Source organism: Anomaloglossus baeobatrachus, chromosome 12 (assembly GCF_048569485.1).
Source record: "Anomaloglossus baeobatrachus isolate aAnoBae1 chromosome 12, aAnoBae1.hap1, whole genome shotgun sequence".
NCBI lineage: Eukaryota > Metazoa > Chordata > Amphibia > Anura > Aromobatidae > Anomaloglossus > Anomaloglossus baeobatrachus.
In genome coordinates, this window is record NC_134364.1 from 146,082,018 (window position 1) to 146,226,196 (window position 144,179).

The following is a 144,179-nucleotide window of genomic DNA, read 5'->3' on the forward strand; positions in this document are numbered from 1 at the left end:
GAGTGAGACTCTGTTGCCTGTTACATTTGTGTGTTTTGCTGCTTATGTGCTATGTGCCGTTAATTGTTTGGGGATCCAATAAAGTCTTAATATTGTGATTCCCTCATCCTGTGTTGTCTGAGTAGTGTTCGGCCCACGGTTAAGGAGGTCGACGTTCAGTTGGAATGAGCCTGGGCCATGCTGTCTTTCTAAAAGTGGTCAGGCCAGTGGACGAGAGCACCCACTGACCTCGTGTCTCCACAACGGGTCCTGTCAATTTGGTGTTGCTCCAACAGGTAAACAAAAATGCTGAGGAACACTCTGCACCACACCCACCAGCCACCCATTGGTCAGCCTGAGGGGAATAGGGCCACCCAGATGGAGGGATGGAAGAGGGAGGGCAGAGATGTTCAGTGAGTGAGTAGTGAGTTGAGTAGTGGAAGTGGAGGAGGATGCAGCGGTGACAGGACAGGTCACACTGTGGAGCTGGGCTCCTGTACCTGTCCCAGGTGCCAAACATTGGCCTGGCCAGATAGAGCTGGAACCCCGGTCGCAGGGGGTAGTGGCAGGGAGCACGGTGCTGCTACAGAGAGCAGGCCAGCTGCCTTGTGCTACAACCGGGCAGGGGCCAGGGCACGACAGGGTACGCAGACCCTAGGCTGGGAAGAAGCTTCACGCAGCCCAGTAATTCACCCGAAGGGAACGGAGTCTTCAGGAACCGTTTCCCACGCGCTCCAGAATTGGGGTACTAGTGCAACCATCCCCCTGCCCACGGAGGGGTTAACAACTCGAGCACCCTTGTACAACCAATCCGATAAGATTGACACCATCGTCACCGGGCTCTCCAAATGGCAGCGGTGGTCCCTCACGTTACCACACACCGTGGGTGGCGTCACGAACATTATCCCATTCACTATCCCCAAACAATCCCCCTTTTATTCCCGGGTAACCGCGCGACCCCGCCTCGGATCCGGAGACCCCTCCAGCTACTGTGGATCCGGGTCCGAGCAGCCCGCCGGCTGTCGCGGGGGCGGCACATTACTTCAGAGGTGCCAGTGTCGGTGGTGAGCTCTCCAGGTAATATTACCTTAGAGGTGCCAGTGTCGTTGGTGAGCACCCCAGGTAAGATTACCTCAGAGGCAGGAGCGTACATAGAAATCATGGGGCCCTATAGCAAAAGTCTGAATGGGCCCCCTCCCCCCTCGAATAAAAAAAAAAAATACAATAAAATATTAATATAATAAACAGCATATATGTTACTAGGGGCCATACAAGTTACTGGGAAGCCAGTGGGGGACATAAAAGTGATCGGGGACGCATATACACATTATGAATTAATCTTTATCCTAGCCAGGCTCTACATCTACCAGTCCAGTAAGTAGACTATTGCTGGGCATGGTTCCGTCTGCAGAGCACCAGTCTAGGCAGTGCTGCGCGCCTGTGCTGCTGTCTTGTGACTGTGTGTGATGCACTGAGCAGCACAGGGCCTGACGCTCACTGGGCAGCGCAGGGCCTGACGCTCGCTGGGCAGCGCAGAGCCTGACGCTTGCTGGGCAGCACAGGGCCTGACGCTCGCTGAGCACCGCAGGGCCTGACGCTCGCTGAGTAATGCCGGGTCCTTCTCACCTCACCTGCCACCTGATGCCACCAATAAGAAAAGGTGGCACCCCTTGCCCAAGTCCATGACAGGTCTGGGTGTTGCCCAAACGGACCGGGTAATAAGTTCCTTACCCAGCAGTTTTTTTTAAGGGCCCCACGTCTAGGGGACCCCTGACCCCTGGTGGTCACCGATCCCAATGGCTTCGGCCTACTCCACCGCAAGCCCTTCCTCCAATCAGCCTCTCCGGAGACTGCTGAGGGGTGAGAAGGTTGGTCAGGGACTTTTTACAACGGATAAACACCGCTTCCAGTACAGCCTCCTCCTGCCTCTTCGCCCGGGCCGCTATTTCTTTGCTCAGCTGGCGCCGCTGCCGCTCCCAATATGGAGCACTTGCTTCATGCTCGGCTTCCACCTGCGCGGGGGCTGGGCCCAGCCGGACTCCCTCCGTGTCGGCTACAACCGGCATCACTGGCAATGGAGGGCTCCGCTGTGTCATGGCCCGCTCTGCTGCCCCGCAGGTGCATCCCCGCTGTGCCTCTGCCACGGCCGGGAGCTTGGGAGCTGTCAGCGTCTCTGGCGGTGCTGACTTCCGATCGGGGACTGACTCCGCTGCGGCCGGGCGGATTGCCGGGGCTGTCGTCATTGCGAGGGCTGTCTTCTCCGGGACCGGGGGCGATGTCATCAAAGTTGCGGCGTGGCTCGAGACCGGACGGAACATCTGCCGGGACGCGGTCTGGCTTGGAGCTGGTGCAGGCGCGGGATCAGTGGAGTGCTCGTGGCCTGGGGACTCCGCTGGCGGGTCTTCATAGGCGGATGGGACGGGTACCGCTGCCATTGCGTGTGGCAGCGGACCGAGCGAGGTGTCAGGTGCGGGCGGCAAGGGAGGCAGCATGGCGGACTGAGCTCCTCAGCCTTGTGGGCCGGTCCCGGTGGGACGTAGGGGCGTGGGTCGCTTACCCGCTCCTCCGATGCTGCCTCCACTTCACGGGCCCGAACGGCTGCAGCCAGCTCCGCCATCTCGGCCATCCATCGCCTTAGCAGCACATCGGCCTGAGCCCGTATTCTAAGGCACATCCGCGTTGTCTGGGTTTCCACCCAGTCGGCTGTTCCGGGCGCAAATTGCTCCATGATAGGCTTGCCAGACTGTTCGGCCATCTTCCTCTGTCGGGATCCAGGAACAAAAGAGTTGCAGAGTCCTTGCGTCCCTGCCCTTTATCTGTTCGGGTCACATGCTGCAGATCTTCACCCGCCCCCCCCTTGATCTTTTGCCAGCACTTCCTTATGCAGCAGGTTTGTTTCACCTTCGGCCTCAGGGTGTTGTTTCCTTCCGGCCTCGTTCCCAGGGGGCGGGGCTTCGTCTTTGCGAACTTTCTTGGGGAAGAAGACGCTGGGCGGCAGTTTTTCGCGCCTAAAAATGGCGGCAAAAATGGCGACTTCTGAAAAATTTTCAACGGATCACCGCTGACTGTCCAATTTAAGGCGCACTTCCACCAGGTAGGTGGATGGGTTACAATGCTGTTCATGACGCCAAGTTTCGGGGTGTGCCGCCCCCATGCCAGCAGCTACCGCTGCTCAGAACCGGATCTTCGGTACGGCTCGAGGGGTTCTCCGGACCCGATGGTTGCGTGGTCCCTCCGAATAAAATGGGGACGTTTTTGTAAGGGGTTGGTTATAGGTTGTCTGTTACGCCACCCACGGTGTGTGGTGAAGTATGGCACCACCGCTGCGGTTATGGGAGACCCGGGGAGATGTGATGGCAGCTGGATGTTAACCGCTCCGTGGGTAGGGATGGATGCCCCAGGGGCCAGTGTCTTTATGCTGAGGATTGGGAATGCAGGGGCCGGCGCACCCGGCCAGGCCGGGGATGATACTCACGGTGGAAGAAAGCACACAAGTCCTGTGGTAAACCAAGGTGATGGTGGCCGGCTGCCAAAGATGGGTGTATCTAATCCCACACCCGGTTATGGTAGTCAAAGTCTCTCTCCTCTGCACTGTTTTGTAGATGGGACTGCCTGGTGTAAAACACAGGAGTCCGCTCCCGGTCCTTTGGTTGGGAGCCGTGCCCATCTGACGCTGACTCCTGGGATCTATGGGCTCTGGAGGTTGCCCTATCCCTCTCTGTGGATGGTTGTCTACTTTTCGGGACTTAGGTTGGGACAGGACCTATAATCCTGCCCTCAATTGGTTAATTAGCTAGGCCATAGGTGTCGGTCCTGGCTTCAGGGTGCAAGTACCCCCTCTGTGCGTACAGTTTCCTGTCGGTTCTCCGGTGGCTGTGCCAGCGGGCTACAACCCTGTCCCGCTCCACTCTGGGTACCGAAGCAGTCTTCCCGTCTGCTGCAGACTCTGGCTACCGTCTGCCACCTAGCCAAGGTGTCACGGCTCCGACCCTGGCGCCTGTCAGTTTTGAGCTTCAGACCCCGACGCAGGTCTGAGCTCCACACTTGAACTCCAACTTCACTACTCTCCAACTTAATCTGACTGTTTTCCCGCCGCGGGCTGACTAGACCCCTAGGTGGGCATTTCCTAACCGCCTGTTCCCGCCCACTGGTGTGTCTGTCTTGCCCTGGGGGAGGTGACTAGGGTTTCGGGTTGGTTGCTGTAACCCTTTGGGGACTGGTGTTATGTGGGGGCTTAAATGTGCCTGTACCTGGTTCTCCAGGGAACTACAACTGCACACCTCTTCTAGGTGCAGGATTCCCTCCTTCTTGAACCACCATCACAATCCCCATCTAGGTACATAAAACCAGCCAGCAAACCCTAGTGTGAAACCCCCCACGTCAGTAGCATCCGGGCTGCTCAGATCCGGACCCACAGTGTGGCTCGAGGGATTCTCCGGACCCGGGGGTCACGCGGACACTCCGAATGAAAGGGCACGTATTTGTATGGAATTTGCCATAGTCAGTCTGCGACGCCAGCCACGGTGTGTGGTGAAGTGTAGCACCACCGCTGCTGTTGTGGGGCACCCAGGGGCGATGGAATGGCAGCTGGTTGTTAACCTCTCCGTGGGTAGGGATGGTTGCCCCGGGACCCGGCGACGCGGTGCAGGGGACGGTGATGGCAGGGGCCGGCGCGCCTGGTCAGACCAGGGAGTCTCAGTTTACTCACAATTAAATAAATCAGACAAGTCCAGTAGTTAACCAAGGTGCTGGTGGCTGGTGCTCCACTCCCCGGCAGGTACACTCCGGCTGCTCCACAGCCGGAACTGGATACGGGTTGATGCTAAGAATCATGCCCAGGGCTGACTTCCGGGTTGACTCTGCCTCCGATGCGGCCGGGCGGACTGCCGGGGCCGGTGGTCTCGTCATACGCGCGGCCATCTTCGTGGCTGGGAGTGACGTCATCTTTGGCATGGCTGGGCTTGGGGCCAGAGGAGATGTCTTCCGGGCTTCGGACTTGCTCGTGGCTGGTGCGGGTGCCGGAGCGGTGGTATGCTCTTGGCCCGAGGACCCCTTTGCCGGGTCCTCGCGGGCAGATGCAACGGGCTCCGTTGCCGTGACTTGGGGCAGCGGACCGATTGGGTCACTAACTGCAGGTGCGGGCAGCGAGGGAGGCGATGTGGCGGATGGGGGCAGACCGAGCTCCTCAGCCAGTTGGGCCGGTTCCGGTGGAACATAGGGGCGTGGGTCGCTTACCCGCTCCTCCGAGGCCATCTTCTCTTCACGCGCCCGAACGGCTGCAGCCAGATCCCTCATCTCGGCCATCCATCTCACCAGCAGGTAATTAGCCTGGGCTTGGATCTTGCGGCACATCCTCGCAGTCTGGGCTTCCACCCAGTCAGCCGTCCCGGGAGCAGGTTCCTTCGTAATCGGGTTGCCGGACCGGTCAAACATCCTTCCACAATGGTGTCCAGGAGCAAAAGATGGCAGAGTCCTGGTGTTCCTGCCTCTTATGTCTTCGGGTCACATGCCGCAGCTTCTCCGCCCGCCCCCCTTGGTCTTTTGCGAGCAGTCTCCTCGCGCGGCTCTCTAGTATCGTTTTCGGCCTCAGGGTGTTACTTCTTTCCGGCTCTGTTCCCGGGGGGCAGGGACTCAGCTGAAGAAGTCACTAAGTTGTCGTTTTTCGCGCCTAAAAATGGCGGCAAAATGGCGGCTTTTCAGGATTTTTGCAGTGGAGCACCGCTGACAGTCCAGAACATGGCGCACTTCCACCAGGTAGGTGAATGGGTTTGAATCCCGTTCGTGACGCCAAGTTTCTGGGTGTGCCGCCCCCCACCTCAGTAGCAGCCGGGCTGCTTGGATCCAGACCCGAAGTGTGGCTCGAGGGATTCTCCGGACCCGGGGGTCACGCGGACACTCCAAATGAAAGGGGACATATTTGTACGGAATTTGACGTAGACAGTCTGTGACGCCACCCACGGTGTATGGTGATGTGTAGCACCACCGCTGCTGCTGTAGGGCACCCAGGGGCGATGGAATGGCAGCTGGTTGTTAACCCCTCCGTGGGTAGAGATGGTTGCCCCGGGACCCGGTGACGGGGTTCAGGGGATTGTGATGGCAGGGGCCGGCGCGCCTGGTCAGACCAGGGAGTCACAGTTTACTCACAATTAAATAAACCAGACAAGTCCAGTAGTTAACCAAGGTGCTAGTGGCCGGCCGCCGCGGCCAGGTGTACTCTGGTCCCCCACCCGGGCTGGTGGTCTGTGTCACTTTTCCTCTGCACTGCGCTGTGTTTTGGTGGACTTCCCGGTGTGGAACGTGGGAGTCCACTCCCGGTATTTTGTGTAACTGAGGAGCCGTGCCCGCTGACGCTGACCCTTAGGATCTGTCGGGCCCTGGCGGATGCCCTATCCCTCTCGGTGGGTGGTTGTCTGCTTTTGGGACTTTGGTTGGGACAGAACCTATAATCCTGCCCTCAATTGGTTAATTAGCTAGGCCGTTGGTTCCGGTCCTGGCTTCAGGGTCCAATTACCCCCTCTGTGCACGGTTTCCGGGTCGGTTCTCCGATGTCGGTACCGGCGGGCTACAACCCTGCCCCGGTCCACCTCAGATCTCCGGCTGCCGTCTTCCCGTCTCCTGTCAGACACGGACCACCATCTGCCACCTAGCCAATGCACCAGGGCTCCAACCCTGGCGCCACTGCTCTTTGTACTTCAGCTTCACTTCCTCCTTCACTCCTCTCTGCACTTGAACTAAAGCTTAACTCAACTACCGTGTTTCCCGTCCCGGGTTCTCTAGACCCCTAGGTTGGCGTTCTCCATCCACCTGGTCCCACCCACTGGTGTGCCTGTCCTACCCTGAGGGGGGGTGACTAGGATTTCTGGTCGGCTGTGTGTAACCCTGTGTGGGATGGTATTGTGCGGGGCCTCTACTGTGTGACCCCCTGGCGGTCCCAGGGCGTCACATTCCCCCTTGGTTTTATACAGACCGTGCGCGGGCTGTCCGACCACCAACATTTATTAAACTGCATCTGTCTTGGATGGAAATGGGTGTGTTTTAACAATGAAATATTCAAACATTAAAACACTTCTTCCCTTAACAGGAGGCACATATCTTGAACGCTACGATAATGGACCGGACCACCTTCTTTTTGCCCCCGCCACCCAAACAACCTGTTCCGTTGTGCCACCACTAAAAAACTGATAGGCACCCTTTTGTCCAAGTCCAGGAACGGGTCCAGGTGACGCCCACACAGGCCGGGTAAAAAGTTCCTTATCCGACAGTCCTATATAAATGTATAGATGAGATTAAAAATAACACCGATTTAGTTATTAGACAATGTGATAAAGGAGGGGGAGTGGTATTGTTAAATGCTGGCTTATATAAAATTCTTAATTTTAATGATTTGAATAATCAGGAACAATATACTGAATTGTCTGCAGACCCTACTAAAAATATAAAGTGGATTTGGAAATACTTTTGGAGGAGGGTTTATATAGTGGAGCTATCACAGAAAATATTAAAAAAATATCTGTTGGTAGATTTTTCCACTCTCCCTATATACCACTCCTTACAAAAAATCCACAAGGAAATTTTTCCTCCTCCATTGAGACCTATTGTGGCAGGCATTGGGTCTCTGGGTGAACATTTAAGTGAATGGGTGGATTTCTACCTGCAACCATTAGTAACTAAATTACCAAGTTACCCGAGAGATACAAAAGCTGTGGTGTCAATTTTTGATCAATTTAGATGGAAAGATGATTTTCATTGGTTATCGAGTGACGTGATAAGTCTTTATCCTTCTATTAAATTTTCTACAGCAATTGATTGCCTTGCTCGACATTTATAAAAAAATTTCTTGTTGATGCGGTTAATTACCTTCTAACTCATAATTATTTCTATTTTTGCTCCAAATATTTTCTCCAGTTAAATGGATTTTCAATGGGAGCGAAGTTCTTCCCATCCATGGCAAATATTGTGATGTCTGATTGGGAAGAGTCCCATCTATATAGTGATGACAACCCCTTTAAGAAAAATTTGGCATGGATGGGAAGATTCATAGATGACCTGCTATTTGTATGGCAAGGTTCGTCTTCTGATATTCCAGTATTCATTGACTACATTAACACTAATAATTATAATCTGAAATTCACGTATTACACGAATCCAATGTAAGTCAACTTTTTAGATGTTACACTCAAAGCCAATGGGGATGGCAACAAAATTGACATTATACCATACAGAAAAAAAAACTGCTACTAACAGCATTTTACATGCAAAATCTTATCACCCACCCCATTTAATCAAAAACGTACCGGTAGGTGAACTAATATGTTTACATAGAAACAGTTCTAGACCTAATATTAATTCTGAGGAAGAATCTAAAATCTGCCATAGATTAAAATCACGTAAATATCCTGATTGGAGTCTACATTGTGCATCCTCTATAGTTAATAAAATTCCTAGAGAACAGTTATTGTCAAATAAAAATAAAAAAACAAAAAATTTTCTATCCCAGGGAAATATTGTCTTTTCTACCACTTATAGTCCGCAATATACAGAAGTGGTTAAAATCATTAAAAAATACCTTCCCATTTTAGAACAAGATATTAAACTGAAAGAAATTTAAAAAAAACACCAGATCAGATTTATTGAAAAAAAAGCACCTTCTATTGGTAGTCTATTATCGCCCAGTCTCTTTGAAGAAAAAAGAAAAAATACAACCTGGTTAGAACTGAAAGGTTTTTATAAATGTGGAGCAAAGGTCTGCAAATGCTGCACCTGTGCGATAAATAAAAAAACCACATTCCATTCCATGGTGAATAAAAAAACTTTTACCATCCACAGCTTTATTAATTGCAACTCGGATTATGTTGTCTACTGTATTTATTGTAATATATGTGATCTGCAATATATAGGTTGCACTTCTTGTGCTTTAAAGGTCCATATAAGAAAACATTTATCCGATATTGCAAACATTAATGCCCTGAAAGTTTCTGCCGCATCCAATCATTTTATTCAACAACATAATAGAGACACTGAGGGCTTTACCTTCTATGGCAGGGGTGGGCAATTAATTTTCCCATGGGGCCGCATGAGAAATTGGGATTGGTTTAGAGGGCCAGACTAATATAATTAACTCAGTTCTACCCAATATACTACATTACTACACCCCCTCTATATACTACATATACTACACCTGTAATAAACTACATCACTACACCCCTATATACTACATCTGTAATATACTAAATCACTACACCCCTATATACTACACCTGTATTATACTACACCCCCTCCATATACCTGTAATATACTACACCCCCATATACACCTGTATTATACTACACCCCTATATAATACACCTGCGATATACTACATCACTACACCCCTATATACTACACCTGTAATATACTACATCACTACACCCCTATATACTACACCTGTAATATACTACATCACTACACCCCTATATACTACACCTGTAATATACTAAATCACTACACCCCTATATACTACACCTGTATTATACTACACCCCCTCCATATACCTGTAATATACTACACCCCCATATACACCTGTATTATACTACACCCCTATATAATACACCTGCGATATACTACATCACTACACCCCTATATACTACACCTGTAATATACTACATCACTTCACCCCTATATACTACACCTGTATTATACTACACCCCCTCCATATACCTGTAATATACTACACCCCCATATACACCTGTATTATACTACATCCCTATATAATACACCTGCGATATACTACATCACTACACCCCATATACTACACCTGTAATATAGTACACCCCCATATAGTACACCTGTAATATACTACATCACTACACCCCATATACTACACCTGTAATATACTACACCCCCATATAGTACACCTGTAATATACTACACCTCCATATAGCACACCTGTAATATACTACACCTCCATATAGTACACCTGTAATATACTACATCTCCATATAGCACACCTGTAATATACTACATCACTATACCCCCATATACTACACCACTATATACACCTCCATATAGCACACCTGTAATATACTACACCCCCATATACACCTGTATTATACTACACCCCTATATAATACACCTGCGATATACTACATCACTACACCCCTATATACTACACCTGTAATATACTACATCACTACACCCCTATATACTACACCTGTAATATACTACATCACTACACCCCTATATACTACACCTGTAATATACTAAATCACTACACCCCTATATACTACACCTGTATTATACTACACCCCCTCCATATACCTGTAATATACTACACCCCCATATACACCTGTATTATACTACACCCCTATATAATACACCTGCGATATACTACATCACTACACCCCTATATACTACACCTGTAATATACTACATCACTACACCCCTATATACTACACCTGTATTATACTACACCCCCTCCATATACCTGTAATATACTACACCCCCATATACACCTGTATTATACTACATCCCTATATAATACACCTGCGATATACTACATCACTACACCCCATATACTACACCTGTAATATAGTACACCCCCATATAGTACACCTGTAATATACTACATCACTACACCCCATATACTACACCTGTAATATACTACACCCCCATATAGTACACCTGTAATATACTACACCTCCATATAGCACACCTGTAATATACTACACCTCCATATAGTACACCTGTAATATACTACATCTCCATATAGCACACCTGTAATATACTACATCACTATACCCCCATATACTACACCACTATATACACCTCCATATAGCACACCTGTAATATACTACACCACCATATAGCACACCTGTAATATACTACACCTCCATATAGTACACCTGTAATACACTACATCACTACATCCCTATATACTACACCTGTAATATACTACACCACCATATAGTACACCTGTAATATACTACACCTCCATATAGCACACCTGTAATATACTACGCCTCCATATAGTACACCTGTAATATACTACATCACTATACCCCCATATACTACACCACTATATACTACACCTCCATATAGCACACCTGTAATATACTGCACCTCCATATGTCACACACCCTGCTCCCCATACAGCCTGCACCCCCCAGATCACACACACACTACACCCCCATATGTCACACACCCTGCTCCCCATACAACCTGCAACCCCATATCTCACACACCCTGCTCCCCATACAGCCTGCACCCCGATATGTCACACACCCTGCCCACATATCTCACCCTGCCTGTACCCCAACTTACCCCTCTCAAACACTCTGCACCCCTTCATATCCTTCTGTCAGTCTGCAGCCCTCATATGCCACTCACCCTGCAACTCCATCTTCCCTCATATGCCACTCACCCTGCACCCCCCCCTCATGTCCCCTCTTTTCTTATTAAAAGTCATCATGTGTCCATATCTCCTTCAGGATTCAGTATCTCTTGCTTTCTGCCCGGCATCCGGTGTCTCCTCCCACACAGTCACGTGGGCGTGACATTATCACAGGTCCTGCAGGATGGATTATTCCGTCTGCTGTGCAGGTCAGGAGCACTCCTGCTCTGCTGAAGCTCAGATACGGCTGGTGGGCCTCTCCAGGTCAGGGGCCCCTCTACTGACACTGGGCTCCCCTGACTCACAGGCCGGCCCCCTGACGGTCGCGCAGTCGGCCACTACACAGCGGCACTACACATAGGGGCCCGGCAGTCGGCTCTGCAGAGCGGCTGCAGTGCCCCTATAACCCTGCTGGCTCGGTCGCAGTGGCGACCTCTGCGACCGCGGTCGTTACGCCCCTGACCCCATGTACTACACCACTATATACTACACCACTATATACACAACACCATATACTACACCTGTAAAACTACACCACTACACCCCCAGTATTAGTCACCAGTCCCCCCTCCCCCATTCTCCCCTCCTCAGCTTATTAGTCACTACTTACCTCTCCCTTGTTTTTGTCCCCGTCCTCAGGCACCTCCGTACAAGCCCCCCGCTGAGCTGCTCCTTCTGTTGTACGGACCCACGCTGAGCTGCTCCTTCTGTTGTATGGACCCCCGCTGAGATGCTCCTTCTCTTGTACGGACCCCCGCTGAGCTGCTCCTTTTGTTGTACGGACCCCCGCTGAGCTGCTCCTTCTGTTGTACGGACCCCCGCTGAGCTGCTCCTTCTGTTGTACGGACCCCCGCTGAGCTGCTCCTTCTCTTATACGGGCCCTGGCTGCGCTGATGCTGTTCTGCGAGAGGCCCCCGCCGCTGCTTCTCTCTGTGAAGGCCCCCGCTGTGCTGCTCCTTCTCCTGCCGGGCGGGAACTTTTGAAATAACACACGCAGCGCAGTACTGATAACATCAGAGCGCGCGCGTGTGTCACTGACAAAGTGTTGGCAGGAAACAGAGGAGAGACTCCTGCGTTCCGCTGCCTGCACTTACTGTGCGGACCTGCAGGATCTCTCTCTGCTCGGCACGCTGCAGCCCGGCTCCACTGCACCGGCTGAAGACGGGTGGGCCGGTCACAGAGAGTAGGCGGGCCGGATGTGGCCCGCGGGCCGCCCCTTGCCCAGGTCTGTTCTATGGTATTGAAAAAATCATCACCCCAACTCGTGGTGGTGACATTAAAAGAACCCTATTCAATAAAGAATCCAAGTGGATTTTCTCATTGGAAACATGGTTTCCCACAGGGTTAAATCTTAGATATGACCTTATTTCATGCTATTAAAACAATATTTATTGAAGGTGCTTGCTTTGTGATCACCTTATATAGGCTTATGCAATAGCTTGATACTTTTCTTTTTGATTTTGCTTCCTCTCTTCAAACTTGCATCCTTATATATGTCCTTTATATATTTATAATGACCATCCGGGAGGTAGTGTTTTTATGTGTCTCTCTCTATTATTTGTATGTATATATAAACTTGTTTTTCCTCTTTTTTTTTCTTTACTCCAGCAGACTGGGTGTTTCACACTCCCCATTGATCACCTGTAAAAATTAACTATGCTAATCGCAATGTGGTTCATTAGTATGCTGTGTGAGAGAGCTACTCTACTCAGACAGGAAGAAGGCTTTTGCCGAAACTAGTCTCTGACTAACCTCCCGTGTTGTCAGTTCTATTTTGCTGGACATTATTCTCATTTTCTCTAATAAAAATGGATTTTTTTATACTACCATCTGTTTCTTGATGACTACCGCCGGATCTCTTTCTGTTATATACCTTCTACACCCTGTGGATTGCTTCATCCAGGACTGCGAGCGGGTCCCACCAGTGAACATTAAAATCCAGCTGCTATAAGGGTAAGACAGCTCCTCCATTATACCTTTGTTTTGCCAATAGTTCTTGGGTTGGCCTGCCAGTTCTCGGCCTTGGTCCATTTTTAAAACTGAAGAACTGTGGAACTGTCCCAATGGGGAAACATAACTGGGGTAGCCGGGCTTCTGCTACCTACTCATTCTCTGTTGCTGGAGCTGGTGAAGGGGGGTAGGGACTAGAGTTGAGCGCGGTTCATGGTTCGAGGTTCTCCAGTTCGCGGCTCGAGTGATTTTGGGGGCTGTTCTAGATCGAACTAGAACTCGAGCTTTTTTGCTAAAGCTCGATAGTTCTAGATACGTTCGAGAACGGTTCTAGCAGCAAAAAAAACAGCTAATTCCTAGCTGGCTTTCCCCTGTAATAGTGTAAGTCACTCTGTGACTCACACTATTATGACATTTCAGTGTATAGTGTGCGGGAACAGCGCATTCAGATCACTGCTGTATGTATAATGGTGATCGCCATTTTTTTTTTTTATTTCCTTGTCTTCCCTAAGCGCGCGCGTGTAGTGGGGCGGGCCAGCATGTCAGCCAATCCCAGACACACACACACACAGCTAAGTGGACTTTTAGCCAGAGAAGCAACGGCATGTGTGATAGGATGTCCATGTCACATGTCCCTGCATTATAAAACCGGACATTTTCCTCCAGCACGCCATTATCTGCCTTCTGCGTCCTTGGTGTCAGACATCACTGGCGCGGCTCCTATCGCCGATACTGCTGTATACGCTCCATACACAGCGCTGGACAGCTTAGGGATAGCACTTTCTATCAGTCCTTTTAAGGGCTCATACCGGCAGGGTCAGAGCCATAGGTGACAGGTCCGTGAAAACAGAGTTTAACAGCTACACAAGATGACAGCATCTGTGTAGCTAAGGTCAGGGATTTCCTCGCTGCATTTCCCCATTAGGAGGGATAGAAAGGCAGGCTTCCAATTCCTCTACCCAGAGACCCACAACCCTGCCACTGTACCCTCCTGCCCTTAGCACACTCCAACTCATTGTTACTAAGCCATTATACTAGCATACACTGAGTGAACTTAGTGGCATCCTAAACGTGGCTGTTGGACTTCTGTATCGTCCCACAAGTGCAAAGATATTTGCAGCACGTCTGCCTGCATTGCACACTCCAGCTCATTGTTACTAAGCCATTATACTAGCAAACACTGAGTGTACTTAGTGGCATCCTAAACGTGGCTGTTGGACTTCTGTATCGTCCCACAAGTGCAAAGATATTTGCAGCACCTCTGCCTGCATTGCACACTCAAACTCATTGTTACTAAGCCATTATACTAGCAAACACTGAGTGAACTTAATGGCATCCTAAACGTGGCTATTGGACTTCTGTATCGTCCCACTAGTGCAAAGATATTTGCAGCACCTCTGCCTGCATTGCATACTCAAACTCATTGTTACTAAGCCATTATACTAGCAAACACTGAGTGAACTTAGTGGCATCCTAAACGTGGCTGTTGGACTGCTGTATTGCCCCAGTAGTGCAAAGATATTTGCAGCACGTCTGCCTGCATTGCACACTCAAACTCATTGTTACTAAGCCATTATACTAGCAAACACTGAGTGAACTTAGTGGCATCCTAAACGTGACTATTGGACTTCTGTATCGTCCCACTAGTGCAAAGATATTTGCAGCAAGTCTGCCTGCATTGCACACTCAAACTCATTGTTACTAAGCCATTATACTAGCAAACACTGAGTGAACTTAGTGGCATCCTAAACGTGGCTGTTGGACTGCTGTATTGCCCCAGTAGTGCAAAGATATTTGCAGCACGTCTGCCTGCATTGCACACTCAAACTCATTGTTACTAAGCCATTATACTAGCAAACACTGAGTGAACTTAATGGCATCCTAAACGTGGCTGTTGGACTGCTGTATTGTCCCACTAGTGCAAAGATATTTGCAGCACCTCTGCCTGCATTGCACACTCAAACTCATTGTTACTAAGCCATTATACTAGCAAACACTGAGTGTACTTAGTGGCATCCTAAACGTGGCTGCTGGACTTCTGTATCGTCCCACAAGTGCAAAGATATTTGCAGCACGTCTGCCTGAATTGCACACTCAAACTCATTGTTACCAAGCCATTATACTAGCAAACACTGAGTGTACTTAGTGGCATCCTAAAAGTGGCTGTTGGACTTCTGTATCGTCCCACAAGTGCAAAGATATTTGCAGCACGTCTGCCTGAATTGCACACTCAAACTCATTGTTACTAAGCCATTATACTAGCAAACACTGAGTGAACTTAGTGGCATCCTAAACGTGGCTGTTGGACTGCTGTATTGCCCCAGTAGTGCAAAGATATTTGCAGCACGTCTGCCTGCATTGCACACTCAAACTCATTGTTACTAAGCCATTATACTAGCAAACACTGAGTGAACTTATTGGCATCCTAAACGTGGCTGTTGGACTGCTGTATTGCCCCAGTAGTGCAAAGATATTTGCAGCACCTCTGCCTGCATTGCACACTCCAACTCATTGTTTCTAAGCCATTATACTAGCAAACACTGAGTGTACCTAGTGGCATCCTAAACGTGGCTGTTGGACTTCTGTATCGTCACACAAGTGCAAAGATATTTGCAGCACGTCTGCCTGCATTGCACACTCAAACTCATTGTTACTAAGCCATTATACTAGCAAACACTGAGTGAACTTAGTGGCATCCTAAACGTGGCTGTTGGACTGCTGTATTGCCCCAGTAGTGCAAAGATATTTGCAGTACCTCTGCCTGCATTGCACACTCAAACTCATTGTTACTAAGCCATTATACTAGCAATTTATGCTGCCAGTTTAAGGTCCGTAGTTGCATTGTCAGGGATAATTATTCTTTATTATTCTGCTGTTAATAAAGCTAGACCACCGCTGCAATCTACACCACCTCTCAATTTTTACTACCACATTTTCAGTGCACAATCTTGTCGCAATCAACATGAGTGGCAAAATGACAGATGCTGGTGGAAAGGGGAAGAGGTGTGTTGGAAAAGGAAAAAAAGGGTTTGTCCGTGGGGAAGGTGGCAAAGCTCCATTAACATCTGCTGAAGATAGACCAACTACCAGCAAAAGTAAGATGTCTACTACTTACCGTGGACAATCCGATGTGCTCCCTTTTTTACGGACACGAACAACAGGAACAAAGCTAGATGATGGCCAAAAAAGCAAAATGCTTGAATGGATCTCAAGTGGTCCAACAAGTGCCCTCTCAGCCACCTCAACTACCGCATCCAAAAAACACCAGTCCTCTGAGTTGTCATCCCAATCAAACTTGCTTTCTCCCAGCTCTGAAGTCTCCATCAGCCCTGCACAGTATGGTGGAAGTGAGATGGCTGAGTCTGCAGAGCTGTTCAGTCACACTATAGCCTGGGAATCAGAGGTCTGCTCCCAAGCTACAGAGAGTACAGACCAGGAAATGGTCTGCAGTGATGCCCAGAACCTTTGTGACTCTGATTCAGGCCGTGAGGACCAAGTTTCTGAGCATAATGTTGACCCTTTGTCACAAACTGTAACACCTGTGGTTATAGACAATGATGAACATACTGATGACGATGAGACGCAGATACCCGATTGGGATGACAACTTAAATATTCGGTCAGGGCAAGAAGAGGCTCGGTCTGAGGGTGAGGGGAGTGCAAACACAACAATTGATGAGGAAGTTCTAGATCCCACCTACTGTCAACCCACAGTCAGGCACTCGAGGAGGTCAGTAGAGGCGGTGGAGGAGGATGCAACTGACGACGAAGTTACCTTGCGCCTTCCTGGACAGAGTCGGAGCACTGGTAGCACGTCTACAACTGCATCATCAGCCACCACTCTGCCTCTGAGCACTAGTCGGGGGGGCTCAGCAGGTCGCATGCCCTCTAAGCCTTGCCTAGCCTGGTCATTTTTTGACATAGAAAAAGATCGCCCAAATTATGTGATGTGTAAAATTTGTCGTGATTCTGTTAGTAGAGGTCAAAACCTCAGCAGTTTGACAACTTCTTCCATGAATCGCCACATGAATAAATATCATAGGTCCCAGTGGGAAGCTCACCGTGCTGCAATGCGGCCTAGCGGAGCGAACCATCCACGGCCTCCCCCTTCCAGTGCATCCGCGCGCTCTTCATCTTCTAGGACTGTGGGGACAGCTGTCACACCTGGTTTTCCACGAACAACTTCCACCACTGTAACCGCAACAGGCAGTTTGCTTGGTAGGTCGTCAGTTGGTTTGGAAGGGGAAACAAGTGCGTGTGTACAGCTCTCTCAGACATCGATAGCACCAACGTTGGATGAAGGCAACATCATGTCTCCGACTGCACTTTCCTCACAAACCTGCATTTTTCCAGGGACACCCTACTTAGCACCGTCTACACACAGCAGCCAAATCTCTGTCCCTCAGATGTGGACAAATAAAAGGCCATTTCCTGCGACCCATGACAAAGCTAAGAGGTTGACTTTATCCCTCTGTAAGCTCTTGGCTACCGAAATGCTGCCTTTCCGCCTGGTGGACACACAGGATTTTAGAGACCTTATGTCTGTCGGTGTGCCCCAGTACCAGATGCCCAGTCGCCACTACTTCTCTAAGAAAGGTGTGCCCGCGCTACACCAGCATGTCGCAAACAACATCACCGCTTCCTTGAGAAACTCTGTGTGTCAACGGGTGCATTTCACCACCGATACTTGGACCAGTAAGCATGGACAGGGACGTTACATGTCGCTGACTGGGCACTGGGTAACTATGGTGATAGATGGTGAAGGGTCTGCTGCACAAGTCTTGCCGTCCCCACGACTTGTGTGTCAATCCTCTGTCTGTCCAAGTTCCGCCACTGCTTCTGCCTCCTCCACCTCATCTGTGTCCTCCACCTCCGCCCCAAGCCTGCCTGGTCAGGCCACCAGCGTTCTCACTGCGCAGAAGGAATCACGCACCCCTCATTACTATGCTGGCAGCAGAGCGCAACGGCATCAGGCGGTCTTTAGCTTGACATGTCTTGGGAATAAGAGTCACACAGCTGAAGAGTTGTGGTCAGCTCTGCGGTCCGAGTTTAATAAATGGTTGTCTCCACTCAACCTGCAGCCTGGTAAGGCCGTGTGCGACAATGCTGCAAACCTGGGTGCAGCCCTTCGCCTGGGCAAGGTGACACACGTACCTTGTATGGCTCCCGTGTTGAACCTTGTTGTCCAGCAATTTTTAACACACTATCCCGGCCTAGATGGCCTTCTGACCAGGGCACGAAAACTGTCTGATCACTTCTGCCATTCAAGCTCCGCAGCTGAGCGACTTGCATCGCTCCAGAAGTCTTTCGGCCTGCCGGTTCATCGCCTGAAATGCGATGTGCCGACACGCTGGAATTCGACTCTCCACATGTTACAGCGACTGTGGCAGCACCGCCGAGCCCTGGTGCAATACGTCATGACGTATAGCCTGGGCCAATGAGATGCAGAGGTGGGTCAGATCACCCTGATGGAGTGGTCTCAGATCAAGGACCTATGCACCCTTCTGCACAGTTTCGACATGGCGACGAATATGTTTAGCGCTGACAGTGCCATTATCAGCATGACAATTCCAGTCATTTACATGCTGGAGCACACGCTAAACACTATTCGGAGTCAGGGGGTGGGACAACAGGAAGGGGAGGAACTACAGGAGGATTCATATGCGCAAGACATAACAACATCTCCAAGGTACAGACGTTCATCATCACCAACTCGGCAGTCATGGGACCATGGGGGACAGGGATCAACAAGGGCGCATGGTAGCAGGCGAAATGTTGAGGAAGGTGCAGGAGAACATGAAGAAATGGAGGACGAACTGTCCATGGACATGGAAGACTCAGCGGATGAGGGAGACCTTGGTCAAATTTCAGTTGAAAGAGGTTGGGGGGAGATGTCAGAGGAGGAAAGAACGGTTAGCACCTCTATGCCACAAACACAGCGTGGACTTGGTCCGCATGGCTGCGCAAGACACATGAGTGCTTTCTTGCTGCACTACCTCCAACATGACCCTCGTATTGTCAAAATTAGAAGTGATGATGACTACTGGCTTGCCACACTATTAAATCCCCGGTACAAGTCCAAATTTTGTGACATAATTCCAGCCATAGAAAGGGACGCACGTATGCAGGAGTATCAGCAGAAGCTGTTACTCGATCTTAGCTCGGCTTTTCCACCAAACAACCGTGCAGGTGCAGGGAGTGAATCTCCCAGTTGTAACTTGACAAACATGGGACGGTCATGTCATCTTCAACAGTCTACCTGTACCAGTAGGACTGTATCTGGTGCTGGTAACAGCAATTTTATGGAATCTTTTCATAATTTTTTTAGACCCTCCTTTGCAAGGCCAACAGAGACAACAAGTCTGACACATAGTCAACGGCTGGAGAGGATGATACAGGAGTATCTCCAAATGAACATCGATGCCATGACTTTGCAAATGGAGCCTTGCTCATTTTGGGCTTCAAATCTTGAAAAATGGCCAGAGCTCTCCACTTACGCCTTGGAGATTTTGTCGTGTCCAGCTGCCAGCGTTGTCTCTGAACGTGTCTTCAGTGCTGCTGGGTGTGTGCTGACAGATAAGCGCACACGTCTGTCCAGTGACAATGTGGACAGACTAACGTTCATCAAAATGAACAAGTCATGGATCCACAAGGAGTTTACTACCCCTGTGTCATCCTGGGGAGAGTAAATGCTTGTGGATTTGGAATGTGCTTGATGCAAATCAAAACATCCTGTTTGCAACTAGGGCACAAGTGCTGCCACTGATGGGGTGTCTGTGTGGCCCAATTTTTTGAAAAAAGGGAGACTCCGCTTGGTGTAACCCTTGCTTGCTGTGTTTTTTAAAAATGATCCAAGATGAACAGAGCTGGGATCAGGAAAGACTTTGCTACCTACCCCGGTGTCATCCTGGGGACGGTTAAGAATGGTGTATTTTTGAATGTGCTTGATGCCAATCTAGCTGTGAAGTGTACAACTAGGGCACAAGTGCTGCCACTGAATGGGTGGGTGTGTGTGGGGCACAATTTTTGGAAAAAAAGGGAGACTCCGCTTGGAGTAACCCTTGCTTGCTGTGTTTTTTAAAAATGATCCAAGATGAACAGAGCTGGGATCAGGAAAGACTTTGCTACCTACCCCGGTGTCATCCTGGGGACAGTTAATTATGGCGTATTTTTGAATGTGCTTGATGCCAATCCAGCTGTGAAGTGTACAACTAGGGCACAAGTGCTGCCACTGAATGGATGGGTGTGTGTGGGGCACAATTTTTGGAAAAAGAGGGAGACTCCGCTTGGAGTAACCCTTGCTTGCTGTGTTTTTTAAAAATGATCCAAGATGAACAGAGCTGGGATCAGGAAAGACTTTGCTACCTACCCCGGTGTCATCCTGGGGACGGTTAATTATGGCGTATTTTTGAATGTGCTTGATGCAAATCAAAACATCCTGTTTGCAACTAGGGCACAAGTGCTGCCACTGATGGGGTGTCTGTGTGGCCCAATTTTTTGAAAAAAGGGAGACTCCGCTTGGAGTAACCCTTGCTTACATTGTTTTTAAAAGGAGCCAAGATGAACAAGTCATGGTTCAGCAAAGACTTTGCTACCTACCCCGGTGTCATCCTGGGGACGGTTAAGAATGGCGTATTTTTGAATGTGCTTGATGCCAATCTAGCTGTGAAGTGTACAACTAGGGCACAAGTGCTGCCACTGAATGGGTGGGTGTGTGTGGGGCACAATTTTTGGAAAAAAGGGAGACTCCGCTTGGAGTAACCCTTGCTTGGTGTGTTTTTTAAAAATGATCCAAGATGAACAGAGCTGGGATCAGGAAAGACTTTGCTACCTACCCCGGAGTCATCCTGGGGACGGTTAAGTATGGCGTATTTTTGAATGTGCTTGATGCAAATCTAGCTGTAAAGTGTACAACTAGGGCACAAGTTCTGCCACTGAATGGGTGGGTGTGTGTGGGGCCCAATTTTTGGAAAAAAGGGAGACTCCGCTTGGAGTCACCTTGCGGTGTTTTACATGATTTTAGAAGGGCGTGCCATGTCTATATCTGTGTCTCGTCCTCTTTTTCCTCGTTATGCTCTTTTTTTTTCGCATGAGAATTTGTTCTTGTCACTTTCCCATGTGTTTGTGTTGTGTTGTGAGTTGTTTGTCACCTTTTGGACACCTTTGAGGGTGTTTTTTAGGTGTTTTTATGTGTTTCTGAATGCCTGCCATTGTTTCCTTTGCGGTTCGAGCTCGGTTCGTCGAACGTTCGACGATCCGAACTCGAACGGGACGTCCGTTCGGCGAACCGACCTCGAGCCGAACCGCGACCGGTTCGCTCATCTCTAGTAGGGACACAGTTTGCCTTCGATGTTCACCCATTTCTTTATGTTTAGGGCGAACCATCCCCTCTCTCCGCTGTGCCGGGTGTAGGAGACCAACTCTCCGGGTTCCAGGTCTCGATCCGAGTGTCCTGTGGGCAGGTGAGGGGCCACATCCCTCTGGGATACACAAATCTCGGCAACCATGCCCGGCTCGTAGATGAACCCCCTCCCTCGCTCGGGGTTAAAATGGCGGCCCTGTCCACGAAAGGTCGGACCCCACAACCGGAAGGTGGATTGCCGGAGGTGATCTTTCTCTAGATATGTCAGGGACAGCACCTCCGCCTTTCTCTTTTCCCGGGCAGCAATCTCCTTTCTGGGTTGTTTCTGCTGCCGCTCCCAGTACCCAGCGGTCTTCAAGCTCCTCCTCCTGCTCGGGAGCTCGGCTCATGCGGATGCTCTCACTGACGGCCACCACCGGCTCCATTCTCGGCCGAGGGCTCCGCTCTATAGCCTGCTCCACAGCCGGAACTGGATACGGGTTGATGCTGGGAATCACGACCGGAACTGACTTCCGGGTTGACTCTGCCTACGATGCGGCCAGGCAGACTGCCGGGGCCGGTCTCTTCATACGTGTGGCCATCTTCGTGGCCGGGCGTGACATCATCTTTGGCGCGGCTGGGCTCGGGGCCGGAGGAGATGTCTTCTGGGCTTCAGACTTGCTCGTGGCCGGTGCGGGTGACGGAGCGGGGGTATGCTCTTGGCCCGAGGACTCCTTTGCCGGGTCCTCGCGGGCAGATGCAACGGGCTCGGCTGCCGTGACTTGGGGCAGCGGACTGATTGCGTCACTAACTGCAGGTGCGGGCAGCAAGGGAGGCGACGTGGTGGACGGGGGCAGACCGAGCTCCTCAGCCAATTGGGCCGGTTCCGGTGGAACATAGGGGCGTGGGTCGCTTACCCGCTCCTCTGAGGCCATCTCCTCTTCGCGTGCCCGAACGGCTGCAGCCAGATCCCTCATCTCGGCCATCCATCTCACCAGCAGGTAATTAGCCTGGGCTTGGATCTTGCGGCACATCCTCGCAGTCTGGGCTTCCACCCAGTCAGCCGTCCCAGGAGCAGGTTCCTTCCGTAATCGGGTTGCCGGACCGGTCAGACATCCTTCCACAATGGTGTCCAGGAGCAAAAGATGGCAGAGTCCTGGCGTCCCTGCCTCTTATCTCTTCGACTCACATGCCGCAGCTTTTCCGCCCGCCCCCCTTGGTCTTTTGCGAGCAGTCTCCTCGCGCAGCTCTCTAGTTTCGTTTTCGGCCTCAGGGTGTTACTTCCTTCCGGCTCTGTTCCCAGGGGGCGGGGACTCAGCTTCGCGCTCTTTCGCGGGGAAGAAGACGCTGGGTTATCGTTTTTCGCGCCTAAAAATGGTGGCAAAATGGCGGCTTTTCAGAATTTTTGCAGCGGAGCACCGGTCACTGTCCAGAACAAGGCGCACTTCCACCAGGTAGGTGAATGGGTTTGAATCCTGTTCATGACGCCAAGTTTCTGGGTGTGCCGCCCCCCACGTCAGTAGCAGCCGGACTGCTCGGATCTGGACCCGCAGTGTGGCTCGAGGGATTCTCCGGACCCGTGGGTTACGTGGACACTCCGAATGAAAGGGGACGTATTTGTACGGGATTTGCCGTAGTCAGTCTGTGACGCCACCCACGGTGTATGGTGAAGTGTAGCACCACCGCTGCTGTTGTGGGACACCCGGGGGTGATGGAATGGCAGCTGGTTGTTAACCCCTCCGTGGGTAGGGATGGTTGCCCCGGGACCCGGTGACGCGGTGCAGGGGACGGTGATGGCAGGGGCCGGCGCACCTGGTCAGACCAGGGAGTCTCAGTTTACTCACGATTAAATAAATCAGACAAGTCCAGTAGTTAACCAAGGTGATGGTGGCCGACCGCCGCGGCCGGGTGTACTCTGGTCCCCCATCCGGGCTGGTGGTCTGTGTCACTTTTCCTCTGCACTGCGCTGTGTTATGGTGGACTTCCCGGTGTTGAACGTGGGAGTCCGCTCCCGGTATTTTGTGTACCTGAGGAGCCGTGCCCGCTGACGCTGACCCTTGGGATTTGTCAAGCCCTGGCGGATGCCCTATCCCTCTCGGTGGGTGGTTGTCTGCTTTTGGAACTTTGGTTGGGACAGGACCTATAATCCTGCCCTCAATTGGCTAATTAGCTAGGTCATTGGTTCTGGTCCTGGCTTCAGGGTCCAAGTACCCCCTCTGTGCACGGTTTCCGGGTCGGTTCTCCGGTGTCGGTACTGGCGGGTTACAACCCTGCCCCTGTCCACCTTGGATCTCCGGCTGCCGTCTTCCCGTCTCCTGTCAGACATGGACCACCATCTGCCACCTAGCAATTGCACCAGGGCTCCAACCATGGCACCACTGCTCTTTGTGCTTGAGCTTCACCTCCTCCTTCACTCCTCTCTGCACTTGAACTAAAGCTTAACTCAACTACCGTGTGTCCTATCCCGGGTTCTCTAGACCTCTAGGTGGACGTTCTCCATCCGCCTGGTCCGCCAACTGGTGTGCCTGTCCTACCCTGAGGTGGGGTGACTAGGATTTCTGGTTGGCTGTGTGTAACCCTGTGTGGGATGCTGTTGTATGGGGCCTCTACTGTGCGACCACCTGGCGGCGCCAGGGCATCACACTAGTCACCCACTATGACAATATGGACACGCCAGTGGGCGGGGCCAAGCAGATGGTGACGCCCACCCAGGGGTTCTGAGGTGTTGTGGGAGGGGCCAGTGACAGACAGACAGTCGGAGGAGTGAGAGGGTGACAGTGGAGAGAGACGGAGAGGAGTGTGAAGTGACAGGGTAGTCAGGGGTTGGAGCTCCTGGACTACCGGACTACTGACTGTGACGCCCTAGCCTATCAGGTCGTCACAAAGGTGCCGTGCAATCTGCCCTTCTGCATGTACCCGTTCCTCCTTGGTTATGGGTCACTGTCACAAATCCTGAGGAACACACTGCACCACTCCCACCAAACACCCATTGGGCAGCCTGAGGGGAATAGGGTCACCCAGATGGAGCGCTAGTAGAAGGAGGGCAGAAGTGTCAGTGCAGTCAGTCTGAGTAGTCGGTAGAGAGTGGAGGAGAGGAGAGAGACAGCGGTGACAGACCAGGTCACGCTGTGGAGCTGGGTTCCTGTACCTGTCCCAGGTGCCAGACATTGGCCTGGCCAGAAGGAGCTGGAACCCCAGTCTCAGGGGGTAGTGGCAGGGAGCACGTTGCTGCTACAGAGAGCAGGCCGGCTTCCTTGTGCTACAATCGGGCAGGGGCCAGGGCACGACAGGGTACGCGGACCCTAGGCTGGGAAGTAGCTTCACGCAGCCCAGTATTTTACCCGACAGGAACGGAATCTTCAGGAACCGTTCCCTACCCGCTCCATAAGTGGGGTACTAGCGCAACGAAGGGGATAGGACTTCCCATAACCGTCCAGAAAATCCCAAGAGTGAACCCTGAGAGCAAGCTCATCCTGCTAGCCACACAGGTGAGCGGGACCTGAAACGCTCCAAGTGTAAGGGATCCACACGTAGGACACACAGTGCCAAGGAACAAGGCTTCAGGTCAACAGGCAACACCAAGAGGTCACGGACCCACCGTGCCCGTCCAAGGAGTGCTCAAGAGTTTGGTTTACCTGGTGTCAGCGTCAGTGACTTTGGACTGTGTGAGTACACGTTAACCCCTTGCATGTGACGGGTTCCCCATTCCATCCATCACCGGACCCCGAGACACCACTCCCCCTGCCCACTGAGTGGTTAACAACTCAAGCTGCCACACACCAGTGTCCCCGGGCTCCCCCCAAACCGGCAGCGGTGGTCCTTCACGTTACCACACACCGTGGGTGGCGTCATGAACATTATCCCTAAAACAACAAACAATATCAACTTTTTATTCCCGGGTAGCCGCGCAATCCTGCCTCAGATCCGGAGACCCCTCGAGCCACTGTGGATCCGGGTCCGAGCAGCCCGTCAGCTGTCGCGGGGGCGGTACATGACAAGTGGCTAGGTGGCAGTTGCAGACAGGGCCACAGGTGACAGGGATCCGGTTGCGGGAGACCTTAAGTGGACCAGGGCAGGGTTGTAGCCCGCCGGTACCGACAGTAGGAATCCGGTCTGGAGCCGTGCACGACAGGTTACCTGGACCTTACAGAAAGGACCGCTTCATCCACCTTACTAATTGACCAGCCGGGCACAAGATTTCAGGTCTTGTCCCACAGGAGGCCCAGATAGAGCGAGACGGAAGCCCAATGAGGGGGATAGGGATCCGCAATTGCCTGCTAAGATCCCACGGGTCAGTTCTCACGGGCCACAGCTCGCAACACACAGTATCACTGGCAGTGGACTTCCCCATTTCATGTGGAGTAGTTAACAAAAAGGACACAAACACTAAGTGCAGGAGGAAGGGACCCCTATCTGCTGTACCAGAAATCGGGATCCGAACACACCCGCCGGAGGTCACCGGTCAGTGGCAATTTGATTTACCATCTGGACTCTGTGAATTTATTCAGGAACTGTGAGTACACCAACACCATCCGGTCCGACCCTGCAAACTGCGCTTCACAGCACCATCCCACCTGTACTGGGGTCCCGGGACAACACCTCCCCTACCCGTGGAGGGGAAAACATCCAGCTGCCCGACTCCATTGGTATAATATATATATATATATATATGAAAGAGGTAAGAGTCCCGGTGCACCACCTACTCCGCGTGTTACTACACGTTCAGCTACTTGAGCCCTGCTGAGCCATGGAGGGGATCATGGTGCAGACTTGCGGTGAAGACCAAGATAAATCCAAAGGAGAAAGAAAGTCGCACTCCAGATGATCACCATATCACTCCGTCTTTATTGCAGGGGAAACATGAGGGTACAAGCGGTGGGGAGGGTGAGACAAACAGGCACTGGACCCGTGGAAGCTAAGTTCTAGCGAAACGGCACGCCGTCGTCTGGCGTTGTATGGCTTGTCTCATCCTCCCCACCGCTTGTACCCTCATGTTTCCCCTGCAATAAAGACGGAGTGATATGGTGATCATCTGGAGTGTGACTTTCTTACTCCTTTGGATATAAATATATATATATATAACCCCTTTTTCACTTGCAGGCGACAGACGGGTGCTCGGGGCGGATCCGGCTTCCCCTCGAGCCACCACAACGAACCAGGATCGGAGAGTCTCGAGCAGCCCTCCCCCCTTGCCATGGTCTGTCCCCCTGTCCGCAACATAAGCACCGTCCTGTTACTGAGCAAAGTCCACTGCATAAATGACTCGCCCACCCCAGGGCTATGGGACACCCGGTGCCGGGCCGAACTAGTCCGGTGGTAGTCAGTGGTGGCTGGGCCCGGCTCCGTGGCCCTGGTGGGTGTCAGTAAAATATGTGGCTTGTTTGTTAATGGTTGTGTTCATGACGCCACCTGTGGTATGCGGCTATTAAGCCGCCGCTGCTGTGTGAGGCCTCCGGGATGATGTTATGGCAGCAATGGTAGTACTGCTCCCCACAGGTGGAGCAATGCCCGGGGCACGGTTGGTGCTTGTGAATGTCTATGCAGCTGTAATAACAGAGACCACTCCAAGGGTGCAGTTCAAGTTCTTTACTCACAGTTCTTGTCAGGGTAGCAGGACCCTCGGACTGCTGGGACCACTGTCAGGGACCTCCGCCTTCTGGGTGATTCAGAGCGTGAAATCCGGTACCCTCCTCTTAGTGTCTCTTTCTCTGCTGTCTTCACTAGCCTTGCCTTAGTTAAGATGGACTTGGCTTGGCCTCCATTACAGCCTCCAGGCTGGGGGGTCACCTGTCGGCTGATTACCCCTTTTCTGAAGGTCTGCTCTGGGTTCTGGCCCTGGGAGCTTACAACGTCCCTGGGCCTTGGTTTTTACTGTTTGGAGATTGTCTTTTCACTCCTCCAGTCTCTAGGGACCGTCCCCTGTCGCAGCTAATCACTCCACCGATGTCACTGTGGACCAGGCCACCGCAGCCTGCAACTACTCGTAGCGCCTCTGGGCCCTCGGCTTCGGTACCCAACAAGGACTGCTCGTGGTACCTACAGGACTACCCGCGGCCCTGCGACCCTTTCTTTCCTTTTCTTCTTTCTCCTCCTTGCCTGCTTCCAGCAGGCCTCCTCCTCCCTCCTTGCTCTCGTTCTCCTCCTCTCACTACATGCTCACTCCTCACTCTCTCACTCCCTGAGCGAACTGACTAAACTTGACCTTCCCTATCTCTGTCTGCTGTCCGTGGCTCCTCCCACCTCCCCAGTTGCTAAGCTGTAACCTATGGGAGCAGGGATGGGTCTTACAGCCCCTCTCAGCATGCAGCATGGGAGGGTTGCCTGCCACTTTCCCTGGTCCTGTGTGTCCCTAGCAATGGGTGTAGTGTGAATTTACCAGGGGACCGGAGTTCACTCTCTTCCTCTCCCAGAATGGGGCATCACACCGCAGATGGGGTGCAATGACCTGTGGCGACGGAAATCCCAGCACGTCCTCGGGCTGAAAAACAACAAAAACATATGGAGAACTGCAAAACATTTTTGGTATGCAAAACATAAAACAATAAAACATTTCTTCCCTTTATGGGAGGCACATATCAGTAAACGTTGCGAACTTCTTATAAAGAAACTATGTGTGCACTTCCAGTCCATTGCACGGTTTGGGCACATCCCCCATAATTCTGGTAGGGGGCACAACGGGTGCAACTATATACATTTTCGGCTACAACAAGTCCAGTAGCCTGGCAGTTCGTTTCCTTTCAGACAACAAAACGACACAATCAACCAGCCATTAAGTCCAATGGCCTGGTTACATAAGACACATACACATTCACCGGGGCCCACATTCCAGTTCAGTGGCCCGGTAACACATAAACATGGGGGGTGACGTCTTCAAAAAGCATGAGGGGCAGTACAGCAGGAAAGGGTGTCATCTTCGAAAAGAATGAGGGGCAGAAACACAAGGGACTATTTACAGTTCAGCATCTCTTCATCTTTACTTGTAGGGATTCTTCTCCGGCTCCCCACCTGGAAGCAGGTAGACAGCGGTCAGCACAATCTGCATCTGCTGGTCTTGGCGGGCCGCGCCTGGCATGGCGGCGGCCTGTATTGGAGTCGCTGCTGTGACCGATTCTTGACGGGCCGCACCTGGCGTGGCTGCGGCCTGGGCTTGGCGGGCCGCATCTGCGGCGGGGATTAACGTCGCCGCTGCGGCGGGATCTTGCTTGACCGAGCGGGGTATCGCTGCTGGGGCCCGAGCTGGACGGGCCGGGCTTGGCGTCGCTGCTGCGGTGTGGATGGGCGTCGCTCCGGCGGTGAGATCTTGGCGGGCCGCACCTGGCGTAGCTGCGGCCCGGATCGGCGTCGCCGTGTCGGGCGTCCCTCCAGGGACCGCGGGCATGGCAGCGGGGGTTGGGGCTCTCGCACCGGCAGGGGCATTAAATGACTCACCCCTCAGTAGCATCTCCGGTGTTCTGGCGGTCGCTGCTCCGCGCGTCGCTTGCCGGATCTGCTGCATCACCTCCGCCTGCAGCCTTTCACACCACTGGTCCATCTCCCAGCCCCACCAGTCAGCGGAGTCTAGCTCTGGATCGCTGCGTGTGGACGCCATTCTCTCTGCGTCTCCTTCTGCACGATCTCCCAGCAGCAGACTTGTCGCTTCTTCTAGTAGCAGACTTTTGATGTTGCTCAGCAGCAGGCTGGTATCTTCCCGCTCCTTCATCCTGTCAGCCATCCTCCCGACCTCAGCCTTCAGCTCAGCGGCGGTCACAGGCCTGATCCAGGTGAGCTCTTCCTGGCCTCCGCTTGCAGGAGCCATTTTCTCTCTCTGCTGGTCTGGCATTTTGACTTGTTCTGCCAGCCGGCCAGCTTTTCTAGGCGCCATTTCTTCTTCCTCCGCCTTCCATGGCGGGCACCGCTTTGCGCGCTTTTCTTGGACAAGGGGGCGGGGCTTCTCTTCGCGCCCTTTCTTCTAACACGCCCCCCTTCTTCCCGCTCTCAGCAGCGCTAATGGCGGCGGTTTCTTAGTAAAGTACACAGTCTGTCACACGGTTCTTCAGGCGCACAGTACCCGGTTAGACCTGGCACGAAATCCTGTTCGTGACGCCAAAGTTGACTCGCCCACCCCAGGGCTATGGGACACCCGGTACCGGGCCGGACTAGTCCGGTGGTAGTCAGTGGTGGCTGGGCCCGGCTCCGTGGCCCTGGTGGGTGTCAGTAAAATATGTGGCTTGTTTGTTAATGGTTGTGTTCGTGACGCCACCTGTGGTATGCGGCTATTAAGCCGCCGCTGCTGTGTGAGGCCTCCGGGATGATGTTATGGCAGCAATGGTAGTACTGCTCCCCACAGGTGGAGCAATGCCCGGGGCACGGTTGGTGCTTGTGAATGTCTATGCAGCTGTAATAACAGAGACCACTCCAAGGGTGCAGTTCAAGTTCTTTACTCACAGTTCTTGTCAGGGTAGCAGGACCCTCGGACTGCTGGGACCACTGTCAGGGACCTCCGCCTTCTGGGTGATTCAGAGCGTGAAATTCGGTACCCTCCTCTTAGTGTCTCTTTCTCTGCTGTCTTCACTAGCCTTGCCTTAGTTAAGATGGACTTGGCTTGGCCTCCATTACAGCCTCCAGGCTGGGGGGTCACCTGTCGGCTGATTACCCCTTTTCTGAAGGTCTGCTCTGGGTTCTGGCCCTGGGAGCTTACAACATCCCTGGGCCTCGGTTTTTACTGTTTGGAGATTGTCTTTTCACTCCTCCAGTCTCTAGGGACCGTCCCCTGTCGCAGCTAATCACTCCACCGATGTCACTGTGGACCAGGCCACCGCAGCCTGCAACTACTCGTAGCGCCTCTGGGCCCTCGGCTTCGGTACCCAACAAGGACTGCTCGTGGTACCTACAGGACTACCCGCGGCCCTGCGACCCTTTCTTTCCTTTTCTTCTTTCTCCTCCTTGCCTGCTTCCAGCAGGCCTCCTCCTCCCTCCTTGCTCTCGTTCTCCTCCTCTCACTACATGCTCACTCCTCACTCTCTCACTCCCTGAGCGAACTGACTAAACTTGACCTTCCCTATCTCTGTCTGCTGTCCGTGGCTCCTCCCACCTCCCCAGTTGCTAAGCTGTAACCTATGGGAGCAGGGATGGGTCTTACAGCCCCTCTCAGCATGCAGCATGGGAGGGTTGCCTGCCACTTTCCCTGGTCCTGTGTGTCCCTAGCAATGGGTGTAGTGTGAATTTACCAGGGGACCGGAGTTCACTCTCTTCCTCTCCCAGAATGGGGCATCACACCGCAGATGGGGTGCAATGACCTGTGGCGACGGAAGCCTCAGGGGCGCCACATAAAGACCAGTGGGTTCACACCGCAAATCCCAAAAAAATCTGCAGTATTTGAACTTGGCCTAAAGTAGCGATGTCCTCTTTCGTGCCCCTCACCACACACACATACACAATATAAAATTTCAATGTCTCTCCCATATAATAGTAACGATTATGACCTTCTTTATAGTCTTAGGTACCATAATAAATCACTGCACAGCACAGGGATAATACACAGCCATATCACAGTACAGAGATAATACATACAGTGATGTTACAGTACAGGGATAATACACACAGCCATGTCACAGTACAGGATTAACACACACACACACACACACACACACACACACACACACACAGTTATGTCACAGTACAGGGTTAACACACAGTGATGTCACAGTACAGGGTTAACACACACAGTGATCTCACAGTACAGAGATAATACACACAGTGATGTCACAGTACAGGGTTAACATACACACAGTGATGTCACAGTACAGGGTTAACACACACACACAGTGATGTCACAGTCCAGGGTTAACATACACATAGTGATGTCACAGTACCACAGTACAGGGTTAACACACACACAGTGATGTCACAGTACAGGGTTAACATACACACAGTGATGTCACAGTACAGGGTTAACACACACACACAGTGATGTCACAGTCCAGGGTTAACATACACATAGTGATGTCACAGTACCACAGTACAGGGTTAACACACACACAGTGATGTCACAGTACAGGGTTAACACACACACAGTGATGTCACAGTACAGGGATAACACACACACAGTGATGTCACAGTACAGGGATAACACACGCACAGTGATGTCACAGTACAGGGTTAACACACACACAGTGATGTCACAGTACAGGGTTAACACACACACAGTGATGTCACAGTACAGGGTTAACACACACACATTGATGTCACAGTACAGGGTTAACACACACACATTGATGTCACAGTACAGGGTTAACATACACACATTGATGTCACAGTACAGGGTTAACACACACACAGTGATGTCACAGTACAGGGTTAACACACACACACACATTGATGTCACAGTACAGGGTTAACAACACACACAGTGATGTCACAGTACAGGGTTAACACACACACACATTGATATCACAGTACAGGGTTAACAACACACACAGTGATGTCACAGTACAGGGTTAACAACACACACAGTGATGTCACAGTACAGGGTTAACACACACACAGCGATGTCACAGTACAGGGTTAACACACACACAGTGATGTCACAGTACAGGGATAATACACACACAGTGATGTCACAGTACAGGGTTAACATACACACAGTGATGTCACAGTACAGGGTTAACACACACAGTGATCTCACAGTACAGAGATAATACACACAGTGATGTCACAGTACAGGGTTAACATACACACAGTGATGTCACAGTACAGGGTTAACACACACACAGTGATGTCACAGTCCAGGGTTAACATACACATAGTGATGTCACAGTACCACAGTACAGGGTTAACACACACAGTGATGTCACAGTACAGGGTTAACACACACACAGTGATGTCACAGTACAGGGTTAACACACACACAGTGATGTCACAGTACAGGGATAACACACACACAGTGATGTCACAGTACAGGGAAAACACACGCACAGTGATGTCACAGTACAGGGTTAACACACACACAGTGATGTCCCAGTACAGGGTTAACACACACACAGTGATGTCACAGTACAGGGTTAACACACACACATTGATGTCACAGTACAGGGTTAACACACACACATTGATGTCACAGTACAGGGTTAACACACACATTGATGTCACAGTACAGGGTTAACACACACACAGTGATGTCACAGTACAGGGTTAACACACACACACACATTGATGTCACAGTACAGGGTTAACACACACACACATTGATGTCACAGTACAGGGTTAACAACACACAGTGATGTCACAGTACAGGGTTAACAACACACACAGTGATGTCACAGTACAGGGTTAACACACACACAGTGATGTCACAGTACAGGGTTAACACACACACAGTGATGTCACAGTACAGGGATAATACACACACAGTGATGTCACAGTACAGGGTTAACATACACACAGTGATGTCACAGTACAGGGTTAACATATGTGCCGCCCCCACGCCAGCAGCCGGTGCTGCTCGGATCCGGATCCACGGTGTGGCTCGACGGATTCTACCGGGGGTCACGCGGACACTTCAAATAAAATGGGGACGTATTTGTTCGGGTGTTGTTGAAAACTGTCTGTGACGCCACCCACGGTGTGTGGTGAGATGTAGCACCACCGCTATGGTTATGGGATACCCGGGGGAGATGTAATGGCAGCTGGATGTTAACTTCTCCGTGGGTAGGGATAGATGCCCTGGAGCCCAGTGTTGTGCAGGGTTGCAGGGATCAGCACACTTAAAGTTCGGTTGACCTGGTAATGGATGAGGTTGCACCGATGTGTGGCGTCACTGGTTGTCGTGGTGCTGGATGAGGTTGCACTGATGTGTGGAGTCAATAAACACAACGTTCTTTTGGTAAACCAAAGTGATGGTGGCCGGCCACCGCGGCCTGGGGTGTATTTCTGGTCTCACACCCGGGCTAGTGATCAATGTCTCTTTTCTCTGCACTTTGTGTTTTCTGTGATGGACTGCCCGGTGTAAAACACGGGAGTCTGCTCCCAGTCCTACGGTTGGGAGCTGTGCCCGTCAGACGCTGACCCGTGGGATCTACCGGGCCCTGGCGGATGCCCTATACCTCTCTGTGGGTGGTTGTCTACTTTTTGGGACTTAGGTTGGGACAGGACCTATAATCTTGCCCTCAATTGGTTAATTAGCTAGGCCGTCGGTGCCGGTCCTGGCTTCAGGGTCCAAGTACCCCCTTTTGTGCACGGTTTCCAGGTCGGTTCTGCGGTGTCGGTACCGGCGGGCTACAACCCTGCCCCCATCCACCTCGGATCTTCGGCAGCCGTCTTCCCATCTCCTCCTGACACTGATCACCGTCTGCCACCTAGCCAGCACGCCGGGGCTCCAACCCCGACGCCTCTCACTTCAGCTTCACTCCATATCACCTCTACCTTCACTGAACTTGAACTACTCTCTCTCTTTTCCCGCCCAGAGTTCTCCAGACCCGTAGGTGGGCGTTCTCCATCCACCTGGTCTCACCCACTAGTGTGCCTGTCCTACCCTAAGGGGGGTGGCTAGGATTTCAGGTCTGCTGCTTTAACCCTGTGTGGGAAGGTGTTGTGCGGGGGCCTAAACTGTGTGACTACCTGGTTTTGCCAGGGTGTCACACATACACACAGTGATGTCACAGTACAAGGTTAACATACACACAGTGATGTCACAGTACAGGGTTAACACACACAATGATATGACAGACAGTACAGGGTTAATACACACAGTGATGTGACAGTACAGGGTTAGCACACAGGGATGTGACAGGGCAGTTTCTTTCTGTAGTGTTACAGGCAGACATTTGTACATTATATGTATTATATGCTCCTGTGCTGTGAGTATAAATCTGAAAGTAAGGAGCGCTTGACTCGCCCATCCCAGGGCTATGGGACACCCGGTGCCGGGCCGGACTAGTCCGGGGGACATCAGTGGTGGCGGGGCCCGACTCCGTGGCCCTGGTGGGTGTCAATTAAATATGGCTGGTGAATAAAATTTATACACATTTATTGGGCATCACTAGATGACCAAATTAGAGGAGTGACGCCATTTTCCAATAAAAACAATCTTTATTTAGACATATATTTTAAAATGTTTTAGCATAAAGGTACCGTATAAAAGAGAGACACAGGCAGGAGAAGTAATTAAATCCCTATAATGGTAACTGGGATATTCACACCCAACCAGGTGAGTATCTGTATTGTTACAGCCAGATATCATATATTAAATGGATCAAATATAGATTTAGTGATCCCAGCTGCATTATTATCAATGATGCAAAAGATTCTTCAATGCAAGGTTCCCCCATACATGATTTTTACAAAAATATCATATATTAAATGGACCAAGTGCAGACTCTGCGGTTCCACCTGCGTTTTTCATCAGTAATGCACAGATTCTTCAATGCAGGGTTCCCCCATAAATAATTTGTACTCATGAGAATAAATAAATAAATGAATAAAAGAGTATACAGGGTCCCCAGAGCAAAGAGATAATTCCAAAAAATGCAGTGTAGATTACCAATGAACACACATAGCAGTATCCACAGAGCCCACATACGTCCATAAACACATGGGATCCATTACAGTTCAAAAATGCAGTATACGTTTACAAATGGACACCCGCAGTAATGACCACAAAGTCCACATAAGTCCGTAATCAAATACAAACTACTATAGATAGGCTAACATCAAGCATATTAGTATCGCAAAATTACATCACCTGGATAGGAGGTATCCTACCGTGACCCTCACACTCCGACACGTGTTTCGCAAATGGCTTTCTCGAGGAAGTAGTTTGTATTTGATTATGGACTTATGTGAACTTTGTGGTCATTACTGCGGGTGTCCATTTGTAAACGTATACTGCATTTTTGAACTGTAATGGATCCCATGTGTTTATGGACGTATGTGGGCTCTGTGGATACTGCTATGTGTGTTCATTGGTAATCTACACTGCATTTTTTGGAATTATCTCTTTGCTCTGGGGACCCTGTATACTCTTTTATTCATTTATTTATTTATTCTCATGAGTACAAATTATTTATGGGGGAACCCTGCATTGAAGAATCTGTACATTACTGATGAAAAACGCAGGTGGAACCGCAGAGTCTGCACTTGGTCCATTTAATATATGATATTTTTGTAAAAATCATGTATGGGGGAACCTTGCATTGAAGAATCTTTTGCATCATTGATAATAATGCAGCTGGGATCACTAAATCTATGTTTGATCCATTTAATATATGATATCTGGCTGTAACAATACAGATACTCACCTGGTTGGGTGTGAATATCCCAGTTACCATTATAGGGATTTAATTACTTCTCCTGCCTGTGTCTCTCTTTTATACGGTACCTTTATGCTAAAACATTTTAAAATATATGTCTAAATAAAGATTGTTTTTATTGGAAAATGGCGTCACTCCTCTAATTTGGTCATCTAGTGATGCCCAATAAATGTTTATAAATTATGTCATTTGGAGTGCCAGTAGTCAACTATTAGGACATGAGGTTGTTAATCTGGTGAATAAAATGTATGGTTGTCGTGACGCCACCTGTGGTATGCGGCTATTAAGCCACCACTGCTGTATGAGGCCTCTGGGGTGATGTAATGGCAGCAATGATGGTTCTGCTCCCCACAGGTGGAGCGGTACCCCGGGGCACAGTTGGTGCTCGTGAGAGTCTATGGTGTGATGGAAGTCTATGCAGGCGACAATAACTGAGACAACACCAGAGGGTGCAATTCCAAGATCTTTACTCACATTTCCTGGGCTGCAGCACACTGGTGCCTTTGGGCGGCTGGAACCCACTGTCAGGGACCTCCGCCGATCCTGGGTAGATCCTGGAATGAAAGCCGGTACCCTTCTCTAAAGTGTCTCTGTCTTCAGCTGTCTCCTTAAGCCTTGCCCTTGTAGGATGAACCTGGCTCGGCCTCCACTACAGCCTCCGGGCTGGGAGCTCGCCTGTCGGTTATTTGCCCCTTTTCTAGAGGTTCTGCTGTGGGCTATGGCCCGGGGAGTTTGCAACTTTCCCTGGGCCTCGGTTTTTACTGTTGGAGATGATTTTTCACTCCTTCGGTTTCTAGGGACCGTCCCCTGTTGCAGCTTGATCCCTCCACCGATGTTCCTGTGGAACAGGCCACCACCTCAAAAGCTCTCTGTGGCCCTGGAATCCTTTCTCTTCCTCTGCTTGGTGTCACCTGGACCCTCTGAGTCCCAGATTCTTCACCAGGAAGCGTCACTTTCTTCTCTTTAGCTCCTGACTGACTAGAGCTTTCTTACTCTCTCTCCTTCTCCTCTGCCTCCCGCAGACCTCCTCCTCCTTCTCCCCTCTCTCTCAGACTGCTCAAACTTGACCTTCCTTTCTCTGTCTGCTCTCTGGTGGCTCCTCCCACCTCCCCAGTTGCTATGATCTACCCTATAGGAGCAGGGATGGGTCTTACGGCCCCTCCCAGCATGCAGCATGGGAGGGTTGCTGCCACTGTCCCTGGTCCCAGTGTGTACCTAACAATGGGTGTAGTGTAGATTTGCCTGGGGACCGGCGTTCACTCCTTTCCTTACCCAGAATGGGACATCACACCGCTAGATGGGGTGCAATGTTCCTGTGGCGACGGAAGCCTCAGGGGCGCCACACTCCCCCACAGCGAATCCCAGCACGTCCTCGGGCTGAAAAACAACAGAAAATTGTGGAAGGAATTGCAAAATTTTTGTTATGCATAACTGTAAAACTTTAAAACTTTTCTTCCCTTTATGGGAGGCACTGATACTTTAACGTTTCAAACATTCTTATAAAGAAAAACTCTAAGTGTGCACTTCCAGTCCATTGCACGGTTTGGCACTTCTACCATAATTCTGGTAGGGGGCACAACAGGTGCAACTAAATACATTATGGCTACAACAAGTCCAGTAGCCTGGTAGTCTGTACAACTTTTAACTAAAAGGGACAATAAACCAGCCACTAAGTCCAGTGGCCTGGTAACACAGGACACATAACACATACACATTCACCGGGGACCACATTCCAGTCCAGTGGCCCGGTAACATATAAACAAAAGGGATGACTTCTTAAAAAAGCACAAGGGGCAGTAAGGCAGGAAAGGGTGTCATCTTCAAAAAGAACATAAGGGCAACACAAAGGGGAAAATCTGCAGAATATGACGAGGGGCAGACAGGGGCTATATACAGTTCAGGTCTTCTTTCTCTTCACTTTTACTTGCGGGGATAGATGCGGGGGTCCCACTCCGGCATTGCCCCAGGCAACAAGTAGGCCGAGGAGATCATAGTCTGAGTTTCCTGGGTGCTGGTGGCCAGCCTGCTGCGGGGCGCTGCAGCCTGTGTTGGAGTGGAGCTGCTCGCTGGAATGGGGCTGCTGGTCTGCCTAGGGTTACTGGCTGGCACGGGGCTGCTGGTCTGCCGAGGGTTACTGGTGGTACGGCGCCACTCCGGCTCCTCTTGGGATGTTTCTTCCCGCACGATATGGGCGCCCAGGGCATACCAGCCACGGCTCCCCATCAGCCTAGTGTACTCTAAGACATCACCCGGCTTCACATCACGCCCTGGGTGACCTTTAGTGAGGTGCTCCTCTATGTCGTGGCGTGCAATAAAGACGTCCTTCCCTAGGCCGGGTTCCCTGATGAACCCCCAGCCTTCCTTCAGTTTGAATTCAAGCACCTGGCCCCTCCGCACTGGGCCCTGGTGTTCCTTGCGGCTCCGCCTGATCCGAGCCTTAGCAGCCAGGTTGGATGCCTCCTCTGCACGGCGTCTCTCCTCCCGGGCTCTCCCGCTCCCGCTGGTATTCCTCCAGCCTCCTCTGGCAGGCCACTCCAGTGGCCATCTTAGTCTCCTTGGGGCGCAGCGGCTGCTGCAGTCTCCCGCTGTCAATGGGTGCAGCATCCCAATTCACCCCCGGTGATTTTGCTCCCAGGAGGTTAACAGGGGGACTTGGAAGGGGGCCCACTAACTGTTCGGGGTCCACCCCACCCCAGGCACCATCTTCGGGGGCCTCCGGCAGGCCTCCCGTGCTCCACAGAGCGTCAGCGGGGCTGGCGGGGGAATTTAGCGGGGCTGTGGAGGGACTGGGCGGTGGCGCTTGGTAGGGCCGTGGGTCCGGACGGGTCAGGGTAGTATATCTCTCACCCGGGCGCTGCTCGGCGGCCTCCATCCAGTGGCCCATGTCCTCAGGCGCCATCCGGTTCTCTCTCCGCCGGTCCACCTCCGTCTGCATGGTGCTCAGCCTCCGGGCCAGGATCTTCATTTCCTCCAGCTCGGGATCCATTTCCCGGGTCCCTGGTGTGCACTTCTGCGGCTCCTCCGCCATGCTGCTGACCTGGGGAACGTTCGCTGCTACACTGCTCGGGTGCTCGACCACGCCACTCGGCTGCACCCTTTCCCCTCTTGGAGGCGGGGCCGGTGGCTGCACCAGCATCTGGCGCCAGACTGGCGCCAAGCCCATCACGGCCGGCATCGCTCCGCTTGCGATCAGGTACATTTTTGCTCTTGTCTGGTCTGGCATTTAGACTCGTTCTGCCAGCCAGCCAGCTTTTCTAGACGCCATGTCTTCTTCTTCCGCTCTCCATAGCGGGCACCGCTTCGCGCTCCTTTCTTAGACAAGGGGGCGGGGCTTCTTTTCGCGCTCTTTCTGCAGGCACGCCCCCTTCTTCCCGCGCTCAGTGGCTTCAATGACGGCAGTTTCTCACAATAACATACACAGTCTTTTCAAAGGCGCACAGTACCCGGTGGGCGCCGGGCACGTTATCCTGTTCGTGACGCCAAAGTTGACTCGCCCACCCCAGGGCTATGGGACACCCAGTGCCGGGCCGGACTAGTCCGGGGGACGTCAGTGGTGGCGGGGCCCGACTCTGTGGCCCTGGTGGGTGTCAATTAAATATGGCTGGTGAATAAAATTTATGGTTGTCGTGACGCCACCTGTGGTATGTTAAGCCGCCGCCGCTATTAGGGCTAAGCCACACGGCGAGAAAAACAGGGCGAGTGGAGTGCGATAAAACATCGCATTCCCCTCGGACCAATTCTAGCCTGTGTGTCAGCACACATGGGCGATTATTTTCTCAGCCCTAATCGGACTGAGAAAACAATCGCAGCATGCTGCGATTGTAAGCTGAGTCTCTTTCTCTCGCACCCATTCAAGTGAATGGGGCGAGAGAAAAATCGCACTGCATTCGCGGTACACCGGTGTACTGCTAGTGCAGTGCGAGAATGGCAATAGCCGGCTACGCAGTAGAGAGGGAGAGAAATCCCTCCCTCCCCTCCTGAGTGCCGGCTCGCCCCCCGCAGCTGAGGTCTGCTCGCACGAACGGACCTCAGTTGCAAGGACACAGGCATGACACTCGGCTCTGCTGTACTGCCAGCACGAGCCGAGTCTCATGCAAGTGGATCGCAGTAGTCCCCGTGTGGCCCCAGCCTTAAGCCGCCGCTGCTGTATGAGGCCTCTGGGGTGATGTAATGGCAGCAATGATGGTTCTGCTCCCCACAGGTGGAGCGGTACCCCGGGGCACAGTTGGTGCTCATGAGAGTCTATGGTGTGATGGAAGTCTATGCAGGCGACAATAACTGAGACAACACCAGAGGGTGTAGTTCCAAGATCTTTACTCACATTTCCTGGGCTGCAGCACACTGGTGCCTTTGGGCGGCTGGAACCCACTGTCAGGGACCTCCGCCGATCCTGGGTAGATCCTGGAATGAAAGCCGGTACCCTTCTCTAGAGTGTCTCTGTCTTCAGCTGTCTCCTTAAGCCTTGTCCTTGTAGGATTAACCTGGCTCGGCCTCCACTACAGCCTCCGGGCTGGGAGCTCGCCTGTCGGTTATTTGCCCCTTTTCTAGAGGTTCTGCTGTGGGCTAGGCCCGGGGAGTTTGCAACATTCCCTGGGCCTCGGTTTTTACTGTTGGAGATGATTTTTCACTCCTTCAGTTTCTAGGGACCGTCCCCTGTTGCAGCTTGATCCCTCCACCGATGTTCCTGTGGAACAGGCCACTAGCTCAAAAGCTCTCTGTGGCCCTGGAATCCCTTCTCTTCCTCTACTTGGTGTCACCTGGACCCTCTGAGTCCCAGGTTCTTCACCAGGAAGCGTCACTTTCTTCTCTTTAGCTCCTGACTGACTAGAGCTTTCTTACTCTCTCTCCTTCACCTCTGCCTCCCGCAGACCTCCTCTTCCTTCTCCCCTCTCTGTCAGACTGCTCAAACTTGACCTTCCTTTCTTTGTCTGCTCTCTGGTGGCTCCTCCCACCTCCCCAGTTGCTATGATCTACCCTATAGGAGCAGGGATGGGTCTTACGGCCCCTCCCAGCGTGCAGCATGGGAGGGTTGCTGCCACTGTCCCTGGTCCCAGTGTATACCTAACAATGGGTGTAGTGTAGATTTGCCTGGGGACCAGCGTTCACTCCTTTCCTTACCCAGAATGGGACATCACACCGCTGGATGGGGTGCAATATTCCTGTGGCGAGCCTGAGCCTCAGGGGCACCACACGCTGATAGTGTAATACCAAACAGATCGGTGAGGTTTAACTGTAAGTGTACACTCACCTGAAAGGGTTGTGACAGTCACAACCACTAGTGTGCATAAGATAATGGCGTGTGCTGCAGCCCCACGTGGATGAGCATACAAAATGGAGTAGAGAAGGGGGTAAAGCCGCGCATCAGCCAAAATGAAGATGTAGAATGTTGATGAAGATAAACTTTCTTTTATTCCATAGGTCTATGCGTTTTGAGGTAAAAACCTCTTCCTCAGGACCAGTACATCAACAAAAAGCATCCTTTGCTTTTTGTTGATGTACTGGTCCTGAGGAAGAGGTTTTTACCTCGAAACGTGTAGACCTATTTAATAAAAGAAACTGTTATCTTCATCAACATTCTACATCTTCATTTTGGCTGATGCGCGGCTTTACCCCCTTCTCTACTCCATTTTGTATGCTCCTGTGCTGTGAGTGGCAGCCTCCGGCCTCATGCTGCACTTCCTGTCAGTTGTCCTGGCTGTGTTCAGATCCTGTCCTTTGCTTTTTCTTTCTATTTCTTCTGTTCTCGCTTCTTGTTTTCTCTGCTCAATCTCCCTCTTTTCTCTGCTTGCAAAACTCAGGTCTCTGCTCCTTAATAGCTCCATGACTCGCCCACCCCAGGGCTATGGGACACCCGGTGCCGGGCCGGACTAGTCCGGTGGTAGTCAGTGGTGGCTGGGCCCGGCTCCGTGGCCCTGGTGGGTGTCAGTTGAATATGTGGCTAAGTTAAAGTTTGTGTTCGTGACGCCACCTGTGGTATGCGGCTAATAAGCCGCCGCTGCTGTGTGAGGCCTCCGGGATGATATTATGGCAGCTATGATGGTACTGCTCCCCACAGGTGGAGCAATGCCCGGGGCACAGTTGGTGCTTGTGAAAGTCTATGGTGCTGTGTGACTAACACGGTGCAGGGCCGACAGGCGAGGAAAGAACCAGGCACAAACAACAGTCTCTTTACCTTTTCCTCTTTTACTCTGGGAACAGTCCAGTCCTGGGAGACCGTTACAGGTGGTGATGGGGATCCGGTCGGCCTGGAAGTACTTGGGGTGATCTTTCTGGCCAGCTGAGTATGAGGATACCGAATTATTGGCCCAATCACAACAATGCTAACTCTAGAGTTGGAAGATACCAATGAAAAAACCAGAGTATATAGCGAAAAATTTTTTAAAAAACAAAATTATTTTATTAGAAGTATTTTTTTAAAAAGACATTTTATAAGAGGAATATAAGAAAAAAGGGGGGATTTTTGCCACAGAACAATCCCTCCAAGAACCACTTGAATTCACATATGTGTATATCTCAGTAAGCCACAAAATATTCTGAGTATGAGGCCTACTCCTGTACCTTTCTTGGTGATGATAGGACCCTGCTTCTCTGAATCCAGCAATGGCCCTCTTCGCTGCTGGGACCAATAGCACGTCCCTTCCCTCTGTAGGTGGCTGCGCAGGCCCACTCCCTGGTGCTTCTCCGCTGGGGTCCACACCGGGCCCTGATGCTGCAGCTGTACCTTGGATGTGTCTGGGCCAGGGGCTTGCAGCTCCCCTGCCCTTCGGATTCGGCTACCAGGGACGGATTTTATACCCTGGCAACCACAGACTCCGATGTCCGAGTCTCTCTGCTGCCTCTCAGCTACTCCTGCTTCTCTGGGCCAAACTGCTCCAGCTCTAGGCCCCAGATTCACAGGACAGCTCACTCTGTGTCTGTTCACTTCTGCTGCTCCCTACAGACTAACTCACTCCTCCCCCAGGTCAGGCTTAAGGAAGCTCCCTGAAACTTCAGGTTCAGAGCTCCCCCTACTGGCCTGAGGGAGAAACTGCGGTGGATGTTAACTTACTGGCCAGTAGATTTCCCCATTACCTCCAGGCTCAGCATTAACCCTCAGGAGGGCAATGCCGTTGTGGCGACCAGGTCCTAGGGCGCCACACTCCCCCTTAGTTAAATTCAGTACTCCCGGACTGTAGAAACAAAACATAACATGTCATACATTTCATCCCAATATGGGAGGCACATTCTCTTTAACGTTACAATCTTAAACATTTCTATAAGAGTCCAGTGTGGCTCCCTGCCGGGTGTCCATTACACTGCTCCATGGGGGACCCGCCGCGATCAAACCCCCAACGTAGGCTCTGGGCGTGCGTCAGAGCATTGATGACCCCACTCTATGCACGCCGGACGGGTTTTTCTTCAGGGGTGTTTGAGCACACTGGTGCTAACTATGAACAATTTAGGTGTTGGCCACCCATAGTCCAGTGGCCCAATTGTCCATTTTCGCAATCAAAGAAAAAGAAAACATTTTGTGCACAACATGACAGACATTTTGCATAACTATTTACACTCTAATAAGTACTCTTTACTTTATACAGTAGACTCCCTATACCTTAGAGGGGGTTGTCCCCGAGTGCTGCGCTGGGACCTACGTAGCTCTGGTGTTTGCCCCTGACTACGTGGTACGTCTTCTATCTCAGCACTACAGGTGGGCCTAACCCCAATAGGTAAGCGTGATGGTTGCCTTTGTGGTCCAGGAGTCGCCAAGGGTATGACAGGTTCACCACTGACAGGGGGTTGATCCTCCTGTTCCACTGCTGGCGTGTCATCTCGTGCTGGAGCGGACGATTCTTTAGGTGGATCCGGAACCTTTTCTGTTTCTGGCTCGACCAACTGCGGAAACGCCAAAACTGGTACCACTATGGCATTGTTGATTCGGGTCCAAGTTTTGGGGAACTTCCCAAGGATGGTTTGAATCATCTCCCCTTCTTTCTCTTGACTTTGGGGACTTCCTTGTACTCCTTCCATTTCTCTTTGGATTCGGCACCGTTCAGGGCACGCTTTCAGGCGGTCTCGGGAAATTGCTTGACAGGTCTTGCCTTCATCTTTGCTTATGAGGCATACCTTACTATTGTCAAAGTTGGAGGGGATAATGGTGTAGGGCTCGTTTTCCCACTGATCATCCAACTTATGCGTCTTCCGCTTCTTCTTGAGGACTTGTTCTCCAGGTGCTAAGGGAGTTGCTGGGGCTGTTTGATTGTAATGCTGTTCTTGTCTCGTTCTTGCTTGAGACAGGCTCCTTTCCACGCACTCCTGGACCTTACGGTACCGCTGCTGCCGTTCTGCATCCCAATCCTCTATTTCTTGAACCGCCTCAGGCGACACAGTCCCCATCTCAAAGTCTACAGGCAACTTGCCTGGTCTGGCTCGCATCAGGTAAGCGGGGCTGCAGTTGGTCGAATTCACTGGGATGTGGTTGTACAAGTCTACCAGATCTGGCAACTTTTCTGGCCATTGGTTCCTCTCTTCCAGCGGTAGGGTCTTCAGCATATCAATAACCACATGGTTCATTTTCTCGCACAGTCCATTGGTCTGGGGGTGGTACGGTGTGGTTCGAATTTTCTTACAACCGTACATGTTACAGAACTCTTGGAACACTTCAGCCTCGAATGCAGGACCCTGATCCGTCAGTACCCTTTCCGGATAGCCGTGCGGTCGACAAAAGGATGCCTGGAACGCTCTAGCTGCCGTCCTGGCTGTCTGGTCCTTCACAGGCACTACTACCAGGAAACGAGAGTAATGGTCCACAATGGTGAGGGCGTACACATAGCCTGACCGGCTTGGTGTTAACTTCACGTGGTCCAGGGCCACCAACTCCAGGGGCTGCTTCGTGACAATTGGCTGTAGGGGAGACCTTTGGCTGGCATCATCCTTCCGCCTCAAGTTACACGGGCCACAGTCTCGGCACCATTTCTCGATCATCTTTCTCATGTGCACCCAGTAGAACCAATCACGAAGTAAGGCCTCCAACTTCTTCCACCCGAAGTGCCCGGCGTTATCATGATACGCTGCTAGGACCATTGGAGCATCCCTCTGCGGAACCACTATCTGCCAGACAAGTTCATTTGTTCGATAGTTGACATATCTCTTGCAGAGCTTGCCCTGGTAGGTGAACAGTCGTCCCCTCTCCTTCCACAGCTGCTGGGCTTCCTCTGGAGCGTCTGGGCCAAGATGGGTCTCAGCTTGCGCTAGCTTCTCTTTGACCAATCGCACGGCCGGGTCACCATTCTGTGTTTCTTCCCAATTATGGTGGAGTAATGGATTGACCGAGACCTCGTGCTGGTTTAAGCGCTTCACTCCCACAGCATGCTCACACTGTGAAACACCCTGGTGATGGAAAGCCGGTAACTCTATCTCTTCGAGTTCATCCAGGTCTTCTCCAGACTCGGGTAAGTGAGGCATTCTGGACAGCGCATCAGCATTGTTATTCTTCTTGCCAGCCCGATACTTGATGGTAAAGTCAAAGTTAGACAGCCAGGCCATCCATCGCTGTTCCATCGCACCTAACTTGGCTGTTGCCAGGTGTGTCAACGGATTGTTGTCCGTGAAGATGGTAAACTTGGCCGATGCCAGATAGTGCTTGAAGCGTTCAGTCACTGCCCACACAATAGCAAGGAACTCCAGCTTGAAGGAACTGTAGTTTTCTGGATTCCTTTCCGTGGGCCGAAGCTTCCCACTGGCGTACGCTATTACCCTCTCTCTGCCTCCCTGTACCTGGGACAGAACTGCTCCCAGTCCCACGTTGCTGGCGTCTGTGTACAGTATAAACGGTTGGCTGTAGTCAGGGTAGGCCAGAATTTCTTCTCCCGTGAGAGCCCCTTTCAGCCGGACAAAGGATGTTTCCAGTTGGCTGCCCCATTCAAATGGAGGGCTCTGCTTCTTAGCCTGCTTCGGCTGGCCCACCAGGAGATCTTGAAGGGGCGCTGCTATCTTGGTGAACCCATCAATGAACCTTCGGTAGTAGCCCACCAGTCCAAGGAACTGCCGCACCTCCTTCACCGTGGTGGGTCTTGGCCAGTCCTTAATTACCGTGACTTTCTCCGGATCAGGTGCCACGCCTTCTGCGCTGACCACATGACCCAGGTACTGTACCTTTGGCTTCAAGAGGTGACATTTGGACGGCTTGATCTTCAGGCCATATTTCGACAAGGACTCAAACACTTCTGCTAAGTGCTTCAGGTGGTCCTCATAAGTCTTGGAGTAGACTATTACGTCATCCAGGTACAGCAGCACGGTTTCGAAGTTGTGGTGGCCCAAGCAGCACTCCATCAACCGTTGGAATGTCCCTGGGGCGTTGCAGAGCCCGAATGGCATACAATTGAACTCACAGAGACCCATTGGTGTCGTGAAGGCAGTCTTCTCCTTGTCCGCCTCTGCCACGGGAACCTGCCAATACCCACTGGTGAGATCCAAGGTGGAGAAATAGTTAGCTGACTTTAAGGCTGTTAGTGACTCCTCTATTCTGGGTAGTGGATAGGCATCTTTATGTGTAATGCGGTTAATTTGCCTGTAATCTACACACATTCTCATTGTACCATCTTTTTTCTTTACGAGCACTAGTGGAGCTGCCCAGGGGCTACAACTATCTCTGATAACCCCAGCCTCCTTCATTTCCCGTAACATTTCCTTGGCACACTGATACTGTGCGGGGGGTACAGGGCGGTATCTTTCTTTAATGGGATGATGATCACCCGTGGGGATTTGATGTTGAACCCCTTTCACCTGCCCAAAATCTAGGGGGTGTTTGCTGAAGACCCGCTCATACTCCTGTACCACCCGGTAAACCCCATGCTTTTGGTGTGAGGGGGTGGAGTCGGTGCCCACATGTAATTTTTGCCACCAGTCTTCCGGCTGCCCCTTGGAGCCATTGTCTTCCGCCTGGTCGGACGGGATCAAGGGTTCCACTGCTTTAATGGTATTGTTGCTGACAGTGTACAATTTTGCCACAGTGGCATACCGGGGCAATTTGGCCTCCTCCTCCCCACAATTCAGGACACGGACGGGCACTCTCCCCTTGCGGACGTCCGCTACCCCTCTGGCTATCAGGACTCCAGGCCTACTGTCTGAATACATTGGTTCTACCAAGGCATGGTAATCCTGACCCTTGAGGCCTATTGCTGCCCGACACCATATCAACATTTCACTTCTTGGGGGTATTACAATGGGGAGGGGGTCACTTACCCTCACACTGCCAATTTCTCCTCCGGCCAGCTCTACCTGCTGCCTCCTCATCAGGGCTCTGATCTCCCTCTGTAGGACACGCTGCTGCCCGGAGCTGGCAGTTTCAGACGCCTGTTGCAACAAAATTATCACTTCGGCAATACAATTTTCTATCACATTTGTACCAAGAGTTAGCAGTGGGTCAGATTCTTTGCGATCAATATCTACAATTATCATCCCCTGACATGGCAATTCCACCCGCCCCACTTTAATGGTTACTTCTTTGTACCCAATCTGAGGTAAGGGCTGACCATTACTGGCCACAATTGTTAAATCATCATCTGGGCCATGGTCAATGTCTGAATCGGCCCAATATCTTTTGTACAGTTTGTGGGGGATGGTTGTTACCTGGGACCCCGTATCCAGGAGGGCATTCAAAGGGATTCCATCCAGCACAATAGGAAGGACCGGTCGTCCTCCCACATACTTGCTGCGGCTGGGGGTTGAGCCGGGCTTCCTTACACCTGGGGGTCGGCTCCTGGCCCCAGGCTCGGCCCATTTAAAGGACAGCGTCGTGCAATGTGGCCCGCCTGGTTGCAGTTGCGGCAGATCGGTTGTCCTGTTGAATCGTACCGGTCTGTGTCTCTGCCTCGGGTCGGCGGAATCCTTCTCTGTCGCATCCATGGGACGTCCTCTGGGCTGGAGGCCAACTCGATTTTCGCAGGCGAGGGGGTCATTTGTAGAGACTGCACGGTCTTGGCAAGGGCAGCCACAGTCTTGGTCAGCTCCTGGACCTGTTGTCTGAGCTCCGCAGTGGGATCCTTATCCAGGGACTGCGCCTCAGCCCCTGCAGTGGCTCGTGTTGCAGGCACCACCCCGGGGTACGTGATAGCAGGAGGCCGGAGGGGTACTGGGTCATTCGGCGTAGATTCTCTCAGTACCCTGATGGCCTGGTCCTTAAACTTTGCAAAGTCCAGAGCAGGGTTCTGCAGGACCAGGATACGCAGCTGGGTCCTGTGGGCATCTGACAGGAGCCCCTCTATGAACTGCTCAGTTAGGAGTTTGTCTTCTTCACGTACACTCTCTGGGTCCACCTGTTTAACTGCTTTCAGGGCCTCTTGCAGGTTTAGGGCATAGTCCCTTATGCTGTCTGTGGCCCGCTGCTTGCACCCAAAGAATCTCATCTTTATCTCTGCTGCGGTGCGAGTGTCAAACGTACTCTTTAGCTTGGCCAGTATCTGGGCTGCTGTCCCTTTATCTGTATCAGGCCATGACTTCGCTTCACGCTGGGCTGCGCCGGCTAGCTGTCCCATTAATATGCCCACCTTCTGGCTCTCAGTCAGCGGATACACCCGGAATAAGCTGTGCAGGCTTTCTCTGAAGTCACTCAAGGTATGGGACTCCCCGGAGTATTGCGGCAGCCATTCTGCTCCCGGTATGTATGGCATGGTGATCGGCATTACCGGCGCTACAGTGGGGGCCGGGGCGACGGCGACTGGGATTGCTTCTGCTGGTGCTGCGGCGTCTCGGGCTATGGCAGCCACCTGCCCTCCCTCTGAGTCGGACATCTTCCTCCCCCTTAGTGAACCTTACCAGGCTCCGTTCACTTTTCAAATTTTCTTCCGGGTCGCGCGGGGTTAACAGCGCTCTGCTCTGATGGCGCGCTCCCTTCGCGCTCTTTGTCAGGCACGCCCCCCTTCTTCCTGCGCTCGGCGAGGCTAATGGCGGCGGTGGTCTGCAGCCAGTACACAATCTTTTAAGCACAATTCCGGCAGGCGCACAGTACCCGGTGGGACCGGGCACGAAATCCTGTTCGTGACGCCAAAAGTTGACTCGCCCACCCCAGGGCTATGGGACACCCGGTGCCGGGCCGGACTAGTCCGGTGGTAGTCAGTGGTGGCTGGGCCCGGCTCCGTGGCCCTGGTGGGTGTCAGTTGAATATGTGGCTAAGTTAAAGTTTGTGTTCGTGACGCCACCTGTGGTATGCGGCTAATAAGCCGCCGCTGCTGTGTGAGGCCTCCGGGATGATATTATGGCAGCTATGATGGTACTGCTCCCCACAGGTGGAGCAATGCCCGGGGCACAGTTGGTGCTTGTGAAAGTCTATGGTGCTGTGTGACTAACACGGTGCAGGGCCGACAGGCGAGGAAAGAACCAGGCACAAACAACAGTCTCTTTACCTTTTCCTCTTTTACTCTGGGAACAGTCCAGTCCTGGGAGACCGTTACAGGTGGTGATGGGGATCCGGTCGGCCTGGAAGTACTTGGGGTGATCTTTCTGGCCAGCTGAGTATGAGGCCTACTCCTGTACCTTTCTTGGTGATGATAGGACCCTGCTTCTCTGAATCCAGCAATGGCCCTCTTCGCTGCTGGGACCAATAGCACGTCCCTTCCCTCTGTAGGTGGCTGCGCAGGCCCACTCCCTGGTGCTTCTCCGCTGGGGTCCACACCGGGCCCTGATGCTGCAGCTGTACCTTGGATGTGTCTGGGCCAGGGGCTTGCAGCTCCCCTGCCCTTCGGATTCGGCTACCAGGGACGGATTTTATACCCTGGCAACCACAGACTCCGATGTCCGAGTCTCTCTGCTGCCTCTCAGCTACTCCTGCTTCTCTGGGCCAAACTGCTCCAGCTCTAGGCCCCAGATTCACAGGACAGCTCACTCTGTGTCTGTTCACTTCTGCTGCTCCCTACAGACTAACTCACTCCTCCCCCAGGTCAGGCTTAAGGAAGCTCCCTGAAACTTCAGGTTCAGAGCTCCCCCTACTGGCCTGAGGGAGAAACTGCGGTGGATGTTAACTTACTGGCCAGTAGATTTCCCCATTACCTCCAGGCTCAGCATTAACCCTCAGGAGGGCAATGCCGTTGTGGCGACCAGGTCCTAGGGCGCCACACTCCATATTTTCAATCTGCTGTGCTGTACTGAACAAGCTCCGCACCCTCTCCTGATTGGCTGTTCTCCTCCTGGTATCTCTTACACCTCTCTGTTTGGAAGAAGATGCTGCCTATCCACTCCCTCCTCTTCAGCAGAGGCCGTGCGGTGTGCAGTGTGGTCGTGTCTGCTCCTCTGTGTTGCGGTGGACTGCAGTTATACAAACAGTGCGGGCCCCCTGCAGCCTTACTCAGCTGCTTGGTGACTGGGCAGCCTGTGCTGCGAATGAGGAAAGTGACATCGCAGACACAGCGGGCAGCCGTCACGGGTTCCCTATCACTTCACGGGCCCCATAGCAGTGGCGTGGCCTGCCTCTATTGACGGTACACCACTGCTCAGAGGTGCAAGTGTCTGTGGTGGGCTCCCCAGATAATATTACCTCAGAGGTGCCAGTGTCGGCGGTGAGCTACCAAGGTAATGTTACCTGAGAGGTGCCAGTGTTTGTGATGAGCTCCTCAGGTGATGTTACCTCAGCGGTGCCAGTGTCGGCGGTGAGCTCCTCAAGTAATTTTACCTCAGAGATGCCATTGTCAGTGCTGAGCTCCCCAGGTAATGTTACATTAGAGATGCCAGTATCAGTGCTGAGCTCCCCAGGTAATGTTACCTCAGAGGTGTGTGCCGCCCCCACGCCTGCAGCCGAGCTGCTTGGATCCGGATCTGCAGTGTGGCTCGAGGAGTCTCCGGACCCGGGGGTCTCGCGGACACTTTGAATGAAAAGGGGACGTTTATGTACGTGGATTTCGTGACGCCACCCACGGTGTGTGGTGAAATGTAGCACCACCGCTGCTGCTGGGTAGCACCCAGGGGCGATGGGCTGGCAGCTGGATGTTAACCCCTCCGTGGGTAGGGATGGATGCCCCGGGGCTCAGTGTCTCTTTGCTGAGGATGGTGGCTGCAGGGGCCGGCGCGCCCGGACGTACTGGGGAATGTCAATGTACTCACCATTGAAATAACGTCATACAAGTCCAATCGGTAAACCAAGGTGTTGGTGGCCGGCTGCCGTGGCCGGGTGTATTCTGGCCCCACACCCGGGCTGGTGGTCTGTCACTTTTCCTCTGCACTGTGTTTTGTAGTGTGTGGACTTCCCGGTGTGGAACACGGGAGTCCGCTCCCGATACTTTTGGTTGGGAGCCGTGCCCGCTGACACTGACCCTTGGGATTTACGGGCCCTGACGGATGCCCTATCCCCCTCGATGTGTGGTTGTCTGCTTTTGGGACTTTTGTTGGGACAGGACCTATAATCCTGCCATCAATTGGTTAATTAGCTAGGCCGTTGGTTCTGGTTCTGGCTTCAGGGTCCAAGTACCCCCTCTGTGCATGGTTTCCGGGTCGGTTCTCCGGTCTCGGTACTGGCGGGCTCCAACCCTGCCCCGGTCCACCTCAGATCTCCCGCAGCCGTCTTCCCGTCTCCTGTCAGACACGGACCACCGTCTGCCACCTAGCCAATATGCCGGGGCTCCGTCCACGGCGCCTTTCTGCTGCTACTTCCACTTGACAGACTGTTACTGTCACAGACTTCACTTCTCTCCTCCTTCAACTCCAACCTCAACTCCAACCTCAACTTCAACTTCAACTGACCACTTTTCCCTCCCCTGGTTCTCTAGACCCCCTAGGTGGGCATTCTCCATCTGCCTGGTCCCGACCACTAGTGCCTGTCCTACCCTGGGGGGGGTGACTAGGATTTGGTTGGCTTTGGTGTAAACCTTTGTGGGAAGGTGTTATGCGGGGGCTTACTCTGTGTGCGACACCTGGCGGTGCCAGGGTGTCACATTTCCCCTTGGTTTAATACAGACCACCAACGTTTATTTTTCCTGGAACTGAAAAATAGAAAAAGGGGATAACAACAGTAATGTCAACAAACAAACTTTTCATCCCTTTATGGGAGGCACAAACTTAAGCGTTGCAGGACGGAATGGAACGGACCACCTTCTCATTGCACCCGCCACCCAAAACAACCTGCCCCCTGGTGCCACTGCTAAGCACTGGTGCGCACCCCTTTTCCCAAGTCCAGGAACGGGTGACGCCCACACGGGCCGGGTAAAAAGTTCCTTACCCGGCAGTCCTTGTCACGGGCCCCAAGTCCGGGGACCTCTGGCCTGGAGGGTAGTCACTGGTCTGGTTAGTGACTGGGCCTCGGCCTACTCCACCGCAGGCCCTTCCTCCAATCAGCCTCTCCAGAGGCCGTGCTGGTGCTGAACAAGAAAGTGGATAGGGAATATTTACAAGGCCCAAAAGTTTCTGGGTTGGCCTGCCAGTTCTCAGCCGTGGTCCATTTTAAACGGTAAAACTTTTTAACGGGAAATGCAAACAACTGAGGTAGCCGGGAGCCACTACCTTTTCTAATCAGTTGGGGTATTCGGTTAATTGGAATTCATCTTCACACACAAGACTATATACACAACAAGCCGGCACCACTCACTAGACTACAGTTTTCCTGTATCTGAGCGGTGGCCGACCCAAGTTAGGGCATGTGGACCTTCTTAACCCTATGCCCTCACCTGAGACTGGCGGGGTAGGTTGACTTACGGGTTCCTCACTCCTAGTGTCAGGTACAGCTGGTGGGGACCGAAGGGGGCGTGGCGCAGGTGTTGGGGTATTGCTGATAGGTCTCTCTGGCTCTGTATCTTCCACGGGTTGTGGGAACATTATAACGGGCACAATCACCGCTCCATTTTGCATGGGCCAGTCAGCTGGAAAGTCACCCATTACAGTGTGGATCACCTCTCTTCTCTTCTCCGCGACCGAAGTGGGAGCTGGAACCTTCTCCACCATCTTCAAGGGCTCTGGACACTTTTTCAGGTGGTCCCTGGAAACAGTGGCCGTAGTTTTCTCCTGGTCACGACTGACAAGGTACATCTTTTGATTCTCCCAATCAGCGGGCTGGATAACATAGTCAGTCATAGTCATAGGGGGTCTTCTCCCACTGGTCATCCAACTTGTTGGTTCAAAGGAGGCAGCTTGGGCTCATTGGTTGAAGCGCTGCTCTTGTCTTTCCCTGCTCTGGCGCAGTTTCTTCTCTACATACTCTTGGATCTGACGATACTGCCTCTGACGCTTGACATCTCAATTTGCAGTTGGCGGGATGGTCTCAGGCACCTCAACATCCAATTTCAGATCCACCGGCAGTCTTCCAGGTCTCACCCTCATCAGGTATGTAGGTGTGCGTTTAGTGGAGCTGCTAGGGATATTGTTGTATATATCCACCAGATCAGGCAATTTTGCGGGCCCCAGGTTCCGCTCTTCGAGGGGCAAGGTCTTAAGGAGGTTGAGGACCAGGTGGTTCATCTTCTCACACATCCCGTTGGTCTGGGCGTGGTAGGGCGTGGTAGGGCGTGGTGCGGATCTTCTTGCACCCATACAAGTGGCAGAACTCCTGAAAGATCTCCGCTTCAAAGGCAGGGCCTTGATCTGTAAGCACCTTCTCCGGGTAGCCATGTGGCCGGCAGAAGTACGCTTGGAAGACCTTTGTTGCTGTGCGAGCCGTTAGATCCTTGACGGGTACCACCACCATGAACCTAGAGTAGTCGTCTACGATGGTGAGGGCATATGTGTACCCGCTACGGCTTGGTGTGAGCTTGACGTGGTCCAGAGCGATGAGTTCTAGCGGCTGGTGGGTGACAATTGGCTGCAACGGGGCCTTCTGGTTGGTCCCACCTTTTCTTCTTAGGCGGGCTTTACACGTTGCGACATCGCTACCGATATATCGTCGGGATCACGTCATTAGTGACGCACATCCGGCGCCGGTAGCGACATCGCAATGTGTAAATCCTAGGTGCGACAATGAATGAGCGCAAAAGCGTAAAAAATCGCTGATCTGTGTCACGTGGTTAATTTCCATAATGTCATTACTGCTGTAGATACGATCTTGTTTGTCGTTCCTGCAGCACCACACATCGCTGTGTGGGAAACCGCAGGAACGACAAACATTTCCTTACGTGCGTCCACCGGCAATGCAGAAGGGAGAAGGTGGGAGGGATGTTATGTCCCGCTCATCTCCGCTTCTATTGGCTGGCCGCTTAGTGACGTCGCGGTGACGCCGAACGCACCTCCCCCTTGAAGGAGGGATTGTTCGGCGGTCACAGCGACGTCGCCGACCAGGTATGTGCGTGTGAAGCTGCTGTAGCGATAATGTTCGCTACGGCAGCAAGCACCAGATATCGCATGTACGACGGGTGCGGGTGCTATCGCGCACGACATCGCTAGAAATTGCTAACGATGTCGCAGCGTGTAAAGCCCGCCTTAGTACACAGGGACCACAATCTCTACACCACGCTTTGATGGACTCTCTCATTCCAACCCAATAGAAACATTCTCTTAGTAGCATCTCTAGCTTCTTCCAGCCGAAGTGTCCAGCTCCATCATGATAAGCCTTCAGAACCACGGGTACATACGCTTGCGGTACTACTATCTGACAGACCTTCTCATGCGTCTTGGGGTTAATTAGCCCCCTGTATAGTTTGCCCTGCTTGAAGTACAAGCGGTCCCTTTCTTTCCAAAGCCACTGTGCTTCTGTCGGGGCAGTGGGCCCCAACCTGGAATAGGCTCGGGAGATCAGCATCTTGATCAGTCGGACTGCAGGCTCCTTATCCTGGGCTTCCTGCCAACCATGGTGGGGTAATGGGTTGAAGGCTGCCTCCTGTTGACCACTGTATGGCCTTTCATCTTTCATGCTGTCAGGTTGATGGAATGCAGGCAGTTCTATCTCTTCCAACTCATCTTCATCCACCCCTCCATCAGGCAGGTGCGGCATCCAGGACAACGCATCGGCGTTGGTGTTTTTATGGCCGGCCCTGTACTTGATGGTAAAGTCGTAATTCGCCAGCCGAGCCACCCAGCGTTGTTCTAGGGCCCCAAGCTTCGCCGTATCCAGGTGGGTCAGAGGGTTATTGTCTGTGTAGGCCGTGAATTTCGCAGAAGCCAGGTAATGCTTGAACCTTTCTGTTATTGCCCAGATGAGTGCCAGGAACTGCAGCTTGAAAGAGCTATAGTTTTCAGGGTTCCTTTCCATCGGCCGGATCTTCCTGCTTGCATAAGCAGTTACCTTCTCCTTGCCATTTTGCACCTGGGACAGGACAGCACCCAAGCCCACATTGCTGGCGTCTGTATACAGAATGAACGGGAGACCATAATCAGGATAGGCTAGGATTTCCTCTCCAGTCAAAGCCGACTTTAGCTGTTGAAAGGATTCGTCCTGCTCTTCACCCCAGGTGAACGGTGGGGCAGGAGTCTTGCCATGCTTGGTTTGTCCCACCAGGAGGTCCTGCATGGAGGCTGCCATTTTGGTGTAGCCCTTGATGAAGCGGCGATAATAGCCCACCAGGCCCAGGAACTGCCTCACCTCTTTGGTTGTAGTAGGTCTTGGCCAGCGCTGGATGGCTGTAATCTTCTCTGGGTCCGGTGCCACACCCTCGGCATTAACCACATGTCCGAGATACTGTACTTTGGGCTTCAGCAAATGGCACTTGGAGGGCTTCAGTTTCATCCTGTGTCTGGAGAGAGCCTCGAACACTTGGGCCAGATGCTCCAAATGTGCCTCGTACGTCTTGGAGTAGACAATGACATCATCCAAGTACAACAGAACCTTCTCGAAATTATGATGTCCCAAACAGCACTCTATCAGCCTCTGAAAGGTTCCTGGTGCGTTACACAATCCAAACGGCATACTGTTGAACTCGCAGAGGCCCATCGGGGTAGCGAAAGCAGTCTTCTCCCGGTCCTCCTCCGCAACGGACATCTGCCAGTAGCCACTAGTAAGGTCAAGAGTAGAGAGGTAATTTGCTATTCTCAGCGCAGCTAACAACTCTTCAATACAGGGGAGAGGATACGCATCCTTGTGAGTCATCTGATTAATCTTCCTGTAATCCACACACATTCTCATAGTGCCGTCCTTCTTCTTTAGCAGGACCAACGGAGCTGCCCAGGGACTACTGTGGAGACACGGGGGTTAGTGGGTGCTCTCATCCGCTGATCTGGCCGCTTTTAGAAAGACAGCATGGCCCAGGGCTCATCCCAACTGAACGCCCGACCTCCTTAACCATGGGCGGAACACTACTCCGACAACACAGGGTGAGGGAATCACAATATTAAGACTTTATTGGATCCCCAAACAATTAATGGCACATAACCAGCAAAACACACAAATGTAACAGGCAACAGAGTCTCACCCTTCTGCTGGCTCACCAGGGATTAGAATGTCTGTGCCTCAGAGCTTCCAAGGCTACTTACTCCAATCCAGCAGCACGCCGCTTTCGGCGGGCACCCACCGAGACTGAAATAACGACAGATTTAGGAAGCTGGGTGAGGTCCGCAAAGTCTGTAGTCCGGTGACTGGATTGTCCTAACCTTGGTTTCTTCCTTAAGTAGTCTCTGGTATCACAGCCGAATCCTTGCATTCGATGCTGAAATCCATTTAGTGTTATAATCAAGGTTCAGCTATGGCTTGCCAATCTGATCCGCAGATCCTAGATTGGTAGCATGTAGCAAGAGTCTCCCTGGGCAAAGGACAGTCCTCCTTCTTATACCCCTGAGCTCTCCATTCAGACCATTGGGGTCTTCACAATTGGTGGATAAGACTGGGCTCTTATTGGCTAGATTTCGAGCCGTATACAGAATATCCCAGTAATAATGGACAATGGCAGAGACGAGGGAGAGACAGCTAAGTTAAATCTTAAATCGCATCAAGCAAACGCATCGTAATACAATAGGTGTCTGGCCTTCAGTGGCCAAAACAATTACATGAGTCAAGAAGAGTCTTGTAAAAACAATGAGGGACTTATCCCCTGTCTATAAACAAACTATCTTCATGTCTGGCTGAATTTTAAGAAATTTTACCCCTGACGGAGACCATGTCGTCACAACTACAACTATCACGGATGACCCCCGCCTTCTTCATGTTCCTCAACATGTCTTTGGCACATAGGTAATGTCCAGGTGGAATCGGCCTATATCTCTCTTTGATGGGGGATGTGTACCTGTGGGGATGTGGTGTTGGACCCCCTTAATCCTCCTGAAATCTAACGGGTGTTTGCTGAATACCTGCTCGTAGTCCTTCACTACCCTGAACACCCCTCCTTTGTGATGGCAGGTGTGGAATCGGTGCCTACGTGTAGTTCCTGACACCACTCCTCTAGCTGTTTTGGTGAACTGTCGCTATCTGGTTGTCCTGCAGTGACGGTGGAAGCTGTCGCCTGGATGGCGTCAGTGTCTACGGTGAATAACTTAGCAATAGTGGCGTAACGGGGCAGCCTAACCTCCTCTCCGCAATTCATCACTCTCACGGGCACTCTCCCCTTCCGGACGTCAATCACCCCTCTGGCTGCCATTATGGAAGGCCAGTTTGCCGGGTAATCCTGTCCACGGGGACCTACTGCTGCCCTACACCAAATCATCATTTCACTCCGCGGAGGCACCACTAGAGGCGCTACATCCATCACCCGCACACTACCAATCTCTCCACCTGACAAGTTCACCTGTTGCCGCTGCAGGAGGGCCCGGATTTCACGTTGCAGAGCCCTCTGCCGGCCCGCTCCTGCCGTGGCAGATAGTTGTTGTGATAAGTGCAGCACTTCTCCCATGCAGTTCTCAATCACATTTGTCGCTAGGACCATTTTCGGGTTACGATCACTAGGGTCATTCTGTACCACAATGAGTCCTTGATGCTTCAGCTCCAGTCGCCCCACCTTTAGAGTCACTTCCTTAAACCCTACCTGGGTCATAGGAAGTCCATTAGCCGCAATGATAGTCAGGCCGGCATCAGGTGGGGTGAGTTCATCATCGGACCAGTAACGTTTGTATAGTAAATAAGGCATTGTCGCTACCTGCGAGCCAGTGTCCAGAAGGGCGAACATTGGGATACCATCCACAGCAAGGGAGATGATGAGGTGACCTCCGACATACCGCTCACACCAATCAGCTGGGCCTTTAGAATCATTTCCTGAGGACTGTCCCTTGGCCTCAGGGGTTGCTCGTTTAAAGGACACCGGCAGGAAATATGACCGGTCTTGTTGCACTTGTAGCAAACAGGCTGTCCATACCGGTTGTTGTTGTTGTTGCTCCTCCTTTCCATCCAGGGGACATCTTCCGGGCTGTCGGCGAGCTAGATCTTTTCTGCTGGCTTGGTCTTTGGTGGCAGCTGTAAGGCTGCGAGGGTCCTGGCGACGACTTTACTCAGGCACTGGACTTGCGATGATAACTCCTCAGGACTCCCGGGCGCTGCTGCGGGTGTCGCCAAGGCTAACAAAGGGGTTTTCGCCGAGACATGAGCAGTATCAGCCGGCCAAGGTGATGGTTCAGGGGCAACAGCTTCGGACGTTTGTAGGGCTCTAATGGCCCGATCCTTTAGGACCGCAAAGTTCAAGTCCGGATGCTCAAGGGCCCACAGACGCAGCTGCTTGCTGTCTTCAACGGACCACAGCCCTTGCAGGAACTACTCTACAAGCATTTTATTACTCTCTGGCTCATTAATGGAGTCTGTCTGCCTCAGTATACGCAAGGCGGTTTGCAGCCTCAAAGCGTAGTCCCGAATGCTGTCGTGAGGACGCTGTCAGCAGTTGTAAAACTGCATCCGCAATTCCACTTCCGTGCGGGTTTCAAAAGCAACTTGCAGCTTGTCAAAGATGGTGGTCACCAAGGCCCGGTCAGCATCGGCCCAGTTCTCTACCTCCTGCTTGGCGGCGCCAGTTAGCTGTCCCAACACTACCGATGCGCGCTGCTTGCCGGTCATGGCGTACGTATCCAGAACGGTACATATCTTTTTCTTGAATATCTGCAGGGCATTGGGTCGTCCATCATACTGAGGCAAGCAGGCCGCACCGGGCACGTAAGGTAGGGTGATTGGCATTACTTGGGTAATCGCCGGGACCGCCGGCTCCACCGCTCCTGCGACTGGAGCGGGGGAGCCGCCACTTCTCTGTCATCCGACACGTTTGCGGGTCTCTCTGGTTTTTCTTCCAGACTCCGGAGCACTCCCTTCCGCCCGCGTTCCCAGGGGGCGGGGCCTCGTTTTCGCGCCCTTTCTTGGGGATGAAGACGCTGGGTTGTCGTTTTTCGCGTCCAAAAATGGCGTCAAGATGGTGGCTTGTCAAAATGGTTGCAGTGGAGCACCGCTGACAGTCCAGAACAAGGCGCACTTCCACCAGGTAGGTGGATGGGTTTGAATCCTGTTCATGACGCCAAGTTTCGAGGTGTGCCACCCCCACGCCACCAGCGAAGCTGCTCGGATCCGGATCTTCAGTGTGGCTCGAGGGGTCTCCGGACCCGGGGGTCTCACGGACACTTCGAATGAAAAGGGGACGCTTATGTACGGGGATTTCGTGACGCCACCCACGGTGTGTGGTGAAATGTAGCACCACCGCTGCTGCTGGGGAGCACCCGGGGGCAATGGGCTGGCAGCTGGATGTTAACCCCTCCGTGGGTAGGGATGGATGCCCCAGTGCTCAGTGTCTCTTTGCTGAGGATGGTGGCTGCAGGGGCCGGCGCGCCCGGACGAACCAGGAAATTTCAATGTACTCACTATTGAAATAACTTCACACAAGTCCAATCGGTAAACAAAGGTGTTGGTGGCCGGCCACCGCGGCCGGGTGTATTCTGGTCCCACACCCAGGCTGGTGGTCTGTCACTTTTCCTCTGCACTGTGTTTTGTAGTGTGTGGACTTCCCATTGTGGAACACGGGAGTCCGCTCCCAATACTTTTGGTTGGGAATCGTGCCTGCTGACGCTGACCCTTGGGATCTATGGGCCCTGGTGGATGCCCTATCCCCCTCGGTGGGTGGTTGTCTGCTTTTCGGATCTCCCGCAGCCGTCTTCCCATCTCCTGTCAGACATGGTCCACTGTCTGCCACCTAGCCAATATGCCGGGGCTTCGTCCCCGGCGCCTTTCTACTGCTACTTCCACTTGACAGACTGTTACTGTCACAGACTTCACTTCTCTCCTCCTTCAACTCCACTCAACTTCAACCTCAACGCCAACCTCAACTTCAACCTCAACTTCAACTGACCACTTTTCCCGCCCCGGGTTCTCTAGATGTGGCTTTGCTACTTGCAGTAACCTCTGCCTCCGGTTTGCTAGGTGAACCTTGTAGTTCTCCACTAGTTGAGGGGCCAGTCCCCTATGCGGCCAAGTCCCTCCACACCGATATACTGGGTGTGGAAAAGAGTCCACTGGTGTATGGCGCACTTCATATGGCCCTAAGACTCCCTCTCTCCTGATCCTGGGACGAGCTCTGCAGCTCCAGACCCCAGGACAGTTCTCCTCCGCATCCAACTCCTGACTAGAGATGAGCGAACCGGTCGTGGTTCGGCTCGAGTTCGGTTCGCCGAACCGAGGTCTGGTTCGCGTTCGGTTTGGCAAACCGGTTTGGCGAACCACTCGAACCCCATAGGAAAAAATGGGAGGCAATCACAAACACATAAAAACACCTAGAAAACACCCTCAAAGGTGTCCAAAAGGTGACAAATAACTCACAACACAACACAAACACATGGGAAAGTGACAAGGACATATACTCATGCGAAAACAAAACAGCTGGACAAGGAAAAAGAGGAGGAGACACAGATGTATGAGTATATGCAAGGGAACATCGATGCCATTACTGTGCAACTTGAGCCCTGCTCATTTTAGGCTTCCAATCTGTATAAATTGCCTGAGCTCACCACGTACGCCTTGGGGATCTTGTCGTGTCCCGCAGCCAGCGTTCTCTCGGAACGTGTCCTCAGTGCTGCTGGGGGTATGCTGACAGATTAGCACACGCATCTGTCCACTGACAATGTGGACATACTAACGATCACCAAGATGAGGAAGTCATGGCTCTCAGAGGACTTTTCTTCCCCTGTGTCATCCAGGGGAGGCGAAAGGCATGTGTATTTTTGAGAGTGCTTAATGCAAAGCATCTTTTTCATTTTGAAAATGGGGGTCAACTGATGCCAGTCAAGTGGGGTGTGTGTGTGTGTGTGTGTCCCAATTAGTGGAAACGAGGGAGACTGTGGTTGGAGTCCCCTCGCTTTTGAAAAAAGAACCAAGATGAACAAGTCATGGCTCTCAGAGGACCTTTCTTCCCCTGGGTCAGCCAGGGGAGGCGAAAGGCACGCGTATTTTAGAGAGTGCTTCCTGCAAAGCATCTTTTTCATTTTGAAAAGGGGGTCAACTGATGCCTGTCAAGTGGGGTGTATGTGGCCCAATTAGTGGAAACGAGGGAGACGGTGGTTGGACTGATGCCTGTCAATTGGGGTGTGTGTGTGTGTGTGTGTGTGTGGCCCAATTAGTGAAAATGAGGGAGACTGTGGTTGGAGTCCCCTCGTTGTGTTTCTAAAAGAACCAAGATGAACAAGTCATGGCTCTCAGAGGAATTTTCTTCCCCTGGGTCAGCCACGGGAGGCGAAAGGCACCCGTATTTTTGAGAGTGCTTCATGCAAAGCTTCTTTTTCATCTTGAAAAGGGGGGTCAACTGATGCCAGTCAAGTGGGGTGTATGTGGCCCAATTAGTGGAAACGAGGGAGACGGTGGTTGGAGTCCCCTCGCTGTGTTTTACATGATTTTCGAAGTGCATGACATGTCTAAGAGGTTTAGTTTCAGCATCTCAAACTTGTTGGCTACAGAAAGACTGCCTTTACACCCTTTTGTCACCGAGGATTTTCGAGACCTTATGCCCATTGCAGTGCCCCAAGAGCCGATGGCCATTCGCCATTCCTTCTCCAAGAAAGAGGTGTCCACGCTACCACAGCAGGTCGCACACAACATCACCGATTCCTTGAGAAACTCTGTGTGTGACAGGGTGCATTTCACCACAGATACTTGGAACAGTAAGCATGGACAGGGGAGTTACATGTTGCTAATTGGGCACTGGGTAACTATGGTGAGAGATGGAGAAGGTTCTGCTGTACAAGTCTTTCCGTCCCCACGAGTTGTGTGTCAATCCTTCCTCTGTATGTACAAGTTCCTCCACTGCTTCTGCTTCATCAACCTCGTGTTGGTCCAGCACCTCAGCCCAAACCCTGTGTGGTCAGGCCACCCTTCCTTGTAACTGCGCCCAAGGATTCCCACACCCCTCCTTACTATGCTGGCAGCAAAGCTCAAGGCCATCAGTCGGTCAAATGTTTGCTTTGAAATGTAGGGGAAATGTGAGACACTGTTGAGGAGTTGTGGACGGTTAGCTCTGTAGAGTGAATGCAAATAAGAAAGCCGCGGAGACACCATCACGTGTTTCTCAACGCTGGCAGGAAACTAGCCAGGTCTTTCACCGGGAAGGAACAACCACGGGAAGGGCAGTCTCCAGTCAAGGAGACCACCTATACCAAACATGGTATCCATCCACAGACAGCCGTTTCGGGGTATTTGCCCCTCATCAGTGTGGAGTAGGAATCTGGCTAGTGGGGGCAATGCCTAGTATAAGACTACTTAAGCAAGCATTGTTGACCTTAGGGAGATCAACATATCCACTGCGGAGACACCATCACGTGTTTCTCAACGCAGTGATTCTAGAGCATTGCCCCCTGGGAAGTATGCAAATAAGAAAGCCGCGGAGACACCATCACGTGTTTCTCAACGCTGGCAGGAAACTAGCCAGGTCTTTCACCGGGAAGGAACAACCACGGGAAGGGCAGTCTCCAGTCAAGGAGACCACCTATACCAAACATGGTATCCATCCACAGACAGCCGTTTCGGGGTATTTGCCCCTCATCAGTGTGGAGTAGGAATCTGGCTAGTGGGGGCAATGCCTAGTATAAGACTACTTAAGCAAGCATTGTTGACCTTAGGGAGATCAACATATCCACTGCGGAGACACCATCACGTGTTTCTCAACGCAGTGATTCTAGAGCATTGCCCCCTGGGAAGTATGCAAATAAGAAAGCCGCGGAGACACCATCACGTGTTTCTCAACGCTGGCAGGAAACTAGCCAGGTCTTTCACCGGGAAGGAACAACCACGGGAAGGGCAGTCTCCAGTCAAGGAGACCACCTATACCAAACATGGTATCCATCCACAGACAGCCGTTTCGGGGTATTTGCCCCTCATCAGTGTGGAGTAGGAATCTGGCTAGTGGGGGCAATGCCTAGTATAAGACTACTTAAGCAAGCATTGTTGACCTTAGGGAGATCAACATATCCACTGCGGAGACACCATCACGTGTTTCTCAACGCAGTGATTCTAGAGCATTGCCCCCTGGGAAGTATGCAAATAAGAAAGCCGCGGAGACACCATCACGTGTTTCTCAACGCTGGCAGGAAACTAGCCAGGTCTTTCACCGGGAAGGAACAACCACGGGAAGGGCAGTCTCCAGTCAAGGAGACCACCTATACCAAACATGGTATCCATCCACAGACAGCCGTTTCGGGGTATTTGCCCCTCATCAGTGTGGAGTAGGAATCTGGCTAGTGGGGGCAATGCCTAGTATAAGACTACTTAAGCAAGCATTGTTGACCTTAGGGAGATCAACATATCCACTGCGGAGACACCATCACGTGTTTCTCAACGCAGTGATTCTAGAGCATTGCCCCCTGGGAAGTATGCAAATAAGAAAGCCGCGGAGACACCATCACATGTTTCTCAACGCTGGCAGGAAACTAGCCAGGTCTTTCACCGGGAAGGAACAACCACGGGAAGGGCAGTCTCCAGTCAAGGAGACCACCTATACCAAACATGGTATCCATCCACAGACAGCCGTTTCGGGGTATTTGCCCCTCATCAGTGTGGAGTAGGAATCTGGCTAGTGGGGGCAATGCCTAGTATAAGACTACTTAAGCAAGCATTGTTGACCTTAGGGAGATCAACATATCCACTGCGGAGACACCATCACGTGTTTCTCAACGCAGTGATTCTAGAGCATTGCCCCCTGGGAAGTATGCAAATAAGAAAGCCGCGGAGACACCATCACGTGTTTCTCAACGCTGGCAGGAAACTAGCCAGGTCTTTCACCGGGAAGGAACAACCACGGGAAGGGCAGTCTCCAGTCAAGGAGACCACCTATACCAAACATGGTATCCATCCACAGACAGCCGTTTCGGGGTATTTGCCCCTCATCAGTGTGGAGTAGGAATCTGGCTAGTGGGGGCAATGCCTAGTATAAGACTACTTAAGCAAGCATTGTTGACCTTAGGGAGATCAACATATCCACTGCGGAGACACCATCACGTGTTTCTCAACGCAGTGATTCTAGAGCATTGCCCCCTGGGAAGTATGCAAATAAGAAAGCTCTGTAGAGTGAGACCGAGTTTCATCAATTGGTTGTCTCTACTCAACCAGCAGCCAGGGAATGCCGGGTGCGACAATGATGCAAAACAGTCTGCGGCCCTTCTTCAGGGCAATGTGACACACGTGCCTTGTATGGCTCACGTGTTGAATCTGAATCTCCAGCAATTTTTAAAACACTATCCCGGCCTACATGTCCTTCTGTCGAGGGCATGGTGTAATGCCTGCCTGGATCGACACACTCAGACGGGCTGTAAAGGATAGGCTAGAGGTAAGCAACTCACCAAGTTGGACCCCCAGAACCCTGAAACACTTTAGCCCTTATACAGTGATTTTGAATGACACAGGGCCCAAGTTGATCAATACCTGTGGAAGGCTGCAGTTCCAGAGAATAGTAGTCATGCAGGGTCAAAACATTAATTGAGGAAGAGGAACAGGATGGGAGGGACAGGACTTAATCAGAAAACAAGCAGAGATGAAATGCGAATCGGCCAACAAGGTACATAAACAGCAAGCAGGAAAAGTAGTCAGGTAACAAGCACACAAAATCATAAAACTGAACTGGGGGTAACAGTAACCAGAGGTTCATAGCTATGTCTGGCAGTGGTCTGCAGACAGGATGGGCCTAAAAAAAGGGTGTGGTGTCTTCCCATTGGTTGTAGCTGAATGATGGTACTTCATCTATGAGATACCCACCACCTGTATTCAGCCAGTATTTCTGCATCTGTCAAGGTAATGCAGCCCAGTGGGTGACCATAACCTGCGTCCACCTGCGCCGCTGGCGTCGACTCCTCTCCCATCATCAGCACTATGCACGAAAGGAACACGTTGTCACCTTGCGACAGGAGTACAAATTGACGTAGCGGACTCCGGTGGTGATTTAACAGCGGAGTGCGGCAATGATGCAGACATGGCTGCGGGCCTTCGTCAGGGCAATGTGACACACGTGACTTGTATGGCTCACGTGTTTAATCTGATTCTCCAGCAATTTTTAAAACAACATCCCGGCCTACATGGCCTTGTACAGCGGGCACGCTCGCTATGTGCTCAATTCCATCGTTCGCACCCAGCAGCTCAACAACTTTCATCGCTCCTGAAGTCTTAAGGTCTGGCGGTTAAACCCCTGAAATGCGATGTTCCGACACGCAGGACTTGGAATCTGCACATGTTGCAGCATCTGTGGCAGCACTGCAGAGCCCTGCTGAAATACGTTATGATGTATATGTGACGCCCTGGGCAAGCCAGGGGTCACAGGTCACAACACCACATGCACCCCACATTCCCTGCAGGAACACCAAGGTCAAAACACAAATCCTTGTTGCCTTCCTCCAGGGGCTGGTGTCCACACCAGGGGGTGGGCCAGGCGGTTGGCTCTGCCCACCGAGGAGTTCACAGCCCTGGAGGCGGGAAAACCAGGCAGTCTAGTTTAGGAGTTTAGCTCAGGCAGAGCTGGAGTGAGGAGTAAACAGTGAAGGAGAAGGAGGAAAGTGAGAGAAGTGAAAAGAGAAAAGTGACAGCAAGAAGCCTGAAGTTGGTCCGGGTGTGTGCCCCGGACTGAGACAGCAAGGTTGGCAGACGGCGGTGACCGTCTGCAGGAGAGATTGCTCGGAGGTTGCCGAAAGGACCGTGGGCGGGTGGTGACCCGGCGGTACCGGAGCGGTATACAAAGAACAGTCTGCACCAGGGCAGGGGCCTTTCGGATCCCGGCAAGGCTAGAAGTCACCATAATTTGCCAAATCCGTCAGTGAAGGGGACCACTGGGTCTCCCAACAACCAAGTCCCGATTGAAGGCAACAGTCCGACCGTTAAGGGGAGACACCGCCACCGCCAAGGCACCAGTTTCCCAGGGCCAGCGCCTGCGGGCAAGAGAGGGGCTCCTCTGGCTCACATCCAGGTCGGGGAGCGGGTTACTGGTGGGAATCCATCGCTACCAACAGACTATACATAGGTGCAGGGAAGAGACCGTCACCGCTAACTGCAGGGAACATCAGCACCGTAGCCGTCCGAGGGACCCGTCCAACCAGCCGTTTGTTTACCGAGAACTTTGTCATCATCTTTTGGCTGAGTGAGTACCTCCGTGCCGTGCGGCACAGCGCTGCCCGGGCGCCCCTGCACCTCCACAGGCCCCATAACACGCCTGTCCACCATCCCAACCCCATCACTGGGCCCCGGGACCACCAAACCCCCTACCCACGGAGGGGCAAATCAACAACTGGCTGCTCCATACCACCACTCCCAGGCTCCCCAGACAGAGCAGCGGTGGTGTCCACACAATCACCACAACCGTGGGTGGCGTCACGGACAATAAACTATCCCAAAAACCAAACCCCTTTCACTCACGGGCGAGGAGCGCCGCTCGAGTCCCCGGGATCCGGCCCATCGCTCGATCCACCGAGCAGCAGCAGGCCGCAGCAGCAGCGGCAGCCGGACCCGAGCAGTGGGAGAGCGCAGCGTCCCCTCCTCCGCCCGCGACAACTTGGCGTCACGAACAGGATCTTACCGCTCTGCCATTGGGTAGAGGTGCGCCTTGTGACCGCCGGAGGTGTCCGGCCGAAAAATTTCAGAAGCCGCCATCTTTGGCGCGAAGAGTTCCCGCTCGAGCGTCTTCTCGAGTAGCAGAGGCGCGAAGGCCAAAACCCCGCCCCGATAGAGGAGGGGCCGGAAAGAAGCTAAGGGGGACGTAAACAAGATGTCTGCGCCCGACGGAGCCGCTGGAGGAGTGGTGGTCGCAGCCGCAGTGGCACCCGTGGATGGGAATGGGCCTGCCCAGGTCCCGGCCGTGCTGGCGGGAGGTGCTATGGCCCCCGCTCTCACTCAGGGGATGCCGTTCTCCTTGCCCTATACGCCCGGAGCTACCTGGCTACCGCTGTATGATGGGAAACCTGACGCTTTACAGGTCTTCCGGAAAAAGCTTAATCCGCTTTTGGAATTGTACCGCCTGACTGATAAGCAACGTGCAGCGGTAGTGCTGGGCCAGCTAACCGGCGCGGCTGAGCAGGAAGCGGAGACCTGGGCCGAGGGGGACCGGCTCTCTCTAGCCACCATATTTGAGAAGCTATAGACTGCCTTTGAGACCCGTACCGAAGCTGAGCTGAGGATAGCATTCGGGACTACGCTTTACGCCTGTAAACCGCTCTTCGCACCCTAAAGCGGGTAGACACTATCAATGAGGCGGACAGCAACAAGATGCTAGTAGAGCAATTTGTGCAGGGGATGAGGTACTCTGAGGATCGCAAACAGCTCCGGCTGTGGGCCCTGGAACACCCTGATGTGGACTTGTGCTGTGTTAAAGGAACGGGCCATTAAAGCACTGCAACCCCCAGCTTCAGAAATCTCGGAGCCAGCCCCGTGGCCCATTGAGACAGCCCCCGTCGTGGTGGCCCCTGCTCCACCAGCCTCTTCAAGGCCTGCAGCTCCCAGCAGCACAATGGAAGAACTGGCAGCCCAGGTCCGCCGCATGGACGGAGACCTCACCACGATTCTCGCTGCACTCCAACCTTTGACCAGATCCCAGCCTCCACCCGGGATACAGCTCGCCGACAGCCCTGAGGATGTTCCCTGGATGCAGCGGAGAGGTGCTAACAACCCACGGAACAGACCTCCAACCTGCTACAAGTGCAACAAGCCTGGCCATTACTTCCGACAGTGCCCGTTAAACGAGCAACCCCTGGGGCCACGGGCCAATCCTCAGGAGTAGAACCCCGTGGCCCCCCAGACTGGCGGGACCGGTATATCGGTGCCCGGCCCATCATCCCCGTGGCTGTGGACGGCATACCGGTGATGGCTCTCTTGGACACTGGATCACAGGTAACCACCATACCATACACACTATACCAGCGGTATTGGGGGACAGACGAGCTGGCACCCCCAGATACTAGTATAACACTGATTGCTGCTGATGGACTCCCCTTGACCCAAGTGGGGTATAAACAAGTGGCTATGACAGTGGGGTGAGCTGAACTTCAACACCAGGGTATGATTGTGATCATGAATGAACCCAGTGACTATAACCCGAAGATAGTGCTAGGAACCAATGTGATGGAGCACTGTATGGGTGACGTGTTGGCCCTACTGCAGCAGCTGGCCGCCACGGCGGCGGGGAGCCGACAGAGAGCTGTGCAGCGTGAGATTCGAGCCTTGATGTACCGCCAGCATGTAAACTCAACAGGAGGAGAGATTGGTGGAGTGAGAGTGATGGATGTTGCTCCGTTGATTGTACCCCCTAGGAGTGAGATGATGATTTGGTGTAGAGCAGCAGTAGGGCCTCAGGGGCGTGACTACCCTGCCATGATAGAGCATGATAGAGCCCATGCCCTCCGAACACTGGCCCACCGTAATGGCCGCCCGAGGGGTGGTAGATGTAAGGAAGGGGAGAGTGCCCGTGAGGGTGCTGAACTGTAGGGAGGAAGAAGTCAGACTTCCCCGGTATGCCACCCTTGCCAAGCTGCTCACCCTAGATCCCCACACGATCCATGAGGCAGCTCCCCCAGTCTCTCCACCTACTACCAGCACTCACCCGCCCCAAGGGGAGTCAAATGAGTGGCACCAACAGCTACACGTGGGCACTGACGATACTCCTACACATCACAAAGAAGGGGTGTACAGGGTGGTGCGGGAGTATGAGCAAGTTTTCAGCAAACATCCATTAGACTTTGGGCAGATTAAAGGGGTCCAACACCACATCCCCACCGGTGAGCACCCCCCTATTAAAGACAGGTACAGGCCTATTCCCCCTGCGCATTACCAATGCGCCAAAGAAATGTTGAGGAACATGAAGGAGGCAGGGGTTATTCGGGACAGCTGTAGTCCCTGGGCCGCCCCGCTGGTGCTGGTCAAGAAAAAGGATGGCACTATGCGGATGTGTGTGGACTACCGGAAGATTAACCAGATAACGCATAAAGATGCTTATCCACTGCCCCGTATCGAAGAGTCTTTGGCCGCACTGAGAACTGCAAATTACTTCTCTACCCTTGACCTCACCAGTGGGTACTGGCAAGTGGCAGTGGCACCGGAGGACCGGGAGAAAACCGCCTTCACCACCCCAATGGGGCTCTGTGAATTCAATAGTATGCTGTTCGGGCTGTGCAACGCCCTTGGAACCTTCCAACGGCTGATGGAGTGCTGTCTGGGACATCTGAACTTCGAGACCGTCCTGTTATACTTGGATGATGTGATTGTGTACTCCCAGACGTATGAAGCCCATCTGGAGCACCTGGCCGAGGTGTTCGCGTCCCTTGCTAAATACGGGATGAAGTTGAAGCCCTCCAAGTGTCACCTGCTGAAACCCAGAGTGCAGTACCTGGGGCATGTAGTGAGTGCAGAAGGTGTCGCCCCCGACCCTGAGAAGATCACTGCCATCCAAGGCTGGCCGAGACCAACCACAGTGAGGGAAGTAAGGCAGTTTCTGGGTCTGGTGGGGTACTACCGGCGCTTTATCAAGGGATACACGAAGATGGCTGCTCCCATGCAAGATCTCCTCATGGGACAGACCAAAGGTGGTAGACTCATCGGAGCCCCACTAGTGTGGGAAGAAAGGCATGAAGAATTCTTCTGCCAGCTGAAAGCGGCCTTAACCGGAGAAGAGGTCCTAGCGTACACTGACTACGGCTGCCCATTCATCCTATACACGGACGCCAGCAATGTGGGATTGGGGGCAGTCCTGTCCCAGGTCCAGGACGGGAAGGAAAAAGTGATTGCTTATGCTAGCCGAAAACTCCGGCCAACCGAAAGGAACCCTGAGAACTACAGCTCCTTCAAACTCGAGCTCCTGGCACTGGTATGGGCCATCACCGAGCAGTTCCGCCACTACTTGGCCGCAGCAAAATTCACCGCTTTCACGGACAACAATCCGTTGACTCACCTGGACACGGCCAAGTTGGGCGCGTTGGAGCAGCGGTGGGTGGCTAGGCTAGCCAACTATGACTTCACAATCAAGTACAGAGCTGGTCGTGTCAACATTAATGCTGATGCACTCTCTCGGATGCCCCATTTGTCAGAAGAAGGGTGCGAGGATGACGACCTCGAAGAGATCGAGTTGCCTGCATTTCACCAGCTACCAACGGAGAAGGTACATGTCCACCAACAACAGGTGAACCTGGATCCACTGCCCAATCAGGAGTGGCAGGAAGCTCAAAACCAGGCGCCGGCTGTCCGCCTCGTCAAGACCCTGGTGGAACAAGGCGGTGTTGGAATGGACCCTGCCGCCCCAGCTGAAGCCCAACGCTTCTGGAAGGAACGGAAATGGCTGTATCTACATCAAGGGAAGCTGTACCGTGAGCTGATCAATCCGAAGACTCATGAGAAAATCTGCCAGTTGGTTATTCCCCAAGCTGATGTGGCCACCGTTTTGCGGGCATACCATGATGGTGCCGGACACTTCGGATGGAAGAAGCTGGAGATGCTGTTGAGAGAGCGGTTCTATTGGAGTGGGATGCGGGAGTCGGTAGAAGCCTGGTGCCGAGTGTGCGGTCCTTGTACGCTGAGGAGGAAGGACGAGGCCAGCCAGAGGGCACCCCTACACCCGATCATCACACATCAGCCGCTGGAGCTGGTCGCCCTGGACCATGTCAAGCTCACCCCCAGCCGAAGTGGGTACGCCTACGCGTTGAACATAGTAGACCACTATTCAAGATTCATGGTGGTTGTCCCAGTCAAGGACCTAACTGGTCGTACTGCCGCTAGAGCGTTCCAGGCTTATTTCTGCCGACCACATGGATATTCAGAAAAGGTGCTTACTGACCAAGGCCCGGCTTTTGAAGCAGAGGTGTTCCATGAGTTCTGCCAGTTGTACGGCTGTAAGAAGATCCGGACCACCCCTTACCATGCCCAGACCAACGGCATGTGTGAGAAAATGAACCACTTGGTCCTGGGACTCCTCAAGACGTTACCGCTGGAAGAGCGGAACCTGTGGCCGGAAAAGCTACCCGACTTGGTCGATATGTACAACAACATCCCGTCCAGCTCAACGAAGTGCACCCCAGCATATCTGATGAGGGCTCGCCCCGGCCGACTGCCGGTGGACCTGGAAATGGGATTGGAGGCCCCAGAAGCACTCCCTTCGACAGCTGAATGGGAAACTCGGCGGAGGGTACAATACCGGCAGATTCAAGAATATGTTGAGAAGAACTTGAGTCGGAGTTGGGAACTGCAGGAGCAGCGCTTCAATCAAAAGGCGTCTGCTGGCCCTTTTCAGCCCGGAGATGTCGTACTGAAGCGGAAGAGGAGAACCCACAAGCTGGATGATCAATGGGAACAAAACCCGTACGTCATACAGCCCACAGGATGGGAAGATGGGAAGGCCTACCAAATCAGTCGTGACCAAGGGGGCACTTTGGCCAAGGTTTCCCGGGACCATCTGAAAAGGTGCCCACCAGCCTTAAGAGCGGCTGCTGAAGTACCGGTTCCGCTACCAGCAGAAAAGGCAAAAGAGGTGATCCACACTGCAATGGGAGACTTCCCAGCGGACTGGCCTACACAGAACGGCGCGGTGATTCTTCCAGTGATACTGTTCCCACAACCCGTGGATGAAGAAGTGATGGAAGCGGTCAACCGTGAGTCAGTGCCAGTGCCCAGGGATGAACCAGTACCCAGCTCCCCTATGTCTCCGCCTGCTCCACACGATAGCAGGGAGGAGGAACTGATTGTTCCCTCTACCCCACTGCCCAGCCCTACTTACACCGGACCCCGGAGGTCCACCCGTCCCAACCTAGGTAGACCCCCACTTAGGTAGAGGGAAACAGTCCTTTAAAAGGGGGGGAGAAAGTCTGTTTGAAAGTTGTTGAAAAGGATGAAAATGATAAGTAAATGGAACCGAACAGTTACCTGATTGTCCTACCGTGATTTGGAAAACCGGCCGTTGCCGGCACCGTTGTCCCCGTGGGGACCGATTGAAATTGTTTGGCATAAGGAACTCCTTATGGACAAGCCCGTGAACTTGCAGGGCAACCACAAACGTTAGTGGTTTGTAAATAAGTTGTGTTACCGTTACCGTTTCCGCAATTGCCACCTCCGGAGAGGCAGATTGGAGGGAGGGCCCGCAGCAGAGCCGGCTGGGGCCCAGCCACCACAGGGACCGGTGGCTACTGTTAGAGCCAGGTGGACGGGCAGACCCAGAAGGTGGATCCACTGGGCTGAACACCTCACCGAAGGCAAGGTGCCCGGTAGCCGGAGCACTACGGGTAGCAGGACAGTCCGTTCAGAGGAGTGGAGTGTAGAAGTCCCTGGGACCACAGAGTCACTGAAGGTAGTCCTGGTGACGGAGCTCAGGTTCGGAGGCCGAGATGACGTCAGGCAGAGTCCAGAACCAACGGAGCGAGAAGACGGGTCACCACAGGGATCGGAGATGGTATGAACTGACGGGATGGCAGACAGTCACCGTTCGGGGTTCGGGTATCGTCAGGACCGGTTGGCGAGGCAGGAGCGGCTCTACGAGATAGAAAGGTAAGTATACCACAAGACACAAGGAGACCTGACTCCTAGCTTAGCAAAACACGAAGAACAGGCCCCGCCCACTTGGAAAAGATCCCCCTATATACCCTGTACCTGATTCTACAATATCCTGTTGGAGGACACTGGCCCTTTAAGAGAGGGTCAATGACCGCGCGCGCGCCCTAATGCGCATGCGCGAGGCCCGGGTGCCAGAAGCCAGAGCAGGGAGCGGTGGACAGGAGGCAGGAGAGCTGCCGACGGGTGCCGGGAGCGGGGACCGGGCCGCCTGGGGACCGCAGGTGATGGGGCATGGAGGCTGTGGAGCGGGGGACGCCTGGCAGAGGAGCCGGGGAGCGAGGCAGGGGAGCCGGGGAGCGTGGCAGGGGAGCCGGAGAGTGTGACAGGGGACCCGGGGAGCGTGACAGTACCCCCTCCCCCACGCCCCCCTCCCCGCAACCGGGACAGGAAGGCACGTATCAGGGGAGTACCCACATTCTCCCGGGGTTCCCAGGACCTATCCTCAGGACCATACCCTGCCCAGTCCACCAGGAAGAACTGTCCCTCACCTCCAATGCAGCACCGTGAGCTACAAGTAAAACTGAAAAACTTATTGTTTAAGCGTACTAAGACGTGGTGGAACAAGGCCTCTTTGGAGCAGTACCTAAGTAGGGACATTGTCCCAAGGGGACTGCGGATTCAGACATTCCCAGCCTTTGTGGTTGAGGATGATGTCTTTAAAAGTAGGTGGGAAGAGGCGTGTAAGCTCTGTTCACGGACAATGTTAGAATTACTTATTGGCATTGATAAAAAAAGACTGACTGAGCTGGAGGTAGAAATTGAGAAGGTCAATATGGAGCTTAAACAAAATATATCTGAAGCTAATCTCGCTGCATTTGACAAAGAGCTTACCAAGGAATTTGAGCAGTGGGAGACCGATATTAAGCAGAAAAAAGCACAGAAGTTTAAACGCGATATTGAGGATTACCAGAATGGGAATGTATTTAAATGGCATCAGCATAAATTTTTCAAGGCAGGATCAATAGGTCATTCCAGATCACAATCGAACACTGATTCCATCTCATCTGGGGAAGGGTCATCACAATTCCGAGGACCCTTTAGAGGCCAGAACTATAACAACTTTTCCGGCAACAGAATGGTGACCAGAAACTATGCAAGGAAGAAACAGCGTCAGGAGGCCAAGAGACCTGCTGATCAGACTGACACATTACAGGTAATAAACCTTACAGATAAAATCTTAACAGAAGACCAACTAGCCGTTTTGAGACTGGGTCTCTCCTTCTCGCCTGTGGCGGACTTTGATGTCTTTACTGCTATTAAAGACTTAAATCTATTCAGTCGGAAATTGATTTTTAAAAAATATTTTTTGAAAAGGGATATGGGATTATACCCAGATTTAGCAGTTGAAGACTTGGAAGCAGTGAGGACATTGGAGTCGCTACTGGCTGAGCAGGAGGATGCTAGTCTATCCACCTTTCCTGCCTTTATCAAAAAGAGATCTACCGTATTCCCCCCTTTGTCGGCCTGTCCGGCAATTGAATTATTCACTAAACTAGTGACGCAAGAGTTTAGGTGCTTGCCACGTAAACGCACCCATGACAATCTGAACTATAGACAACGATTGGCACTCAAAGAGCTTAAGAATATGAAAGATGTGGTAATCAAGCAGGCCGACAAGGGGGGTAATATAGTTCTCTGGTCTAGTGACAAATATGAAGCAGAGGCATTCCGCCAGCTCAATGATACCTCTTGTTATACCAGGTTGCAGTCAAGTCCATTAGTTAAATATAAAAATGAGCTGCATGACTTACTGTTCCTGGCCTTTGAGAGAAACATTATACCCAAGTCTATTTTTGAGGGACTCTTGGTGGAACATCCAGTTATCCCGACCATATATTTCCTGCCTAAGGTGCATAAAAACATTGATTGTCCACCAGGTAGACCAATTGTGTCCGGAAATGGCAGCTTATGTGAGCCTGTTTCCAGGTTTCTAGACTATTATCTGCAACCGTTGGTTACTGCCCTTCCCTCGTACATTCGGGACTCCACGGAGTTTCTGAATCGTCTTGAGGGCATCACTTTTGAGACTAATATCATCATGGTAACAGCTGACGTGGAGTCATTATACACGTCTATAGCCCATGAAGATGGTATTGCTGCCGTTGATTTTTTCTTACGATCTACTGATTTGGATGCCCAGCTGATCGATCTCCTCCTGCTTTTACTCAGATTTGTTTTATTTCATAATTTCTTTCTTTTCAGGGACCGGTTCTATCTCCAGGAGAGGGGAGTTGCGATGGGGGCGTCTTGTGCGCCCTCATACGCAAACCTCTTTCTTGGTTATTGGGAACGGTCCCTGTGCTTTCCAACATCTGGGATGGGCGCAGTCCATATGTGGCTGCGCTTCATCGATGATATCTTTTTGATATGGCAGGGGGACATCGATCAGCTGGATGTATTTATGCAGGGACTCAACGTCAACACAAATAACATTAAACTTACCTATGTTTACAGTGATGCAAAAATTGAATATCTGGACGTACGAGTTTCAAAAGGGACGGATGGAACACTATGCACCGACATTTTTCGCAAAACCACGGCAGTGAATTCACTTCTAAGTGCCAGATCATCACATCCGACTAAGGTGATTAGCTCTATACCAACTGGGCAATTTTTGCGGGCCCGACGGGTTTGCTCTGATGATAAATCCTTTGAACAACAATCTGAAGATCTAAAAAGACGCTTTAGAGTGAGGCATTACAAGGATAAAATCATACATGATGGGTATATCCGAGCAAGGAATACCCCGCGTGATGCCCTACTAAACATCCGCCCAAAAAGAAATGATGATACGGTTCGTTTCATCACGCCCTACCACGCACAGTGGAGGGAGATGTCTGCTATCATTGGGAGATATTGGTCTGTGCTGCTTACTGATAGTGATTTGTCCCATATACTTACCCCCAGACCTGCGGTGACACCGAAGAGGTCCAAGACGTTAAAAGATCAGATTGTCAAAAGTCATTATATCCCGAAAAGCGGAAATGTGTTTGGGATAAGTAGAGGTCCCAGATGGGGCTCACGTTCCTGTGGGGACTGTGGGGCTTGCCCACAAATGGATCGAGCAGAAGAATTTTGGGATTCGTCCCATGTAAATACATATAAGATCTTACATCATATCAATTGCCGCTCCTCTGGCATCATCTACTGGGCAACCTGTCCCTGCGGCCTCATTTATGTGGGCCTGACGACCCGGGAGTTCCGGGTCCGCATCCTGGAGCATATCCGGGATGTGAGAAATGCGGCTAAAATTACAAAACCCGAAGAGATCATGCTATTGAAAAATATCCCTAAACATTTCAAGGAGCAGCATAACTGCAATTGGCGCCTACTCAGATTTAGAGGGATTGACAAAATCTATCTTGGTGCGCGAGGGGGTGATTTGAAAAATGCCATCCATAGGAAGGAAGCTAGATGGATTATAACCCTAGACACAATAAAACCCAAAGGCCTTAATGATATGATCAGCTTTAAACCATTTTTATTGTGATTAAACATCTAGCTCATGGTCTGCATTGGATTTAGTTTTAGGGGGCTTTTCATGACTGTTTACCATGTGTCGTTTTAAGTTTCTTAACATATTCTTTTAATATATTGTTTGTTTCAGTCATGGCTGCTTGTATTTTTCTATGCTGGAAACGTTGGGACAAGAGGAGGTTTATGGACCAATGACTTTAACATCATCTGGATAACAACGGACTGTACAGTGTCTACATATCGGGATCGGCGGCATATAAATAATGTTTACTTATAATTGATACTGTTATCCTGGTTTTGCTATTGCCCTTCTGCTTGCCCCATTTAAATATGGTGGATTTGGCACCATTCTGTGCGCGCATGGAGCTCTGATTGCTCCTCCCCTCTGTGTCCGGTGATCACATGGGTGCGGGGATGCGCGCATGCGCAGGCCCGCTTCCTGAACGCCGGACGCATTGGAGGATGGGAATCGGTTCTTCAGGGCGCGCCGCAATAGGATGGTGAGTAATGCTCCCTACGATATAAGCAGCCTTGATTGTCACTCCTGCACCTCACCGATGAAGCGGGTGGCGAAACGCGTCTGAGGTGCAGGGCGGCATATCAGGCAGGCTGCAACTTTTCTTCCTGGTGGGCTATCATACCTCCCTGGTGTAACCCTTGCACATTATGTATGATCTTGGTGACTATACAAATGAGTGTTCCTGGTGGGCTACCGTACTTTTCACTGTTATGTGTCTTTATCTATTGGTAGCTCCCAGATAAGCATGTCTATTTAGGTCAATTGTGGAGTTTTATTATGATGTATTCGGCTGTTCATTATTGTGCTTATTTTGCACGAACTCGGATTTTATACACTCTTTATATACTCCTGTTCTGTGCCTGGTCCTATGTGACCACCATATGGGTCTATCTAGGCTGCTTTTTGATGTTTTACTGTGATATAATTGGGTGTTCATTTTTATGCTCATATTGTATGAACTCTGACTATATACACTGTTTGTATACTCATACCTTGCAAGGCTTTTTTGATCATTTCAGTCTGTCCTTTTCTGACATGCTGCCCTGACTATCAGCACATGTTTTTATGCACATTGCACTTTGTGTTGCACTTTTTTGTATCCCTTTGAACTATATAAATAAATTTTTCAAAAATAAATACTATCATTGTCTGTTCATAAGTGAGCATAATTATATTATATGGAGGTCAATGTAGGTTTTTTTAGTGTATATTTGGAGACTCTCCATGTCTGTAATGATTAATATGGACTGGAATATTCAGTTTTGTTTTTTTCACCAGGAAGAACTGTCGGCCCCGTACGGTTTTCATGGCCACGATATACCTTACCGCATAGATGTCATCATCAGCAATAGGAGGAGGAGCAGAACTGGCAGCAGCGGAGAAGGGACCAAGGACAACTGGCTTGAGCAGGGAGACGTGGAAGGAGTTGGGTATTCTCATCGTGGCCGGGAGCTGCAGCTTGTAGGAAACCTCATTTATTTTGCTGAGGACTTTAAACGGCCCGATGTAGCGAGGCCCAGCTTGTATGATGGTAGCTTCAATCGGACGTACTTGGAAGCAAGCCAGACCAGATCTCCTGGAGAGAAACACGGAGGATCCAGATGCCTCTTGTCTGCGTGTCTCTTCATCCGCAGGGAAGCACGTGCAAGGGACGTCTTGACAGAGTCCCAAATTGTTGTAAAGTCACGGACTACAGCATCAGCAGCAGGGACATCCGAGGAAGAGGATACAGGTAATGGGACGGAAGGCTGAAGTCTGTAAATGACATGGAAGGGAGAGCTGGAGGAGGACTCACTGACGTGGTGGTTATGGGAGAATTCAGCCCAAGGAAGAAGCGTGGACCAGTCGTCGTGATGGGCGTTAACGTAGTGACGTAAGAAGGAGGTCAAGATCTGATTGACTCGTTCCACTTGGCCATTCGACTGAGGATGGTAGGCTGAAGAAAAGTCCAGAGTCACTCCCAGATGTTTGCAGAGAGCCCTCCAGAAGCGGGAGGTAAACTGAGTTCCTCTGTCGGACACAATGTGTGATGGAAAGCCATGCAAGCGGAAGATGTGCTGTATGTAGGCGTCAGCGAGTTCCTGGGCAGAGGGCAGTCCAGCCATAGGGACGAAATGAGCCATTTTGGAGAACCGATCCACCACGACCCATATGACTGTGTGTCCGGAGGACAGGGGCAAGTCTGTAATAAAGTCCATTGCAATGTGTTGCCACGGAACGGAGGGTATAGGCAGAGGCAGAAGACGACCATATGGCAGGTGTTTGGGCGTCTTGTTCCTGGCACAAGAGGAGCAGGCTGAGACAAAAGAAGCGACGTCCGTGCGAAGGGATGGCCACCAGTAGTGACGTACAATTGTACTCCATGTTTTCTTCTGACCAGCATGGCCGGCTATTTTCGAGGCATGGCCCCAGTGCAACACTTTTTTCCTGTCAGTCTCAGAGACATAGGTCTTCCCGGGCGGTATCTGGGCCAGGGTGACAGGGGCCACCGGAATGATTTTACTTGGGCAGATGATGGGCTGGGATGTCTCCTCCTCCTGTTCCATGGGCATGAATGACCTGGACAAGGCATCTGCTCACACATTCTTGTCCGCGGGTCGAAAATGGAGCTGAAAATCGAACCTGGCAAAGAACAAGGACCACCTGGCTTGCCGTGGGTTCAGTCGCTGAGCGGACCGCAGGTATTCCAGGTTCTTGTGGTCCGTGTAAATGATCACGGGGTACACTGCTCCCTCCAGAAGGTAGCGCCATTCCTCCAGAGCCAGTTTGACTGCTAATAGCTCTCGGTCACCAATGGTGTAGTTGCGTTCAGGCGCTGAGAAGCTCTTGGAGTAGAAACCGCAAGTAACCATCTTCCCGGAGGAGGACTTCTGTATGAGCACTGCTCCGGCTCCCAAGGAGGAGGCATCCACCTCCAAGGTGAACTGTCGGTTTAACTCAGGACGGTGGAGCACAGGGGAGGAAGCAAATGCCTGTTTCAGGGAGCCAAACGCGGCGTCGGCCACAGGTGACCAGTCCTTTGGATTAGCCCCCTTCTTGGTCAAGGCGGAGAGAGGTGCAGTCAGGGCAGAGAAGTGAGGGATAAACTGACGGTAATAGTTTGCAAATCCAAGAAAGCGTTGGATTGCCTTCAGTCCGAAAGGAGGGGGCCAGTTGAGAATGGAAGAGACCTTCTCCGGGTCCATCTCCAGGCCGGTATCGGAGATTACGTAACCCAGGAAGGGAAGAGAAGACTGCTCGAAGACACACTTCTCGTACTTGGCGTACAGCCGATTCTCTCTCAGTCTTTGTAGTACCAGCTGCACGTTCTCTCTGTGGGTCTGGAGGTCCGGAGAGAAGACCAGGATATCATCAAGATATACCACCACACAGACGTAGAGAAGGTCCCGGAACACGTCGTTCACCAATTCCTGAAAGACTGCTGGTGCGTTACACAGACCGAAGGGCATCACACAGTATTCATAGTGCCCATCGCGAGTATTGAATGCGGTCTTCCATTCGTCCCCAGAGCGGATGCGGACCAGGTTGTAGGCACCCCGAAGATCCAACTTGGTAAACACACGAGCTCCTCTAAGCCGATCAAACAATTCAGGGATGAGCTGCAGGGGGTATTTATTTTTCACGGTGATTTGGTTCAATCCCCGGTAGTCAATGCATGGGCGTAGGTCGCCCTCTTTCTTCTTAACGAAGAAGAAGCCTGCTCCAGCAGGAGAGGAGGATCTCCGAATGAATCCCCTTGCCAGGTTCTCCGTGATGTAGGCAGACATGGCCCTTGTTTCAGCAGGGGACAAAGGATATATCCGTCCTCGAGGTGGTGTAGTTCCCGGGAGTAGGTCGATGGCACAGTCATAAGGACGATGTGGCGGCAGTACCTCTGACTCCTTTTTATCAAAGACGTCCGCGAAGGACCAATAGGCCGAGGGCAGTCCCGGTAGGGACTCCGGAACCGGAGGTCGTCGGATGGGCTGTATAGTCTTCAGACAGTTCTCGTGGCAAGAGGAGCCCCATCGGGTGATTTCACCAGTACACCAGCTGACTGACGGTTCGTGTGTCCGTAACCAGGGGAGTCCCAGCAGGATTTGATGAGACATGTGTGGGAGGACGTAGAGAGCGATGTTCTCGGTGTGCAGGGCACCGATACGTAGTTCCACCGGCTTGGTGATCCACGAGATGGTGTCAGAGAGGGGTCTCCCATCTACAGAGGCAATCACGAGGGGTTTGTCGAGTGGAGTAACAGGCACCTGGTACTTGTCCACCGTGGCCTGCTGGATGAAATTGCCTGCTGCCCCGGAATCGAGGTACGCCTCGGCCGTGAACCGCGTCTCTCCCATTGTTACTTGAACAGTCCACGTAACCGGGTCTGAGAGAGTCCCAGCACCTAGGGTGGCCTCTCCTACCAACCCTAGGCTTTGGAGTTTCCCAGCCTCTCTGGACAGGAACGTAGCAGGTGTGTGCCCTCTCCGCAGTAGAAGCAGAGGCCCTTGGCGAGCCGTTCTGCTCGGCGTTGTTCGGACTGCCGCAAACAGTCAATCTGCATGGGCTCGTGGACAGAGACACCAGACGACGCTGACTGAAGTACGGCGGGCTTCTGCGGAGGAGAGGAATGCCGTATCGGACGTCTCTCACGGGACACCTCTTTGGATCGTTCCTGGAATCTGAGGTCCACGCGGGTGGCTAGTGCGATCAGGGCATCCAGGGTGGAAGGAACATCGCGGCCTGCCAGCTCGTCCTTAATATGATTGGAGAGTCCTTCCCAGAAGGCGGCGGTGAGGGCTTCATTGTTCCACCCCAACTCTGAGGCCAAAGTGCGGAAGCGGATGGCATACTGCCCCACCGTCATGGTCCCCTGACGTAGCCTGAGGAGTGATGAGGCGGATGCGGCGGCACGTCCGGGTTCGTCAAAGGTGGTTCTAAACGCCTGCAGGAAGTCCTGGATGTTAGTGGTTACAGGGTCCTCCTTTTCCCACAAGGGGTTCATCCAGGCCAGTGCCTCACCCTCTAGATGGGACATCACAAACGCCACCTTGGCTTGGTCGGAGGCAAACAGGTGCGGAAGCAGCTTGAAATGGAGGGAGCACTGGTTTAAGAATCCTCTGCAGGTCTTGGGATCTCCGGCATATCGGGGTCGAGAGGCCAAGCGGAGTTTAGAAAGCTTCCGAGGTAGCCGCCACGGGAACCGTGGCCATGTACTGTGCAGTAGTAGCCTGAGATGCCAGGGACGTGGCAGTTGCTTGCAGCGTGTTCAGGCGGGTATCCACCGAGGACATGAAGGCCAGCATGCGGGACTGGGTCTCGCGCTGTCGTACGAGTTCCTGCTGCAAGGTGCCCAGCTGGGCCGCTAGTGCTTCGGCGGGATCCATGGCCTGTTCTTACTGTTAGGGCCAGGTGGACGGGCAGACCCAGGAGGTGGATCCACTGGGCTGAACACCTCACCGAAGGCAAGGTGCCCGGTAGCCGGAGCACTACGGGTAGCAGGACAGTCCGTTCAGAGGAGTGGAGTGTAGAAGTCCCTGGGACCACGGAGTCACTGAAGGTAGTCGGGTGACGGAACTCAGGTTCGGAGGCCGAGATGATGTCAGGCAGAGTCCGGAACCGACGGAGCGAGAAGACGGGTCACCACAGGGATCGGAGATGGTATGAACTGACGGGATGGCAGACAGTCACCGTTCGGGGTTCGGGTATCGTCAGGACCGGTTGGTGAGGCAGGAGCGGCTCTACGAGAGAGATAGGTAAGTATACCACAAGACACAAGGAGACCTGACTCCTAGCTTAGCAAAACACGAAGAACAGGCCCCGCCCACTTGGAAAAGATCCCCCTATATACCCTGTACCTGATTCTACAATATCCTGTTGGAGGACACTGGCCCTTTAAGAGAGGGTCAATGACCGCGCGCGCCCTAATGCGCATGCGCGAGGCCCGGGTGCCAGAAGCCAGAGCAGGGAGCGGTGAACAGGAGGCAGGAGAGCCGGGCTGAAGCAGAGCTGCCGACGAGCGCCGGGAGCGTGGACCGGGCCGCCTGGGGACCGCAGGTGATGGGGCATGGAGGCTGTGGAGCGGGGGACGCCTGGCAGAGGAGCCGGGGAGCGAGGCAGGGGAGCCGGGGAGCGTGGCAGGGGAGCCGGAGAGTGTGACAGGGGACCCAGGGAGCGTGACAGCTACCCTCTGGAGGGGAAGGACAGATCCCACTCGGGTGACTTGGTGCAGGACTGGAGTCAAGGGGTGCTGCCTGTTTTCTTAGGGGCAGCATCAGGGCCAGGTTGCTTGGGTGGTAGAGAGCGGAGACTGTAACCACTAACCTTTAAAACCGTAACGTTTAAGAAATGTGCCTCCCGATGTGGGATGATGTTTTTCTACTTGTATATATGTTACCGTTTTTTATCTTTACAGAAAAACAAAAGGAAAATAAAACTGGTGTTGGACGGGCAGCCCGAGGACGGTCTGCGTTTTGCTAAGGGGGAATGTGACGCCCTGGGCAAGCCAGGGGTCACAGGTCACAACACCACATGCACCCCACATTCCCTGCAGGAACACCAAGGTCAAAACACAAATCCTTGTTGCCTTCCTCCAGGCGCTGGTGTCCACACCAGGGGGTGGGCCAGGTGGTTGGCTCCGCCCACCGATGAGTTCACAGACCTGGAGGCGGGAAAACCAGGCAGTCTAGTTTAGGAGTTTAGCTCAGGCAGAGCTGGAGTGAGGAGTAAACAGTGAAGGAGAAGGAGGAAAGTGAGAGAAGTGAAAAGAGAAAAGTGACAGCAAGAAGCCTGAAGTTGGTCCGGGTGTGTGCCCCAGACTGAGACAGCAAGGTTGGCAGACGGCGGTGACCGTCTGCAGGAGAGATTGCTCGGAGGTTGCCGAAAGGACCGTGGGCGGTATACAAAGAACAGTCTGCACCAGGTCAGGGGCCTTTCGGATCCCGGCAAGGCTAGGAGTCGCCATAATTTGCCAAATCCGTCAGTGAAGGGGACTACTGGGTCTCCCAACAACCAAGTCCCGATTGAAGGCAACAGTCCGACCGTTAAGGGGAGACACCGCCACCGCCAAGGCACCAGTTTCCAGGGCCAGCGCCTGCGGGCAAGAGAGGGGCTCCTCCGGCTCACATCCAGGTCGGGGAGCGAGTTACCGGTGGGAATCCATCGCTACCAACAGACTATACATAGGTGCAGGGAAGAGACCGTCACCGCTAACTGCAGGGAACATCAGCACCGTAGCCGTCCGAGGGACCCGTCCAACCAGCCGTTTGTTTACCGAGAACTTTGTCATCATCTTTTGGCTGAGTGAGTACCTCCGTGCCGTGCGGCACAGCGCTGCCCCTGCGCCCCTGCACCTCCACAGGCCCCATAACCCGCCTGTCCACCATCCCAACCCCATCACTGGGCCCCGGGACCACCAAACCCCCTATCCACAGAGGGACAAATCAACAACTGGCTGCTCCATACCACTACTCCCGGGCTCCCAAGACAGAGCAGCGGTGGTGTCCACACAATCACCACAACCGTGGGTGGTGTCACGGACAATAAACTATCCCAAAAACCAAACCTCTTTCACTCACGGGCGAGGAGCGCCGCTCGAGTCCCCGGGATCCGGCCCATCGCTCGATCCACCGAGCAGCAGCAGGCCGCAGCAGCAGCGGCAGCCAGACCCGAGCAGTGGGAGAGCGCAGCGTCCCCTCCTCCGCCCGCGACAACTTGGCGTCACGAACAGGATCTTACCGCTCTGCCGTTGGGTAGAGGTGCGCCTTGTGACCACCGGAGGTGTCCGGCCGGAAAATTTCAGAAGCCGCCATCTTTGGCGCGAAGAGTTCCCGCTCGAGCGTCTTCTCGAGTAGCAGAGGCGACATATACCCTGGGCTAACTTGATCCAGAGGTGGTGCAGATCACACTGCTGGAGTGGTGTCAGATCAAGGACCTATGCACCCTTCTACACAGTTTACAAATGTCGACGAAGATGTTTAACAGTGGCGATGCCATTCCCAGCGTGACAATTTTGGTCATCTACATGATGGAGCACACTGTAAGCATTATTCGGAGTCAGGTGTTGGGACAAGAGGAAGGGGAGCAAGTACTGGAGGAGTCATATGCGGAAGGGATAACAAGATCTACAAGGTCCAGACGGTCAGCGGCACCTTGGCGGCAGTCATGGTACGGTGGGGGAGAGGGATTATCAAGGGCGCATAGTATCAGCAAAACTGTTGAGGAATGTGCAGGAGCCCAGGAAGAAATGGAGGACGAACTGGCGATGGCCATGGAAGACTCAGCAGATGAGTGAGAGCTTGGTCACATTTCGGTTGTGCCAGGTTGGGGGGAGAGGGCAGAGGAAGGAGGCACGATTCTCACCTCTCCGCCACCAACACACCAAGGACTTGGTCCTCCTGGATGCACAAGACACATGAGCGCCTTCTTGCTGCACTACCTACAACATGACCCTCGGATTGTACGAATTCCAAGTAATGCTGACTACTGGGTTGCCACACTGTTAGATCTCCGGTAGAACACAAAATTTTGCAAAATAACTCCGGCCATAGAAAGGGACGCACGTATGCAGGAGTATCAGCAGAAGGTGTTACGCAATCTTAGATCTGCTTTTCCACTAAACACCAGTGGTGCACAGAGTGAATCTCAACGCTTTGTCATGGCTAGGAGGAAATGGTATTTTACTTGTCCACATCTGAGGGACCGAGGGCTGGCTGCTGTGCTGAGACGGCGTTGAGTACGGTGTCCCTGCAGAGTTGCACTTCTGGTCATATACAGACTGAGTTGAAAAAGGACAGATGCTGTTGGAAAGGGTAAAAAAGTTTGTGTCCGCGGGTTTGGTGGTTAAGCAACAGTAACATTTGCTGAAGAAACAACATCTGTTATGGTGGGACTGGCAGATTTGGATAAGGTGGTATATACTATGTTAGGCCTCTTTCACACGTCAGTGATTCTGGTACGTTTGTGCTTTTTTTTAAACGTACTAGAATCACTGACATACGCAGACCCATTATAATGAATGGGTCTGCTCACACGTCAGTGATTTTTCACTGCACGTGTCTCCGTGCGGCGTACCCGCGTGTGCGTGATTGCCGCACGGAGACATGTCCATTTTTTTCTGGCATCACTGATGTCCCACGGACCACGCAGTGGTGTGGTCCGTGAAACACGTGCCAGAAAAAAACGTGCATATAAAATAAAAAAACATTTTAACTCACCCGGCGTCCAGCGATGTCCTCTGCAGCCCGTGCAGCTTGCTGCTTCTGAGCCGGCTCATTATTGTCGCGCATATTTATGATGCGCGACACAGCCGACCCGGAAGCAGCTGCTGCGGGGGTCAGCGCCGGCCGGATGCTGCACCGCAGGAGCGATCAGCACCATGGAGAGCGGGAGCGCGCACAGGTGAGTTAATCTCTAAGTGCAATCACGGGCTACGGAGAACGGAGCCCGGATTGCACTTAGACAACCCACGTGTGCCGTGATTCACGGCACATGCAGGGACATGTGCGTATTTTACACGCCAGTGAAAAACGTCAGTGTTTTTCACTGACGTGTGAAACGGGCCTAACCGCTATATAAAAATTAAGAAGAAAGGAAAGAGAAAGGTATATATCCCAATCGCCATTCAGTGTCCACCGTGCTCCCAGATGGAAAAGGAGAGGTTGGCAACTGGAAGGTTAGGTGGAGTATGCAGAGCAGGTTGACTCTGAAACAAATAGTAGCCTGAGCCGAGTTAGACGCCACTCGGATCTGGAGACTGGGAGCCCTGTTAGCGTCACCACCGAGCCCCGGAAGTCCCTGTTAACAACACAGGGGCCATTGGGTACGCTGTCCGTGTGCATAGGGGACACACCTGTGGACAGCAGGCGCATCAGCAGCAGCAGGCCTGTTTATGCCACTGGGCTGCACTAGCAGGACTGGTAGGACAGGAGCTGTTCTTAAACGTTCTGCGTTACCAACTGTGGTGGCAGCCTGCATCGACTCCCTATCCCTGCCTACCTCTGGCCTAAAGCCGCAATGGGTTCAACACAAGGAGGTGTGCTCTTTCGGAGCATAATAGAAGACCAGGGTGGACCACAATGCACCTCCTGGAGTCAAAAGCAGAGTGACACGTCATGAGTGGCATAACTAGCGTCCTATTTAGAACCGCCACTTGAATGATGACCTCATGGCTGCCACGACCAAAACACCTCAACAGTCATCGTCTGACCAACAACAATGAGGTGACAAGTCATAGGGGCGGGCCTCTGCAAGCCTGTTGGGAGTGGCCTGGCCAAATCATCAGGATACCTGATGCCCTGTGGTCTATATGGGCCCCCCCACATCAGGGGCAGGGCCAAAGAGTTCGTTACCGGACCTAGCCTCTCATGCAGTCAGTGCCTGAGCATGCTCAGCAGTATGAAATACAGTTTCTGAAAAAAAGACTATCCGCTTGTCAGGTTTCCGGGATTTCCAGTTCTCTTTTGAAAGAGCTTGCCCTCGGTTAACATGGAATTTACTGTTCTGTTGCCCTACTTCCTGTCCAGCTGCTTAAAAGGCCGCCTCTAAGCCTAGTCCAGTGCCTGAGTATACTGCTTGCTGTGTGCTCCTGCTTTGCTGCTCCTAATTCCTGATTGCCTTTGGATCCTCTTGAAAGACTACCGACACCGACTCTGGACCGTACCCGGTTTCTTCAAGCTGTGCCCGGACTCCGTCTGCCGTCTTTGGTCAGCACTTCTGCCCGGTTCCTTCCGGTTCGTAACCACTCTGGACTATCATCCCGTACGGACACTTCTGGACTTTACCACTTGCCCCTTGTGTCCCGGCTGCTGCGCATTTAGGCCTTCCGGGGTGATTGCCAGACAGTCCCTGTATAGGGGTTCGCTCTTGGTGGTCTCCCTGGGGGAGTCCGGTGCGTGGCCCCGGGAATTCCCTTCGCTCCGTTTCGGGAAGGTATTTCGTGTGTTATTGTTCTACTGTGTTTGTTCCGTTGTGTACCTATCGTGGTTACATATTATAAACATCTTTGTACCAAGAACTCGTCTCTGGTTGTCATTGCCCTAACACTATCGAAATCCTCAGAACATACAATAGTATTACATTATACTCAGGCCACAAAAGGATTTCGCTGGGGCAATGACTGAGACACGAGTAGATCAGCTCTTTTCCATGATTAACTCCTTGCAGCAGGAGATGGAGGCGGTACAAACTAAACTTAGAGATGTGGAGGCACAGCTGGGCCATGATCACCAGGTACTGGGTCCGGCTATTCAGGATTTGCAAGTCAGAGTGGAGGCTCAGGAAGCCGTCCCCACTACGTCCGTATCAGCTGCCGGTATGCCTAGGTTACCCCCATTCCGTTTCAATGGTGATCGTAGTCAGTTTCGTGGATTTGTTAACCAATGTATATTGTTTTTTGATGTACATGCTGATTATTACCGTTCTGACCGGTCAAAAGTGTTATGTATAATCATGTTATTAACCTCACGAGCACTGGCTTGGGCTAATCCTATGATAGAGAATCGGGATATCCGTTTAAATCACCTGGATGACTTTCTGACCGCAATGGCGCAAATGTTTGATGATCCGAATCGCCGTGCTACCGCTGAATCGGCTCTCCTTTCCTTACGTCAGGGAAAGCGTTCTGTCGTTGAATACGCCACTGAGTTCAAGAGGTTAGTGGTAGACACCGACTGGGGAAACAATGCATTATTGTCTGTTTTCAGAAAAGGTTTGTCCGGTACCATCAAGGACGAGTTAGCTCGTTCCGAATCTCCAGGGGATTTTGAACTGTTTCTCCAGCACTGTGTGCGTATTGATACCCGCTTGACGGAACGTAGACAGGAAAAATGGGCAGCTGTAAACCGGGTAACCAACTTTGCGTTTCCTTCCAGAGAACCCGCTCTCAGGACGCCACGGGAGGCCGAGGACGTTCCTATGCAAGTGGACTCTCTGCAAAAGCGAGAGACCAACGAACGTCGTGAACACCGGCTCCGTGAGCGTTTGTGTTTCTATTGCGGTCAATCGGCCCATTTCTTGATTGACTGCCCGAGACGTCCAAATCGCCCAAATAAGGTATTGGCAGCCATGGCAGAGTGTGACAACACGGACGCAGAGTCCGATATCTCTGAGGCAAGTGGACACCTGGATGCGGTATTTCCCTTGACTGTAATGTCAACATCACCGAAGGACTCAGAAGGGAAATATACCCATTGCTCGCTTCCCATTCAGATCCGGTGGGAGGGACAGCTAATACCTACATCTGCAATGATAGACTCTGGGGCAGGGGGAAATTTCATGGACTCTTCTTTTGCCAGGAAACACGGTATCCGGACTCAGCAAAGATCCTCACCGGTTACCATGGAGACGGTAGACGGATCTCCGTTAGTTTCTGGACCAGTTGATCGGGAAACAGTACCCCTAGAATGCGTGATGAAGCCAGGTCAGCAGGAGACCCTTGTTTTCATGTTGATTTCTTCTCCTCATTTTCCGATTATTTTAGGAATTCCGTGGCTACGGTCTACAAATCCAGTCATCGATTGGGAGACTAAGGAAATATCCTTCCCACCGCAGAGTGGTCCGACCATTAGTCCAACTGTACCGGTTCCAGTAACACCGAATGCGGAGGGCACTGTACAGGTACCTGTTTTACCCCCGGTTTATCATGACTTCGCTGATATATGCGACAAAAGAAAAGCCGATCGGCTTCCCCCGCATAGACCGTATGATTGCCCCATAGACTTACTCCCAGTGGCGGAGATCCCGTTTGGTCATGTCTACCCGTTGGCGGCACCTGAGCTAGAAGCACTAAAAGAGTACATCGATGAAAGTCTAGCCAAGGGATTTATTCGCCCGTCTACCTCACCAGCAGGGGCACCCATCTTTTTCGTGAAAAAGAAAGAGGGGACTCTGAGACCCTGTATTGACTACCGGGAACTGAATAAAATAACCATCCGGAACCGGTATCCGTTACCGTTGATTCCTGAGCTATTGGAGAGAGTCCAACAGGCAAAAATATTCACTAAATTGGATCTCCGTGGGGCATATAATCTACTTCGCATACGTCCCGGAGACGAGTGGAAGACCGCGTTCCGATGTCGGTATGGACATTATGAGTACCTAGTGATGCCTTTTGGACTTTGTAACGCTCCCGCGGCTTTCCAACATCTAGTTAATAATATTTTTAGGGATATAATGGACCAATTCATGGTGATTTATCTGGATGACATCCTGATCTTTTCTGATTCCCTACAGGAACACCAGGAGCATGTCAAGACCGTACTTACCCGTCTGAGGGATAACCACCTATACATTAAACTGGAGAAATGCGAATTCCATTGCTCACAAATACAATTCTTAGGTTATGTCATCTCTCCTCAGGGACTGAACATGGAGTCTGGCAAGATACAAGCAATTCTAGACTGGCCGGAACCGGGAAACATCAAAGAGGTACAACGCTTTGTCGGTTTTGCCAACTTTTACCGACGCTTTATCCGTAACTTTTCAGAGATCGTCCGTCCCATCACTCTGTTAACCAAGAAAGGACAGAAGTTTGTGTGGTCCGCCCAGGCCCAGGAAGCTTTCCATCGTCTCAAGGTTTGTTTTACCTCAGCGCCAATATTAGTACATCCGAATCCCGCACTTCCCTTTATCGTGGAAGTCGACGCTTCCGACTATGCATTAGGGGCAATCCTTTCTCAAAGGACTGGGGACAAGAGTCTCTTGCATCCGTGTGCTTTCTTTTCTCGCCGGTTGTCCCCTGCAGAAAGGAACTATGACATTGCGGACAAGGAATTGTTGGCGATTATTTCAGCTTTTAAGGAATGGAGACACCACTTACAGGGAGCTGCGCAGCAAGTGATAGTACTCACAGATCATCGTAACCTGGAATTTCTTAAGTCTGCCAGGTGCCTGTCTCCACGGCAAGCCCGTTGGAGCCTATTCCTTAACCAGTTCAATTGTATCGTTACATACCGTCCAGGTTCACGTAATGGGAAAGCCGATGCCTTGTCCCGAATCCACGCCGTGGACTCCGTGCCTGGAACCCCGTCTCAGACCGTGTTATCGGATGCCAATTTCGTTGGAGTAATCCAGGACCAGGACTTGTGGAAGGACATCAAGCTGGCCTATGATGGTGACGTATTTCTTGCTGCCCCCCCGAATGATGTAACTCTTGTTCTTCGGAATGGTGTGTGGTTGAGAGAGCGACGCATTTATGTCCCGGAGGCCGTAAGACTTCGGGTTCTCAAGTTGGTCCATGACTCCGTGTTGGTTGGTCATAGGGGGGTACAGAAGACGCAGGAATTTCTGAGCCGTTTTTTCTGGTGGCCTACCTGTTTAAAGGATGTAAAGGACTATGTCCACTCATGTGTGGTTTGTGCCCGGTGCAAGGTCCCTCGTGTGGCTCCTACGGGACTCCTCCAACCGTTACCCGTTCCATCTCGCCCTTGGGGATCTATCTCAATGGATTTTATTGTGGAGTTGCCAGTCTCAGGCGGTCACAATACCATTTTAGTGGTGGTGGATCGGTTGACAAAAGCTGCTCACTTTATTCCGTGTACCGGTCTTCCCTCAGCCGCAGAGACAGTGGATTTGGTTATCCAGAACGTATTCCGATTGCATGGGGTACCAGACGAGATCATCTCTGACCGGGGCGTGCAGTTCACGTCTAGGTTCTGGAAGGGGTTTTGTACGGCACTCCAGATTGATGTCTGTTTGTCTTCTGCATACCATCCTCAGACAAATGGGCAAACTGAACGGACTAATCAAACCCTGGAACAATACCTTCGATGTTATGTCAGCCATCTGCAGGACGATTGGTTGAAGATGCTTCCGTTGGCGGAGTTCTCGTATAACAACACTCAGAGCAGCTCCACTAAGGTAACGCCCTTTTTCGCTAACTTGGGTTACCATCCGAATGTTTTGCCTAGGTCACCGGTTGCGGTTTCGGTGCCAGCGGTGGAGGACAGATTGACAGAGCTACGACAAAATCTGGAGGTTCTAAAGGACACTGTGGCTACGGCTCAGGAGCGTTACAAGAGGTCGGCAGACACTCACCGGAAACCGGCACCCATGTATAAGGTAGGGGACTCTGTATGGTTATCCACCAAAAACCTGAGATTGGGTGTTCCTTCGCAGAAGATGGGACAAAAATTCATCGGTCCGTTTAAGATCACCGGGATCGTGAGCCCTGTGGCCTGTCGGCTGCGGTTACCGCACCATCTAAAGGTACACCCGGTCTTTCATGTTTCTCTCCTCAAACCCGTTTCTCCTAATACGTTTCATGGTCGTGTCGTGCCTCCTCCTCCGCCTGTGATGGTTGACGGCGAGGAGCAGTTCGTGGTTGAGGACATTATTGACTCCCGGCTCCATCGTCGTCGGCTTCAGTATCTGGTACGTTGGCAGGGGTACGCCCCCGAGGACGATTCCTGGGAACCGGTGGGTAACATTCGGGCACCCCGGAAGATTGCTCAGTTTCATCGGCGGTACCCGGACAAGCCAGGCCCTGATCCGTCCTGAGGCCGTTTCTGGGGGGGGGAGTATTGTCAGGTTTCCGGGATTTCCAGTTCTCTTTTGAAAGAGCTTGCCCTCGGTTAACATGGAGTTTACTGTTCTGTTGCCCTACTTCCTGTCCAGCTGCTTAAAAGGCCGCCTCTAAGCCTAGTCCAGTGCCTGAGTATACTGCTTGCTGTGTGCTCCTGCTTTGCTGCTCCTAATTCCTGATTGCCTTTGGATCCTCTTGAAAGACTACCGACACCGACTCTGGACCGTACCCGGTTTCTTCAAGCTGTGCCCGGACTCCGTCTGCCGTCTTTGGTCAGCACTTCTGCCCGGTTCCTTCCGGTTCGTAACCACTCTGGACTATCATCCCGTACGGACACTTCTGGACTTTACCACTTGCCCCTTGTGTCCCGGCTGCTGCGCATTTAGGCCTTCCGGGGTGATTGCCAGACAGTCCCTGTATAGGGGTTCGCTCTTGGTGGTCTCCCTGGGGGAGTCCGGTGCGTGGCCCCGGGAATTCCCTTCGCTCCGTTTCGGGAAGGTATTTCGTGTGTTATTGTTCTACTGTGTTTGTTCCGTTGTGTACCTATCGTGGTTACATATTATAAACATCTTTGTACCAAGAACTCGTCTCTGGTTGTCATTGCCCTAACGCTATCGAAATCCTCAGAACATACAATAGTATTACACCGCTTCAGCATGCTGTCTAGGCACAACACAGGACTTAGACCCGGCACGGAGTGCTAGTACCTGTGCAAAGAGGCTTTTCGCAGTAAGTGTGAAGCCCCACAGGTGTTGTGTCGGTGCATTACCTTCAGGGACTCCACGTGGAGGAAGAGTCTGGTCACACTGCCATCCCCAATTGAAGTCTATCCTTTCCTGTATGTTATTTCTTCTGGTATGTGATACTGCTCCAACCACTGCCATCCCCATCTGAATTTCATATTCTTCTAACTCTTTGTTCTTTGTTCACACCTGCCTATTTCTTCTACATCTTAAGTAGTTTGTTTTCTAGCTGTGAAGTAGTCCAAATGTTTCTCTTAGTTTGTACTTACTAATTCACCCCTGGTGTGTTTCTCAGAGCTCTCTTCCTCTATCCCCCTCCCCTCTGCTCACACCTGTGTCATTTTCTAGGCCTCTAGAGTTGTATAAATTTGTTGGCACAGGTCTGTTATGACCATGGTCTGTGTGATTTCCTAAGTGGGATTTTCTAAGTGGGCAATCAGAAATATTCCAGAAGTGACCAGAAGGTGAACATTACCTCTATAACTGTGTGTCTGTCGCTTGCATTTTTTCCTCTACACTTTTTCATATTCCCATATGTAAACCTTAAACTCACCATGTTCACCTATGCCCTCACAGTCTTTGCTCCACTCCTCCTCACTCTCCTTCGTTATCCCCAAACCCCTGCACTCTCCAAACAAATATTCATCTCCCCTTCCCTTTTACCTCCCCACCTGTCCTCATCTGCTGATCTGCTCCTAAATCTCAGGTCTGTCTTAATAACACGCAGACCATGCCGTGCACTCTCCTTCTCCCACCTGCTCTCCCTTTCTCTACTTCTCCTCACTGCCGGTGACATATCTCCCAATCCTGGACCTCCCCAGATGGGACACTCCTCTCTACCACCCCCCTATCGCTCAACACTTACTAGTAACTACCGCAACCTCTCCAATATAAAACCCATTCCCCTCTCACCCACTCCGCCGCCCACTCTCTCTGGAGCGCTGTGGAATGCCTGTTCAGTCTGTAACAAACTGCACATCATACACGATCTCTTTACCTTTAGCAACCTATCCTTTCTGGGCATCACTGAAACATGGCTGACACCATCCAACACTGCCTCCCCTGCTGCACTATGCTACGGTGGCCTTCACTTCACCCACACTCCTCGCCCTGGCAATAGACAAGGTGGAGGAGTGGGCCTCCTTCTTTCTAACAACTGCAGCTTTAATCCAATCCCACCTCTACCCTCCCTTGTCCTGCCTTCCTTTGAAGTGCACTCTGTCCGCATCTATTCTCCTTCCAACCTCCAAGTGGCCATCATATACAGACCCCCAGGCCCTACCACTTCCTTTATCGACCAGTTCTCTGCATGGCTTCTACACTTTCTCTCTGCTGACATTCCCACTATCATCATGGGTGACTTCAACATCCCCACTGACACCCGCCAGTCAGCAGCCTCCAAACTACTCTCCCTTGCTTCATCTTTTGGTCTATCTCGGTGGTCCACCTCTGCCACCCATAAAGATGGACACACAGTAGCCCTTATCTTCACCCGTCTCTGCTCTCTATCTAACCTCACTACCTCCCCTCTCCCCTTATCTGACCACCATCTATTGACCTTCTCTGCCCTGTCCTCCTCACCTGCGCCCCCTGTCCAGCACGTATCACACCCTCGCAGAAACCTCGCACACGTCAACATACACACCCTTTCTGACTCTATCCTACCACTGTCCTCCATATCTTCAGTCCACGACACGACACTTTCTACAACGCCACTCTCACATCAGCTATTGATTCAGTTGCTCCTCTTGTGCATGGCAGAGTGAGACAAATCTTGTGAAGGAGTCTTGCGAGGATAATTTGCATATTGCCAGTGCCTTCTGGGATAAGTGAAGAGTCACCGCGAGCTCAAGGAGAACCGGGTTTTGGCCGTTACAGCCGGAAGGAAGACTTCTGAAAGCCAGGGAAGGAGTCTTGCGAGGATAATTTGCATATTCCCAGTGCCTTCTGGGCTAAGTGAAGAGTCACCGCGAGCTCAAGGAGAACCGGGTTTTGGCCGTTACAGCCGGAAGGAAGACTTCTGAAAGCCAGGGAAGGAGTCTTGCGAGGATAATTTGCATATTCCCAGTGCCTTCTGGGATAAGTGAAGAGTCACCACGAGCTCAAGGAGAACCGGGTTTTGGCCGTTACAGCCGGAAGGAAGACTTCTGAAAGCCAGGGAAGGAGTCTTGCGAGGATAATTTGCATATTCCCAGTGCCTTCTGGGATAAGTGAAGAGTCACCGCGAGCTCAAGGAGAACCGGGTTTTGGCCGTTACAGCCGGAAGGAAGACTTCTGAAAGCCAGGGAAGGAGTCTTGCGAGGATAATTTGCATATTCCCAGTGCCTTCTGGGATAAGTAAAGAGTCACCGCGAGCTCAAGGAGAACCGGGTTTTGGCCGTTACAGCCGGAAGGAAGACTTCTGAAAGCCAGGGAACGAGTCTTGTGAGGATAATTTGCATATTCCCAGTGCCTTCTAGGATAAGTGAAGAGTCACCGCGAGCTCAAGGAGAACCGGGTTTTGGCCGTTACAGCCGGAAGGAAGACTTCTGAAAGCCAGGGAAGGAGTCTTGCGAGGATAATTTGCATATTCCCAGTGCCTTCTGGGATAAGTGAAGAGTCACCGCGAGCTCAAGGAGAACCGGGTTTTGGCCGTTACAGCCGGAAGGAAGACTTCTGAAAGCCAGGGAAGGAGTCTTGCGAGGATAATTTGCATATTCCCAGTGCCTTCTGGGATAAGTGAAGAGTCACCGCGAGCTCAAGGAGACCCGGGTTTTGGCCGTCACAGCCGGAAGGAAGACTTCTGAAAGCCAGGGAAGGAGTCTTGCGAGGATAATTTGCATAATCCCAGTGCCTTCTGGGATAAGTGAAGAGTCACTGCGAGCTCAAGGAGAACCGGGCTTTGGCCGTTACAGCCGGAAGGAAGACTTCTGAAAACCGCGCGCCGCTAGTCTTCTTCATTGTGAGCGTGAGTGAGCAAAGTGTGAGCAAAAGTAAGTGTGAGTAGAATTGTTTGTATTTAGTTGTTTAATTACTTAACATTTGTTTAGTGCTATCCCCATTAGAAAATGTGCTCCACTATTGCTAATGCGATCCAGTGTACATCTTGTCTCATGTATGCAGTCCTTGAAAAGCCATTCGAGGGTGCATACTGTTGTTCGAGATGTGCGCAAGCAGGACGGTGAGGTAGGTAGCTGGGTGACAGTTAGAAAGGGGGGTAAAGGGAAAAGTGCTAGGAAGGCTAGTCCTGAACTGACACACCCCAATAGGTTTGCAAACTTGGCAGATGAGGGGGATGTCATTACAGGGGTAGCATTGCTGCAGCAAGGCATGACCTCTGAACGCCAGAGGAGTGTCTGCTCCAGTAAGGGGGGGAATAGGAGTGCAGGGCAGGCAAGACAGGTACTGGTAGTGGGGGACTCAATTATTAGGGGGACAGATAGGGCAATCTGTCACAAAGACAGGGATCGCCGAACAGTGTGTTGTCTTCCTGGCGCTCGAGTTCGGCACATCGCTGATCGGGTTGACAGATTACTGGGAGGGGCTGGGGAGGACTCAGCGGTCATTGTACACATTGGCACAAATGACAAAGTTAGAGGTAGGTGGAAGGTCCTTAAAGATGATTTCAGGGAGTTAGGTTGTAAGCTTAAAGCATGGACCTCAAAGGTGGTATTTTTGGAAATACTACCTGTGCCACGAGCCACACCAGAGAGGCAAAGAGAGATCAGGGAGGTTAACAGGTGGCTCAGGAATTGGTGTAGGAAAGAGGGTTTTGGGTTCCTGGAGAATTGGGCCGACTTTTCAGTTGGCTACAGATTCTATGCTAGGGATGGGCTGCATCTTAATGGGGAGGGTGCAGCTCTGCTGGGGCAGAAAATGGCTAGAAGGTTGGAGGAGTGTTTAAACTAGGAATGGGGGGCGAGGGTATTCACTTTATAGAAGGGGAATGTAGTGCAGATAGTGACCAGGGCACAAGTAATGAAATTGGGGGTGGTACGGGGGGAAGGGTTAGGACAGTTAATACAGTAAGCAGGAATACAGGTACAGAGTCATACGTAACGTGCATGTACACTAATGCCCGAAGCCTCACAAATAAGGTGGAGGAATTAGAATTAATATTGTTGGAAGAAAATTATGATATAGTGGGGATATCAGAGACATGGCTGGATGAGAGCTATGACTGGGCTGTTAATTTACAGGGTTATAGCCTATTCAGGAATGACCGTACAAATAAGCGAGGGGGAAGTGTGTGTCTATATGTAAAATCATCCTTAAAACCCATCCTGCGTGACAACATATGTGAGGGTACTGAGCATGTAGAGTCCCTATGGGTGGAGATAAGGGGGGGAGAATGAATAATTATATTGTATAATAATAATAATAATTGTATATGGACTTTTCAAAAGCTTTTGATACGGTGCCACACAAAAGGTTGGTACATAAAATGAGAATAATGGGGATAGGGGAAAATATGTGTAACTGGGTTAAAAACTGGCTCAGTGATAGGAAACAAAGGGTGGTTATTAATGGTACGTACTCGGACTGGGTCTCAGTTCATAGTGGGGTACCACAGGGGTCAGTATTGGGCCCGCTTCTTTTCAACATATTTATAAATGACCTTGTTGGGGGCATGCGGAGTAGAATTTCAATATTTGCAGATGATACTAAACTCTGCAGGGTAATCAATACAGAGGAGGATAATTTTATATTACAGGGAGATTTATGTAAATTGGAGGATTGGGCTGAGAAGTGGCAATTGAAGTTAAATGTAGATAAATGTAAGGTCATCCACTTGGTTAGAGGAAATAACATTTATGATTATGTACTTAATTGTAGAACACTGGGTAAAACAGACATAGAAAAAGACTTGGGTGTATGGGTGGATGGTAAACTTCACTTTAGTGGACAGTGTCAGGCAACTGCTGCCAGGGCTAATAAAATAATGGGATGTATTAAAAGAGGTATAAGTGTTCATGAAAAAAATATAGTTCTACCTCTGTACAAGTCACTAGTGCGACCGCACTTAGAATACTGTGTACAATTCTGGTCACCGATATATAAGAAGGACATAGCTGAACTGGAGAGGGTGCAGAGAAGAGCGACCAAGATTATTAGAGGAATGGGTGGGCTGCAATACCAAGACAGGTTATTAAACTTGGGGTTATTTAGTTTGGAAAAACGAAGGCTATGGGGGGATCTAATCACAATGTATAAATATATGAGGGGACAGTACAGAGACCTTTCCAAAGATCTTTTTACACCTAGGCCTGCGACTGAAACACGGGGGCATCCACTACGTCTTGAGGAAAGAAGGTTTAATCATAATCACAGACGAGGATTCTTTACTGTACGAGCAGTGAGACTATGGAACTCTCTGCCGCATGATGTTGTAATGAGTGATTCACTACTAACATTTAAGCAGAGCCTGGATGCCTTTCTTGAAAAATTTAATATTACCAGTTATGTATATTAGATTTTATGACAGGGTAGTGATCCAGGGAACTAGTCTGATTGCCGGATGTGGAGTCAGGAAGGAAATTTTTTCCCCATTGGAACTTGTTTGCCACATTGGGTTTTTTTTGCCTTCCTCTGGATCAACATGTTAGGCTACGGGTTGAACTAGATGGACTTAGAGTCTCCCTTCAACCTTAAAAACTATGATACTATGATACTATGAATAGACAACCCTGGCACAACAGCCTCACTAAAAAACTGCGGCAAGTGTCTAGGGCTGCAGAGCGGCGCTGGAAGAAAACGCACTCCCAGGAAGACTTTACCACATTCAAAAATGCAATTCACACATTTCGCTTGGTCCTTACCTCGGCTAAACAGGAATACTTCAGAAACCTCATATCCTCTTTAACACACAACCCCAAACAGTTATTCAATACTTTCAACTCCCTCCTTCGCCCACCAGTGCCCCCTCCAACCTCCCTCATTTCCGCAGAAGAATTTGCCACATATTTCAAAGAAAAGATCGACCAAACCAGACAAGTCTTTTCTGCTCAACCATCACAACCCCTTCATATAACAGACCACTGCTCTTCCCCCATAAACTTCCTCTCCACTATCACCGAAGAAGAGCTTGCACATCTTCTCTCAAAAGCGCACCTCACCACCTGCGCACTTGATCCCATCCCAACCCACCTCCTCCCAAACCTCACCACTATCCTAATTCCAGCCTTAACCCATCTCTTCAACCTATCTTTAACCTCTGGTACCTTCCCTTCTGCCTTTAAACATGCAACAGTCACACCCATCCTAAAGAAACCTTCCCTCGACCCAACCTCTGCTGCCAGCTATCGCCCCATATCGCTACTCCCATTCGCCTCAAAACTCCTGGAACAGCACGTCCTTGCTGAAATTTCCTCCCACCTCTCCTCTAACTCTCACTTTGACAACCTACAGTCCGGCTTCCGTCCACATCATTCCACTGAAACTGCCCTGACTAAAATCACAAATGACTTACTTACTGCCAAAGCTAACAACCACTTCTCTATACTCCTACTTCTAGACCTATCCTCAGCCTTTGACACTGTCAACCACTCCCTCCTACTACAGATCCTCTCTTCCCTTGGTGTCAGAGACCTCGCCCTCTCTTGGATCTCTTCATACCTTTCCAACCGCACTTTTAGTGTCTCCCACTCCCACACAACCTCTTCATCCCGTCCTCTTTCTGTTGGTGTCCCTCAAGGCTCTGTCCTAGGACCATTACTTTTTTCTATCTACACATTTGGCCTGGGACAACTGATAAAGTCCCATGGCTTCCAGTACCACCTGTATGCCGATGACACTCAGATCTACCTCTCTGGCCCAGATGTCACATCTCTGCTGTCCAGAATCCCAGAGTGCCTATCTGCTATATCTTCCTTCTTCTCCTCTCGCTTCCTAAAGCTCAATGTGGCCAAAACTGAACTGATCATTTTTCCTCCATCTCACCTACACTCTCTACCTGATCTATCTATAACAATAAATAACATCACACTCTCCCTAGCACCCAAAGTTCGGTGCCTCGGAGTGACCTTTGACTCTGCCTTGTCCTTCATACCACACATTCAATCCCTCACCACCTCCTGTCGTCTTCAACTCAAAAATATTTCCAGAATCCGTCCCTTCCTCAATTCTCAATCTATAAAAATGCTAGTGCATTCTCTCATAATCTCCCGCCTCGACTACTGCAACATCCTCCTTTGTGGTCTCCCTGCTAACACGCTCGCCCCTCTCCAGTCCATCCTTAATTCTGCTGCCCGACTGATCCACGTCTCGCCTCACTACCACCCTGCTTCTCCTCTCTGCATGTCCCTTCACTGGCTCCCAATCTTCCATCGTATCCAATTCAAACTACTAATACTGACTTACAAAGCCATTCACAAATTGTCTCCTCCATATATCTCTGAACTAATCTCTCGCTACACTCCAAAACGTAATCTCCGGTCCTCCCAAGATCTCCTTCTCTCCTCCTCTCTCATTCGCTCCTCATGCAACCGCCTCCAAGACTTCTCCCGAACATCCCCTGTCTTCTGGAACTCGCTGCCTCAACACATCAGATTATCTACTACACTTGCAAACTTCAAACGGGACCTAAAGACTCATCTGATCAGAAATGCCTATAACCTTGAATGACCTCACTGCTTCACCACCGTGCGGCGCTGCCGCCCGACCACCGTGCGGAGCTGCTGCCCGACCACCGTGCGGAGCTGCCGCCCGACCTACACCCCACCTACTGTCTCCTCCCCAAAATCCTTTAGAATGTAAGCCTGCAAGGGCAGGGCCCTCTTCCCTCTGTACTAGTCTGTCTACTGTAACCTGTATATGTGTTCTGTATGTAACCCCCTTCTCATGTACAGCACCATGGAATCAATGGTGCTCTATAAATAAATAATAATAATAACACGTAGGTTGCTTCTTTATATGTATTTTCGTGATGCCACTCTCGGTATTGCGGTCAGTGGGGACCGCCACTGCAGTGTAAGGGGACACCTGGTGCTGATGTTGGGTGCAGTTAGTTTTAGTGGCCTCCCAAGAGTGAGTCAAGCCCCAGGGCCCTGTGTAAGTGTGTTGAGCCGCAGGTCACAGAATGACTCAGGCACAGTCCAAACGAGCATGCGCTGTAGCCCAAAATGAAGACTTTGCCTCAGGAATGGCACAGTCAGGCTGAGCATACTCAGTAGGCGAAACACTGGAGTAAAGCGGGCTTTACACGCTACGACATCGCTAATGCGGAGTCGTTGGGGTCACGGAATTCGTGACGCACATCCGGCCGCATTAGCGATGCCGTTGCGTGTGACACCGATAAGCGATTTTGCATCGTTGCAAAAACGTGCAAAATCGCTAATCGGCGACACGGGGGTCCATTCTCAAATCTCGTTACTGCAGCAGTAACGAGATTGTTCCTCGTTCTTGCGGCAGCACACATCGCTGCGTGTGACGCCGCAGGAACGAGGAAACCCTCCTTACCTGCCTCCCGGCCGCTATGCAGAAGGAAAGAGGTGGGCGGGATGTTACGTCCCGCTCATCTCCGCCCCTCCGCTGCTATTGGGCGGCGGTTCAGTGACGTTTCAGTGATGTCGCTGTGACGCCGCACGGAGTGCCCCCTTAGAAAGGAGGCGGTTCGCCGGTCACAGCGACGTCGCCGGACAGGTATGTATGTGTGACGTCTCTGGGCGATGTGGTGCGGCACGGGCAACGATATGCCCGTGTCGCGCAACAGATGGGGGCGGGTACCCACACTAGCGATATCGGGACCGATATCGCAGTGTGTAAAGTAGCCTTTAGGCTGCGGCTGGGGTAAATTGGCACACGCATGCGCACTGGCCGCCTCTCCACACTTACACGTGGTGGAGAAAGCAGCCAGCTGGACAACCCGAGGCACAGCCCCAAATGGCAGCTGACGCCTGGGCGCAACTGGAACCGCAGCAGGTTGCTTGCATTTACGACGGCACCAATTCGTAACAACAAATAACAGCTAAAATAACAGGTGTACTTCTTCCCGTTTTTCACGGACACGACCATAGTTAACAAAAGTAGAGGAGGCACCAAAACAGCAGCTGCTTCAATGGATGTCAAGTGCGCAATAAAGTTCAATATCACAATTACTACATTCCACAGTGGTGGCAACCCAATCGCATTTGCTTCATAACGGCTCTCAAGTTTCCACCAGCCCTGCTGAATAAGGGGTAACAGAGATGGTTGAGTCTGCAGAGCCGTTCACTCACACTGTAGCCTGGGAATGAGAGGTCTGCTCTAAAGCTGCGGTGAGTACAGACAAAGAAGTTCTTATTATTAGCATTATTATTATTATTAATATATATTTATAGAGCACCATTGATTCCATGGTGCTGTACATGACAAGGGGGTTACATACAGAATACATATACAAGTAACAATAGACAGACTGGTACAGAGGGCAGAGGACTCAGCCCTTGTGGGATTACATTGTAAAGTATTTTGTGGAGTAGACAGTAAGTGGGGTGTAGGTTGGGCAGAAGCTCCGCACCGTGGTGGTGTCATTTAATGGTTATAGTAATTTATGAACAGATGACTTTTCAGGTTCTGTTTGAAGCTTGTGGGTGTAGCAGATAATCTGACGTGTTGAGGCAGCGAGTTACAGGAGACAGGGGAAATGATCTGCACAGATGGCCAGAAGGTTTGTGAGTTGGATCCAGGCCCCGATGAAGAAGGTGCTGATCATAATGTACACCCTCATTTCCAAACCGTACATCATCCTGGTGGAGACAATGGGTAACATGATGAGGAGACTCAGATACCTGATTGTAACGTCAACTTTGCTTTTCGGTCAGGGCAGGAAGAGGTTGTTACGGAGGACTCAGGACGAGGGGAATGAAAACACACAGGGTGATGATGAGGTTGGAGACACCACTTACTGTCAAACCAAAGTGAGCCAATCGATGACGTCAGCAGTGGAGGTGGAGGAGGATGCTACTGACGACGAGTTTACGTTGTGTATTCATGGACAAAGACAAAGTACTGGAAGCAAGTCAACAACTGAATCCTCGGCCACAACTTTGCCTATGAGCATAAGTCATGTTGGCTATGCAGTTCGCATGGGCTGTAAGCCTTGCCTAGCCTGGGAATTTTTTGGACATAGCAAAGGATCACCCAAGTCATGTAATCTGTAACAATCTGTAAGTAGAAGCCAAAAAATTTCAACTTTGAGTACTTCAGCCATGAAGTGTCACATGGATATGAATTGATAGCGTGAGGATGTATTGCTCAGCTTTAGCCACTGTCAATGCAACATGCTTAGCTGCCGTTCATTGCATGCATTGTTGCAGACTACACGCAAGGGGCTGCTGTATTTTTGGAGCTGCTTTTGTCTGTTTGGTCACTATAGCAATGGCAAAACGATCTGCGTGTGTGGACTTGGAGATGCTGTCTGTGAACAGAATGAAAAGATAAAGGTGTGTGTTACAGCAAGGAGCAACCGCGGAAACACTTCGTTCAATTGTGAGGGGAGTCATTTTGGAGTTTGGTGAGGAGTACCGTAACACCAGTGAGCAGCATCCTGTGCCACAGACCAACATTCTTCCAGTGCTGTCTACACTGTTTACCATGATAGGAGCGTTAAGTATGTATTTATGGCAAATGGATATCACAGTACCCGGGTACGGTAGGCTGTGCCAAGACAGTAATGCATGCACACAACACTTTGTTTTATTATCAAAACACATATCTGTTCTGGGTAGGACGACTATATAGACAATCAGACTTGCTGCCTCTGCACTGTGAAATTGTCACGTACAGTTTAAATCATAGAGGGACAGCGACACATGTTTGCATTGACTGTTGCTTTTCAAGATTTCCATGACTGTGTTGCAGAGCTGTGTGGTTTGCATTCACACTGTTATCATCTGCCTTATCTATGAGGCTTCAGCTAACAAGGGTATTCAGGGGGGGGGGGGGTGGCTAATGTGTTTTGTCTATGTTTAGGTAGATAACTGGGAAGCTCTTGTGATGCGCCACTAGTAAGTTGTGTTCGCGCACACACACGCAAACACACAATTCCTGCTGCTACGCAGAGGGCTTAGCAAGTAGTAGGCAACTGAATAGATTGTTCTATTATTTCAATTTTATTGTTTGTTTTGGGAAAGTGAAACAATCATTTATGAACCCAACTACATACAGTGCTTTTCATGTTGCGTGGTTTTGCTGCATACGGGGAGCCCACCATATACAGTTAGGTCCAGAAATATTTGGACAGTGACACAAGTTTTGTTATTTTAGCTGTTTACAAAAACATGTTCAGAAATACAATTATATATATAATATGGGCTGAAAGTGCACACTCCCAGCTGCAATATGAGAGTTTTCACATCCAAATCGGAGAAAGGGTTTAGGAATCATAGCTCTGTAATGCATAGCCTCCTCTTTTTCAAGGGACCAAAAGTAATTGGACAAGGGACTCTAAGGGCTGCAATTAACTCTGAAGGCGTCTCCCTCGTTAACCTGTAATCAATGAAGTAGTTAAAAGGTCTGGGGTTGATTACAGGTGTGTGGTTTTGCATTTGGAAGCTGTTGCTGTGACCAGACAACATGCGGTCTAAGGAACTCTCAATTGAGGTGAAGCAGAACATCCTGAGGCTGAAAAAAAAGAAAAAATCCATCAGAGAGATAGCAGACATGCTTGGAGTAGCAAAATCAACAGTCGGGTATATTCTGAGAAAAAAGGAATTGACTGGTGAGCTTGGGAACTCAAAAAGGCCTGGGCGTCCACGGATGACAACAGTGGTAGATGATCGCCGCATACTTTCTTTGGTGAAGAAGAACCCGTTCACAACATCAACTGAAGTCCAGAACACTCTCAGTGAAGTAGGTGTATCTGTCTCTAAGTCAACAGTAAAGAGAAGACTCCATGAAAGTAAATACAAAGGGTTCACATCTAGATGCAAACCATTCATCAATTCCAAAAATAGACAGGCCAGAGTTAAATTTGCTGAAAAACACCTCATGAAGCCAGCTCAGTTCTGGAAAAGTATTCTATGGACAGATGAGACCAAGATCAACCTGTACCAGAATGATGGGAAGAAAAAAGTTTGGAGAAGAAAGGGAACAGCACATGATCCAAGGCACACCACATCCTCTGTAAAACATGGTGGAGGCAACGTGATGGCATGGGCATGCATGGCTTTCAATGGCACTGGGTCACTTGTGTTTATTGATGACATAACAGCAGACAAGAGTAGCCGGATGAATTCTGAAGTGTACCGGGATATACTTTCAGCTCAGATTCAGCCAAATTCCGCAAAGTTGATCGGACGGCGCTTCATAGTACAGATGGACAATGACCCCAAGCATACAGCCAAAGCTACCCAGGAGTTCATGAGTGCAAACAAGTGGAACATTCTGCAATGGCCAAGTCAATCACCAGATCTTAACCCAATTGAGCATGCATTTCACTTGCTCAAATCCAGACTTAAGACGGAAAGACCCACAAACAAGTAAGACCTGAAGGCTGCGGCTGTAAAGGCCTGGCAAAGCATTAAGAAGGAGGAAACCCAGCGCTTGGTGATGTCCATGGGTTCCAGACTTAAGGCAGTGATTGCCTCCAAAGGATTCGCAACAAAATATTGAAACTAAAAATTTTTTTTTGGGTTTCGTTTATTTGTCCAATTACTTTTGACCTCCTAAAATGTGCAGTGTTTGTAAAGAAATGTGTACAATTCCTACAATTTCTATCAGATATTTTTGTTAAAACCTTCAAATTAAACGTTACAATCTACACTTGAATTCTGTTGTAGAGGTTTCATTTCAAATCCAATGTGGTGGCATGCAGAGCCCAACTCGCGAAAATTGTGTCACTGTCCAAATATTTCTGGACCTAACTGTACAAGACTTAAAATGAAGCATAAGTCGCAAAGGGAATTTTACTGTGCTACAGTGCGGCCTAGCGGGGCTGTGCAACCACCGCCTGCCCCATCAAGTGCATCTGCGTGCTTTTCATCCTCTGTGACTGTGGGGACAGCAGTCACACATGCTTTTTCACACTGAACTTCCACCCCGTTACCCGTAAGCGGGAGTGTGATTGGCAGGTCGTCACTTGTTTTGTAAGTGCAAACAAATGGTATTGTTGAGCTGTCAGACATCGAGAGAACCATCATTGGATAAAGGAAACATTATATCCACGCCTGCACCTTTGTCAAAGATTGGCTGGACTACCTGCAGTTAATTATTGCGTTCCACAAATGGAAAGGAGTGTAGAATGCCCATGTGTTGCACCTTGCTTGGCAGCAAAGGAACAATAACTTAGTATTCCAAACAATTTTAGGATGGCAGAAAAAGAGTCAGCTCTTTGGGCAAATTAAATAGTGTGCCAAAAGTGGGCAGGTGGGTACAGTGGCTGTTTTCTGTGGGTACCAGGACAGTAAAAAAAGCCTCACTTTCTATCCCTCCTAATGATGAAATGCAGTAAGGAATTCCATGAGTTTGCTATAAAAATAGCGTAGCAAAATGAGCAGGAGGGTGTAATGCAGAGGTGCTGGAAATAGCTTGGCACCAGTGGGGCACAATGGAGTACAACAGCCACTTTTTGGATGCCACTAACTTGCAGCATTTTTTGCTATTATTATAGCTTATTAAAAACTGAACAGGAGGGTGTAATGCAGAGGTGCTGGAAATTGCTTTGCACCAGTGGGTCACTAATGAAGTCCAACAGCCACTTTTAGGATGCCACTAACTTTTTGGATGCCACCAAGTTTCCTCAGTGTTTGCTATTATAATGGCTTAGTAACAATGAGTTTGAGGGTGCAATGCAGAGGTGATGGAAATAGCTTGGCACCAGTGGGACACTAATGAAGTCCAACAGCCACTTTTAGGATGCCACTAAGTTTCCTCAGTGTTTGCTATTATAATACCTTAGTAACAATGTGTTTGAGGGTGCAATGCAGAGGTACTAGAAATAGCTTGGCACCAGTGGGACACTAATGAAGTCCAACAGCCACTTTTAGGATGCCACTAAGTTTCCTCAGTGTTTGCTATTATAATGGCTTAGTAACAATGAGCTTGAGGGTGCAATGCAGAGGTGATGGAAATAGCTTGGCACCAGTGGGACACTAATGAAGTCCAACAGCCACTTTTTGGATGCCACTAACTGGCAGCACTCTTTTCAATTAAAATGGCTTTGCAAAAATGTGCAGGAGGGGAGAATGCAGAGGTGCTGGGACTTGCGTGGCACAAGTGCCACAATAATGGAGGACAGCAGCCACTCTTTGGATGGCACTAACTGGCAGCACTTTCCAATTAAAATGGCTTTGCTAAAAAGGGCAGGAGGGTACAGTGGCTGGGTTGTGGGTCTGTGTAGCTGAAAGGAAGCCTCACTTTCTATCTCTCCTAATGGTGAAATGCAGCAAGGAAGTCCCTGAGCTTAGCTACACAGACGCTCTTATCTGTAGCTGTTAAAATCTGTTTCCAGGGACCTGACTGTCACCTATGGCTCTGAGCCTGCTGTAATTAACCCTTAGAAGGGCTGAAAGAAACTTCTATCCCTATTCTGTATAGCGCTGTGTGTAGAGCATACACAGCAGGATCGGCGACAGGCGATGCGTCTGCGGTGACTGTCACCCAGAAACAGAAGGCAGATAATGGCGTCCTGACGGGCAGATGCCTGTATTTATAATGCAGGGACATGTGACATGGAAATACTATGACACATGCTGTTGCTTCTCTGGCAAAAAGTCCACTTAGCTGTGTGTGTGTCTGGGATTGGGTGACATGCTGGTCCGCCCCACTACACGCGCGCTTAGGGAAGGAAGAACAGAAAAAAAAAAATGGCGATCACCATTATCCCAGCAGCAGTGATCTGAATGCGCTGTCCCCGCACACTATACGCTGAAATTTCATAATAGTGTGAGTCACAGAGTGACTTACACTATTACAGCGAAAAGCCAGCTAGTAATTAGCTTTTTGCTGCTAGAACCGTTCTCGAACGTAACTCGAGCTATCGAGCTTTTAGCAAAAAGCTCAAGTTCTAGTTCGATCTAGAACACCCCCCAAAATCACTCGAACCGCGAACTAGAGAACCACGAACCACGAACCGCGCTCAACTCTACTCCTGACTAATTTTCTACAGTTTGCTCCCACTAACTAAACTCCACCTCTAGACTAGCTTCGGGCTGTGCTTTCCTAAGGAGAAAGCAAAGGTGCAACTTGCCCTAAATATGGTCTAATGGAGTGTTGCTAAATAAATAGTGTCTGTGTGTGTGTATACTGATTTGTGACCCCCTCCTTACCCGGGAATAGGATACCACACCTCCTGCTGAGGTGCAGTATTTCTATGGTGACTGGAGCCTCAGGGGCACCACAAGCTCACCACTGACACTTGCACATGTGACGCCCTGGGACCGCCAGGTGTCGCACACAGAGTAGGCCCCCGCATAACACCTTCCCACAAAGGATTACATTAAAGCCAACCAAATCCTAGTCACCCCCCCAGGGTAGGACAGGCACACCAGTGGGCGGGACCAGGCGGATGGAGAACGCCCACCTAGGGGTCTAGAGAACCCGGGGCGGGAAACACAGTAGTTAAGTTAATTGAAGGAGGAGGTGAAGCTCAAGCACAGAGAGCAGAGGCGCCGGGGTTGTAGCCCTGGTGCTTTGGCTAGGTGGCAGACGGTGGTCCATGTCTGACAGGAGACGGGAAGACGGCAGCCGGAGATCCGAGGTGGACCGGGGCAGGGTTGTAGCCTGCCGGTACCGACACCAGAGATCCGACCTGGAAACCGTGCACAAAGGGGGTACTTGGACCTTGAAGCCAGGACCGGAACCAACGGCCTAGCTAATTAACCAATTGAGGGCAGGATTATAGGTCCTCTCCCAACCAAACTACTGGACTTGTCTGATGTATTGAACCGTGAGTAAGCTGAGACTCCCTGGTCTGAGCAGGTGCGCTGGCCTCTGCCATCAACATCCCCTGCACCGAGTCACCGGGTCCCGGGGCTGCCATCCCTACCCACGGAGGGGTTAACAACCAGCTGCCATTCCATCGCCCCCAGGTGCCCCACAGCAGCAGCGGTGGTGCCACACTTCACCACATACCGTGGGTGGCGTCACAGACTGACTACGGCAAATCGCGTACAAATACGTCCCCTTTCATTTGGAGTGTCCGCGTGACCCCTGGGTCCAGAGAATCCCGCAAGCCACACTGCGGATTCGGATCTGAGTGGTCCAGCTGCTACTGGCATGGGGGCGGCACAGAAACTGAATAGCAGCGGCGGCATTCATGTTGCCAAATACCACAGGTGGCATGATGACTTATCCCCTGTAAATAACCCCCACCACTTTTTTAAATGACACCGCCAGCATCACGGAGATGTGTCTTGCCACCGTGACATCCTACCGAAGAACATAACTGGCCCAGAAACGAGTGCCCCGCGGCGCTGGTGGGTGTGTCAATTTTGGCATCACAAAAAGGATTTCGTACCCGTTAGAACGGTTACTGTGCGCCTAAAGACTGTGTAAAAGACTATGCGCTGGCGTCCATTGAAAAAAACAGGCGCCATGTGCAATCAAAAGGGCTGGGTGCGTCCACCCTTCGTGGGCTGGATTGCAGTATGGCGCGAAAAGTCGTGCCTACTCCCTATAGCAACAGCAGAAAAATGAAACTTACCAAATGACTCAAAAGCTCCACCTCCCCAGGAAGTAAATGGAGGAGTAGGGGAGCAGAGACTGCTGAGACCCAAAACCCCACAACCAAGACCCTCCCATGTCCGATTAACCACTCCGAGACCAAAATTATCCAAAATTCAAACTTTATTAGGAAAGCATCATCAAAAATAAACAACTCTCATCTTTTATTGTGGATGGAGGTCGGTCACAGCTCAATTAACCATCATTAATCAATAAATTACAACGAAACATTGTGCCAGGCCGGACTCCTGGCGCACTTTAGCTTTCGTACCGAACACCTGATTGACTGCTGAGACCCTGAACACCAAACGAAACCTTCCCATGTCCGATTAAACACACCGACACCGATGTAACCAAAATATAAAACTTTATTGGAGAGCTTTATCAAACAACACTTTTATACTCTCATCTTTTCTTTTTTGTGGAGGTAGGTCGGTCACAGCTAAATTAACCATAACTATTAGCAACTTTCAAAACGAAGCGTTGTGCCAGGCCAGACTCCCGGCGCACTTCAGCTTACAAAACATACCTGTTTTGGATAAATACCGCTGTGACTTGCAAAATTCACAAAACATTAGGGAGGGAGGGTGGGACAGCTTAATCCGGTTCTCACAAAGTGAGGAGAGACCGGAATCAGGAAGAGAGGGACTTTATATAGGAAGAAAACTTTGGAACTCTGGGAACAATCCCATTGGGAAAAAACTTACAAGGGGAGGGTGTGTAAAATCGGACATGGATGGACTTCCGGTTCCGGCGCTGTGATGTGAGGACGCGGGAGACAGAGCTCCGCACGTTCCTCAGCCCCACACACCGACCAAAAGAGCCCCACGCACACGAAGAGAGGAGGAGGATGGGAGGCGAGGAACGGGAGGTGACCGTGCATGGAGCGGTACCTCCTCCGGAGTAGTGGCAGACAGCTGAAACAGGGTGCTGCAGAGCACATGGAGCACAAAATGGCGGCGGCCGCGGGCCGCGGCGGTATGCAGGGAGGTGAGCGGGGACGGATGGAGGAGGAGGCAGAGCAGCTGAGAGAGCAGCGGACAGCCCAGCAGCACGAGCAGCAGACAGCCCAGCAGCGGACAGCCCAGCAGCACGAGCAGCGGACAGCCCAGCAGCATGAACAGCGGACAGCCCAGCAGCACGAGCAGCGGACAGCCCAGCAGCACAACCAGCTCTCAGGCCTGCAAATTGATTATGACCGTCTGGCTGGAGCAGTGGCAGTGTACCTCGCAGACAAGATCAAAGACTCCCTAGAGGCCATGGTGGGGGCAGCGCTAGCACCCTTGAAGGAACAGATCACACAGCAGGGAGCCAGGATGTCAGAGATGGAGCAAAGAATCTCTGACACAGAGGACGAGGTGACAGCATTAAAGGGGCAGCTGCAGGAGATGCTGGAGGGATCCCAGGCCATGTGAGACAAACTGGAGGATCTGAAAAACTGCTCCAGAAGATGCAATTTAAAGCTGGTGGGACTGCCGGAATCCATAAACATGCGGCAATTGGACAACATATGTGAAGCAGAGCTCCCCAAGGCGCTAGGTCTGACGCACAAATGCAGGGTGGAAAGAGCGCACAGAGTGGGCCCTGTAAGAGAGCGTCCAGGCACAGGAGGAACAAGTGGGAAGGAAGACAGCACGGGAGTGACGGGACCAGCCAGGCCGCGCCAAGTAATAATAAAATACTTGGAATACAAAGACAAAGAAGAGCTACTGCGAGCGTTTAGAGCAGGGGTGGGCAATTAATTTTCCCATGGGGCCGCATGAGAAATTGGGATTGGTTTAGAGGGCCGGACTAATATAATTACCTCAGTTCTACCCAATATACTACATCACTACACCCCCTCCATATACTACACCTGTAATAAACTACACCACTACACCCCTATATACTACACCTGTATTATACTACACCCCCCATATACACCTGTATTATACTACACTCCCTCCATATACCTGTAATATACTACACCACTATATCATACACCTCCGATATACTACATCACTACACCCCATATACTACACCTGTAATATAGTACACCCCCATATAGTACACCTGTAATATACTACACCTCCATATAGCACACCTGTAATATACTACACCTCCATGTAGCACACCTGTAATATACTACACCTCCATATAGCACACCTGTAATATACTACACCTCCATATAGCACACCTGTAATATACTACACCTCCATATAGCACACCTGTAATATACTACACCCCCATATAGTACACCTGTAATATACTACACCCCCATATAGCACACCTGTAATATACTACACCCCCATATAGTACACCTGTAATATACTACACCTCCATATAGCACACCTGTAATATACTACACCTCCATATAGCACACCTGTAATATACTACACCTCCATATAGCACACCTGTAATATACTACACCCCCATATAGCACACCTGTAATATACTACACCTCCATATAGCACACCTGTAATATACTACACCTCCATATAGCACACCTGTAATATACTACACCTCCATATAGCACACCTGTAATATACTACACCTCCATATAGCACACCTGTAATATACTACACCTCCATATAGCACACCTGTAATATACTACACCCCCATATAGTACACCTGTAATATACTACACCTCCATATAGCACACCTGTAATATACTACACCCCCATATAGCACACCTGTAATATACTACACCTCCATATAGCACACCTGTAATATACTACACCTCCATATAGCACACCTGTAATATACTACACCTCCATATAGCACACCTGTAATATACTACACCTCCATATAGCACACCTGTAATATACTACACCTCCATATAGCACACCTGTAATATACTACACCTCCATATAGCACACCTGTAATATACTACACCTCCATATAGCACACCTGTAATATACTACACCTCCATATAGCACACCTGTAATATACTACACCTCCATATAGCACACCTGTAATATACTACACCTCCATATAGCACACCTGTAATATACTACACCTCCATATAGCACACCTGTAATATACTACACCTCCATATAGCACACCTGTAATATACTACACCCCCATATAGTACACCTGTAATATACTACACCTCCATATAGCACACCTGTAATATACTACACCTCCATATAGCACACCTGTAATATACTACACCACCATATAGCACACCTGTAATATACTACACCTCCATATAGTACACCTGTAATATACTACACCTCCATATAGCACACCTGTAATATACTACACCTCCATATAGCACACCTGTAATATACTACACCTCCATATAGCACACCTGTAATATACTACACCTCCATATAGCACACCTGTAATATACTACACCTCCATATAGCACACCTGTAATATACTACACCCCCATATAGTACACCTGTAATATACTACACCTCCATATAGCACACCTGTAATATACTACACCTCCATATAGCACACCTGTAATATACTACACCACCATATAGCACACCTGTAATATACTACACCTCCATATAGCACACCTGTAATATACTACACCTCCATATAGCACACCTGAAATATACTACACCACCATATAGCACACCTGTAATATACTACACCACCATATAGCACACCTGTAATATACTACACCACCATATAGCACACCTGTAATATACTACACCTCCATATAGTACACCTGTAATATACTACACCTCCATATAGCACACCTGTAATATACTACACCTCCATATAGTACACCTGTAATATACTACACCCCCATATAGTACACCTGTAATATACTACACCTCCATATAGCACACCTGTAATATACTACACCTCCATATAGCACACCTGTAATATACTACACCTCCATATAGCACACCTGTAATATACTACATCACTACACCCCTATATAGCACACCTGTAATATACTACACCTCCATATAGCACACCTGTAATATACTACACCTCCATATAGCACACCTGTAATATACACCTCCATATAGCACACCTGTAATATAGTACACCCCCATATAGTACACCTGTAATATACTACACCTCCATATAGCACACCTGTAATATACTACATCACTACACCCCATATACTACACCACTATATACACCTCCATATAGCACACCTGTAATATACTACATCACTATACCCCCATATACTACACCACTATATACACCTCCATATAGCACACCTGTAATATACTACACCTCCATATAGCACACCTGTAATATACTACACCCCCATATGTCACACACCCTGCTCCCCATACAGCCTGCACCACCATATCACACACACTACACCCCATACAGCCTGCACCCCCATATCACACACACTACACCCCCATATGTCACACACCCTGCCCACATATCTCACCCTGCCTGTACCCCAACTTACCCCTCTCAAACACTCTGCACCCCTTCACATCCTTCTGTCAGTCTGCAGCCCTCATATGCCCCTCACCCTGCAGCCCCCCTCCCCCTCATGTCCCCTCTTTTCTCATTACCAGTCATCATGTGTCCACATCTCCTTCAGGATTCAGCATCTCTTGCTTTGTGCCCGGCATCCTGTGTCTCCTCCCACACAGTCACATGGGCGTGACATCATCGCAGGTCCTGCAAGATGAATTATTCCGTCTGCTGTGCTGCTTCTTCTCCTGCCGGGCGGGAACTTTTGAAATGACACACGCAGCGCAGTACTGACAACGTCAGAGCGCGCGCGTGTGTCACTGACAATTAGTGCCGGCAGGGAACAGAGGAAAGACTCCTGCGTTCCGCTGCCTGCACTGACTGTGCGGACCTGCACAGGATCTCTCCCTGCTCGGCACGCTGCAGCCCGGCTCCACTGCACCGGCTGAAGACGGGCGGGCCGGTCACAGAGAGCAGGCGGGCCGGATGTGGCCCGCGGGCCGCCCCTTGCCCAGGTCTGGTTTAGAGGAAGGAGGACCCCACTGTCTTTACAAGGACATAAAGTGCTGATCTTCGGGGACTACTCGGCGGAGGTTACACGCAAAAGGAAAGCCTTTTAGTAAGATTTGTACCGCGCTGTATCGTAAAGGCATAAAATTCCAACTGCTCTATCCTGCAATACTGAGAGTAACAAAACGTGATGGATCCCTTTTTGCGACGAAAGACTTGAGTGAGGCGGAGAGTTGGATGGAGGAGATGGAGAACAGAAACCAGATGGAGGACTTCCCGGAGATGCAACATGATCGGCATGGAAGAGAGGAGGAGAGCCGGGCATCGGGCCGGAACGACTGGATGGAGGGGAAGGAGATACATGCAGGAAGCCCAAAGGCAAGGAGGTCGCCGTCGCGTAGGCCTGGAAACCAGAAGAAGGGAGCGTCATGAGAGAGGCTACAAGGAGAAGAATTGATATTTTGAACTGAACTGAGGGGCCCAAGAGAGAGGGGACTGACGGAATGCAGGGGATGAGTAACATCTAATGTTTATTATTGCATTTTTACTTACTGCTTCCACTTCCTCTTTCACTTCCTACTTCCTCTTCCACCTCCCTTTCCGCTTCCTGCTTCTCCTTACACTACCTCTTTCACTTCATACTTCCTCTTCCACTTCCTACTCCACTTCCTCTGCCACTTCTTATTTCTTCTTCCATTTCCTCTTCCACTTCCTACTTCCTATTTCACTTCCACTTCCTACTTACTTTTCCACAACTCATCTACCTCTTCCTACTTCCTTTTCCACTTCCTCTTCCATTTCCTACTTCCTCTTCCACTTCCTCTTCCACCTCATCTACCTCTTCCTACTTCCTTTTCTATTTCCTCTTCCACTTCCTACTTCCTCTTCCACTTCCTACTTCCTCTTCCACTTCCTTTTCCACTTCCACTTCCTACTTCCTCTTCCACTTCCTCTTCCACCTCATCTACCCCTTCCTACTTCCTTTTCCACTTCCTCTTCCTACTTCCTCTTCCACTTCCTACTTCCTCTTCCTCTTTCACTTCCTCTTCCATTTCCTACTTCCTCTTCCACTTCCTCTTCCACTTCCTCTTCCACCTCATCTACGTCTTCCTACTTCCTTTTCCATTTCCTCTTCCTACTTCCTCTTCCACTTTCCTTTCCCACTCCCTCTGCCACTTCCTACATCCTTTCCCACTACCTCTTCCACTTCCTTTTCCACTTCCTACTTCCACTTCCTGTCCCACTTCCTCTTCCACTTCCTACTTCCTCTTCCACCTTCCTTTCCCACTCCCTCTTCCACTTCCTACATCCTTTCCCACTACCTCTTGCACTTCCTCTTCTACTTCCTACTTCCTCTTCCTTTTTCACTCCCTTTTCCTACTTCCTCCTCCACTTCCTACTTCCCTTCCCCCTCCCACTTCCTCTCCCACTTCCTCTTCCGCTTCCTACTTCCACTTCCTCTACTACTTCCCACTTCCTTTTCCACTTCCTTTTCCACTTCCTACTTCCTCTCCCACTTCCCTTTATATTTCCCACTTCCTTTTCCATTTTCATTTCCCATCTCCCTTGTGCTTTCTTCTCTCTTCTTGTAGGCTTTTCTCTTTCTCTTCAGTTCCCCTCGCCTCTTCAATTAATATTGACCAAGATGCCCTGCCCTCTCAGGAGTGTAGGGGGATCCTAACATCTATGGGGGACTGGGTTTCTCTCTCTTTAGAATCTACTGAGAAATCGCTCCTCTGGTAGCCAGGTCACTTATGCTGATGGGAGGTGGAGTGAAATTGAGATCAGAGGCAACAAATTATATGTTTGGGCAATGAGGGAGGGGGTATTGTATGCTGGCACGGTTATTGACCAGGAAGGCCTTGCTCTGGTGTGTCAGATAATAGCTCAATGGGGGACAGGCTATATGTAAATGTAAATGTTAATTAGGGGGCTGAGAGGGGATTGCAGAGCCAGGAGCATCACAGAAAAAATGGAAGTGATGAGACGATTGAATGTAAGGGGGGGACAGTTGAAGGGTTGTTAGTTGACAATAGATCTAGGTTGAATAGTTGGGTTCATGGAAAGCAACGCTATAAGCACACCGAAAGACAACTGAGGGCAGTTGGGGGGGGTAGCCAACAACAGGTTTATGGTTAATGCCAAGAAGGGGACACAAGGTTGCGCCCAGGCAATACATAGTTGTAAGCACACAGCGGAATTAGAGGAAACACAAAGCCAGGCACACGGGGGGACATATAGCGACACAAAAAGCATGGACAACGGGGAATATGGTTAAAATAGTGACATGGAACGTGAAAGTTCTGAAATCACCTCACAAGCGCATGATGGTTCTGAGACATCTTAAAAGATTGAAGGTAGATATCGCACTGCTGAAGGAAATGCATTTACCACGGGAAGATTTTTTTCGAATGCAGAAATTATGGGTAGGAAAAGTAGTTGGGTCGGGCTCCCCGGGAAGGAAAGCAGGGGTCATGATTCTATTAAACAAACATTTCAACCATACGATAACTTCCCAAGATAGCGATGAGGAAGGTAGATATGTCCATATAAAATTAAACAGCCCGCAGGGAGAGTTTAGCATACACATCATATATGCCCCCAACAAGGAGCAGAATTCGTTTTTCAAACTTATCACAAGTGGGAATGGACACAGAACGGAACAAAATAGTGGGAGGAGATTTCAATGCGGTGGTCTCAGAGGAGGAGGATGGGCGACATAACAAAGGTCAAGGTGGGCAGACAAGAACGACAAAAGGCTTGATGGCTAGGCTGCTGGAAGACACAAATCTGAAAGACAGTTGGAGGCTACAGCACCCATATGATCGTGAATTCACTCACTATTCACATCCGCATGATGCATGGTCAAGAATTGATTATATTCTGGTTGACCAATCATTTTTGAGTAGAGTCAGGGATGTGGATATTGAGAACTTGGTGATATCGGATCACAGCCTGGTGACCTTAGAAATAAATGACACAGTTCAGAGGGGATCGGATTATTTGTGGAGGTTCCCGTCCTTTCTACTTAGGGATACAGATTTTGTTAAAATTCTGAAAGGCTGGTGGGAAGAGTATAGCAACACCAATAGTGAACATGAGACAGATGTAATGTTATTTTGGGAAGCAGCAAAAGCAGTGCTGAGAGGGAGGCTAATGGGGTATGTTGCTACAATCAGGAGACATACACATACACAATACCAAAAAGCTAGTGATACGCTTAGTTCCCAAATATTTCATAGATTTTTCTCTGTGTCCCAAAAAGCAAAAGAGGAATGGAAGGGGGCGAAACAAGAGTTCGAGCTTTGGGCAGGAAAAAGGGAAGAGCTAGTACGGTCACAAATGGAGGTTCACCTGCACAGATACGGCAATAAAGCAGGGAAATTACTGGCCAATTTGGCTAAGGGAAGGCGACCAATGACTTCAATAATCAGTATGACTGGAAAGGAGGGGAACAAATCCACAAAACCACAGGAAATTAACCAGATCCTGGGGGATTACTATGAGAAATTGTATAGTAAGGGGAATGAGGCTGGTGAAGGAGGGGCAGAATGGCTGAAACAAATAAACCTCACCCGACTCAGCACAGAGGAGCTGGCTAGTCTGAATGCAGAAGTCACAATAGAAGAAGTCCAAAAGGTGATAGGAGAGTTAAACGTACATAAAGCTCCGGGACCCGATGGGTTCAATGGGGAATTCTATAAAGGGATGAAGGAGCAGATCTCACCGATATTGACACGTGTGTTTAACAAAATACTGGGAGGCATGGAAATATCGAGTTTCCTCAACACGGCATATATAAAACTTATACCTAAGGGAGAGAAAAACCTAGATAATACAGCAAACTATAGACCGATCTCTTTGATCAACCAGGACCTAAAATTACTGACCAAATTGATGGCCAACAGACTGGCGGAGATATTGCCGAACATAATCTCTTCGGCCCAATCAGGGTTTGTAAAGGGGAGAACGGCAGTGACCAATATAAGAAAAACCATGCTAGTAATGGATGCCAATAGGCACGGACAACCACAGAAGGGGGCATTTCCAGCCATGATCACACTAGATGCCGAAAAAGCATTTAACAATGTCAGGTGGTCATGGCTGGAAACAGTAATGGATGAGGTAGGCATTCAGGGAGCATTTAGAACATTCATTAGAGTATTATATGCAAATCCTAAAGCCAGGGTGGCGACACCAGGATTTCTGTCGAGACCTTTCCCATTGACTAAAGGGACTAGACAGGGGTGCCCACTGTCCCCCCTCCTGTTCAACCTGGCGATCGAGCCCCTATCAAGAATGTTGAATGAGGGAAATTATCAACATTGGAGGGGAGGTGCTACGGTCAGCCCTGTTCGCGGACGACATTATATTGTTTATGAATAAACCCCAGAAGGAACTCCCAGTGACATTACAACGGATAGAGGAATTTGGAAACTTGGCAGCTTTTAAAGTAAATAAGGCAAAATGTGAAATACTGTTTCTACACTAACAGAGCACAGCGGTGTTGGCAGCTAGGGGAATGGGAGACAATGTTCATGGGATACCAATAGCGAGAACCCATGTTAAATATCTGGGAATTCAAGTGGGACGCCAACCTGCATCGATATATGAGTTAAATTTTAAACCACTTGTAAGGGGTGGACGGATCCCTTACAAGGAGGCGCAGTTTCCCCCCCTGAAGACACCCCACGCTGGGGTGGTTAAAAACTTTTAATTGTGTTTTACTGTGTTTATGGGTTTTCCCCCCCTAGAGCCCGGGTGGGACGGCTGTCCCCATAGAAACAGTGCAGGAGAGAGGAGGAGCCGGCAGCTTAGGGGGGAGGGTGAGAAGTTAGTGAGGGAGTTGATTCCGGGACGGGGGAGAAGGAGCAACGGGGGCAGAGTGTGGGAGCTATGGTGGCAGCTAGCAAAAGAAAGGAGAAGGAAAGTGTTCTAGCCGGTGAAACAGAGTTGTGTGGGTCAAATATGCGGTAGCCGGAGCGGGAGCCCAGGTGAAGAAAACTAGAGTAGCCGGGCAAGGTCCCCTGAGAAGAGAAGACAGGAACAGTTTTCCCCCGGCAGGAATTGTGATTGAGTGTTACAAGATTTGTGCATTGAGCCTGTTGTGAAACTATGTGCAATAAAATGCCGTTTGGTTAAACTGATGCCTGCCTACAGAATCTTCCTGCGTCTGTCAACGTGCTTTCTTCATCCACACTCTGCCCCACAAAACAATCCCCTGTCCCAATAGTGACGGCGGGGCCGGGGGTTAGCCCGTCACCTAAAAGGGCCACGACTACAACCCCCGAGGCACCCCCGGCACCCCGTTACATGTGGCGTAGTCGGCAGGATGCGGATTATCTGCGGGGGGTCCCGATCCCTGAATACGAAGACCAACTGGTGCCTAAGGCGTTGGACCAGGCACAAGATGGCGCTAAGATGGCCGCCGTCTTCACGAACACGGTGAGCGCGCGGAAAATTGGCGCCAAACGAAAAACCCTGAGCTGGCCGGTGAAGAAAAAGAAGTGCGGAGTGCGCCGCCCAAAGAGGGGAGGTACTGGCCCCAAGATGCTGCTGGAGACATGTGAAGTAGGCGGCGTTACAGAAAAAAAGAAGTGTCGCCTATGCTGGGTTGACTTGGTGAGCGAGACTGGGGGTGGAGTGTATACAAGAGCGGGAAAAGAAGGCCCGCCTCCACCTTCCCCAGCATCTCCACCATCCCCAGCGCCATTACATTAAGAGCTGCAAGAGACGCCATCTCAGCAACTGACTCTAAGTGAGATGGAGACTCAGACAAAGCAGCGAGCTGCAGCGGGCGCGCTGGTGGCAACCAGCCTGGGAAGAGGACGCCCGAGGCAGAGTGTAGCCGAGGAGACACTTACCATTAAGCTACCGGCTGTGCCAGGAGGTCCGGAGCGGCCCGCAAAAGTTACATGGGTCACTTTGTGGGATGCCGTGACCGGTGAAACATCCACTGAAGTCCGGGCCACCTACAAGACTTAACTGCAGCCGGGAAGCGAGACACTGAGAATACCCCTCCAGAGTCCGGAGGTGGTTACGCCGGTCAAGGTAGGACCTCCAGCCCCCACAGAAGTTCTGGCCCCGGGAGAGCAACATGCCCTGGAGTTTGAAGAAGACGAGTGGGGATTTTTCTGGGAGCCGGTGAAGCCGGCGCCCCTAACCTGACGACAGTCCCCGCCGCCTGAGGTAGACCCGGTGCGAGAAAGGCTGCTGGCTGAGACCGTGGCCTGGGAGATGATGGCCGGTCCCCTTAGTGAGGAATTTGATCGGCAGTGCAGCATTGGCACAGTGGTCAAGTTCAACCAGGCCGAGGGATACGGGTTCATAGAAGACGATGAGACCGGGGATCACTTCTTTTATAACCGGGTCAATCTGGACATTGAAGGGTTACCCCAACGCCTCCATACACTATACCCGGGGGAGAAAGTGAAGTTCCGGAGAGAAGTAGGATGCCGGGGCCTATTTGCCGTGGGAGTGACCCGGATGCCCACTGACCAGGAGGCCGCACAGTGGCAACAAGAGATCGAGTGGGAGGAATGTCAGTACCGGAGACGTACGCAGCAGAGACCGGTGCTGGCTGAGACTTGTCGGCCAAGAAATACGCTGGCGGTGTCGCCAGAAGTGATTACAGGACCGGTAGCTGAGCCGGAAAAGGGAACGCCGGCGGTATTGGCGATTCACCAGAGTATGGTGACGCACCCGGTGGTCGTTGTTGGGAGTCCACAGCCGTCCCGTCCAGCTACCCCGTCACCTCCGCCGGGAGCCGAGGGGCCAAAACCGGAGACAGAGGAATCGGAGACACCGGTTAACTATGAACCGTTCCGGAGGCTGCGCCGCTTGCCAGGCCAGTCCTTCTCCGATTACGTGAGGGCCCAGCGGGCCGAATGGCTACGTGCCTACCACCCCGTGTGAATCATAGCGACCGGAGGTGGTGGACATATTTGTGCTAAGAACCGGTATTGTTGAAAGAACCGGTGAAGAGTTAGAGTTGTAACAACGTTCAAGCTACCGAGCCCGGAAGGAGCCTGATGCCGAACTGTGCAAGGACTCCCTCTGTGATGTTGACGGAGACTTTATTGTTTGTGTTCCTTGCCTACAAAGACCGGGAGTGCTGTGAGAGCCTCCGGGCAGAAGATCAGCCAAGACCAGGAGCGCCTGTTAAAGGCCTCCGGGCAAGCCTGCTACAAAGACCGGGAGCTCCCTGGGAGGGACTCCGGGCACTTGACTTGTGCGGCCGTTGATCGTGTTTTACATGAAGGTTTTAAAGTTTTAATAAGAGATTGCCTTGCTGGTTAAGATTTTGTTTTTCAGATGCGAGCCTTGCCGGGAGGCTAAGGCAAAAAGAGGGGAGGAATGTAAGGGGTGGACGGATCCCTTACAAGGAGGCGCAGTTTCCCCCCCTGAAGACACCCCACGCTGGAGTTGTTAAAAACTTTTAATTGTGTTTTACTGTGTTTATGGGTTTCCCCCCCCTAGAGCCCGGGTGGGACGGCTGTCCCCATAAAAACAGTGCAGGAGAGAGGAGGAGCCGGCAGCTTAGGGGGGAGGGTGAGAAGTTAGTGAGGGAGTTGATTCCGGGACGGGGGAGAAGGAGCAACGGGGGCAGAGTGTGGGAGCTATGGTGGCAGCTAGCAAAAGAAAGGAGAAGGAAAGTGTTCTAGCCGGTGAAACAGAGTTGTGTGGGTCAAATCTGCGGTAGCCGGAGCGGGAGCCCAGGTGAAGAAAACTAGAGTAGCCGGGCAAGGTCCCCTGAGAAGAGAAGACAGGAACAGTTTTCCCCCGGCAGGAATTGTGATTGAGTGTTACAAGATTTGTGCATTGAGCCTGTTGTGAAACTATGTGCAATAAAATGCCGTTTGGTTCAACTGATGCCTGCCTACAGAATCTTCCTGCGTCTGTCAGCGTGCTCTCTTCATCCACACTCTGCCCCACAAAACAATCCCCTGTCCCAATAGTGACGGGGGGGCCGGGGGTTAGCCCGTCACCTAAAAGGGCCACGACTACAACCCCCGAGGCACCCCCGGCACCCCGTTACACACTGATAACGAAAATAGAATGAGAATTGAAGATGTGAGAGGGGCTTTCATTATCCCTACTGGGTAGGAACCATCTTCTAAAAATGATGAGTTTCTCAAAACTATTATACCCAATGCAGAATATCCCTATATTATTAAAATACACAGACGTAAACAGGCTGAATAAGGCGTTTTCGACCTTCTTGTGGAGGGGAAAAAGGCAGAGAATAAAGGCTGAGAAATTAATGCAGACGCTGGAGAAGGGGGGTATTAAAATGCCAAACATTAGAGGGTACAGTCTGGCGTGCCTCATGAGACATGTAATAGACTGGTTAAGGAAGACAAACGGTTACTCGGACGTGAGATTGGAAGGCGAGTTCTGTAAACCCTGGGATTTGGGGGCAATATTGCATACGTCACTTGCTAACATACCACGGCACATTAAAAACTCATTACTATGCAGAGATACAGTGATGGCGTGGAAGGCGGTGAGGAAAAAATTCAACTTATCCTAGAGAATATCTAAATACTTAAACATATGGAGTTTCCCGGAATTCCCAGCGGGCAGGGAAAAGAAATTACTATAGAATGGAGGAGAAAAGGTATAAAAGGGGTGAAAGATCTACTTCATGAGATGGAAAATAGATGGTTGTCCTGTCAAGAAATTGTGACAAAATATGGGCTATCTCCATTCCAAGTTATACAATATAAACAGATAGAGAAAGGTATAATGCAGCTACTGAGAGATGTCGGGAAGGAACAAGAGATAAATGACATGGACCAACTTATTATGCAGGAGCAGCGGGAGATTAACATAACTTCACTATACAAAGCTTTACGAGAGGTGTTAGTTTCCTTAAGCATGGACGAGATCCTGGGAAAATGGGCGAGACAATTGGGAGATGAGACAGCAGGGGACAGGATAGTAAGAGGATGGATGAGAATGAGAAAAGAGGTGGTTAATGAGAGCTGGAGGTACACACATTTTAGACTGATGCACAGGGCGATCTATGGCTTCAACATACCAAACAAACAGAAGGTTAATAAGATAGTACATTGTCCCAAATGTAGGATGCTAAACATGGATCTGTTACATGGGATTTGGCAATTGCCAGAGAGTCAAAAATTCTGGAAAAAAATGCAGGCGCTAATAACTAATTTATGGGGGGTAGAGGTGGCGATGGACCCATTGATATGGATTTTTCATGATGACCACGTTGAACAAATGGCAAGAGTGAGTGAAAAAAGAGATAGAAAACCAAAGCTGTTCCATAGTATAGCCATAATAGGAAAAAGGGCTTTGCTGGGCAAATGGCTCGAAGGCAAAGTTCCGTCAGAAGACGAGGTAATGAGGCAGATTAAAATGCTATTTAGAATTGAACAGAGGACAGCAGAAAAAAACAAAGACGGTTTGACCGACATATTCTTTAAAAAAATGGAGAAAATTCATTGAAGAACAATGTGAAGCTACAGAAATACAAACAATAGTTACCCCCTACACGTACACAGAGTGGTATCTACTAGAAGACATTAAGGGAACATTGGGGAAATTAAAACAGCCATAATGTGAAGGTGTGATAAGAAGGCAAATGATTCATCTAGAGGCATGGGGTGGAAAAAAAACAGGCCCTGCCCAAGTCCCCGAATAATTGTACTCACCGACCACTGGAGGATCTGTCGGATTAAGCAGAATCTGTGGAGCCACTGCTGAAACGTGCGACTGGTCTACATATCGCTCTGCGTCCCTCTGGCGGCTTGATCTGCATCGAGAGTGCCTACAGGACACTCCAGACTCATCAGATGAATCCGCCGTGGTTGATGGCGAACGCCATCTTAAGGACCGGGAATGATGGCGTCTGCGAGAGGACCTGGACCGGCATGTAGAATAGCCGGAGTGTCGATCATGATCCCTATTGTAGCGACTACGCCTATATGGGCTTCGGAAATGCGAAGAGGATGAGGAGGCAGCAAAGCGGTTACCGCGGCCACGGCATCGCTGACCGTGGGCCGTGCTTCCAGCTCCTGCTGCGTAATTAACCAAGGGAGCAGATTGAGTAGGGGGGACAGGGGATACCATCTGTGCTGTGGGAGGCAAAGCCATCACAACAGGTGCTGCAGGAGGCAAAGCCATCACCGCAGGTGCTGCAGGAGGCAAAGCCATCACCGCAGGTGCTGCAGGAGGCAGAGCCATCACCGCAGGTGCTGCAGGAGGCAGAGCCATCACCGCAGGTGCTGCAGGAGGCAGAGCCATCACCGCAGATGCTGCAGGAGGCCAAGCCATCACTGCAGCTGCTGCAGGATGCGAAGCAATCCCCCCTTGAGGGTTCATTAGCTTTGGCAGTGTTTGGGGTGCTACATTAGTGGCTGGTGCCAGAGATCCCACCCTGCATACTTCTGAGGCATTGCAGGGTGGGAGGGAAGGGTGAGCAACGCCCATGAAGCGACCGGTGGTAGGGCCGCGGGTGTGTGTGTATGCTCTATTCCAACAAAATCCCCATACTCAGATTTTACCGGTAGTAACATTTCTTTACTATGAAACATATTTATAACACAATCAACCAAACTATCTGCGCACATGTGTATACTGGAGTCCCCGGATCTTCACTCCTTCCAGGTGCACAGCAAGAAAAAAAGAAAAGAGAAAAAAACAACAAAGAAATGACGGCAACTTTCCCTAACTTTCCCTACAATCATGTACCAGTCTATCCCAGAAGAAGATGCCGCTCCCACGTCGCAGGCCTGTAGTCTCACGATGATGGGTCCCGGTGCAGCGCTGAAGGGATGCAGCTCCTCGGTCTTTTCCTTTGATCTTCTCCCGCTGGTAACGGATTCTAGTCAGTCTTTTAGTCCCGGGGCACGCCGAGCAGAAGAAGGGAGGTCACGGCCCCTGCACTTGCACTCAGGGGGCGATGCTCTGCAGTCAAGTTATCACAGCCCCTGGATATGCACTCCGGGTGCGATGCTTTGCAGTCCGGTTAGATTCTCAGGGAAAACAAAGTCTCTGAGACCGGGGTTGGCAGAAACCACTTCCACAGGGTGATTCCTCCAAGAATCCGGTGGCAAAAGAGCCCTCTGTTCAGGGAGACCACACGCAGCTCTCTCCTGACTGAACTCCGGGGCTGAATAATCTTCCCGCACTTTTTCTTCCTGGTTAGAACACACAAGCTGCAGCAGGGGATTTCCCACCTCTGTGTTTGTGATTGCACAGTCTGACACTGCCCCCTTGTGGGCAAGTGCTGAAGCAATATTCAAATCCATTTCTACATTAATGATGCAGTCTGAATTGTTGATCCCATTACATACCCCCCCACTTAAAGGTTGGCAGTCCCTGTCAACTACCGTCGGTTCCCAGGCAGCGATGACTGCAGATGTCACAGGGGTTGGTAGAGAAGTGGGCCATACATACTGGTCCCTGTAAGACCGCCCGGGCGGGATCCCAGCAGTGGTGCGGTCAGTGCGTCTCAAGGGTCGGTTGTTCCCCTCCCCGTCACCGCCTTTACGATCCACTTCAGTCAGCACTCCGGGGGAAGAACTGGGTTGTGTAGGTGGGTCACCGGTCTCAGAGTCGACGTGATCACTATGCTGGGAAACGTCCGTGACGTCAGTCGTGTTAGCAGCGTCACCCCCTCCGGGTACTGTGGTAGGGGAGTCAGGCTGGGATCGGCAGGGACGCAACATATTTCGGTGCACAGTGCGAATGCTGTGACTGTCTTCACCCTGCACTCGGTATATATGCCCGTTGGGGTAGGGGCGTTCGATTACCCGGTAGACTTCAGTCTCCCACTTGGCTCGAAAATTCCCTTGTGGCTTCTTCATACGGAGCAGGACTAGCTGTCCCAACTTCAAGGGTTGCTCTTGCACGGGGAGTGGATCAGCATGTATCTGGCCCCGGATTTGTTGGCTCACCAGCCGGTGTACAGTCTCCATCTTCTGTCGGTGAGCATTTAGCCAGGAGGGGTAGTTATGGCAGACATCATCTCCAGGGCGGAATAGGTTCAGGTCATGGACCCCTTTTCCGGGGCGGCCAAAGAGAAGGGTGTGTGGGGTGTAACCAGTCACGGAGTGGACCTGGTTGTTGTAGGCCCATACTAGATCGGGAAGGAATTGGGGCCAGGGTGCGGATCAGCTGGAGTAGAGTCCGGTTGAAGCGTTCACATGCACCGTTCCCTTGTGGGTGGTAAGGAGTGGTCCTCGACTTCTGAATCCCATACATCCGATGCAGCTCTTCGATGACTCGGCCTTCGAAACAAGCCCCCTGGTCGGAGTGCAACCTCTCCGGACACCCATAGACGTGGATGAACTGTCGACAGATGGCCCGTGCAGCCGATTCAGCCGTCTGGTCTTTGGTAGCAACAGCGACAGCGAATTTTGTGAAGTGATCCACCATGACTAGGCAGTACTGATAGCCACTGCTCGCCGTCCCAATCAGCAGGTAGTCCACCATCAACAGCTCAAGGGGCCTGGATGTTTTAATTGTCTGGACAGGTGCCCGCTGCTCAGGGGACTTGTTTAGTTCACAGGTGCGACAGGTCTGGCAGACGTCTTCAACCAGCTTGCGGAGCCCCGGACAATAGATGGACTGTTGAATCCATCGAAAGGTCTTGTCTATTCCGAAGTGTCCATTCCTTTTGTGGGCTTGGGCCACCATCTCACGGGCCAATTGCTCAGGCACCACAACTTGTGTGCATTCCTCCAGCATGTGCGACAAGAGAACCTTCCGGTATAGCACTCCTTCTCTCAGAATCAGCCGGTCCCACTGACTGAGCAGGGTCAAGGTCCCGGTAGACAGCCGTGCCCGTATATCGGCGGGAGGCTTCTGCTGCCGCTTCACCCATTGTTTGAGTAGAGCCCATTCAGGGTTCTGATCCTGGAGCCTGCACCACTCCTGGGGTGGCAAGGCGACCCCCGCTGGAGTTCCAGCTTCGCCCACAACGAACTGGCGGTAATCCATCATCTGTTGGGCGAGCTTTGCAAAGTCAGGCGTCTCGTCCCCTTCTAATTCTTCATCCTGGTCTCGGTTGAGTAAGGGGTATGACACTCTAGACAGGCTGTCCGCATTTTGATTCTCGGCTCCAGCCCTATATTTGATCTTGTAATGGAACTTGGAGAGCCGAGCCATCCAACGCTGCTCCATGACTCCGAGCTCGCATTTTCCAAGTGGGCCAACGGGTTGTTATCGGTCAGGACTAGTACTTCAGCCCCCGTGAGGTATCCCGCAAATTTCTCCGCCATAGCCCACGTTAGGGCCAACAGCTCCAGCCGGAATATGAGCTATAATTGGTGGGGTTCTTCTCACCCTCATGTAGGGACCGACTGGCATAGGCTATGACCCGTTCCTTGCCTTCTTGGACCTGTGAAAGTACTGCCCCTAGACCCTGTAGGCTGGCATCGGTGTGTAGTTGGAACGGCAGGTTGTAGTCCGCATATGCCAGGATGGGGGGAGACGTTAAGGCACCCTTTAGGGCTTGGAAGGACTCTTCCTGGCTGGGTCCCCAGCTGATGGGTCGTCCTCTGGGGCTGTTGGTGGTCCCTCGAAGCAGGTCATGCAAGGGTGCAGCAAGCCGGGCAAAGTTTTTGACGAACCGGCGGTAGTAGCCGGCCAACCCCAGGAAAGCCCTGACCTCCTTGACGTTTGTGGGCTGCGGCCAATCCCGTACGGCGGCTATCTTCTCTGGAGACGGCTGGACACCTTCGGCTGAGATCCGGTGGCCCAGATAATTGATCTCGGGCTGCAGAAGACGGCACTTGTTTGGTTTCAACTTCAGGCCATGTTCTCTCCACCTACTGAACACACGGCCCAGCTGCTGCAGGTGTTCTTCAAATGTGGCCGAATAGACTACAATGTCGTCCAGGTAGACGAGGGTGAAGTCGAAGTTGAAGTCTCCCAAGCAGCGCTCCATCAGCTGCTGGAAAGTCCCCGGCGCGTTGTTCAGACCAAAGGGCATCCGGTCGAACTCGTACAGGCCCATGGGTAGGATGAAAGCAGTCTTCTCTCTATCTTTCTCGTGCATAGGTACCTGCCAATAACCGCTGGCCAGATCCAACGAAGAGAAGTATTTGGCTTTCTTCAGGGCTGTCAGGGATTCTTCGATCCTTGGCAAAGGGTATGAGTCCCGGATGGTGCAAGCATTCAAACGGCGGTAGTCCACACAGAATCTCAGGGACCCGTCCTTCTTCTTGACTAACACCACCGGTGCAGCCCAGGGGCTCTGGCTTTCTCGTACCACTCCAGCGTGTAGCATGGAATTCAGGAGATTTTTCACTTCTTGGTATTGCTGGGGAGGTATTGGGCGGTACCTTTCACGGATAGGAGCAGTGTCACCTGTGGGGATTTCGTGCTTGATACTGGTGGTGCACCCAAAGTCGGTGTCATGCCGAGCAAAGGACGCCTGATGCTCTTGAAGTAGCTCTTCCACCTGTGACAACTCCCGTTTGGAGTATTGGGATACGTCCAACTGACACTTCTCTCGTAGTTCTCGCCCCGCGTTGGTGTCACCTGCGACAGCGGCCATGGCAGAGACCGTCACTGTCCAATCTCCCTCTGTAGACGGTATAAACTGGAGGGGGCTCATAGGGTTCACCTCTTCGGTTAGAGCGTAGACTAGGGCGAGCTGTGTCCCGGCATCTAGGTCAACGCTCACGTTAGCCGTGTTGCCCAGCCTGACAGGAATTCTTCCCTTTTTCACTACTGCTAGAGTTCGAGCAACTAGTGGATTCAGCTTCCCTTCCTTCGGGGTGTGCGGCTCGATCAGCACCTCCACGCCTTCAAGCTGTCTCGTGGTGCTAAGGGGTAGTGAGATAACTGTCTCTTTCCCAGCCGGTAAGGTGATCCTAGTATGGCGGGGTACGGTGATCATGGCCTGCGGCAGTTGTTCTTCTGTCATTCGCTGGAGGTTGCAGGTCCGGACCACTTGCTGAAAGGCACGGCGGGTGGCCCTATGTGCGGTCACTTCTTGCCAGTACTTGGGCCCCTTCTTGGTAAACAACACCAGATTGAGGTCTTTCAAGATGTTCATCCCAATAATCATGGGCGTCTCTGATCCAAAGCCTTCCCTGACCACGATTATCCCTCTCTTCCCGAGATCTTGGCCACAGATTTCGGTGTTCATCCAGGCAACTCCCATCACCGGAATGGGTAGATTATTGGCTGCTTTGATCTTGATGGCGGTATCAGGGTCATAGGTAACCCGCGGCTTTAGACACTCTTCGTAGAACTACTCGGAGATGGTGGATACCTGAGACCCAGTATCCATTAACCCTTGTACGGTGATCCCTTCCAGTAATACTTCCAGGGTGGGGCTATTTGATGCAAGTTTGTTCCGTGGCTGGCTCTGTTTTCCTACACCCCTCTCTTTGGCGTCCCCTGCCAAGTGAGCCTCTTTGGCAGGGGCGTCTAGTTTAAAGGCGGCCGCTGTTGTGGGACATGACTTGCTGGTTCTGGTAGATCGGACTGTGGATGAACTTGAAAGTTCTGGGGGCAACGGTTGGCTCTATGGCGGGGATCGCCACATGTCCAGCATCTTCCCATCGGCCGGCTGGGTTGTTGTCTCGCTTGCCGGCCCGACTGTTGGTCTAGGGTGAGCTGTAACACCTGTTTCTGCAACTCTGCCACCATCTGCTTCAGTTCTTCCGTGTTGCTGTTCGGAGTCCCGATACCAGATATGGACCTGCAAGCGGCGGTATATGTCTGTGTCTCCACGACAGGTCCCCTTGAACGCTCTATAGCTTTTTGTTTGACCTCAGCGAACGTAAAGGCCGGATTTATCCGGAGTAGATCTTGCAATGAGCGGTTAAGGTATGGGTCTCTCAATCCGGTCACAAACTGATCTCTCAACACCAGGTCACGGGCACCCGTACTAGCTATCTGTTCTTCGTTTCTACAGGCTTGTTCTAGTAGCACTTGAAGGGCATTGGCATATTGAGGAATGTCCTCCGACTCGAGCTGAGTACGCCGGAAGAACATATAGCGCAATGTTCCCGCATAAGTGGTCGGCCCATAGGTGTTCTCCAGCACCCGCACCAAGTCATCCAACGTACGCTGGCCCCTAACCGTCTCCAGCCTGACTGCCGTCCACGCTTCCCCCTCTAATGTTAGCATGGCCATCTCTGCTAAGGTCTTAGGATCAGTGTTATACATTTCCCCCACTATCTTAAGTTGTTCAGTCCATTCAGTTACAGGATAGTTCCGTCCGTCAAACTTTCTCACCTGATTGACAATAGACGGCGGGGGAGCCGTCCGGTTATAAGTTACTACCGGGGGATGATTTTGTTGGTCACACATCCTGCCGACTACGCCACATGAAGCGACCGGTGGTAGGGCCGCGGGTGTGTGTGTATGCTCTATTCCAACAAAATCCCCATACTCAGATTTTACCGGTAGTAACATTTCTTTACTATGAAACATATTTATAACACAATCAACCAAACTATCTGCGCACATGTGTATACTGGAGTCCCCGGATCTTCACTCCTTCCGGGTGCACAGCAAGAAAAAAAGAAAAGAGAAAAAAACAACAAAGAAATGACGGCAACTTTCCCTAACTGTCCCTACAATCACGTACCAGTCTATCCCAGAAGAAGATGCCGCTCCCACGTCGCAGGCCTGTAGTCTCACGATGATGGGTCCCGGTGCAGCGCTGAAGGGATGCAGCTCCTCGGTCTTTTCCTTTGATCTTCTCCCGCTGGTAACGGATTCTAGTCAGTCTTTTAGTCCCGGGGCACGCCGAGCAGAAGAAGGGAGGTCACGGCCCCTGCACTTGCACTCAGGGGGCGATGCTCTGCAGTCAAGTTATCACAGCCCCTGGATATACACTCCGGGTGCGATGCTTTGTAGTCTGGTTAGATTCTCAGGGAAAACAAAGTCTCTGAGACCGGGGTTGGCAGAAACCACTTCCACAGGGTGATTCCTCCAAGAATCCGGTGGCAAAAGAGCCCTCTATTCAGGGAGACCACATGCAGCTCTCTCCTGACTGAACTCCGGGGCTGAATAATCTTCCCGCACTTTTTCTTCCTGGTTAGAACACACAAGCTGCAGCAGGGGATTTCCCACCTCTGTGTTTGTGATTGCACAGTCTGACACTGCCCCCTTGTGGGCAAGTGCTGAAGCAATATTCAAATCCATTTCTACATTAATGATGCTGTCTGAATTGTTGATCCCATTACACCCATATGGGGTAATGATTGTGCAGCACACTCCTCTGCTGAGGAGGAGAAGCTGCGGCTGTTATGGCCTCCCATAGCAGAGGGATTAGGCCTTACAGGAGGTGGAGAAGGTGCAGAGCGCTTCAGCGTTGTGGGGACAACCAACGGCAGGAGAGCAGGTAGTGTTACTGTTAGCGATGGTGTGATGCCCTGGACTAGTCAGGTCGTCCCAGGTAGTCACACACAACACCACACCCCCTCCCGGTTATGTGACACCAGTCAAACTTAAAGCCTTGTCACCACCCTCCAGGTTTGATGTCCACACCAGGGAGGTGTGCCTCCGGCTATGATCCAGCTTGCCGACAGTCCGGAGGACATCCCTTGGATGCAGCGGAGGAAGAACACCGACCCGCGGTATGGCCACCTGTGTGCTACAGGTGCAACAAGCCTGGCCATTACTCTAGGCGATGTCCGGTAAACGAGCAACCCCTGAGGCCAAGGGCCAATCCTCAGGAGTAGACCCCCATGGCCCAGCTGATTGGAGAGACCAGTTTGTAGGAGGCCGCCACATCATCTCCCTGGCAGTGGATGGCGTCCTAACCACGGCCCTGTTGGACACTGGATCACAGGTAACCACTATGCCTTATTCATTGTACCAGCGATATTAGGCCGATAGTGAACTTGCCCCTCCCGATGATAGCATGACCGGTATTGCGGCCAATGGGCTCCCTATGACCTAAGTGGGACTCAAGGAGGTGACCCTGACCGTGGGACGGACCCAGCTGAAACGCCAAGGGATGATTGTGGTGCTGAATGAGTCCAGTGACCGTAACCCAAAAGTGGTCCTAGGGACCAATGTGATTGAGCACTGTATGGGAGAGGTGTTGAGCTTGCTGCAGCAACTGTCTGCCACTGCAGGAGGAGGTCAGGAGAGGGCCCTACAGCGTAAAATCCGGGCCCTCCAGCAGCAAGTGAACCTGACGGGTGGAGAGATTGGTGGAGTGCGGGTGATGGACGCAGCTACTTTGGTGGTCCCGCCAAGGAGCGAAATGATGATTTGGTGTAGGGCAGCAGTGGGCCCCCAGGGACAGGATTACCCAGTGTTGGTGGAACCTTCGCCTACAGAGCACTGGCCCACAGTGATGGTAGCCAGAGGGGTGATTGACGTCAAAAAGGGGAGAGCGCCTGTGAGAGTGCTGAATTGCGGGGAGGAAGAGGTTAGGCTACCCCGCTGCACCACCATAGCTAAGCTGTTTACCATTGACCCCCACGCCATCCATGAGACCACCCCCACTACACCTACACCCAACATGAGCAGTGACACCCCATCTATACCACTAGAGGAGTGGTGTCGGGATTTACATGTCGGCACTGAATCTACCCCGGTACAGCACAAAGACGGGGCTTACAAGGTAGTACAGGAGTACGGGCAGGTTTTCAGCAAGCACCCGTTAGATTTCGGGAGGATTAAAGGGGTTCAACATCGTATCCCCACAGGCATACATCCACCCATCAAGGAGGAGTATGAGGAAGAGTGTTGAAGTGAGGCAGCGGAACCCGGCTGCCAAAGTGACACAGTCCCCGTTGGGACCCTACTGCCCGTCCCCGTTGGGACTTTTGTTGCCCCCGTTTTTATAAAGACAAGGCCGAGAACTTGCAGGCCACCCAAAAACTATTGGGCTTGTTAATAATACCTCCCCCTTAACCGGCCGTCCGGTTTCACCGCCTCCGGAGAGGCAGACTGGAGGATGGGCCTGCGGGAAGCTGCTGGTCGAGGCCCGCCACCACTACAACCGGTGGCCATCCTCTGAGTCAGGGGTCCCCTGGACATGGGGCCTCTGAAAGGACTGTGAAACCTGCAACCATCACGTACCTGGACTGGGGAAAAGGGGTGCTGCCCACTTCTTAGGGGCAGCATCAAGGCTAGGTTGTTTGGGTGGGTGACTGATTTATTAAAAATGTTATTATTAAATGTGTTATTAAAAATGTTCACGTTCGTAACGTTCAAGTATGTGCCTCCCGTAAGGGAAGATCCAAAAAGCTAAAAGTGTTGAAAAGTTTGTACAAATGTTAGTATAATTGTATTATGTTCCCGTTTTTCTATTTTCCAGAAACAAAAATAAACCGGGGATGGACGGGCAGCCCGCGGATGGTCTGCATTAAACCAAGGGGGAATGTGATGCCCTTGACTAGTCAGGTCGTCCCAGGTAGTCACACACAACACCACACCCCCTCGCGTTTAGGTGACACCAGTCAAACTTAAAGCCTTGTCACCACCCTCCAGGTTTGATGTCCACACCAGGGAGGGCAGAGCCAGGCAGTTGGCTCCACCCACCGAGGAGTTCACAGGCCTGGAGGCGGGAAAACACAAAGTCAAGTTCAGGTTCGAGAGGAGAGTAGTCTGGAGAAGGGAGAGAGCAGTCAGGTTCACGGACAGTCCTGTGTCCAGGCCTGCCAAGAGACTATTGGGTGGCTGGGTCGGAGCCCAGTCGCCATTGGCAAGGAGGCAGACGGTGGTGGCTGCCTGAAGGAGCTGGGATTACAGCCGGTGAAACCGTAGGGACCGGGGTCGGGCGGTGGCCCGCCGGTACCGAACCGGGAACCGATTGGAAACCGGAGCACCAGGAGGGGTACTCAGACCCAGTACAAAGCCCTGAACCGACAGGGCCAAGTCAAATCAACTGATTGTGGACTGGACTTAAGGACCTATCCCACACAAGCCACGTTAGAAGACAACAGCCCAACCATACAGGGTAAAGCCACCGCCAAGGCATAAAGACCCAAAGGGCCAGCATCTGTGGGCAAACGGACTCCTACGGCATATGCAAGTCGGGGAGCGGACTACCGGTGTCTGGGCATAGGAGTCAAACATTTACACACAGAGGTGCAGGAGAAAGGTGGAAACCACCAACCTATTCTGGGAGAAGCTGCAACCGGCTGCGGGCCCCGTTCATCACTCCGTTTGGTTTACCAGAGACTCCAGTGTCTTGTGTCAGAGTGAGTACACCAGTGCCATCAGGCACTGCACCGCACCGCAACACTATACCCTGCACCCCGGCCCTCGCCAACCGGGCCCCGGGACCAATACCCCCTACCCACGGAGAGGTCAACACCTAGCTGCGCCATTACACCGTTCCTGGGAGCCCCCATACCTTTACCGCAGCGGTGGTTCCTACAATCACCACAACCCGTGGGTGGCGTCACGAACTTACATCCCAAATCAAACCACCGCAGCCCCGGCCGTGGAACTCCTCACCCAAGTCCCCGCGTGTAGCGCCAACTCCCTTGCAGAGCGTCGTGACCCCCGGGTCCGTGAGAGGCTCGAGCCACCACCCGAAGTACAAGCATGGATCCGAGCAGCTCGGCGGTCGCAGCCGAGCCCGCGGGGCGGTACAATGGCAGCGCCGCTTTGCCTGTAGGACAGGTAAGGCTTGCGGCCGCTGCGTGTGATGGAGTCAGGCAGGTGGGCGGGGCTTCACACGAGGCACGTGTGCGCGCGCGTCCCGTGCACGAGGCGCGCACACGCCCCCCGCGCCTGCGCTGAGACGCTCCCGCAAAGGGATTCAGACGCTCCGGAGGGCAGATTGAACGGGCAGGCCGCCTGCCGCCCGGTTGTAGTGTCTGAGCCTCAGGAGGGGGGGAACGCTGCTCACCTAAAATTGCAGCAAGGCATGCGTCCCCTTCCCTCCTGATCCTTTCCCTGACAGCCTCTCCCAGCATGTCATACATCTCTCACCAGCTTAATCCGGTTCTCACAAAGTGAAGAGAGACTGGAATCAGGAAGAGAGTGACTTTATATAGGGGGAAAACTTTGGAACTCTGGGAACAATCCCAATGGGCAAAAACCTATAAGGGGAGGGTGTGTAAAATCGGACATGGATAGGATGCTTAACCCTGTACTGCCTGGGCACAGCAGTCAGGGTGCATCCAGTTAAATACTGACATGCCCTATAGGCTCAAAACCGCTGTGACTTAAAAATGAACTGAAAGTTAGGGAGGGAGGGTGGGACAGCAGCGTCCGGATCTCACAAGGTGAGGAGAGACTGGAATCAGGAAGAGGGGGAATATTTATAGGGGAAAGAGTAGGATCATGGGAACATTCCCATTGGATAACAACACCATAAGAGGAGGGAGTAAGAATCGGACAGGAGAGGATCCTTAACCCCTTACTGCCAGGGCACAGCAGTCAGGGTGCATTCAGTAAAACACTGACATGCCCTATAGACTGCTGAGACCCAAAACCCCACAACCAAGATCCTCCCATGTCCGATTAACCACTCCGAGACCAAAATGAACCAAAATACAAACTTTATTAGGAGCGCTTCATCAAAAATAAACCACTCTCATCTTTTATTGTGGATGGAGGTCGGTCACAGCTCAATTAACCACCATTAATCAATAAATTACAACGAAACATTGTGCCAGGCCGGACTCCCGGCGCACTTTAGCTTTCGTACCGAACACCTGTTTGGCTCAAAACCGCCACGGAGGAGCAGAGGCCCTAGACTGTGCTCCGACCCCACCCATGAAGAACAATACCTGCTCAATACCATCTTGCAGGCCATACAAAAATATGTCTAGTCCGATGTCGTTTAAATGTACGCCATCATTTAACATCAGGGACGAATTGTCCCCCTCCAATTGCCTGTGTCTAATGACAATTCCTGATTTAAAACTCAAAACACATGAAATACGCGAATTGAGCGTTCGCCTAGAGCGCTCAAAAGCTGCAGCTCCTTGAGCCCTTCGCCAAACAAGCCGGGAAACAACCTCGGACCAAACAATAACAAGCTCAGGAAAAAAGGCGTGAAACTTGTCTAAGTCTGATCTCATGGTGGTGATACGTTCCACCAAACGTCGGGAACCGAGGTCATTTCCCCCGGCATGAATGACGGGGACCACTGGAGATAGGGCAGACCTGGCAATCTCCACAACTTCAGGTAAAACTTGAGGCCATATGTGACCCTTGATGCTTCTCCAATTGACCTCGAAATGCAAGGGCCCATCCTCCAGGTCGATTCTCGGCCCGCTGTCCCGCCCAGAAAATATAGGAGTGGCCCAGCAACCAAATTACGGGTTTAGCAGCGCCTAAAAGGAAAAAACTGTTAGTGACACATATACAATAAAACCCGCCGTTTTAAAAACCAGTAAGAAGGATTGGTTAAAGAAGCAATAATTCTGGTCTAATATATCTCGCGAAACATGCAGAACGCCACCGGCCTATGTGCTGAATGACATCATTGGGCAATCCCGCCCGGGTGGCCTTAGTCGCCGCACCGATCAGAAAGAGTGAGTACCGAACTCGCTGGCAGGAAGACCCAGAGACATTAAAGATTTACGAAAGACCGCCAAGAATTGGAATCTCGTAAGAGGGGAACCATCCTCATGCACTAGGAATGAAGAGTTACCGTGACTCACAGCTATGTAGTTATGAATCAATATAACTGGGCACACTGGGCCAGGGATAGAAAACAAAGATATCCAGCAGCCAGTCTTAGATTTCTGGATCCGAATCCTTAAACCGCCATTACACAATGTGATGTCGTCATGCCGAAGGCCCCCGTGGGTGCCCCCGGCAGGAGAAACCAAGTCTCGAATGTGCAATGCTCCGAAAAAGGCTATAGCAAAAGAAGCAGAGAAGAGAGCAGACTCAAAAGGAGAAGGACAAACGGCGGAGATGTGGCCGATGATACGAGAAAGAAGGCTAAAAGAAACTGGCCTTCTGAACTCCCTTCTAGGCTGCCCCCTGCCCCATCCCTTAACTGCTTGTTGGACTATGAAAAACTTAGTAATGTCCAACCAACGTCGTAGTTTGAAATGGAAAGCAAGGCCAGACAGCCGGTTCTGAACCACCGCGAATGAAAACCCCTTATTGTACAGGTGGAACAGGTACTGGCAGGTAACTTCCAATCTGGTAGGGTCATATGTAGCAACCGGGTAATTTGCTGCAAAAACTAACCATTGCGCCCATGCCTTACTGTAAGCAAGCCAAGTCCTCGGGGCCACTGAAGACGTCACTAATGGCATCAGCTGCATTCCAACAGATCCCATATGCTGTGTGGGCACGAGATTCTCTCTGTTTGGGCGCGAGGACAGAGCTGTCGGAATTTCTGAAATTGAAAATGGGAAAGAGAATCAGCGATCGCGTTACACCTGCCAGGCACAGGGCGAGCCCTGAACCAAATGTTGAGCTCCAAACATTGCAGCACAAAAAATCTAAGTAATTTTATAACTGGCAGAGAGGATGAAGTCAGATGATTTATCGCGTGCACCACGCTCATGTTGTCTGTCCAGAATAAAATCCGCTTATTTTTGAAGGACGAGCCCCAAATTGTGACAGCTGCCACAATGGGGAATAACTCGAGGAGAGTTAGATTGGACACAAAACCATTGGTGTGCCAGGACTGAGGCTAAAACCCAACAATCCAGATGCGTCGGAAAAGAGTGATAGTTCTTCGTTGGAGACAAAGTTACCCTTGAAACAAGTTTGACCATTGTACCTGGACAGGATATCATTCCAAATAAACAAATCAGCCTTTAGGCGGGAGGTAATCTTGATACGATGATGAGGTAGCCGAACACCCTTTGTAGCAAGTGATAATCTGCGAGAAAAAACTCGGCCCATTGGCATGACGTGACAGGCGTATACTAGAAGTCCCAGCACAGATTGCATCTGATGGAGGGTCACACTACCGACAGAACAAAACCCCATGATCAGTGATCACAGCTTCAATACCTTATCATCCGGAAGACGGAAAACCATCGCATTGGAATCGATCTCAATATAAAGAAAAGAAAAAACCGGGGAAGGACCGACTGTTTTGTCCTTTGACAACGGAACACCGAATCTGGACATCAAAGTGCAAAACGTATTGTGAGGTAGCGTGGTCGGCTGCGCAGCAGAAGACACGGGATCCAGGCATTTAAGGTTCACAGCACACGGTTTTAATGTCCAAACAAAAGTCCACAACAAAAATACATGTGCCTCTCCAGCAGAAAGCTCAGGGAGTTCTGTTCACTCCCCCACACCCGGCACACCTGCCCTTGTTCCTGATTCTATTTAACCCTTCCTTCAGCCTGTAGGGAAACAGCATTAACCCTAGAGTGGATTTACTTTCTATCATGGAGTGAGCACAACCGGGGCGAGACATACCGGCCATCATAGATAACCCCGGTCACAGTCTCACATACCCCCCCCCTCAGTTCAAGCGTGCGGGGTTGAACTCCCGCCATCAAACACGGGCCGCGGGACAAGGCATCGGCGTTGCCCTGCAACCCACCGGCCCTATGTTCAACCGTAAACCGGAAGTTCTGCAGAGAAAGGAACCACCGGGTAACCCGGGCATTCCGTTCCTTGGCGGACCTCATCCAGACCAGTGGAGAGTGATCCGTCACCAAGCGAAACTGCCGTCCCAGCAGGTAATAGCGTAGGGACTCCAAGGCCCACTTGATCACCAGGCACTCCTTCTCCACTACGCTATAATTCCGCTCGGGAGGGGTGAGCTTCCTACTTAGGAAGGTGACGGGGTGTTCCTCCCCCTGAACCACCTGAGACAGCACTGCCCCCAGGCCGACCTCTGAGGCGTCAGTCTGTACTATGAACTCCTTCCGGAAATCAGGGTGTACAAGAACGGGCTGTCCGCACAGGACCTCCTTCAGGGCCCGGAAGGAGTCCTCGGCCTGCGGAGTCCAGCGCACCATGACGGACTTCTTGCCTTTGAGAAGGTCCATCAAGGGGGCTGATAGTCCCGCAAAATCCTTTACAAACCTCCTGTAGTACCCCACGATACCCAGGAAGGCCCTAACCTGCTTCGTGGTCAGGGGTCTAGGCCACTTCTGGATCGCCTCAACCTTGTTAATTTGGGGCTTAATCACTCCTTGGCCTATCACGTAGCCCAAGTAGCGGGCTTCCGTGAGTCCCAACGCACATTTCTTGGGATTGGCTGTCAATCCGGCTGTTCGAAGCGCGTCCACCACCGCTTGTACCTGTTCCAAGTGGGTCTGCCAATCGGAGCTGTAAATAATGATGTCATCAAGGTACGCTGATGCATACGCCTGGTGGGGTTCCAGCACTAAGTCCATCAACCTCTGGAACGTGGCCGGAGCGCCATGTAACCCAAAAGGCAAGACAACATAGTGAAAGAGACCCTCCGGCGTAACAAAAGCGGTTTTCTCCTTGGCGGACTCCGTCAGTGGCACCTGCCAGTACCCCTTGGTCAGGTCGAGCGTGGTAAAATATCGCGCCTGTCCCAGCCTATCAATCAGCTCATCCACCCGGGGCATGGGGTAGAGATCGAACTTGGATATTTCGTTCAATCTCCTAAAGTCATTGCAGAACCTTAAGGAGCCATCGGGTTTTGGTATTAGGACAATCGGACTAGCCCATTCACTCCGGGATTTTTCGATGACCCCCAGGCGTAACATTGTCTTTACTTCCTCCGATATGGCTTGTCGTTGAGCCTCCGGTACCCGGTATGACTTCAGGCGTACCTTCAGGTGGGGCTCGGTGACAATATCATGTCGTATTAGACTGGTCCTACCAGGCAGCTCGGAGAAGACATCGGGGTTCTGCTGAACCAACCGTCTGGCCTCTCGCCTCTGAGTCTTGGTGAGGGCTTCTCCAATCCTTACTTCCGGTTCGTCCTCTCCGGAGGTCGCTGGAGCCGGAGGTGAACGACCCAAAGAGGAGGGAGATGGGGAAAAAACAGCCATCAGGCTTTCCCGTTCCTGCCAAGGTTTTAATAGGTTGACATGGTATATTTGTTCAGGTTTCCGCCTACCGGGCTGCAATACTTTATAGTTAACCACCCCGACTCTTTCCTTTATCTCGTAGGGGCCTTGCCACTGAGCAAGGAATTTACTCTCCGCCGTGGGGATCAATACCAACACCCGATCCCCGGATTTAAAGGTCCGCACGGTGGCTTGTCTATTGTAGCGGCCGCTTTGCGCGGCCTGAGCCTCCTGTAAATGCTCCTTCACAATTGGCATGACCGCGCTTATGCGGTTCTGCATACCCAAAATGTGTTCAATCACACTTTTATGGGGGGTGGGCTCTTGCTCCCATGTTTCCTTTGCCAGGTCCAACAATCCCCGGGGATGTCGCCCGTATAACAATTCAAAAGGCGAAAACCCCGTGGATTCCTGTGGCACCTCACGGATGGCAAACATCAAATAGGGAAGCATCATATCCCAGTCTTTCCCGTCTTTTGAAATTACCCTTTTGAGCATGGTTTTCAGGGTTTTATTGAAACGCTCGACTAAACCGTCCGTTTGAGGATGATACACAGACGTACGCAACTGCTTGATCTGGAGTAGCCGGCATAGCTCTTTGGTCACTTTAGACATGAATGGGGTCCCCTGATCCGTAAGGATCTCCTTGGGCAACCCCACCCGGCAGAACACAGCAAACAACTCCCGAGCTATAAGCTTTGCTGCAGTATGTCTGAGAGGTATCGCCTCGGGATACCGGGTGGCATAGTCAACGATCACTAGGATGTGTTGGTGCCCTCGAGCGGACTTTACGAGGGGCCCCACCAGATCCATCCCTATCCGTTCAAAAGGGACTTCTATAATGGGTAACGGTACCAACGGACTGCGAAAATGGGTCAGGGGTGCGGTAAGCTGACACTCCGGGCAGGTTTCGCAGAACCATTTTACCTCCCCAAAGACTCCGGGCCAATAGAACCTTTGCAATATTCGCTCCTGCGTTTTCTTGACCCCTAGGTGGCCACTCATCAGGTGTTTATGAGCCAAGTCGAGGACCCACCGACGATGCGGCTGGGGCACCACCAACTGCTCTACCCCCACGCCCCGTATTTCATCTACCCGGTAGAGTAAATCCTGCTTAAGAGCGAAATGGGGGTACCTTACCTGGGCATCGGGCAGCTGTGCCACCCCGTCAATTACTGTCACCCGACTCCGGGCATGTATTAATGTAGGGTCCTGGAGTTGGGCAGTCCCAAACGTACCCGGGGACGCCTCCAACTCCGGGATGGGTTCGACCGTCTCAGCCTCTCCTGCCAATACCTCTAGGGGCGACCTATCGGGTTCACATTCTGTCCCTATCATGGGGACCCCTACGGCAGGTGTCCCGGATTCAGGATTGTAGGGCTCAGGTCCCGGACTGACCAATATCTGAGGAGACTTAGGGGGTCCCTTCCATAAAGTCCAAAAATAGGGCAGATCCCTTCCTAGGATCACGTCATAGGGAAGAGTGTTAAGAAGTCCCACCTCATGTTGCACCTGACCGCAAGGTGCTGTGATGGTGACAATCCCTGTGGGATAGTCTCGGCGGTCCCCATGTATGCAAACCACCCCCACGGTACGTCCTGTGGCCTTTACTTTAGCCCTCAAGGTGGATCGCACAAGGGTCACTAAGCTTCCGGAATCCAACAATCCTGTAACCGGACATCCATTCACCTGTATTTGGCACAAGTGGGGCTCAGTCTCTGGGGAGACCAGGTCAGCGCTACACACCACCTGAGCATACATTGAACCCCGCCGGGTAACCCCACAGTCCATGGGCTCCGTGGTGAGTGGACACTGGGCTTCCATATGTCCCACCCGCTGGCACCGCCAACATCTAATGGGGACGGAAACCCCCTTGACGGGTTGTCGTTTAGGGTACAGAACCTTCCGGACCTCAGGAATGGCGGCCGCGGCCTCAGACGGGACGGTAGGAGACTCCTGCACCGTTGTCAGCGGTGGGTCCTTGGCCCTAGGCTTGGAGGGGCCGGACCAACGGGCGGTACGCAAAGTCTCAGTGTCCCGTATCAAGTCCTGCGTAGCCACATGCCGCTCTACCAGGGACACTAATTGGTCGAGGGTACTCGGGTCACCCTGTCCTACCCACCGTTGAACGGTGACGGGTAAAGTGCGCACAAAACGATCCACTACTACCCTTTCCACCATTTGCGCCGGGCTCAGAGTGTCAGGCTGCAACCACTTTTTTACAAGAGGCAGTAAGTCATAGGCCTGGGAGCGTACGGGTTTGGCTTCCTCATAGAACCACTGATTTACCCGCTGAGCCCGTACATAGGTATTCACCCCCAACCGTGCCAGTATTTCGGCTTTTAGGGTCACATAGTCAATGGCGTCCTCGGTACAGAGGTCCAGGTACGCTTTTTGGGGTTCCCCCATCAGATAGGGCGACAATACCTCAGCCCACTGGGGGGTCGGCAGCTTTTCCCGCTCGGCCACCCGCTCAAACACCGCCAGGAATGCTTCCACATCATCCCCCGGGGTCATCTTTTGTAATGCTTGTCTCACCGCTTTCCGGACGCTGCCGTCGTCACCCGGTCCCGGGGTTGTTGCTGCCGGTCCGGCACGGATCGACTTGGCCAGGAGAACCATCTGTTCTTGGTGCCTTTTTTCCTGCGCTTGTAAGGCTTGCTGCTGACGTGCATTGGCCTGAACCAGCTGTTCTTGGTGCCTTGTGTCCTGCGCTTGCAAGGATTGCTGCTGACGTTCCAACGCCCGGAGCAGGTGTGCATTGGTTTGTTGCTGCTGTGCATTAGCCTCTTGTTGCTGTGCATTAGCTTGTTGTAGCTGTGCATTAGTCTGTTGCTGCTGCCTTAACATGTCCTCCATGGCGTCGCCGGGTTTGGGCTGTAGTATAGCCGCTCGAATCCAGGACATGTGCTGCTGGGTCACCAGGGATGGAAGCTACACCTCACCGGCTGTCATGCCCGCCGATTCTCCACCATATGTGAGGTAGCGTGGTTGGCTGCACAGCAGAAGACACGGGATCCAGGCATTTAAGGTTCACAGCACACGGTTTTAATGTCCAAACAAAAGTCCACAACAAAAATACATGTGCCTCTCCAGCAGAAAGCTCAGGGAGTTCTGTTCACTCCCCCACACCCGGCACACCTGCCCTTGTTCCTGATTCTATTTAACCCTTCCTTCAGCCTGTAGGGAAACAGCATTAACCCTAGAGTGGATTTACTTTCTATCATGGAGTGAGCACAACCGGGGCGAGACATACCGGCCGTCATAGATAACCAGATAACCCCGGTCACAGTCTCACAGTATCTAATAAAAATTGGCAATGAGTGGACCAACAAACAGGAAGTCATCAAGATAATGAATAACAGCTTGAGAACAGGATTCAACTTTTACCACCCATTCCAAGAAAGAACTGAATAGCTCAAAATAGGAACAAGAGATTGAGCAGCTCATAGGAAGGCATGTATTGTAGTAATAAGAACCGTCTACAAAACATCCCACCAAATGGTAGCAATCTGGATGGACGAAAAGAAGGCGAAAAGCCGACTCAATGTCTGACTTGGCCATCAGCGCCCCCGGTCCGGTTTGCCTAACTAAAGCCACAGCTTTGTCAAAAGAGACATACGTAACTGATGCATCCGACTCGAGTATACCATCGTTGACGGAGAACCTTTCGGGTGAGAAAGGTGGTGAATTAAACAGAATTTTCCAGGCTCCTTGTTTGGTATGACCCTGAGCGGAGACACCCGTAGGTTGAAAAAAGGTATCGAATTAAAGGGTCCTTTAAACCTGCCTTTATCTAACTCGCTGTTTAGTTTGTCAAGCAAGACATCATGGAGTTCCGTTGTCGACTTTAGATTCCGGGCAAAAAGGGGTTGTCTGTTAATCCGAAAGTGAAGCCGAAGCGCAGCTGCCCCGCCGTCTCTTTATTGGGGTACCGGCCGAGCCACGGCCCCATCTCAGTTACGCTCACTGGGGTCTCAATTTTCTGGTGGATTTGACGACTTTGTTGGCAATTTTGCAGAAGGGCAGGAGCATTTGGCTGCTGCGTGAGGGCCTCCGCAAGTAGAGCATTTATGCTTATATCTGCAGAGACCAAAGAATCGGCAGTGCCCTTCATTAAATAGCCAACATGTGGCGGGTCTACGCACGGCCACTGAGCTGGAACCGGCAGAGTTGCCAGGGCCCGTGGCATGAAAGGGTACTTTAAGAGACCTCATGAAGCACAACCAGGAATCCGTAGCTTTTACCCCCCACCCTAAGTGTGGTTGAAGGGCCAACCGACGCCTGAAATCTTCATCATAACGCCA

General features: G+C 51.4%; 1 long non-coding RNA gene across 1 annotated transcript; it reads left to right on the forward strand.

The window, feature by feature from the left end:
• The first annotated feature begins 13,204 nt into the window (after window positions 1–13,204).
• On the forward strand, window positions 13,205–76,993 carry LOC142258032 (uncharacterized). Its single transcript, XR_012727701.1, has 3 exons — window positions 13,205–13,299; window positions 75,190–75,319; window positions 76,343–76,993. It is a non-coding gene; the product is annotated as an uncharacterized LOC142258032 (long non-coding RNA).
• The last annotated feature ends 67,186 nt before the right edge of the window (window positions 76,994–144,179 follow it).